Raw genomic sequence first — 144179 nt, 5'->3', positions numbered from 1 at the left:
TGGTGGATTGTACATATCCAACAGCAAGTAGAAGGGGAGCTGTGGAGAGAGAGAAAGGAGAGTTCTCCAGACTCAGGACGTCACCCTCATGTCCCTTGGATACTGTTTATTAAACTAACAAGTGCTCACCCGAAGAGAATAACCCATCCTTCTTGCAGAATGCTCAATTTCTATACCCTCAAACGGAGGATTCTTTAAGCGTAGAGGGGGTTCAAAGTTGTGTGTGTGTGTGTGTGTGTGTGTGTCTGCACGCACAAATTGTAGAAGCAGACATGAGACAGGGAGCAGGTCACATATGCAGATCAAAAGGCCCACAGTTTGGTGCTGGCTCAAGCAAATTGGAGGTAGGAATGCCAACTCTGTTTATATAGGAAATGTGGGCAGAAGAAATGGTTAGAGGCTCAGAAGATTCCTTTCCAACCTATTCCAAACTTAGAGTGATAGGATCAAGTATAGGATCTTACTTCATAAAGCAAGATAGATAAATGTTACACACAGATGCCAGGGGAGCTGGACAAGGCCGCCTGCTTCATGGGGCTCTGCCCTGTGTGAGAAGCAGCTGAAATGTGAGCCTAGGCTGGACACCCAGGCACTGCAGGATGGAAGGCAGCAAGATGGCAAAAGGCCACACTGTGTGCAGGACTGAAGGACCATAAGGAAGAGAGGCCACTGAGAGGGACAGTAAATGATGCTTCTGGTCCCACGCTGCTCCCAGAAACCCCAGGCTGATCTGCAGGCCTGGTGTATCCTACAGGACACACCATCAACCAATGGACCCAGGATCTGGGACAGAGGCTTCCATAACTGAGAATATGATGGCTACAATGACCAAAACATCCTCCACCAACAATGACAACCCCTCTCCAAACCCCCCACACACACCCAGCACAACACCTCATCGTTTCCAGCTTTTTACCATCACACAAACAACAGTTTGCACAATCTTGGGCACACTTGTATTTTCCAGAGATATCCTGACAATTTGGACCATTTTAAAACAACACCTGCACTTGATGGTGACTTCCTAACAATATTGAGGTGATCGTGGCCTCAGCTCCAGGCAGGGAAATAATCAGTTTCAGGGTCCCTGCTACTGCTATATGCTCCCCAGAAGGAGACCTGAACAGAGAGGGAGAAGGCTGCACCTTCCTGTCATCTCTGTCCTGGAGCGGGCGTGTCCACGCTGCAGAACAAGCATATCCCCTCCCTTCTATTCAAGACGACCAAAGGGCTCTTGGGTCTCAGTCAATTCTATCTGGAATTATAAAGGTGGAGAGACCACCTCCTGGCATTCCTGGAAAACCTGCTCAGCCTATCTTCACAACCCCATTCAAACCCACCTGTATCCTGGAAGAGGGGCAGCAAAACCACTCTCCAGGGATTGTGCACCAGAGACGACGGCCCGCTGAGATATGTGTCTGTTGGCTGTTTCTGCCGCTTCAGGTACAGGCTGAACTGGATGGCCTCAAGAGATGCTTTCCTTCCTAGAACACCAGAGAAGCCCGGACTAAAGCATGGCTTGGCTTCTTGGTTAGACATTTGGCCAATTAGTCACTGCCCTGGTGCCTCAGCCCATACTCAAAACCCAACCGCAGCCAGCGTTGACCAAAGAGTGCCCTGGGTCGCCGGGGCAGAAGCAGAAATGTATAGAACAAACCATACAACGAAATCTTACTACTGGGAAAAGTGTGCCCCCCGGAAAGTCACTGGTGAACAGCATTTTGGTAGAATTTGTTTTAGAAAAATCATTCCTTCAAAGGGTTTCTCAGACACTATACTGTGTCCTAGTGATCGAGTGCTGAATTTGACAGATGGTCCCTGTCTTCGTCTAGCTTACTTTTTAAGCACAGGTTTGAAAATCCAAGTGATCTGACAAATCCTGCTGCTTATCTTTGCAGAGCCTCCTCAGGTGTAAAAGGAGGATAGCAAATTTACCTCAAAGGGTCATCGTGGGGGTCAGAGAGAATCACTGTGAAGTATTTGGCCTGCTGCCTTGCTCTGAGAAAATGGTAGCCATCATTAAGCTGATTATTTCATAGAGGCCTAAGCCAGCCAGCCTCCAGATCTTAGGAGGTATGCTAGAAACTGGGCATTGGACACCAGAAGACCCTTATCTATGTACAAAGGGTCTTTAGCAGATAACCAGACCCAGCGTCTCAAAGGACGGCATCCAGGCTCCAGACAGCACAGCTCCAGAGCTCTCACCTGAAGCTCAGCATTCACAATACGGACACAGCCAGGAAGAACCCAGCCACCACCACTGCTGGCACATCATTGCCCCCAGGCAGCAATAAAGGCTCCCAGAGGCCTTTTGTCAACTGCCCTAAACAGAACATAAACATCTCCTCGGCCGCCATCAGTGGACATCCTGTTTATATGGTGAGTGGGGATCTTGGTTGCTTTCCCTCTTCTCTTTTTAAAGACTGTAATTATGTTTACCCGAGTCCTGTGGGAGATGCCAGGAGGGCTGTGCGTTGATTTCCCTGGCTGACACTGCAGACGGCTGGCGGCAGCCCCGCTGACCCCTGCATCCCAGGCAGAGAGCCAGCCCTACACACACCACCACCGCTCTCCCTACAAAGACAGCCTTTCTTGCTGAGCTGTTTTCTTTCCATGCACCCTGGGATCCTCTGGATAATGGTCTAGCAAATGTCAAAATACATTGGCTCTAGGCACTTACCAGATACCTGGATGACGAAGGGAAGGGGACAAAGCTCTGTGGAAGGCCACCTGTGTCCCATGCCGTGTACTGTATGCATTTCACGTATATTGTTCTGGTTAACCCTGTACAATCCAGAGAGTTATGTGTCATTGCTCAGTTCTTACAGATGAGGAAACTGAAGCACAAATTCATTCCTTTGCATGAGAGCACTCTGCTAGTAAGTGGTAGAATGGAATTTAACCACGTCCATCAAGCTCTATAGCTCGTGGTCTTTCTACTCCAGGGAAAAAAATAACAATGAATTTTAGAATCCTTATAGACTTTTATGCAAACTCAAATGAGTTGTTTTGACCCAGTGATTCCTAGGCTCTCTAATCCTTTGCCCTCTCCTGTAACCAGGGTAACATATTTTCAAACATTAATCCAATGCATTTTAAACAATGTAGAGTTCTACTTCCATTGGGCAGCGTCAGCCGCTTATAGAACAACCTTCCCACTGATAACTCCTATGCACTCTGGACAAAACAGAAAAAATAACTGCTGAGGATTTCAGAAAGTAAACAACAACAAATAGGTTGTGGAGGGAGATGGAATTTGAAATTTGGAGAAGCGATCAGCATGGGAATGAGTTTCTTGTTTCTTGTTTAGTTGGTTGGTTGGTTTGGTTTGGCTGATAAAATGGAACCCAGAGGGGATGTGGGGAGAAAGGGAGCAATCTGAGTTGAGGTATGAGTAAATGTGTAACAGTTCGCAGCGCATTTTCTCTTAAGAGCTCCTATGACCCCTGTCAACTCCTGTGCACTCTACTCCCTACTGGAAGATAGCACTTTGTTTCTCCAACTTCCTCGTGGGGTGTTTTAGGCAGCCCCAGGATGTTCCCCAGTGACCCCTGCCTCCTGGTGCCCACTCGTGTAATCTTCTCCTCCTTGAGTGTGAGCTGGATGTAGAGACTCCCTTCTGGGCCTCGAACAGAGAGAAGTGATGGGGTGTCACACCCCAGATTAGGTTATAAAAGATCCTGGCTTCTCTCTTGGCCTCTCTCTCTCTCTGGGGGAAACAAGCTATCATGCTGTGAATAGCCCTTTGGAGCCCCCAGGTCAAGGGACTGATGTCTCCAACCAGTGAGGACCTGAGGCCTGCCAACAGCTGCGTGAGTGAGCTTGAAAGCAGATCCTACCCCAACTGAGCCTTGAGATGACTCCCACCCTGGCCAAGACTTTGACTGTAGCCTTGGGAGAGACAGTAAATCAGAGGCACCCAGCTGAGCCGCACCACGAGAACTCCTAACCCACAGAAGCTAGGAGATAATAAATATTTGTTGTTGTAAGCCGCTGGGTTGGGGGTAATTTGTTAGGGAAAATGGACAAATAATACACAGGGTCAGGACAGGCTCTAAAGGGAGAGAGGGGACGCTGTGGAAGAAGAGCACAGCACAAGGCAGCCTCCTGCCACTGCTGTCCAACCTCTACAGACCTTGGGGAACCGACTGCAACCTCGCGCTACGGCTTTAGAAATATCAAATAAAGGTTAAAAGGCCCAGTCTGCCTCAGAGATATTTGCCAAGGGAGCATTCACAATGTGGTCGCAAACTGTCATAACTCACATGGACCTGGCCTCAGGGAAAGATAGGACTTTATAGAATGACCAATGAGGAGAGAGGTGGATAGAGGCTGGGAGGAATACAAGATTGGGTCTGCTGTGGCCCTAGTCCTCAAGAAGCAGTGACCAACAGTTAATAATACTGTGAGTGTAATGGGACCATGGGCAGGTGGCAAGAGCTTGGGCCAGATAAACCTGGGTGCCCACGTGCAGGTATGTCTCATCCAGTGACTGGAGTGGCCTCTTGGTGACTCTGAGAATCAGTGCACCAAGAGATGCTCTCTGCCCTTCGGCTGACAATGAGAGGACACCATCCAGCCTGCCAGGGTAAGAGGCTGCAAGGTTAGTCCATATGTGGACCTGTGGCCATAAACAGGAAAAGAAACCAAGGAAGAACATGAATTCTAGAGTCTGGGCCAATAGGATGGGTCCTGAAGGAAGCCTGTAGTTTGATGGCCTCTCAGAAGCCCACCCCAGGCATACCAGATGAATGCTTATGGAGCAGGGTGAATTTGAGGCCCCACAGTGCTATGGGACGGAGGTCCAGAATGTGTCCTGGCCACGCTTAGGAACTGTGGTGGGCTGAATAATGGCCCCCAATTATGTCCAGCTTCTAATCTCTGGAACTTGGGGATGCTACCTTCTATAGCAAATGGGACTTTGCAGATGTGACTAAGGATCCTTAGATGGGAGATTAGCCTGGATTATCCAGGCGGGACAGATGTCATCATAAGGGTCCCTGTAAGAGGGAGGCAGGAGAGCTCGGAGTCACAGCAGAGACTGGAGTGACGCACTTTGAGGATGGAGAAGGGGTCACAAGGCAAAGAACACAAGCGGCCGCTAGAAGCCGAAAAAGGCAAGAAAAGCCATTCTCCCCTCAGAGTCCCTAGAAGGAACCGGCCCTGCTGACACCTTCACTTAGCGTAGTGAAACCAACTTCAGAGTTCTGGTCTCCAGAACTGTAACCAAATAAATTTGTGTTTTAAGTCGCTAAATTTGCAATCATTTGTTACAGAGGCCACAGGAAACGAACACAGGAACCATCAGGAACCGGCCAGAGAAGAGCGGAAGTAAAAGAGGGTCAATTCCTGGATCCAAGCAGGAGTGCAGGAAATAACAGTCGCAAACCAACAGAAATCCATGTTCTAGAGCACCCACATTTACATTCTCTCTATTATTGAAGGTGAAGCCCATGAGCTTTCATTGCCTGTCTCCCTATTCGTTATCTTGTCAACATCAAGAGCGTTTTCCCAGAGAGGCTCTTAAATTCACCTTTTATTAAAGGATATGAATGAATGAAGAGAGCGATGAAACATACCAGTGGGAATTTGCACCACACAAACCAATTGCTCCTTAGGACCAATATTTGTTGCAGAAATTTTACTAGGGAAGATTTCAAATCAAGACCAGCCACCTCCTCCTCTGCTGAATGGCTTTTCTGTCATTTATAGATGGAGTGTACACGGTCAAGTATATATGGTACAGAAGTGGGCTTTCCTGAGGTTCCCTTCCTGGCACAGGGAAACTTAGAAAGAGCGCTCAGTTACACATGTGACTACGTAGAAACCCCAGACCTCTGCAGGGCAAAAAATACTCCAAAGTCAAAAGTCAAGCAAAAGATTTAAAACTATGTATTTGCAGCTAATATATCTTACATAACATATATTTGCAGCTAATATATTTGCAACTAATGTATCTTATATAATACAGACAACTCATCCAAATTTTTATGAAAAACAATTAAACCTATAGACAAATATGCAGCCCATGACCAGATAATTCTTTAAAAGTAGAAACTCCAACTGGCAAAAATGGAAAATATGCCATCCTTCTAGAGTTCACAGGAAATGATGAGTTGAAACAGGAAAGTACATTTTTTTTAAGATTTTATTTTACCTTTTTCTCCCCAAAACCCCCCGGTACATAGTTGTGTATTTTTAGTTGTGGGTCCTTCTAGTTGTGGCATGTGGGACGCCACCTCAGCATGGCTTGATGAGTGGTGCCATGTCCATGCCCAGGATCCGAACCAGTGAAACCCTGGGTCACTGAAGCGGAGCGCATGAACTTAACCACTCGGCCACGGGGCCGGCCCGCAGAAAAGTACATTTTTTAAAACCTCATGTACAGAGAAGTGGCCATAGCCTCAGCTGTGGCATACTATCTCATCAGTTTGTGCAAGCCCCATCTCTTATTTATCTTATTTTCTTGATTTTTACCTCTGTATATTCATCGGCCCACACCTCCCCTCACCATAGACACCCATCTAACGTGCAAATAAGTGCTCTTGGATAAGTATCTGTACTAGTTTCCTGTGACTGTTGTAACAAATTATGTCAAACTTGGTAGCTTAAAACAACAGAATCTATTGTCTCACAGCTCTGGAGGTGCAGAAGTCCAGGATCAAGGGCCACACTCCCTGCAGAGGCTCTAGGGGAGATGGCATTCCTCGCCTCTTCCAGCTTCTGGAGGCTCCAGGTGTTCTTGGCTGTGACTGCGTCACTGCAGACTCTGCCTGTCTTCACGTGGCCGTCTTCTCTTCTCTGTGTGTCCCTTACAAGGACACTTGTCATTGGCTTTAGCATCCACCCAGATAACCCAGAATGATCTCATCTTGACATCCTTACTTAATTACATCTGCAAAGACCCTTTTGCCAACAACAACAAAAAAATTCACATCCACAAATTCCAGGATGTGGACACATCTTTTTGGGGGGCCACCATTCAACCCACTACTGTATCTTTAAGAGCTATGTAGAGAATTTTGTGTATATATGTTATTTTTCATAAGTAATCTTTTCCTATACATCTTATTCTATGTCTGACTCTTCACTTGACACTAAGTCTTTGTCTGTCCTCAATGTTCTTATCTTCCCAGTTCATATTCCATAGTACACACCTCCATGTTTCACTTACTCAGTCTCCTAATGATAGACACCTAAGCTGTGAGCCCCGTCCCATCTGCTACCACGCACAACGCAGCAGTGGACAGCATGGCTCATGTCCTCATGGATATGTTGCAAGTGTTTCTCTCGCGTACATTCTCCAGAGAGGGTTGGCTAGATCCAAAGTTTCTCAAAGTATTGCCAGATTGTGGCTGTATCAGTTAGGCCTCATTACATGAGGGTTGCTTTTTTTCTCCAAATTCTTACCAATACTTGGAGTCGTTCAATTTATAGTATTTGCGATTCTGATGTCTATAAATGTTATCTTGCTATTGCTTTAGTTGTATTTTCGCCAATGACTTGTGAGATGGAACATTATCAATTTTTACATTTTCCGGCATCTACGACTTTATCCAGAACAGACAGTTACCTTCATACACTCTTACCTCCCTGCCATATTGGTATTGTTCATTTTTTTTTCCTTCTTCTCCCCAAAGCCCCCCAGTACATAGTTGTATATACCAGCTATAGGTCCTTCTGGCTCTGCTATGTGGGACGCTGCCTCAGCATGGCCTGATGAGCAGTGCCATGTCCACACCCAGGATGGGAACCAGCAAAACCCTGGGCCGCAGAGGTGGAGCGCACCAACTTAACCACTCAGCCACAGGGCTGGCCCTCGTATTTTTCTTTTTGTTCTAGATTATAATGGGTGTGCCTTTTCTTTTTTCTCTCTTGGTTCCCCTTATTTAGACAGGAATGAACTTTTCTGGTTTATTTACACCCCCTTAGTCCCCAGGTGAGATTTTTGTCTTTGGCTCTTGGCCCCACACTCACCATTCTATATTCTTCTCTGGATAAAGGGTGAGCAGGAAGCCTGAAAACTCCCAGACTTCCTTGCAGGTGACATTTTAATTAGGTTCTGCTGGTGGGAGGCTCCTGCACCTGATCAGCAGATGGAAGGAAGGTCGGAGCCATATTTCTGACAGCACCTCGGCTGCAGCAGCATGGCAGCTCCTGCTCAGGTCAGTCCTGTGGTTCCAGCAGCATCGGTGACTGTGGCTCCAGCTCCAGCAGCACGGGCAGTGCAGCTCCAGAACTGGCCACAGCACATGTGGGCTCACAGGCTCCAGCCCAGGAGCCGTAGCAGCTCTCTGAGCTCTGAGTAGAACACCCTTTCCCTTTTTCTCCCCTAGGCCTTCAAACATCTTTGTAACCAACCCCCTGCATTAAATCCCTCTTGGCTTGAATGATGTGAAATGATTTGTCTCCCTGACTGGGCACTGGCCAATACACATTCCTAGCATCCTCCTAGAGTGACTGTTGGCCCTCCAACAGCATTTTGAAGCATGTCTTTGTAAGGTAAGCATTCTCAGACCTTCTATATCTAAAAATATCTTCATTTCGCCCCTTGCATATCAATGATAATGTATCTGGGGATAAAACCCCTGAAGCGACATTCTTGTGCGTTTAGAGTGTTACTCCAGCGCCTTTTCGCTTCCAGTGTTGCTGCTGAGAAGTGTGATGACAGCTTATTCTTGTTCCTTTCGAGGTTATCTGCTGTTTCTCTTGAAAATCTCCTAGAATTTTTTCTTCGTCTTCTAAGTTCTTACATTTCTTTACAATGTGGCTGGTGTTGATTTTTTCTTATCTCCACAGTATGACACTCTGAAAGTCCTTCCAGTCTAAAGCCTTTAATTTGCATTACATATAAAGTGTCATTAATTCTTGAAATATTTCTTCACTATTTTCGCTTTCTCTCTCATTCTGGGATCCTTATGTTATTGGCACTTCTCTTTTTATATTCCATATCTCTTAATTTTTTTTTTTACCCAGACCTTCTCTTTATTATCCCATTCTGATGCCTAAGGTCTTGGTCTTCCAGCTCATTGATTATTTCATCCAAGATGTCCATTCTGCTATTCAACCTCTCTGTTGAGTAATCATGCCACTTCTTGCTGTCTTCTTACCCAATATCTTTAGTTGGCTCTTCTCTAGGACTGCTCATTTCTTTTTTCTATTTCTGATCTTTTTTCCTTTTTTTTCTTTGAGGATCTTTATTATGTTTATCTTACATTCTTGCATTCTCTGATCCATTAATTCTAACTTCCTTTGTTATAAGTTATCTCTCTTTTATAACAGCTGAACTCCTCCAAAATCTCCTTATTTTCCCCCAATGAATTCATCATATCAGCTCTCTTGGCTAGCAATGTGGTACCAGATAAAGGAGCTAGTCAAAGTCATCCAGGTCTTAGATTGAGCCTTTCCCGAGAGTCTAAAAAGGGGTATGGAGGAACGAGACTACTTCTTGGTCATTTCAAGCACCACCACTACCGCACACAACTAAACACATCACAACCAGGTGGCCCTGCCCTCCAATAAACTCCCTCTCCACCCACCTGCAGTACTGCAATACTTGGAGAGCTGTATCCCTCACTTGAAATTACCTAGCCCACCGGGTGGGGACCATGGAAGGAAAGAGGAGGGAAATTCTCAGGAGCCAGACCTCCCACTCACCCTTGGTGTTAGTAGCTTGGCTCTAGCTTTCCCACACCCTCAAACTAAGAAAAAATGATTGTCACCTTTTTCCTGCCCCACAGTATCTTTAGGGCAGTGATCAGCTCCCAATTTATTCTCCTTTCAATTTATCCCAAAATACTACTTTCATTATGTCACTTCCATGCTCACACCTTCAATGGCTCTCCAATATCCATTGGATTAAAAAGAAAAACAGTCCAGCAAACAAGGCCTTCTCTAATCTGCCCTTTTTCCCCAATACTTCCGTCTATTTAGCATACCCAAATTTACATTGCTGTCCTATCATGAATCCTAGATAGCCATCACAGTGTAATTTCTGATTCATAGCAGAAACACCAAAATATACCTCTTAATTGATTGTATTAGCCCATAAGCTAATGGTGGTAAAGAAATGGCAAAATAATTGTTCTTGATTTAGAAAAGAAAAAAGTCTCTCATTATGTGCAAAGAGAGGACACAATCTACCATCACTAAGACATGTGTTAAGCATTTTCACACTGTTGGAGAAAGGTTTGCAGTAGAGTGAGCCAAACTCACTTATTTGATCTCTCTTCTGATTAAGGTTTCATGTTTTCAAGATGTCTTAGTAGCGTGCAGCAATGGAACAGGCTTATGGAAATTGATCTCATGATGCTGATCTCATTAGCAGTATTTTAATAAACAGGAGCTAACCTGTGAGAAAAGCAGAGGCACCAAAAGATGATGTAACCTGTCTTGGTGCTCCGCTCTTATTGCTTAGGTTATTGGCCCCAGGACCAATGCAGCAGTTTGTAATTATGATCCCCTGTGTTCAATCACGAGCATTTGTCAGTTCAGTGGGAAGTAAAATGGTCTTCAAATAAAGACTGCAAGATAAACTCGTGCATCACAAACAAAATACATGCCTGCTTCCAAAAGAAGTAATCAAAAACGTCCAGGCAGTTGGACTACATTTCTTTTGATGTTTCCACCATTTGTTTTTGGAACCCAAGTCATTTCTATGTCAGCCTGCCCAAGTGGCTTGGAGAACATGAGGGCTGCCAACCAGGGCTCTGACTCTAAATGTCTGTTTGGTCTGCATGACTAATAGTGCTTATGTGTACTTAGGAGGAAATACCAAGCTAACAAGGAAGACCACGAATCCACAAAATTTTAATTTCTAGTCTTGGTGGAAGTTAACCTCCACATCCATGTTTTTGTATTATGAATTTTCATGATGACTTTAAAGTTTGCCATGGTTTTTATGGTAATTTCATTACAAACCACATTTTCATCTTTTCATTTCTTGCTTATTCATAGTTATACAATTGTAATTAAAAGGTATCACTACTGCACGCTATCCAAGCTGAAAGCTTGGCCTGCCAGATTTAGAATAGTTAGACATTTCTCTGGCTTGATTTCTTTTCTCCATTTTGGAAGAAGGGTGGGGGAGGGAAGGGAGGCAGTGCAGACTTTGGTCATTCTAACCTCAAATCCTTTCATCAACTTCTCTTTGTTCCTTAAAAAAATTAGGATTTTTCCAAACAGTCCCCTCATCAAATGAAATGTTTTGATGTAATAGTTTCCATTTCGGCTTCTCACCACATCTGAAGTGATGCTCGCTCAGACTCTCTAAGAACATGCAGAGGACTTCAAGGATCATTGAGACTTGGATCGAATTCTGTCTTCCAGTGGCAGTGCCAGCAGCCTCTGTCCCCATTGCTCCGAAGGTCCAGAGGCCGAACACCAGGGCAGAGGTGCCTCTTACTTTTCCCATTCAGCACATAGAAGGTACTTCGATGTAAAGACTTTTCCTGACTCCAATGAGGTGTCACTCACGAATCCAAGAAAATAATCTAGAGGCAAGGAAACTGAGATCTGAGGCTAAGCTTCAGCTGAAAAACAAATGGAGCAGGCTGATAATTAACCACATTCTTAATATCTTCAAAGAAGGTTGACGCTCTGGAGCCAAGCAGAGTTGATGCCCTCAAGGAGTTCACGAACTGGCTGGAAGAAGAATGCACATGTACTGGTTTTTTGCCAGCCTACTATCCATCTTTTCATTAGAGAACTGATGCTCCCCCAGCCCAGGTCACCCTGCTGGGACTGTTAATCACTATATGCCACCTACTTGCAAGCTGAACACATTGAGCCAGGCCAACAGGGTCACTTTGGGGAAAAGAGTCTTGGAGCAATCGGCCACTGTTCTTATCATTCTGCTGCAAAAGTGGCCTCAAATTGGGCCCACATCATCAGACTCCGCTTTCTCTCATGAAAGACTCTTCTTGGGATCCTTTGGGATCCTTTCCTCCTGGTGGACCTGCATTGGGACCAACTCGATCTGCTAGAAGTTTTCTTTTTTTCTCTCTCTCTCTTTTTTTATTTTCTGCTTTATCTCCCCAAACCTCCCCCTGTACACAGTTGTATGTCTTAGTTGCAGGTCCTTCTAGCTGTGGGTTGTTGTGGGATGCCGCCTCAACGTGGCCTGACGAGCGGTGCCATGTCTGCGCCCAGGATCCGAACCCTGGGCCGCCGCAGCGGAGCGCGCGAACTTAACCACTCGGCCATGGAGCCAGCCCCTAGAAGTTTTAATCTCAAAAAAGTAGGGGTCAAAATCTTGATCGCTTTTCTCCTGAAAGGATCCTGGGTCCCTCTCCTCATCCATCCTCTTTGTCAAACCACAAGGAAAGGTCCCCTTCCCTGAAGCACTTCCTCTGGAGCAAGGGGTAACCACCTGCCTTAGATTCAGAGTGATTCCTACAAAAGTAACAAAATCTGCTCGAAAATGACTCACTGTCTGCTCCTCAACCAGTGCTCCACAACCAGGGCTCCATATGGGCATCACTCCAGTTGCTCTTGGAAACTCCTGACACCCAGGCCACACCCACACAGGTTAACTCCAAATTTCTGGGGGTGAGACTCAGGCACAAGGGTTTGTTAAAGCTCTCAACAGGATCCCAATGTGCAGCTACATGGTACACAAAGAGGCTACTGGAAACTTTGAAACAGCCAGATTCTCTCTTTTAATTTTATTTAACTGACATTCCTAAGTATACAATAAGGATATTAACATATCGTCATACTTAATGTATATATTTGTCTCGGTTTGCTGCTTGTCTTTATGACTTTGCCAGATACACACACACACACATACACACACAGGTATCTATGTATGTATACACACACACATACACATATGTGTCTATAATCCATACATGTGTGTATAATGTATGTACGTATATGTACGTGTGTGTGTGCGTCCCATATATACATTTTTTTAATAGTGCCAGGGGGGTGAGCAGAAGTGCAAGGTGACAGGGCTAACAGCGGCAGGTGTACTTACTGACTCAAGGATACTGTAGCTCTTAAATAGAGTGACAGTACATTCATAGCAGTTCTGGTTTATTTAGCGTTAACTTTGTGCCAGACACTGTACCAAGTGCTGAAGACTCAGTAGTTACTAAAAGTACATGCAACCCCTGCACTGACGGAGCCTAAGGGAGGATAGTGGACAGGAATCAGACAATGCCCTGGATGAAGGTTACTGACACGTCAAGGCCCGTGCTCTGCAGGAGAGGACCATGGACTCTAAGAGGATGCAACCAGGCTCCGAACAACCTTGGGGTTGGGCCAGACCTCTCTGAGGACTGTTCCAAGCGTATCCCTTACTCACGTGGGTTCTTTATTAAGAATGTTCACTTCTCCACTCCAAAGCAGTTTAGAGTCCATTATATAAAAAGAGGCTTTTTTTCTGGAGTAACTCTAGGCTCCAACATAGACCTCTGGAATACTATGTTTTTGGCACAGCACTTAACAATGTGTTACTTTAGAACAGCCTAATCACCAGTAAGCCTTAGATGTGCATTCCATGCTGGTCCCCAAGGAACTCATGTGTGGTCTGGTCAGCCACAGAGCCATCCACTTTGTAAATTGCCCACAGAGAGCCATGAGCAGAATCTCCTGATCCTGACAATCTTCTCATTGTTCCCCAGAATTCCAGGAATTCTAAAAATTCCAGGATTAAAAAAAAAAGCTAGCGAGAATCAGTGATGGTTAAAGAAAGCTGTCAAACCTAGGTGCATCCTGAGTCAGATCCTCAGTCAGTTTAACATTAATTGATCACCTACTGTGGACCAAGCCCTGTTCTACGTGCAAAGCACCTTTGTAGATCTAAAGACTTTCAAGATTTGTTTGTTCCTTCCTGTAGCAGAGCACATTTTCACTTTTTAACCCTTACCCTCACCCACTCCTGAAGCCCACACAAGGACTGGTGTCCAGGAGGCATTCAGTAACGCGTGTTGGATAAGTGGGAACCGTTAGGATACCTGAGTTCCCAGACGTCCTCTGATGGGGTTTAGGTCAGGAAGAGGTTGCCATAGGGCCCAGGGCCCAGGGATTCTCTGGCAGTGGTGGTGGTGATGTGTATGTAGACACTCCTTTCCACTCTATAGGAATTTTTAAGTCTCTAAGCAAACAAATTTTTCACCAGGAAACGCTGAAATCTCTTGGTCTAGTCATCGAGTGGGCTTTGGAAAAATTAGGAACAGAACTCAGAGTTCCCAACAATTCTTAGTAATTCTCACTGAGCTCTGACTCCGCCCTCAAAGATTTTCCTTGAGGAGTTATAATTTCATGATCTGACCACCAAATGTTGTAAACAAGATCTTATAAACCTTATAAAGAAATTATAAACGCCTCATATCCAACCAGGAGTGATGAGACCAGGACTATTGGTAAACATGCATGAGATTAACACCCAAATGCTCAGAGAAATCTTGAGGAATTTGTATTCACTCGTGGTGGCAGAAAAGATGCATTTTACACACACACACACACAGGCACGCGCGCACACACACACACATGCACACATTGCCCCAGGGCTGGTTGGCCTCTCAAACCTTGCGGAGACAAGGAAACCAGGCGATACTTGAATTTTAAGGCTTGGGATTCTCGTGCTGCCTCCAGGTGGCCCACACGGACCTGGATCTAAACCAACCTTCAGACTGAAGGGATGTCATCTATTGACTCAGTTCACCCCCAAATTACTCAGGGGTTTTGATTTGTTTTCATAACGACAGTGCTGAATGGACACTGAGAAGACCACTGCACACGTCAGACGATGGTCTCGTGTTGGCAGCCACGCTCTTCCTCACCAGATCGCAGGAACGCCTCAGCTTCCCCATCTGTTTACTGCTTAGCTTCCACTTGTCAGATAGGGATGGTTTCCAGTGCTTACTTCTTTTCTTTCCCTTTTTAAATCCTTTCCTTTCCTAGAATTTGATAAATTTCATTCTCTTTCCCTTTAAAGTTGCTTTGGGGTTCATTTTGGTTGGTGGGTAAGAGGAAGAGAGAGAGAGGACACTAACTCTCTGAGATCACCCGGCCCCATCTCCCGTGGGGCTGAGCAGGTCCCGGGGACTGGCTGAGCTGGTGTGGGGCTCTGGATTGACACCAAGCCCAGGGACCACCTGTGTGAGGCCAGAGGGAGGCACGTCCCCCCAAGGAGACTGCTGTGTCCTGGGGCACAAGAGAAGAGACAGCACAGCCATGGGTTTGCTTTGGGAAGTCCTTTGTGACCTCCATTTATCCTTTAAGAAAACTCCACTAGTGTCACTCAGAAGCTTTTTGCTTAACTTTCTTGAAACTGGAAAACGTCAATGATACTTTTAAAAAAAAATTTTTTCTCCACCGCTGTTCCCATCCACATGCACAAACCTCAAGCAAGAATTAAGGTCTACACAGACACACATCTTAAGAAGATGTCTTGGTAACAAAAGCATTCTGATATGCGGGTTTTATCAGTCATCTTTATACCTCAGCAGCTAATATGATTCAAAGTATATTCAACAGTCCAATAAACACATGTTGAATTAAACTGAAAAACATTCCATGTGTGTAAGATATCAAAAAAGTGACAGAGCAAAAAGAACTTTAAATTTGTTCACTTTTCTTAATAAAAAAAATATTTGACATACTATGATTTTGTGTTTTGCTTCCAAACAACTCTTAAGAATTGAAGCCGTGGTGCAATTTGACAGAACCTCCAATAAATAACCTATGAGCAATTAATAGCCTTCTATACGGACGTCCACGCCTTGGGTATGAAAGTGTACATTTGGAAACGCCATCTCTCCTCTTGTATTCTTAGGGAAATGTGCCATGCTTTTGAGAAATGAACGTATTTACTTTTTATTTACATGTCAATGGTCAAGATTCTCATTTTTCATTCAGTTCTCTTAAAAAGAGAAAAGGTTCCTTACTCTGCTTACTCCAGTTAGTGTAAATATCATGTCTGTATAATTGCTGCCAGGCGGACACAGTGCATGGGCATGGAGCCAGCTTTGTTGCTGTGCTCAAGAAAAGCAGCCTATAGAGATGAGAGACCAGCGCTTAGGCGGCCTGGACTGGACGCCTCTTCTCCCAGCTGCTGCTGATCTGACACTGTGCCACGCAGTGTGCTCAGCTCACCTACACCAGTCCACGCTGAGATGTGTGACCTTGAATCAAGGCCCTGTCAATCATGTTCAAATATTCTTAGTCTCTTCATATGCAATGCAATTGATCAAAGTTCAATTTAATAGTAATCTTTGCCAACTGATTTCTATAGAAGATGGGCTTTTTCTAATATCCCTCATCAAATGCCGCCTGCCTGCCTTACGTGTTCGCCAGCGAATGGGTTCTCTGTCCAATCTGATTATTCTGGATCTTCCTTCTTTGCTCGCTGCTGCGGCCTGGAGGTGGGAGAGAAGAACAGGGGAGCAGGGCATGCAGAAGAGTTGTCCTCTGATTGGAGTCTGAGCTAAAACAGTTCTTCCTCTTGTGCATCTCATGGCCTGTGTCACACCAATGGACATTCTTCCACGTCCAGTAGCTCAAGAATAATCGCCATTGAACCCATCCTCATCTGCCCAATATCAAACAAACAATACAGTGTTGACAATTTCGGGAAAGCATGCCATGTCATCAGCCCACTGATCTTGCAAAAGGTAGAAATAAAATTGCTTTAGTGGTTTCTATTACGGAAACAACTGGAGTGATATTCAGAATATTTAACAACATTCAGAACAGACGCCTGTAGTAATTAACTGGCACATACTGACTGAATGTTGCTTATTGGAAATTGCTCTACTTTGGAAATTTTTTTCATTATTTTCCCAAATGCTTGTGGTACAACTAAAACTTGTCCTTAAAACATTTATGTTGACAAATTAGTGAGATTGAGTTTGCTCTGAGGCGGCAAGCAGTGACCTACAGTGCATGTGACAAAAATAGCATAAGGGCCACCACCTTTTCAGAGTATGTAAGCCTCAAGCCCCCACTACATCCTGACCGCTATTTCTGGATGTCTCCATGGGGAAGTCACCACTGCCCTCAGGAATGCCAGCTAGCAGGAGGGGGAAACTTGCCATGCATCTTTGGACAATTGCCAATCCACAGCCCCAGCCTAAGCCTTTGGTTGCCGCTTTCCCACCCTGACCGTCCGTCCCTGTGGCCTTCCTTGCTCAGAGCAATTTTCTGTTTTGATTTGCTGGAGGTCTTTATGGAAGAAACAAGGGATCATAGAGGAAGTGACTGATTGAAAAAGAAGTTCTCAAACTACCTCTCTAGGGGCACAAGATTCAAGGATGGAAGGATTCAAGGTTATCTTTCCAGAGTGGAGCTGAAATTTTACCTACAGTATCCAAACGGATCCTGTCATGGCAAGGCTCCCTGGTTTGCTTTTCCAAATTATTCTGGTAAATCAAACCATGAGTGCAAATTATCCAGGCAAGCAAAGTTAATAACAACTGCTCATCATTTTCATCAAAGTTTCTAGATCCAAGACTTACAAGAATGTTCAATTGTTCAGGAACCAGCATCAACTGGAGTGTATGAATGATAATGAGGCAAGTCATACTGATGATTTAAGGAGGAAACCCATTAATGATTAAGGCAGGTGAAGCTGTCATTCAATCTGAACCTTTAATACATTTGTTAATTCCACAAGCACTTGCTGAGCTCCTCTATGCACAAGGCAGCATGATGGGATGGATAAGACAGAGTCCTGGCTTAAAGATATACCAGAAATCCTATCCTTTTCACTTACAATCTCAGGATAATTGCTTAATTTTCTCACGCGTTACCTGTGTAGATAGATACACCCTGCGAGTGAGTAATTAGAGAAAGGACCCTAACAATCCTGGCATCTTCCACCCACAGGGAACCATGGGAACCACTATGACAAAGAGGGCATGAGACTAGTGTGGAGGAGGCCTTGGTTCGAACACTCAGCCTGCCACTGGCTAGCGTGGGTTTGTGTGCAAGTTATTTATCCCCACCTGTTAAAGTGGAATTATATCCAATGTTGTATATAATATAAAAACTATGTCACACTGAGCTATTTGCATAGTAAATGTTCAGTAACAGTGAAACCCTCTATAAATATATAAAACCTCTATAAATATATAATATAAACCAGTGGTAATGTGAAATCAGTACAGAAGAAGCGCAGTTCACACTTTGAGGCATAAACCCTCAAACGGACCCTGCATTGGATGAGGATCCCACAAAAGGAGTTAGGGAAGAGGGTCTCGCATCGTTGGAGGGCGTGACTACCACGGACCAGTCGCCTTGTTCACTTTATTTCATTTAAACCTCACAAGAGTCCTGTGAGGTGGATATTGTCACCACTTTGCAAATGAGGAAACTGAGGCTAAGCAAACTGACCTGACCAAGGTCACACAGCAAGGAAGACAGGAGTCCAGCCTTATCTGACTCCAGTGTGAAGGCTTTTTCCTCTGAGCCACAGGCTCTCAAAATCTGGTCTCAGAGCAGCAGCAGCAGCATCCCCTGGGGACTTGTTAGAAGTACACATTGTCAGCCCACCCCTAGACCCACCAAGTCAGAAACTCCAGAAGTGGCAGCCATCTGGGCTCCAGCCTCCAGGTGGCTCTGATGCACGCTCGAGCTGGAGAAACACTGCCTCATGCAAAGCATTCCCTCTTCAATTAGGATCCAACTCCATATTCTGTATTTAACAAAGAGCATGGAAGAAAGCCCTTGGGCTCTGAATTGGAGTTTGCACCTACTCCTCAGCAATAATGAGCCAAGTGATCCTAAACAGGCTACCTCCTGCCTCATTCCAGCCCAAAGTGGACATGAGGGAGAAAAGCGGAAATTAATGAGGAGAGCCATTTTTCATATTCTTAAGCCCCTTGAGCATCTCTCCTTGGAGAACACCAAAGCATTCCATCTTGCTATTGTCTCAACTGGTGGTCTCACTCCCCACCATGCCACTGGTCTTGGACAACATGATATATTTATTAAGCTCCTACTATGTGCCAGACACTGAGAGAATAGTGGAGAACAGAACCAGCAAAGCCACCCCTCAAGGAGCATATGATTTGATTTCTCCCAGCATTGGCTACCTGTTGACCTCTGCTAGAATCCCTGAACTCCCAAGGCAGGTGGACAAGTTATGGGTTCCCTCCTCTTCCATCCACCCACCACCAAGATCCATCTACATTTAGAATGGAATAACTACAACTCCTGAACAAAGATGTTACTAGAAGAAACAAGGCAATTTACTCAGAACCCCCCCTGGACCATATGCAGCCTATCCATCCAAGGGCGTGTAGTTGACCAAATGAGCAAGGATCAGAGAGAAGCCAGTCAAGCTTGGAGAAATAGTTTCCCAAGCAACCGCTGTACCAGTAGCCCAAGACTTTAGAACTGCTCTGGCCATTAGGCTGTGTGACTATGGACCTCCGTGTGGGTGTGAAGAATCAGGTCTGCCAAGCCAGGACCCATGTCTTCCAGTATTTTAGCCCAATGTTTTCTGAGTTCTATGGATGACAGTGTGATGCTGGAGTCATCACACATCATTGGCCACGCTGGATGAATTTGCTCTTTATTGACCATATAAGAACCATATTGCTTCCCACTGAAAATAAGTACGAGCTGAAGAATAAAAGGACCCCTAATGTATATTCCACCTGCTGCTAACCGGGTCTTTGAAAGCCATTGCCTTCGCTGAACGATTCCAGCTGGTGCTCTCCTTTGTGCTGGCTTTTACAGGCTGCAGGGATGCAGACATAAGGCGTAGGTCAGTTTTTTAGGGAATGTAGAAGTCTTGCCCTCTCAACTCAACACATGCTTCTCTTTTCTTCCCCCCCCGCCCCCCGCCCTCCTGGAATTAATGGGGATAGACGTTGCTAAAGCATCTAATTAAATGCTTTTAGACAATTCTGGTCTGTTCACAGATTGACTAGAAAACTGAAATGACTTCATCTGAAAGAGGAAAACCAATATCTGGGAGCAGAAGGAGTAATGCGTTTATAATCTTTCTGTTTTCCTGCCCTTTGTCTAACTCACAGGCAATTTCCAGAATAAAATCCTTACATGTTTTTTCCATCAGTTGGAGAACTTGAACCAATATTATAGGCAAAGTTTTCCCCATTGAAATTTCCCTCCCACCTCACAATGTGCCTGCTACAAGTTTGTGTCATAAATCCCAGCATAAAATTCCCTGTTGCTTAACCTGCCCATAAAAGCGGAGCATGTAGTTATGTTACATGATTCCTGACCTCAACATAAATTTCCTGTGGTCTAGTGGTGCCTTAAGGAGGAGCTAATATGTTCACCTGCTTGTTTTCCAGGCAATAAACCCAGAACAGGTGAAATGAGGAGGAAATTTCAATAAGATCAAAGGGTAGGTTCAAAGAACAGACAGGGCCACCTGCAGTGCCTCCGTGCTTCCAACCTCAAAGACGAGACCTGGCAGAATTTTAAGAGAAATTTCTAGTTTTCCCTTTTTTCCAACCCCAACTTTGAGAGGAAGCTCGTTGTCCCAGAGGTTGGGCCAGACACTGGCAAGTGAAAAAAATACTAACTTCCTCTAAGCCCGTTGTTGGGAACCCCTTTCTCCTCTTCATTCCCCAGCCTCCACTCCTGTTGTTTCAATACGTGCTCAGCTTTCTCTAGCGTTTTCCCTTGCAGAATGAGCTCGAGGAGTTTGGGAGCTATTTGCTGAATCAGGACGGGAGATCTTTACTTCGGATTTCGGATTATACTCTGTAGATGACAACACGCTACTGCCGAAAAGAATTTGCCAAACAAGAAACAATTGTGCCAGCAGGAGGCTAAACTGGTACAGCCTTCATTGCAATTCGGTAATATGCATCAAAATCCTTAAAGTGATGAATACTATTGGACCCACTATTTCCACTTCCAGGAATTCGTCCTAAAGAAATAATTGTACAAAGACAAGAAGATATGTGAACAAAGATGTCCATTGCAGCATAGGAAAAGTTGGAAACAATCTAAATGTCTACCCATGAGATTGATTAAATAAATTTTGATGTACTGATAATTAGGAATATTATGCAGTCATTAAAATAATGGTGGAGATCAAAGGTTTTGACAAGGAAGACTGTCTACTTATATAAAGTTTAAAAAGCAAGTTACAAAACACTGTGTATAATTATTATCCCTCTAAAATTATATATATACGTATATATGATTTATGAAATTTCTCCTGTGCAATTCTTTTCAACAGACCACACATACTGAAGTTCAATAAGTACACATTAAGAAATTGTCATGCTAAAATACCATTATGTTTTCTCCTCCAATTATGGTGAAATAAAATCAACAAGTATTTCCCATGAAGAATTGGGCCTTTAAAGCCTCTTCCACGTTGGGCTCATTATGCTCACGCTATTTTGGGTCAACATGACATACATCCTTCATCTATTTTAAAATGTTTTCCATTCAAAAAAGCAGGTCTTATTTGTGGGAGTTAGAAACCCTGACGTAAGTAAAGACACACACATCGAGAACAGCTATTTCCACATCGTGTCAGAAAATATTGCATTGTAGTGGCTTCTCTTGATTGGAGGCCAAAACCTGAATTAGAATTGAGCAAAAAGAAAAAAAAGGTCTTACAAGTCAGTTTCTCTAAAACAGATTTAGTACGCATTTCTATGAAAGAGCTTTATACACATTTCCATTCTAATTAAAAGCGTAATTGATAACATACGACTTTATGCCGTGAATATTTTGGTAAAGGAAACTCAAAGATTAGAGACATACGTCTCTAAGAAATCTAATTACTCACTTTGAGAGGAGAACAAAAAGTTTAAAACAAACAACAACAAAAGCAATTTACGATATTTTTTGACATCTGATTCTCCAACTTAAGTGACAATATAAATGATGCTATAAGTTGGAAGTTAAAGGGGAGACTCTCACTGTAGCCACTGGTGTAGCGCTCAACCCTGGCTGCCCCACAGAATCACTGCCCACTAGTGATTCTGATTTAATATGTCTGGGTGAGACCTAGGCATCAAGATTTTTTAAAAGCTTCCTTGGGACTCTAATATGTAACCATCATTTAGAAGACCTGAACCTTATAATTGCTATTCCTCATTTAGCACTTATTCTGGAAACTGAAATGAATAAAGTGTTACAGGTTGAAAGGGGCTTAAAATATCATGTAATCCAACCCTTATTTTGCAAAGAGGGACTCTGAGGCCTGGCAGCTTCCTTGTAACAGCTTCATTATTTTCTTATTTTGGTGACAAAGAGAGATGGTGAGACCAGCCTTTCTTCGGGAATTCTATTCATCCCCTCTCACCTTTACTCAGTTCTCAACCGCTTTCTTTCCACATAGACACGAGGTTCTACAGTCACCCTCTTCCTACTCAGAGAGTGGGATTTTCCGTTTTAAATGAGGATGAAGACAAAGGCAAGCATCTGTTGAATGTTTTGCCACACCAGACATTACTTCACACCACCACAACTCTATAACGCAGAGATCACTCTATTCTCATTTTATAGACAAGGAAACTGAGACTCAAGAGGTTGCATAATTTGCCTGAGGTCAGGCAGCTGGAAATGAGGGAGCTGGATGCGAACCTAGAGCTCCTCAAACCGAAATCATCAGAGAAGAGAATAATGAAGAGGAGCTCTACTGTGGATAAACCCACAATCCAGAATCCCGGTTTTATTAAAGTAGAGATGAGATCTCAGAAGAGCCTATTCAAATATCTCTATTTCCCTACGTGCTGCCAAGACAGCAGGAAGGGCACGAATAGCAATTCAATGGGAAAATGAGAAAAATAAAGCTCTTGACGCCAGGGGTAAGGGCTTTGCTGAACAAATGCCACAAGCAAACCACAGGAGCCTTCCCTTGTAGGACAAACGGACAGTCAGGTGCACCCAGCATCCACAGGAAGAGCCCCTGCCACGGTCCCCAGCAGGCCACCCAAGCACCGCTAGGACAGATTTTCTCTGAAACGTGCTTCAGGTCTCACACTGTCCACTTGCACCTGCTCCTCATTCCACTTGGAACTCTCTTCCCCTCCTCCTTCACCTGGCTAACTCCTGCTCATCTTTCAACAACCGTTCATCGTTCAGTCCGCCTGGGCCTCTCTGGCCTTTGAAGACTAAGATTACACAGTCCTCTTTGGTGCATCCACAATATCCGGTGACATCACTATCAAAGCACACTCCCTTGACTTATCTGTTTACTTTTCCGCCTGTCACCAAAATACCAGTTCCTTGAGGTGAGGCCTGTGTATCCTAGTGCTTAGCCATTCCCTAGCACAGGGCAGCCCTTAGCAACTGGGCGTGGAAGGAGCACACAGAATAATGATAAATGTGTACTTCTTCCACAAAGGTACATGGAATAAAGCATACAAACATATTAGGTTGGAGAAAATCGCTTATAATGTTCACAGCTGGCATGAGACTCTATCTTAGAAAGAGAAATATTTTAGTCTGAAAAATAAGTTTAACAAAAACTGGAGTACACAGTGAGATACTCTCCTCTCTCCCCATTTCACCCCTATCCCCTGGTGCAATGGACTGAATGTTTACATACCCCCCAAATTCATGTGGTGAAACCTGTTCCCCCGATGGGATGGTATTTGCAGGTGGGTACTTTGGGAGCTGATTTTGGGTGAAGCCCTCATGACCAGGATTAGTGCCTTTATGAAACAGACCCCAGAGAGCTCCCTCGCTCCTTCCTCCAAGTGAGGAAACAATGAGAAGATAGCCGTCTATGCACCAGGAAGAGGGTTCTCGGCAGACAGTGAATCTCCAGCAGCTTGATCTAGGACTTCCACCCTCCAGAACTGTGAGAAATAAATTTCTGTTGTTTGTTTATAAGCCGCCCAGTCTATGGTATTCTGTTACAGCAGCCCAAAAGCACTGAGACACCTGGTTAGGTGATGTATGTTGGCTAGGACCAAAGTTTTAGAAACGAGAATTAAGTTATTCTGTATCAAAGACAAATGCGGTTTCGAAGTTTCACAAGCAATCCAGGAGGAAGGAGAAGATAAGAGAGAAATAAGTCCATGAGATGATGAAAGTCTACATGTTATACAATTTGGTAATTCCTATTGACACTCTAACATTAAAAAAAAAACAACCGAAACTCATGAATTCTTACCATAAGTGGTTTTAACATTTTGTAGATTTAAAGACAAGGCCAGGTTTCACACTGGAGTTGATCTGGAGTGAGCTGGAGATGGCCCAGCAGAACAAAAGAGCAAAAGATCATGATTTCATCAGCTTCCCATCCCTCCTCTAAAGGTCTTTTCTGAAAGCAATGCTGAATAAACTCCTGACTTGTTACACTGACCACATCAACACTCAGAGGTGACAGCAACAGAGGAGCCTATGAAATGAACCACAGACGAGATGTGGGCCCCCCAGTTAACTGCAGTAGGAAAAATATTAGGTTTATAGTTTATTTTATAGGTCAATACAGTCAAATCTGGCCATTCAGATGCTTCAACATACTATAACGTCCAAGGGGAGCCCAGCACTCAGAACCAGGCCTTCATTTTCTAAGTCACTGTCATCTAAGTCATTAGGAATGGCTTTGGCTGCCACAAGGAACACCACAGTCCAAGTCCTTCTACACTGGTGACCACAAATGCCCCCTCGTTGGGGGCTAGAAAAGGAATGGCAAGGCAGGTACGGCACACCCTACAATGCAGGATGGATTCAGGACTGAGATGGGGTCCCAGACGTACTAAAATGGAATTGACAGACACAGAGCTCAGGAAGGGAGTAGCTGGGAGGTGAACTATGTCAGGAATAGTTGAAGGCACTGGAAATGCTTAGCCAGTGTAGGGGAGGAAGACATTTCCTCTACCCTCTCTGGGTTCTTCTGTCCAGAGAATGAATTAAATTCACATGAGACAGAATAACAGGAGAAAATTAAACAAAGCTTTATAACATGTATACATGGGAGGGGCTCAGGCAACCTGAGCAACTCACCAAAATGGCTGAAACCACCACCTTAAATAGCCTCCTCAGCTAAAGACAAAGGAGGATGTTGGCGGTGGGGGGAGTCCATCATGGGAGATTACCACACAAGTACAGCAAACAAGATGCAGATTAATAAGTCCTTGCCTTTGGCACTGATTAAGAGTTTCTAGAGATAAGGTCATCCCTCCTTCCTGGTACAGAGAGGGAGACACCTTTACAGATGGAGATTTCCTTTACAATGTAAATGTCTCTTAACAAAGGGTAAGTAAATTCTACTTTTTAGAGTTGCTTTCCTGTCTGCAGTTTATTAAAAGTAACCAGCCTAAAATATTCCTCATGCCAAAGAGACATATCTTGGGGTGGCCAATTCCAGTCCCCCCCCCACCAGAAAGACAAGATCTGAGCATGAGAATGCTGTATGGTGTGAAGGGCAAGAGAGATGCTCTTTTCATATTTTTTACAAGTTGTCTCATTAAGGCAAAATTGAAGGTGATCTGTGAGGCACTGGAGAGCAGAGCCAAGACTGATAAGTGAAAAGTTCAAGAAAGTGAGATCGGATTCATCGAAACAGCAGGCTCTAGCTGGTGGCTTGCAACGGTGTCAATCGTGCCCCCATGGAACATTTTGGAAATTCATAGCAGCTTTTTCAACTTCTAATTATAGTCACACCTGAGTGTTTACAGGTTAAAATACACGTCTTTATTATAAATTTCTTTCCTGTTACTTCTCCTATGTATTACAGTTAAGGCAACATATTCAATTTTTTTAAAAATCATGCATGTTAGTTATAGTATCTGTGGATTTCATTTTAGAATAGAAAAGATATGGTGGCCAAAGATATGTTATGAAAATGGGGCATTGAGTTTGCTGCCCACATGAACCACAGCTCCGGCTGAAAGGAGGCTAACTGAAGGCTGGGGCCAAATTGGCCCCACAAGCATTTCTGTGGGTTTCATCAGTATTCTTCAAAATGTTGAATTAATTGATGACATTTAAGCACTGGGGGATAAGTAAACATCAGGCAGCACTGGGTTGCTTGACAAAGACTCACCCTATAGTGGGTAAAATGACCCCCTTCCGAAAGGAGGGCCCCTCCCTGATGACCACCACACCCCTAGTCCCGCTTCATCCATGGATACCACCCACCCAGGTCTTCAGGGGTCTGAGTGTGGCTCACGCTGTGCCTGTCGAGGGCCGGCATTCCTCCCTGGCAGAGACCATGTGTGGGGGACACAGGGAGGGGAGACTGAGTAAGCCATCTGCTTAGGAAAGAGCTCTCAGCTTCCCAGGGCTGTGGCTCTTTGAGGGCATCTCATACAGCCTGCTCACTCTCTCCCGAAAAACACACAGCCACACAAAATGTTGCCTAGAATTTCAGTGGCTACAGGCCCCTGTACCTTATCATTCAACTCAAAATTAAGAGTCTGACTCTAATGATGCCCAGTCCAGCCAGCTAGTCAAACCATGCTCCTCACCCTAATCCCAATTGGGGGATTTTTTCCATGAGTACCCGGGTAATTGTTTGATGACCTCCCCATAAGGGATAATGACATTTGGTGTGCTACACCTGTGGACGATCAGGCAGCTACTGAACTCTGGTTAAATAACCACTTCTTGGAAGACGGTGACTAAGTAACATCTAAAATCTGCTACTCTTGGAAATGGCCTGCTCCCCAGAGGTCTCCAACATGACCACAACCAATAAATAAAGTCAGTAGTAAGACCAGCTGCCCGCCCTCTCCAGTGACTCCTTAGGCCTGTAATTAAACAACAAAGACAGAGATATCAACTCTGTTAGACAGCAGGCTTTAAGAAATAAAATGTGACAGCATTTATATTCCAGAGAACAAAAGCCTTGAAACCAGTGCCTGATCACATTAGCATTTCATTTTTATGTTTCTCTTACAAATGATCCTTCAGCCCTTTTCTACATCACAGCATTCTCAGACTTCTTCAGAAGTCATGCATCAAAAAATATTTTTAAATATACATTCTTATAAAAACCTATTTCTCCTCCCAAGAGGGAAGGGTTAAAAATATCCGGCATCAAAAAAAAAAAAAAATTACCAACAAGCCTTTAATTTGGCACATGTACTTCCTGTGATTTAAATCATCAAACCACAGCCGTCTCTGGATAAATTTAGAATCAGACAAAACAAAAACAAGATATATGGAAGATAACTGGGGACAACCTTCAGGGATGATAAAAAATAATATAACAATAAATGTATACAGAAACTGTGCTTAAAAACCATGCAAGTCTAGATATACCCAGATATGTTAATGCAAATACTGGGAAAAGGTATCACATAAAAGTTGAATACTATTTTCGTAAAACAAGGTAGTGTTTTCACAAAGCTCCTTTCACCAAGCAACCTTACAACTTCAGAGAGCACTGGATCGAGAACGGGAAATAGTCCCCAAATCCAATAAAGCTCATTTGTGCCATTGAAAGTAACTGCCAAGAAATGGGACATTCTGGGACAGCATTTAAGGTCAAACTACTGTGTTATTATATGATCATCTAGAGATGGAAAACTCAGTGATGCGGCGGAATGGCCTGCCTGCTTGTGAGTTACTCAAAGGCTCTGAAAGGACAGATGCATCTTCCCTCTCAGAGCCCCTCTCCCTCGGATGTGGTCTTTCTCTGCTTGGCACTCAGACCCATGTCCTTCAGACGCGAACTGTTCTGTCCAGAAATGCCTGTGTTTTGGCAAGGCGCAGAATTACAGCTTTGTCTTTAAGCTTCGCACCAGAGTGACTTTTGTACAGCGATAAGAATTCCCAGAAATGAGTCTCCAGGAGACTTTGTACTTTTGTTCTTGTTGACTTAAATTACACACGCTTTGTGTTTTCCAAAAGCCAGACCCTCATTCACCTGTAAATACATTAGAAAGTGGGGCGAGGTATGGATGAAATCATGCCGCACGCCCTGGCTGATAATAACCTAGCATACACCCTAAAAGAAGACAATCAAAAGAGACCCTCAGATCTGAACAAATGTAGTGGTCGGGATACAGGGACGCAGGGAAGGATCAAGACCAGCCAGCTCTCTGTCCCCCAAGCAGGTTTTGAAAAGAGCTGATAAAGATAACTTCCACCTCCCTTCTGGAATTAAGGAATTGAAAACTTCTTCCGGTCCTGTAGGTTTCTTTCGAACAGAGTTATGACTTTAACCAAGATCCAGGTCTCATCTGGGTGTACTGCCTCCAGGAGCAAGTTCTCCTGTACTAGGAACCTCATGTAAACGTCTGCGGCAAAACCTCCCAGGCGGGTGGAAATCAGAAGGGAGCCACCACCTGAAGCCTACCCCTGTGTAGGCCTACCCCCTGGGTAGGACCAGTGGGGAGGTGACCCTAGACCGGCCTTAAGGGGTCAGTGGGCCTGAAGCCTGAGGGTACTGTGCCATATCCTCTTTTCTAAATACCATTAACATCCATTTCAAATTTTCAGTCCCAAGTGGGCTTCGAGAAACGCTGACAGAGTGGACACCTCTCAAGCGAGATGATCTAGGGTGGACCGCCCACAGGCGTTCTTACCCCGGGCCCCGACCTTCCTCGCAGGTGGCCCTGCTGTCGTCTACACCCCAGTGGCGGCCCCCTCCAGAGTCCTGGGAAGCCGCAAGGAGGCTGTGGGGGGCCCTGCTGTAGCAGGCGGAATCTTCTCACCTCCAGGAATGAGTCTCATGGATCCTCAAGAGGGAGGAAAAGTCCAGAAAGGCACAGGATATGGGAACACATTTTGTCTTTCACGTGAAGCAGTCTTAATACGTCCTCAGAGACTTTATCTCTGAATGTTTTTCTAAATCTAACGTCAAACAAATTGGTGCCCCAAGCCACCCTTCGGGGTGGTTCCTGCTTGGCTTCATCTTGTTGAGGGAGCCGCCCTGCCCTTCAGAAGAATTCTCTGGGGGAACAATCAGCGAGCAACTGGATGTAAATCCAGGCAGGAGAACGTCGGGGACAGTCTATTCCGTGCCTTCCTCCTCCTCCCTCAGCTCAGGGCTCACTGAAGTTGTGTTTCTACAACTCAGGATACTGTCCTTGATTTTTCTTTTAGAAACCAAGCAAAGTAAAAATTGTGCGAGCCAATGTAACTTCTTGGGAAAGACAAGAGAACCCTGGTGGTGCCGGAAAGGCTCAGGGCACAGAGACCTCCAGGTCAGTACTGCCCAGGAGCCAAAAGAAATCATAACAAGACTTAAGTCTCTTCTCATCTTCAAAGTCCTTCACAAGCTCTAAGTCATTCATCCTCACGCCCTGCTGCGATCACGCGATTTGGCAGAAGCAACAGTCCTTTCATCTCTGGATCTCAAAGCACTCTATAAATGCCAATTAATCCTTAGGACTGCCCTGGGAGGTTATGGGCTATCAGCTAACTGACTCAGTACACAGAGAGGTTAAGTGACTTGGTTCAACTCACACAGCAAATTAGCAGCAGGAGTAAGTTGACAACTTGGTGTAGAGGTTCTATTCCTGGGCTTAGATGTCTGAGGCCAAAAACCAAACCTGTATTTAAACCACTCACATGGTAGCTGGCACGTAGTAGGTGCTTAGTGAATCAGTTCTGAATGAATAAGTTGGAGATCCATATTTCCAACTGCCTGCCAAACATAGCTGAGTTCTGCTAACATTCCCAACTCAGGTTCAAATTTCTTCTCCAAACTGCTTTGACTCTTGGGTTTCCATTCATTCATTCTCCAACCAGAGCACCCACTATAGCAGAGGTCCTCTTTGAAGCCCTGGAGAGAGAGTGCTGAATAAAAGAGACAGCATCCTGGGCCGGCCAGGTTGCCTAGTGATTAAGTCAGCACACTCCACTTCACAGCCTGGGTTTGGTTCCTGGCATGTACCTACACCGCTCCATTAGCAGCCACACTGTGCTGGCAGCCCACATTCTGAAAAACAGAGGAAGACTGGTGCAGATGTTAGCTCAGGGTGAATCTTCCTCAGCAAAAAAAAAAAAAAAAAAAAAGAGGCAGCATCCTTATCTCAAGGAATTTGCATCCAGAGGACAAGTAGCAGTAGATAGTAAGAAAGGTGATGGGACAGTAAATAAAAGTCAGTTGCTGGAGATGGAAGGGTCATCCTGCTGCCACTGCAGGAGCAAGGTGAGATCTAGATGCCAAGGCCCAGGGCACGAAGAATGTGCGATACTCCAGAAGCTTAGAGAAAGACAGTCTCACTTGCTTCTACTCCCCTACGATTGACAGCAAAATATTTAAGAAAAAAAAAAGCCCAATCATTTGCTTTCGGGGACAATGGGAAGAGGCAGGCTGATGGTCTGTGTTGTAAGGAGTCCAGGAATGGAGTGGGTGATGGCAGCTTCTGGGCCTGGGGTAGGGACAAGGCTGGTCCCCAGAGGCAGCCTGCACCTGACTGTCATCCCAGGGCATAACATTAGCAAGACCCAGGTGTCCTAACAAAGACTGCTCACCTCATTCATTCACTATCCATTCATTTCATCCTTACTGAGCATCTATCATGCGTCATGTCCAGGCTCGTCTCTGTCCTTGGTGACCCCAGTGGAAGCCAGGCCAGCAATGACCCATCCCTCTCCACTTTTCTTTTAAACATATAATATTTTATTATTATTATTATTAAATGATTTTTAGCCCAGTAACAATGAAAAAGGGGCAAATACAAATAATCATCTGTATCGGTAGGTTTCAAAGTGAACCACTCACACCAATTGTAGTATTTTCTTTCTCTTTAATTAATAGAATTTTTATTCTTTTTAGGGCAGGTTTAGGTTTATAGAAAAATTGATCAGAAAGTACAAAGAGTTCCCACATACTCGCTCGCCTCCCCATCCCTCTACTCTTGGCCACTCTTGGCAATGTGCCCGCCTGCTTCTGCAGAGGCGCGGGTAAGACCACGGAGTGCGTTAACCTCATGCATTTCCAACCCCTCAAACTGCACGAAAACATTTAAAAGTTGGAAGAACTCTGGTTACAGAAAGTCCAGCTCCTGCTTTTCCGCCTCAGGCTTTAGAGCCAGTTGTGTCCAAATAAAGTTCCATTCATGCTTCCTGGACCTCAGGTGACATTACTTAGAGGAGCACACTTCAATGTCCCTCTGGGAGCTCACGGCTTCATCATAAACCATTCACCCCACCTGAGTTTGACTTCGTGGCATGGAAGAGGAGGAGAGCACTGGCCCCCCGTGCGGGCCCTCCTGGCAACAGTCCCAGCAATACCCAGAGTCTGCAGTGCTGGTGGACTCCACTGAGAAAGTGTTCTCCTTTCTCTCAAGGCACAAGATTGCCTCCAGGCCCTGGAGCCTTGGTTTGGGAAGGCGCTCTGTGAAGGGGAATTCTTCAGACGTGTGTTCTCCATCTTCTTATTGCTTCTCCAGGTCACTGGAGTCCCTGCTCTGAACATACCTAAGTGGGCTTGAATTCCATCACACTCGTCATGAACTGTCACCATAATTTAGCCAAAGGCACAAAGAGTTTCCTCCCCGCTGTACACACGATGTTCGCCTCCTTTATCTCTACTGTATCATGGAAATGCCAACACAGGGGAAGCCCCGAGGGAATCGAACTTTATAAGAATATGGTGGTCGGCTCCAAGACCTTCAAGAAAATCAGAACCCCTCTGGGCACCCCAGTAATGCATTCATAGGTCAAGTGAAAACACTGACAGCTGCATTTCCTTAGATGGCATTTAATCCAGTCTCCCAGGAATTTATCAGTGAAGAAACTGAGGCCCCAAACAGTGAAGAGGCCAGGCCTGCGTCACAGTCAGGATGAGCTAGAACCCGAACTCCAGACTCTTCCCAGGTGACGAGCTCCGTCCCTTATACACAGACATTGGTCTCTACACACATATTCAAAGTCTACCATCCACAGAGTTTAAGTTCCCCTTTATCAGCTCCAGATGAAAATGACAAGGGATCCTTTGGTCAGCCAGATATGTCCATGGCGAAAGCCCAGACCTAAGCTGGAGAGAATTGGCACAGCCAGTCCCAGGACACTGAGTGTGGCCTTTTCTCCCCATCACTTTCATGTCCTGCAAGCAAAATGCTCAGTTGCATACATGTGGCTGATGTAAGAGACAGTTATCTACTTTCTAGAAATCCTCAGGGCAGCCGGTTGAGATAAACAGAACTCCATGGCAAGCAACTGTTTTCTTCTATGCTCTGTGGGCTGAAAGCCGGGCTTCCCCACGCTCTTCTCTCTATGGCCAAATTTAAATTATGACAATAGCTACTCTTTGTTGGGTGCCAGGGCCCGGACTAGGTGATGTTCTTACGTCCTTACAATTATCCTTATTTGTCTGATGAGAAAACTGAGACTCAGCTGGGCTAATCTACTGGGCTCCCTCCAAAACCTGCCACCGCCCTCCTGGCCACATTTTAGTCAACCAGGACTATGTCCGCTTCTGTGTGCTCTAAGAGGGGAGGAGAAGCTGTTGGGACCCTGCAGGACAGCAGGACCAGAAGCTGAGCTGGTGTGTTGTAGGAGGAGTGACTGAGCTCGTGGAATCAAGTCTCACGTTATGGTACACCAGGATGGCCAGTCACGCAAGAGCATCACAACTAGGTCCCCCAAATCTGCAGGTCCCAATGTTAGATATTTTATGCAATTGATGTCACCCCTCCCTGTGCCAGTCTCAGATGTGGCATTGACCTGTCTCCTTCCTTGAAAACCCTCCTCTGCCACTGCCATCCCCAGGTGAGAGGCTGGCCCCTGTAGATTCCGTCTTCATTATACAGAAGTTGTCCTCTTCGCGATCTCTTTCTTTCGTGGTGGCAGAGTGGGGGTGACATCTTCACGGCCATGGCTATGTAACCCGGGGAGCGCTTCTCTGGCCCCATGTAGTGCACTGGCCAGAAGCCTCCCCAGGGGACTGCAAATCCACTCCTTTGGCAGCTACGCGGTGCTATACGACAAAGGGATGTCGGTGTTCGAGATGGGTCCGTGTCTACAGGCGGACAGGACAAGGGATTTCACACAAATGAGTCTCTAATTCTCACATATCTGTGATGGCCTCTAGGTTCCAAGCTCACAGCCAGCTGGCCTTTGAACCCAAATGGGCCTGGCTCACACCTCACGCTTCACTGCTACCTGATGCTGCCTCCTATTTCTAGAACTTTCTCCTTTTTTCAGGTGGTCTTGTGACTGCCCCACACATGCCCTCCCATCGTCGCGCGCCTACCCGCCATGGTGCTCATTATAGCTCAATCTTTCTCAAACTGGAGAAACATACAGAAAAAACAGGGAGGGGGCAGACTCCCGCCACAGTTTAAGAGAACATTTAAAGCTGTCACTTTGTGCGGTGACTAGAGGACCTAGAAGCAAATGTGGGCACTAAGATTAAATGGCGGTGCTTGGTTATAAGGTGATCCTAGATACGATCCAAAATCAGATTAGATTGGGTTCTTTAAAATATTGAAACAATAAATATATTCAATATTAAAGTATTGACATAAAAATTTAAAACTTCCCACTGAAGTCATAGATCTCCTGGGAATTCCTGGGCAGCAGTTTAAGAAATACCTTTAGAGGTAAAGCTCCCTTTCCTTGTCTCACGGAGGGGCCAGGGAGCCCAGGGGACTCTGAGACAGGAGTTGCTGTGTGTGCGCAGGGGGAGGACCTGTGACAGCTAACGTTTGTTGAGTGCTCACTTTGTACAAGGCTGGGTAAGCAGGTTGTGCATTTATTTATTTAACCCTTCCCAACATCCTATCAGCTAGGTACCACTCTTCTCTCTGCTTTCACTGATGGAGCAATCGACACTTAGAGAGGTTAAATCATCTGACCAGGGCCACACAGTCAGGAAGCAGAGGCACCTTGTCTATGCCAGAGGACAAAGACTGGCCCTCTCTCCCATATGCCCCTCATGAGACACGGCAGCACCATCCACCTTCATCCGTCCACTTTCCGTTGCCGACTCTGGTTGCCTTGGCACCGATTCTGGACGTCACACAAAAAACCTGCTCTGGCATTCCTGGAGCGCATCATAACTGCTTAGTAGATATTATCTGCTTTTCATGGACGGGCAACAGGCTTTAAACAATGGGATGTATGTGAGTGTGTGGGTGTGAGATTGTGTGTTTCAATGATCCTCATTGTTCTGTTCCCCACTTTGTGATAACTGAGTACTGACTGGAGCAAATCCAAGCAAATTAACTTTCTCTTATTGACAGCAGAACAAGGAGACCAAAACCAGGGCCGGTGTCCCGCAGATAAGCCCTCACATGCTTTCTCCACCTCCCCTGTCTGTGTGAATTCTTGAAGAGACCAAGCCCCTACGCTTGTGTGAGCGGGGTGAGCTTTGGGACAAAAACAGTGAGGCCACCTGCTGAGAGACATCCTCTCCGGTGTGGGGTGGGTGGGCTCTTTCCCCTCCCACCCTCTGTCACGATTCCAAGCAGGCACTGAAGGGCACCGGGGACATCTCCATTGTCCTCCTGAACAACAGCATCCCACCTCTACCACTAAGACAGCCCGTGGGAGGACTTGATGGGAGAAGCACATGTTCAGACATGCCTAAACCTGCTAACTTAAAGAGGCGTTAAAGGCAGGAAATGAGAGCGAGATGAGCCGTCTTACTTTCCCTTCGGGACCCCAGATAGTATATTTGCACAGTCACCATGAGGTGACGGTGTGGACAGGCTCCAAGGTTTGGTAGGATCTAACCTGAGAGTCTCTTCTCCTGCTTTCCGGTCTAGCATCCTCTCCTGGGGGGCTGAGAGCCGTCTGGTGACGTTTCCCATCAGAGGAAACAGCCTCTGGCCTCCAGCCTCTCCCTAGAGACACCCCGGAATAAACCAGCGAGTCCGCATCTTCTCTTTCATTCCACTCACTGCCTTTGCTTCTGTGTTTGGTACCAGGCTAAACGAGTCCTCGCTGAGGCGGCTTACACCTTTCAAATACCTGCTGCCTGTTATCATGTTCCCTGAAGTCATTTCTGCGGCCCGGCTCTGTGTTTTTGGTTTTTTTAATCTCTCCCCATAAATCAGTGCCTCCGTTTCCTTCATCATTTTTATTGCTTTTCTCTGAACTCTCTCCAATTTGTCGACATATTTCTAGTGCCGGGTGTCTAAATATAATTTGCTGGACTAAAAGCCATATTTGGAGGGACCTCACCAATTAATCTCCTGGCCTGCACGCTTTCAAAGGGTCTTGGGTATAGTTCTAAATATCACTGACCTGTTTATCCCATTAACGCGTGATAAACAGCCCCTAGAACAACATGATAATGTTGTCGTGAGGCTGCATGGCACAGGGCTTTCTTAAAGGAGAAGCTATTTTTCTCCAGGGTCCTTTGGTACACAGCAATTAAGACAACCTGGAGGGACCCACCTCACCCCTTGGTACATTTTCTAATGAATGGCCTTAAAGAAAGCTCCCAGGCTATTGAAATCCCTCGCTTATGGAGGAAGGCTATTTCTATGTTGGCCAATGAGGTCGGACTCATTTCCCTAGAGAAACTGTGCTCTTTGTGGTTAAGGACTCACATCAGCCCACAAAATACACCTAATCAAGTTTTAAAATATTCATAAACCCCAGTGTGGGCAAGAGGGGGTGAAAGGAGAGCCCTCACACACTGCTAACGTTTGTGCAAGTTGGCACAACCTTTCTGCAGGGGAATCTGGCAACATGTATCCAATATCTTTACAAAGTACACGCCCTTTGACCAATGCGTAACCAATGAAGTTACTTTGAGGAAGTTATCCCAAGAGGATAATGGAAAAGGGGACAAAAATGTGTGTACAAGGATGTTTATCCAAGTATTATTTATGGTAGTCGGAAAATATTGAAAATAACCTAAAATTTTTTTTAAAAGCGTGATTGGGTAAATAAAGCTGAAAAGGGCACAGAGATGGATACACATGGATATTTAGCCCAGTGTCATTTACGGCAGTGGGAAAAACTGGAAATAACCTAAAATTCCAACCTAGGGTGATGAGTTAAAGAAGTGATGGTCCAGCTCCATCTTTATTCACACAGAAAGATGCCCAAGGCACAGCGAGTCAAAGAGCATCTCACAAAGAGGAAGTCAGAGATTGATCCCACTTCCATTCAGCAAAAGCTCTACTTCTCCCTTCATATACACGGAGCAAAAGGTCTGGAGAGAAACATCCTCAATCTCCATAGTCGTGGTCTCAGTGCGGGGCTGAGGGGCGCTTTGCGCTTGATTTTACTGTCCGATTCCATCCCAATGAGCCTAGTTACTTATAAAAATCGCAAAAACAATAAAGCTTTTTCTTTTACCTTTTTAAATTTAGATTTTAACCTAATCAGGGTTTACCGAGCTTCTACTGCGTGCTGGGGCGCAAAGACGAATGAGGCTGGCTCTCCCTGCCTCAGGTACATGTGCGGTGCCTGGAGAGCTCCCGAAAGTCTGGCCACGCTGAGGAAGGGACCACGGTGGGCCCAGGAGGACTGGGAGAGGCTTTAGAGAGAGGCTGAAATTTCAATCAGACAAAGGATTCAATCACTAAAGGATGCTCAGACAAAGGAGGGAGGAGAATCCCAAGTCCAAGGAGCAGACTGAGTCAAAGCACCCACAGCACAGACAGGGCAGAAAATGGTCTCATGTGATGGAGTGGCCAATATAGAAAAGAGGTCAGGAAGAAAATAAGACAGGTTGTAAATGTAGGCAGGGCCACATCAGTTGGGCCTTGAATGCCACACTCCGGATTGTTCACTGTGTCCTGTAAGCAGATGGAAGCTGTCGAAAAGTGAACAGATGTGTTTTAGAAAGACAACTCTGGGGCAGAGAGGAGAATAGATCGGAGGAAGGGAAAGGCTGGAAACAAGGCCAGTCTGAAGCTATGACAATAACCTAAACAAGAGCTTTGAATGGAGAGGGGTCCATTGAAATAAAAGACATCTCTGAAGCCAGAATCAAAGGAACTTCGTAGCTGAGCACAGACTTTGAAGGTTGACTGACCAAGGTTCAAATCCTGGTTCGGCCATTTATTGAATGTGGGATCTTGGGCAAGTGACTTAACCTCTCTCTGCTTTAGTTTCTTCATCTGAAAAAAGAGATGTGGGTAATAATAGTTTCCATCTTAAAAGACTGACATGAAAATGAAGTTAGTCGATACAAGCGAAGTGCTTGTAGAAAGGTGCCCGGCACCCGGGAAGAGTTCGTCTGCAGCCATTACGAAGCTTTGGCCCCTATTTGATAACGGCTAACATGGACGGAGGACCTGTTCTGTGGCTGTGCTGAGCTCCGCGCTTTACACTCGTTCTCTCTTCCCTCAAGGGCAAGTGGTTTTGACCCCATTTCCATAACCAATGAGGAAACAGACATGGAGACGAACGTGACAGGACCGAGGCTGCAGAGCTCTCTGTCTCTGCAGGAAGGCGGATCTCCCCAGGCTTCCGGGCTCCAAACCCGGTTCTTTCCTCTACTCCCACTTAGACTCATGGGAGGCGAGGAGGGGACACAACTCAGAGAGGGCTCCACACTTCCTAGCGAGGGACCTAGATGGGTGGTGATGCCACTGACCCAAACAAGAAGAATAACAGAGGCTTTCCAGAATTTTAGAGAAGGAAGGACTCATTTAAGTTATCAATCACATTTATAATTCCAAAATGTCTAAACCTGGGACTTTAGTCCTCTCCTCACAACATATGCCCTCATGAGTATCAAATTTACTTTATAATTAAAAAATATACATACGGGCTGGCCTGGAGGCATAGTGGTTGGGTTCACACGCTCTGCCTTGCTGGCCCCGGGTTTGTGGTTTTGCATCTTGGCTGTGGACCTACACCACTCATCAAGCTACTCTGTGGCGGTGTCCTACATGCCAAATAGAGGAAGATGGGCACAGATGTTAGCTCAGCAACAATCTTCCTCAAGCAAAAAGAGGAAGATTGGCAACAATGTTAGCTCAGGGCCAATCTTCCTCACACACACACACACAAAAAAACTTCCCAAAATTTTGTTGGTCTTGAACTATCTCTTTAGTATAATTATTGTTACGATAATTGATTATCTCTGGAGCACACAAGTATTTGTTTGTGTTTTTATTATCAATGAAGTGGTTAGTCAGTGTACACAAATAGCATTCAGTTGATTTTGTTAACATTCTATTAAAACTAAAAGAATTAGAAAACCAAAACAAATGTTAATTTAAAATCAGGTTCAATCAGAGTGTCAATAAGGAAATATCCAGCTTAGAGTTAAGCAACGAACACATGCCCAGCGCGGAGCTGGGCAGTGAAACAGCCGCCTACAGTTCCCAGCCCCGGCCTCCTCCTCACACCCTCACAGACGTCCAGCCTTCATCATCGGCCCGATTAGGCTGCTGCCTGATAACTAAGTGCCGACAAGTTCTCTTCAGTGCCATCGGGAAAGATTGAATCACGTCTGATGTTCCCACCCACTTTCCAGATTCTTCGCTGTAAGACAGAGAACAGCCCCTTGCATTCCAGATGCCAAGATGCGTGCACATCAAACAGAGGAACGGTTCTCCCTGCGAGACGGTCTCTCTCCCCACAGGCGCCTGGGGAAGCCAGGACAGTCCTGCACTTGGGCGTGCACCCACACCACGTGGGGCTCTGCTTCTTCGCTCAGGCTGCCGAAAGCGCTTTGCATACCATGTCCTTGGTTTACCTGCAGAGCATTTTGCTGACCTGTCTCCAGAATAAAGGTCTTCACCTTTATCAAAGCAAACAGCTAAATTCTGAAGCAGCCCAAGGCGGTAAGAATAGAGAAACCACCAGAACCCATATGCTGCACTCTCCTCCAAATGTAGAGTCAGGGTATGTATGTTGGTTCAAACACACACCCTTACCCACAACAAATGGGACCAAAGAAAGAATCAAGAAGTGCTAGAAGAGAATTCTCTTGAATTAAAGGAGAACCAATGTCTTTAGGTGGAGAGAGCTCAGGAAGTATTAGCAATCTCAAGAAAGGAAATACACTGACTGTCACAGAACTGTACGCTTCGAAGTGGCTCGAGTGGTGAAGTTTATTTTACGTATATTTTACCACAATAAAAAAAAGTACCAGGAAAAATTGAACATAAAGTTGGATCCCAATTATACAGACTAGACAGAGGACATATACAATTCCTCTGCACACGCAGAGAAAATATACTGGGAAAATATTCTACAATACGAATAGGCTTTATCAGCACATGTTGAAATTTATGGCAAACTTTTTCTTTTTTATACTTTCCTATATTTTCCAAATTTTGTATAATGAGTATGTATTTCTTTTACAATCAGAAGAATGCAGTAAAAATATATATAATATTTCTCAAATCTGTCCCTTCTTCACCATAGCCCTTAGCAAGACCCCCTTAATCAGGTTCACATGGACCAGTCCCATAACTCCCTGACTAGTGAGTAAGACCCTGTCCACTGCTCCCCTGCACCACCACCAGACAGAGAAAGAGTTCTTCAGAAGTCTAAGCAGAGGGCATGCCACATGGCACCACTAACATGTGCGTTAGAGGTCCCCACCCCATTCCTGGTCTTTACTCATCCCAAAGCCCCATCCCACTCCTGAGCCTGGCCTTGTCCTTCAGCTCCACCCATCCCTCCTTCTTCCCTCTGGATGAGCCCAAGGATGATGCTGACGGGTAGGTATCAGGGATAAGGACGAGGTGGGGCGGGGCCTGGGATGTCGGGCGGTAACAGCTCCAGAAGTCTCTATAGGAGGGGGTTGAGGTAGGAACCTAGTTGAAATTGGGGAATTTGTGTTACATATTTATTTGGGGTAACCTTGGGTAGGGGTGATGGAGATTAGGGGAGTTGTAATACCTAGTGTTTGCCCACCAAGCACATTGTTTTACTTTGATTGATGTTCATTTGGGAGGTGTGGTTTAGCATTGATGGAAATTGTGCAGAGTTCTATTCCCATCAAGCCGCCCCTGGCTTACACCCCCCTTTAGCTTCCTGCTAACTTCTAGGTCTTTCCTTACTCAGTACAAGCATCACTTTCTCGAGATTCTCCCCTGATACCCTCGTCTCGATCACATGCCCCTCATCTGGACTCCTGTAACAGTTTGGGGCACCTCAATCTAAGCACTTACCACACTCCACGCCGCCACTCTCCTTGCCTACCCTGACACTAGCCTGCAGCTCCTTCAGGACAAGGAACGTCTTTCACTCAGCATCCTGAGCACCAAGCACTGTGTCTGGCAAGTGACAAGTGCTCAATAATTCTTTTTTTAACAAATAATTGCATGAATGATCAGAGAAGAATTAAGGCTCTGGGTAAGTCATCTCAAGAATACGAGAGGTTACAGAGGGGTACGTGGTCTGCTGTTCCACACCTCCGCGCCTCTGATGATTATGCTAGAAGAAACAGGCTTTTTATATAGTAAATTACAGGGAACTAGCATGTGAATCAGTCAACAAATGAGTGAATGAACTAATGAATTCATCTAACACAAGGTTCAGGACAAATTCTGAAACAAAACAAAATGTATGACAATCTGAAGACGGAGAACAGACAGCAACAATATCATAGTCTCAGAATCGAAGAAAGACCAGGCTGGGATTTGCCAGTCCCAGTCAGGCGATAGTTGTTCCAAGAAAAGATTGCAGAAGCGTCTGCTATTCCTCGCATGGACCTCTAAATAGCCCTGTCTTCCTCATGCTCCCCCTGCAGAACAGCAGCTAGGCCACCATGATTTTTAGTCACTTGTCAAATGTAATTCTAATTGACACAGCTTCCTAAAGGATATGAGTCTTAAACAATGAGAGGAGTTGGTCAAGGAAGAAAAGTAGAGAGGGGTTTCAGAGAGACGAACAGCACGAGCACAGGTGTGGGGGTGTGGGACTGCACAGTGCGCATCGAGAGCGGCGGAGGTCATGAAGTCCAGTGCACACTGCGAGGCAGAGAAAAGCAGGACACGAGGCTGGAAAACGTAGGTAGGAACTGGGTCCAGGGTAACACTGTATGCCACACAAGGGAACCTAAATTTTTATCTTGAGTATGATAGGAAGCTGTGTGCAGTTTTCAGACAGGAGAATGATACAGTTGGATTAGCATTTACTCTGCGAGTAGAGAAGGGAGTGGAGGAGTAGGAGCTGGAGTCAGATAAGTGGCTGCTGCAATATTCGAAACATCCATTGCCCTGAAATCTATCTGCTTGCTCAAAGCAACAAAAGTCAGTCTGCCCCTAGATGTTGGAGATAACAGGACTTCTAGTTTGAAGGTACAGAGAAGAATTCATGTAGCCAACTCCAGTCCTTCATTGGAAAGGATAGCACTTAAAGAATAATGTCTTAGAACTCTCTAGTCCAACTTGGCCCAAGCCATCAGGGCTACCTCTGACCCACGAAGCCAACACCCAGAAATAATTGATCCCTAGCCCTTTGCCTCATTCTTGACCTGCGTCCTGAATCATTTCAACCTGGGTCTGTCTGTCCTCAGTTCTGGGGGCCTTGCCTCATTTCCTGGTTGTGGTCTTACAGTCAACACCCAAACACTCATGCCCAATTCTCTGATACCTACCTCTGCTCAGCCACTGCCCATTTCTTGGCTCCCTTTGCAGTAAAATCTCTCCAAAGACTCTTCAGACTAGTTGTCTCCAATACCTTTCCTTCCATTCTGTCTGAAACCCACCCGTCACAGACATTGAAACTACTTTTGTCGAGATCACCAAAGACGCGCATGTTGCTAAACACAGCGATTAATTTTCAGTTCTTATCTCATCTGACTAACAGAAGCTTCTGGCCCACCTCTTTCTTGATAAACTTTCTTCACTTGGCTTCCAGGATCCGCAACATTCGGTTCCATCCTAATTGCCTGAGTGCTGCTTCTCAGGCTCCTTCACTGGTTCCTCCTCCTCTATCTCACCTCTTAATGTTGAGAGGCGTCCCACGCTCAGCCATTGGTCTTCTCTTCTCCATCTGCATCACGGTTTCTCACCTTTGGCACCACTGACATTTGGGGCCAGATAATTCTCTGTTGCAGGGGCTGTCCTGTGCCTTGCAGGATGCATAACAGCATCTCTGGCCTCCACCCACTGGACACCAGTAGCAACGCTTCCCTCAAGTTGTGGCAATCAAAAAAGATGTTTCGAGACATCACCAAATGTCCCCTTGGTGGCGTGGGGAAGCACCTCTGGTTGACAACGACTGCTCTATGTCTAAAGGAAGTTCCCCTTTAAATATTTTAGACTTTAGTGGTCTCTTACAGCCCTTGGGTTTTACATACTGTCTCTATGCTGATTCCCAAATCTAAATATCCAGTCCAGACCTCCCTCTTGAACCCCAGACTTGAATATTCGATTCTGCATTCAAATATTTCACTTCAGTACCTGACAGATATCCCAAACTCAACGTGCAGTCTTCCCCATCTCAGCTGAAGGTAACTCTGTCCTTCCAGTTGCTCAGACTGAAAGTCGTGGTGCCACTCTTGACTTCTCTTTCTTCACATCCTGCATCCTGCCAAGAAGTCCTATTAACTCTACTTTCAAAATACATCCAGAACCACTGGTCGCCATCTCCACTACTGCCCTGATCCAAGACCCCATGATCTCACACCTGGGGAATAGCAACAGCCTCCTTACTGACCCTCCTCGTTACGTCCCTTTGCCCCTACTATCTGTCAGTAGGATGAGCCTGTTAAAATTTGTCTGATCATCTCATCCGTGCTCAAAACCCTCCCATGGCTTCTCATCTTACTCAGAGGAAACTCGCAGTCCCTACGGGTCCTTCCATGGTCTGGCCCCTTGTTACCTCTCTGACCTTATAAACCGCTTCTCAGTTATCATCAGCTGGCATGAGAAAGCTGAGGGGCGCAGGTTTGGAAGGGATGATCAGGAGTTCATGTTTGGGTGTTCTTAGACATCCGGTGGAGATGTGGCGTGGCAGCTGGATCTGTAAGTGTGCAACTTGGAGGGACTTCTGGACTGGAGGTATAAATTTGGGAGGTGTTGGCACACAGATGATATTTAAAGACATGAGCCTGAAACAGGTCACCAAGGGAGTAGATACAGATAAAGAGGACCAGGGCTGAGCCCCAGGGCACCCCAACATTGAATGAGTGAAAGAAAAGGAAGAACCAGCAAAGATCGAAAAGCAGCAATCAGTGAGGCAGGAGGGAAACCGAGAGTGTCGTGTCCCGTAAGCTCAGTAAAAACAATCTATCAATGAACTAAAATCTGTGAGTCAAGGTTTCTCCCCAAACCTAGATTCCTCTGAGGGACTTCTCCAGGAAATGCATAATCCACTTGCGTAACAAAATACAGCACACAATGTAAATATTTTTTTCATCACTGTGCGCAATTGCCCATTAATTTATCACATCCAGTTCTTGTGGTTCAGAGTCTTGTCTCCGTTTAATTTCCATCTGTTTTCCCATTTATGATATATCACAGTTTAATTAAACTGAAAGCTTAGGTGTTATATGAATAGGGCACATGTATGTAGAAATAACAAATACCACTATGACTAACATCTGAAATGTAATAATTGCAACCTTCTCTGATTATTAATTTTATTTACCAAAATGCGTAGGTAAGGACCAAATCTAAAGGGAAAGAGTGGTTCATAGCTCCAAACTCCATCATAACAAAACCCACAAAACACCAAATAGCTAATATTTAATAACCTATATAGTATTTATTCAGACAACGTATTAATTAGTTAATTTCAAGAGTTTAGCTCAACACTTACTGAGTACTTGCAACCACGTAATTTGATCATTTCTTCCAGTGACACAGGGGAGTGTTGATCCGGCCGCTGTGGCGTTCATGGGTCACCACAGCGGGGCACAAACGAAACTAGAATCGGAACTCAGGCCAAGGTCTTTGTAAGCAAAGAGATGGCTGCTGTGTCTCTGCTTCACAGCTGATGGCTTCCTAGATACTTCCCTCCCCATAAACCTGAGGCTGCCTGGTCTTTGCCCCTGGTCACCCTGGAGATCAGAAGCTCACGGTCGTTACACTAAAAAGGGCCTTCAAGGTCCTATTTCCTCCACACGGTAGCAGAGCTCCAGAAACTAAACAGCAGGAGCGCTTCACACGTGTAACACAGCACACGCTGCCAGAGTGTCTATTTCTGATTTTCCTTGTTTACACAATTGTCCTGCAAACTTCTTGAACATAATCTCGTGTCTATAGGTACCAAATTTTACTAGAAATGTGGAGTTAAGTAACTACTTGAAATTTTTTTTAAAGCACCATTTTTACAACCCAGCGATAGCTCCCAAACCCAGGCTAAGTTTCATACACGTTCCTTGCGGAATCAGATTCAGTAAAGATTAGATGCTTCTAAAGTTCCTGAAGAACAAACAGGCACCGGCAGTGGGGTTTTAGCAATCAGGATGAAGTCAGAGTGGCCACACGCTTCATGTCCGGGAAGGACGCAGCCCCGGGGGTCAGTGACACCAAATGAAAGAAAAGGTAGAAAAACTGCCATATCTCCTAGTTAAGTGACACGCAGGACCAAGAGGTGCTCAGTACCCGCTAAGTGCATGAATGGATGAATAAAGATAAGACCTGGGTTTGTAGTGAAAATTTCTGTTTAAAAAGTGCAGGGGATGGAAAAATTGGCTTGACACAGATCCTGAGAAAGAGCCCTGGGAATTGAAATCCAACTCAAGCTCAAATATACAACCAGCATTGTTATAATATATGAAAAGTTAATACAGTGTTATTAGATGGAAGCTTCCAGATCAAGTGCAGTACTTGTCCCTGTACTTGGCATGAGTTAGACCTCACCTGGAACGTTATGCTTCATTCCAGGAAAGACATAGTAAGAAGGACATTGACAACCCCGGTTGTCTCCAGAAGATGTACCAGCTTGCTCAGCACAGGGCCTTGGACCTACAGCCATTCCATAATAAGTCCTGAGTTACCCCGAACTGATCTTGAGGAGTCTGGAAATCATAGAAGAAATGACGAAGGGAAGTTGAAGGGAGGTGGCTTCAGCTTAACACACATGCACCTCCCAACAGAGCTGTCCACAGCGAAAAGGGAGACCCCGCAGAGGAGTCTCAGCACAGAGACAATGCCGGCAGGCGAATGCTCATCTCACAGGCAGGTATCAAAGAATCGCTTGCACGAAGTGGGAGAGTGAAACGGATGCCCTCCAAGAGCTCTTCCAGCCCTGAGGCCCCGGGAACAAGCGTCAGGGCCAACAGAGGGCACCTCCATGGAGAGGCTGGGGTGCAGCTCCCTCCCAGGGTGGCCCCTGCTGTGCATCCTCTTCTCCACAGAGGGATGCTGTTGGCTCCGGGCTGCAAGTCCAGCCTGTGCACAGCCAAGGACAGCCGCTCTGTGGGGCATCTTGTTGTGACAGAGTGACCTGCCCTGGACTCTGGGGAGTGCCTATGCCCTCAGACGTGTGTTCAAAGGAAGCTGTTTTTAGGGGAACTCTCACAGAAGCAGAAGAGCTGCTGCTGAATCTCATTCCTGGAGGGAAGTGCGGACCTGGTAGTTGGGGGAGACTCTTCCTGGCCTACCACCCAACAAAGGGGACACGACGGGATGGTGGCGGCAGGGGGGAGGGGGGGCGGGGATGAGGTGGGGAATGAGGTCCTCCAAACATCTCTCTCCAGGGTTGGGAGAGGACAGACGAAGCCGACTCCCCACAGTGGGGAATTCCTGCCTTGAAATGAGGGGTGATCCCCACTGGCCAATGGGCCTGGTGTTCAAAGCCTGGAGAAATGAAGAAAACAAACGGCTGCAGAGGCCAGCAAGCTGCACGGAGAACAGCCCAGGGAACTCAAGGGAGACCTTCGCTGTTTCCGACTTAGACATTTCTAGAATCAGAGAAACAGGATGTGAACTCGACTTACTGCGGTCATCATTACACAATATATACAAATATCAAATCATTATCTTGAACACCTGAAACTAATACAATGTTATATATGTCCATTTTATCTCAATAAAAATAAATATATAAAATAAGCACTCAGAGAAAAAGAAACAAAAAAAAAAAGGAAGCTATTTTTAAAGTCATCCTTCAAGAAATAATGATCTTTGGCTGGGAACTTTGTACCCAGGTGCTCCTTATCTAAGAGCCAGTTCTACATACTTTAAAAAATTTATAAGATGGGAGTAATGGGGGTGGAGAGGCCACAACGGGAGCCGTCCAGCTGCCTTCCTCACACCAACACCCTGCACCCATCAGGGCGCACCCCAGCCCGGTCCTAGAACCCAGGCGTCTGGGGATGTCTGCATGAAGCAACAGTGGCATCTAGCGGTCACATCAGTTAACCACACGCCCGCTCAGCTCAAGGGAGAAAAACAGATGAAAACCCAACCCCTCTCTCTCCCTTTGTACCTCTTATCCAGCCAGACCTGATGGGAAGTTGGCTGGAAACAGAAAATGCCAGTAAAACAGGGGATCGTTTTAAAATGATGCATACGGAGCTCACTAAACACTTTTATACTAAATATGCATTCATTCCATCACAGCCAGGGTTTCTTTCCCGAATGCAGCCCCACTGAGTCCTTGCTGGTCTCTGTGGCATAAATCAAAGCCTTACACATCATCTACAATGTCCAGTTTCTGTTTATCTAAATGGGTGAGAATCTTAAGGCACCTGTGAAACAAGTTCCCTCCACTGATTTTTATGGTTTGGGGTTTCTTTTCTTTTATAGCTGCTTCTCATGGCTTTTTAATAATCATGGCCCTTCGGCTCCAAGACTAACTCAAAGGGGAGAGACAGCAGTGTGGGTTCCCACTCGAGATCTGGTTGTCCATGTGGCAGCAGCTGTCCCATTCCAACCCTGACTCAGAGACGGGGAGACCCTGTAAGTGTCCGGAGCACATGCCCCCCTCTCCCTGGGCCTCCCAGTCCACCTCTTTCCTCATTTCAAATTTTTCACTGGTGGGAGGGGGCCACACAAGGGCAGGTCGACGCACAGCCTTCTAGGAGCTACTACATGAGCTGCTTTGCGGGGTGAGAGCAGGAGCCACACTCCCTGGGTTCAATTCCACCCTCTGCCACTTTGGAACTCGACGACCTTGAGAAAGTGATTTGCCCTCTTGAAGGCTGGCTTCCTCGTCTGCAACATGAGAAGGAACACCAGCACCTACTCTGAGGGTGGCTGTGAGAATCAAGTGGGGTCGTCCCCGTCAGGCCCTCAGCACAGTGCCTGTGACGCACAGGAAGCGCTCAGTAAACAACTAACGCTCTTCTCTCTGTTTACTTCCTTTCACTGTCCCGCAGGCCTCTAGTTCTCAAACTTTCCGGTCTGAGGATCCCTTTACATATATTCTTAAAAATTATAAGGACTCTAAAAAGCTTAAGGTTATATATATCTTTTGATATTTACTGTTTTATAAGTCAGATCAAAATATTTGAATTTAAAACAATAAATCCATTAACATAAAAACATTTTATGAAAAATAACTACATTTTCCAAAACCAAAATATTTGGTAAGAGGGTGGCCTTGCTTTATACTTCTGAAATCTCTTTCCTGTGTGGTTACTAAGAAGACAGCTGGCTTCTCATTTCTGCTCCTGCATTCGATCTGCACTAAACACCGCACATCACGTCATCTCTGAGAACCCCTCAGATGCCCACAAGGAAACAAGAGTGGAAAAGGCAAATACGCCCTCGTCTTGTTATAAAAACAGTTCTCACCTTGTGGACTCCGTGAAAGGACCTCGGGGACCCCGGGGTCCCCAGACCACACTCGGAGTTTCGCAGCTGTGGCCCAAAGCACCAGTCCAGGTTTCTGGCATCAGCAGCAGCCTGGCAGAATCATAGGCCCCAAGTCAGAAGCTGGAGCAGTTTACAGACTAGGAGGCCAATGGAGCCGGTGCCGCCACGACTCGGCCCTGCGGAAAGGAGGCAGGACATCTTTCCTCCCAGGCCCACCATGCGGCCCCAGGGGCAGACACTCAGCCCTGGGCCCGCAGAAGGCCAGGTCCCCACTCTCTACTGCACGGACGAGCCACGGCTGTGATACATAATACGATTACTGGACTCCATCATTCGTCTGGGTTGAGCTACACAGTTGGTTTTTGTTATTGTTTTTCTTATCTGTTTTAGTTCTTTCATTTATTTTGGAAGGGAGCCAGTTCAAGGAAACTAAATGCAATTTCCTTTCTTACAAATTGTCTTTTTAAAATCCGGAAACCCAATAGTTGTGTGTGACTCAATCATTATTTTTACTTCATTATAGGTTGGATTGTTGTTTTTTGGCAAGCTTTTACACAAATTTTATTGCTGAGTGAGATCCTCTTTATGTTTTATTCTTTACTGACCTGTCAAGCAACTTAAGTGTACCCTACGAGGTGACATCATAGTCACTATGCCCCTCTGTGACACTCAAAACCACAGAAGAGGCAAACTCAAGCCGTGGTTCATTCTCTGGCCCCGGTGGGACGGGTCCTCCCAGAGGGGCTTCCAGGGAGGGTCTCTGAGACAGTTTCCAAGGAGGGCGGCTGAGGGCTCTCGAGCTGTCTGCTCTGGGTGCAGAGCTCGTGTTCTCTTCTCCACGGGCTCTACAACACCCGTACCTCCCCGCCACCCCACTACTTCCAGAAACTTGAGAAGTTACTGTATTGGTCAAAACCCTGAGCTGCTGGCACCAAAACCCAAGCGGAAGCAGCTGTAGTCGAGAGGGCTCTGGGGAGGAAACGCTCGTTTATTGGAAACCCCTTGCAATGATTCCACTCAGTTCAGGACTACCATGAAAATATAAACAATACAACATGTAGATGATGGGCTGTGAAAATGATAACAGAGGAACTTATTTGAATTAATATAAACGGGATGCTCAGTGACAATGTTCCTACTCTCAGGTGAAGCAGATTCTAATCTCTGATCTAGCCCCGCCTCTGTCTCTCTTACCTGTATTGTGCCTACACCCATGTCTCTCTCTATACATGTGTATCCCAGGAACTTGGTACCTGCTGTTCCCTCTGCCTGGAATTTCTTTCCCCCAAACACCTGCGTGAGGACCCGAGACACGGCAGCATCCCTGACACGTGCTCTGCGCTCTCTGACCAGCTTCCTGTGACTCCTTCCTGCATCAGTGGTACACTCCATGCACACGGGGAGGGAAGGGACATGCAGAGTTCTTCCCAGAACATCATTTTATGTCACAATTACTGTGAGCTGCAGTTGTCATCAGTGAAAAAGAGAGAATGGGCCAGGTCAGTGGTTTTCTCTGCTCCCCAGAACCGCCAGGGCTCCACAGAGCAACTTGGGGGTGACCTCAGGCAAGGAGAGGGCAATCGAGTGAGGAGGGCTTCAGCCTCTCCCCCCACCCCCAACCAGGGCAGCTCTGATGTTGCTCAGGAGATGTGGTTTGAGCAGAGGGTTCTGTTGTGCATCTGAAGGTCCAGAAATACACCCTAAAACATACAGGAATTTAGTGTGGGATAAAGGGGACATTTCAGAGCAATAAAGGGAAGATGGATTATTTACTAAATGCCGTTTGGACCACTGGGGAACCATCTGGGAAAAAATGTTAAGATGGAACCTTAGTGCACATCTTACACAAAAATAAATTCCAGATGGATCAAATATTTAAGCATGAAAAATGAAACCCATAAAAATAGAAGGAAAAAAATGAATTTTCAAATAATTACAAAGATGTAGGGAAGGCCTTTCCAAATATCACACAAGACCAGTAGCTATAAAAGAAAAGACTGAGGAATTTGACTAATAAAAATGTTGAATTTGGTTAAAACAAGTCTTTCATGTTTCGCTTACAGTCACTCTGCTCTCCCCAAGACCCAGCTGTGCATGCAGACGGGTCTGGAATGGCAGGCAAAATTGGTGACAAACCATTTCATTCTCATAATCACCTCTCCTTCCGTGATGAGGACATACAAGACCAAAGACGACTCAAGGGCTGGGGAAAGAACCCTCTTCATAAACCTAGAGCCACACTCTCTCATCTGTCACCTCTCTACATTATCTGTTACTACTATGAGGAGGACAAAGCCTAAATAATAGCGCTCGGGAGAGGTCTGAAGCACTGTACAGGAAAAATATTAGCTACTTCTCACTGACGATACATCCACTCTTTTGCCTTTATAATCTGTAATCTTCATAACATCTCTGTTCCAAGTAAACGGTTTTCAACATGAATGACAGAAAACCTGACCAAACTGGCTAATACCAAAAATTGGGATGTTGGCTGATGTAATAAAATGCTGTAGAGAGATGAATTTAGTTTCAGGGATGGCCTGATCCAGGGGTCACATGATATGAAAAGGACCTGGTTTCTTTCTCAGCTCCGCTTGCTCAGTGTTGACTCTCTTCTCCAACACGCTCTCCCCTCATGGTTCTAAGAGGGCTGCCAGCAGCAACTCCTGGGCTTTTTCCCTCCAGCTGCCAATCCAGTGGAAATGAGCAAGCCAGCTGCCCCAAGAATACAAAACAAAAACCTTCTTTTTTTCCTTGCCCCACCATGGCCGGGAGGAGGGAGAATGCTGAGTGCCTTAGCTCGGGTCCTGTGCTCCAGGGACATCAACCGCACCAGACATAGAGGGACAGAGGTGGCAGAAGGATGGCTCCCGAAGCAAAACCAAGATGTTGTTGCCAAAGGAAGATAGTTAATTATAGGCAGCAAAAATAGACGTCCACAACAAATCTTATGAGGTTGAAATTATTCTTCTCATTGTACAGATATGGAAATCAAAGGTCCCAAATGTTAAGTAACTTGCACAAAATCATACAACTGGAAAGTGGCACAGATGGGATTTGACCCCATTAACGTGTGTGATAAGACTAAAAGGATGAGTGGGTGTTGCGCAGGCTGACTGCAGCAAGGAGCGTGCTCTAGGCAGAGGGTTATGAATGCACAGCGGGAGGCGGCTGGGAGAAGAAGCTTTCAGGGAATTGCACGTTGCATGCAAAGTTGTCAGACAGTGTAGCAAAGCAAAGAGCTCAGCTTTGGGGCCAGAGGGATCAGGACTCTGCTAGGTGACCCCGGTCAAGGACACAACCCTCAGCTCACTTTCATCAGCTGTAATACAGGGATAATATGCTTCACTGGGTCCTTGGGAGGAATAAGTGAGATACTGTATATAAAGGAGCTAGTACGGTGCCCAGCCCACAGCAACTCAACAAATGGTTGTTACTGTGCTAACGATGACAGAATGCAGAAAGCAGTGAACGAGAAAGGTGGGGGAAAAACAAGCTCAAAAACTAACCATGGGCCAGATCAGGCTAAGATGAGGACTTCAGATTTTATCCTCCTGCAAATGGGGAATGATGGAGGGTTCTGACGGGAGGGATGGCCTGATCAGCATTTCGTTTTAGAAGGATCACTGGCAGCAACGTGTAGTTAGAGCAGCAGAGAGAGGTGGGGTGAGGCGGGTGGGGGGTGGGAAACTAGTTAACAGATCATGAAAATAGTTAGATTGACCAGTGGTTGCCAAATCTAGTTCAGTGTCAAAATTACTAGGGTAGTGTTTTTGTTTTGTTGCTTTCTCTGTTTTCATACAGATCCCTGGACTCTCCAGAAGTGGGGAGACAGCGGGTTGAGGGGTTGAGGTATCAGCTCGTTCCAGCCAGAGAGCTGTTGGCCCCTCAGGGGAACTGATGTGCTGCCCTCCAAGGACCAGCATTGCCTGAGGAAAAACTAGAATTGCTACAGCAGGAATGTACTGATTAAGAAAGAGTCAACTCTCTGGCTTTTTAACTTCAAAAAAAGACTCTTGAGGCCCCTAGGGCACAGGGTGGAGCAATCAGATGAGTGCTGCCTGTGCTGGAAGGAAGGAAGAAAATGGGACGGAGCAAGACTTTGCAGGTCCATGGGTCTGACCAGAGCTGAGCTCCAGTAAGGAAGCAGACTTTGCTTCAGGAGACAGCCAGCAGGGAGTCCCATGGGAACTGATTCACCCAGCAGGGCACCCATCCCCATTCAGCCCCCATTCAACAGAGCACAGGCTGCCTTAGTGGGAGAGCCACTGCACTGTCTACTCTGAGCCACCGTCCAGGAAGCACCTCCATCCCCAGCTGTATCGCGGTGGCTCAATGACACCAGAGTTTGCCGGCTTTAATCTGAACTGCCTCGTGAATAATCGTTAACTGCCATTTCAATGGCCCAAACACTTACAGGCTGTTACATTTCCATCCTGTGGATGAGCCATAATTCACCCAACCATCCCCCAGTCTCAGATGTTTACCTTGTTTCCAAATTTCCACTGGTAAATCTAATTCTGCCATGAAAATTTGCACATAAAACTTTCCCTGCTATCACTTCCAACTCTAAACCATCTAATGTTCTTGGATGAGACCTGGTAATAGTTATTTTCTCTAGTTCAGGATATCAAGTCTCAAGCACTACTTCCTTCTCAAAGGATGCAATTAGAGATCATTTGATTAAGTTCAAGACTTGATGGTTTTTTTTAAAAAACTCTTAGCAAGCAAAGAATAAAAGGTAACTTCCTTAACCTGACAAAAGATACCTACCAGTAATCTCAGCAAATGTCTTACTTAATGGTTCCCTTAAAAGTCAGGAACAGAGATGAATGCCCATTATCACTGCTTCTATCAACACTGGAGGTCCTGGAAAAAAAGACAAGAAAGAAAGTGCTGCCTCTTCCAGGGGTGCAGAGAAGCAGGCGTTCTCGTGCACTGCTTGTCTGATAAGTTCAACCTTTAAGGATGGCGATTGGCAATACATATGACTTAAAAATGTACATACTCTCTGACCCAGCAAACTCACCTCAGTGAGCATACCCTGAGAAAATACTCATAGCTGTGCACAAAGACATGAGCACGAGGATGCTCTCTTAATTATCACCTACAATCAGAAACCCCTGTCTGACGACAGGGTCCTGGTTACGTGAATTCTGGCATGAACACATGATGGAATATGAGTCACTGAAAGGGATGCTGTGAAAGGGCATTTACTGGAAAGACAGCATAAACTAGTTTGCTCAATTACCTTTTTATAGATAACAATGTGTGTATACACGCATGCAGACGCACCAGAACATTCTGGAAAGATCCATATTGGAATACCGATGATTCCTTCTGTCGTTTTCCAAATTTTCTTAAAACGTGTTACTTTTCTAATTAGGAAAAATAATATATTTTTAATGCGGCCTCAAATGATTGCCTTAGGCAGCAGAGAAAGTACCTCCGAAAGAGCAAAGGGAAACTTTATGAGGGAGCATTCTGATCGCAGCTCCCCAGCCAGCCAGAACCCGTGAGACCAGGAAGCTAACCTGCATTCTCACGGTTCTACTTTGTTAAAACAAAAGAAAATGACAGCTCTAAAGGTTAATTTTATTCACACACCCATTTTTAAGTCAACTCTCTGCCTACTCATATTCGGGATCCCACTATCATGCCAAGTTCTCAGCAGGTCACCGGCTACCTTGCAACCCAGTGATCAGACTGGGGGAGATGGAGCTTACGGGGCTGTTTCCCCGGTGCACGTGACCAAGGTGGGGGGAAGTTGAAAAGAGAAAGGGAAGAGGAATGTCACAGCAGCGTTGTGTGCACGCGCTCAGATAGAAAACAGCACAACAGCTACGACAACGGGAATCTTTATGTGTCTTTGCAATCAGTACAGATCTTCAGAACAAGAAGAGACAAAAAAAGGAATACAATGTTCCAAACAGTTACAGCCCATAGGTTGACATTACGAACTAGGTTTAGATCCTCTGGAGAGTTTTCTAAGAGGACTGAGGTGCAGAGGCATCTGAAGGAGTCTACCCCCAGCTTAACTACTGACAGGGTGCAGACATAGCTAAAAATAAAGAACCTGCGACTTGGTGAGGACTTCTGGTGCCTGCACACATTGTCCCGTAGGCAGAGAAGATCACAAGTCCATACAGGTCCTTGCATGTGCTGTGTGCTGGAAGGTACTGCAGGTCTCTTTATTTCCTAAAGCAGGCAAGGCTCACAAATTGACCCATGCACACTGTGAGTACATAGTACGATGCAAGCATGTTATTGGTACAGAGAGCGCTTTAATTGGAATCTGTCGGTTTTTAACATCCTCACAAGGTCATTTGTACCTCAAAGGACTGTTATCCTTTAAGTTATTCATTCGAGAAATACTTATCCCAAACCATGCGCCATCTCATCCATCGCCTTCTCAGGAAGACCAACGCTGGGAAACGGATACGGCATGTGCTGCTAACACTAAGATAGCTGGTAGACAACAGTGGCGCCATCCTAAGGACTGTAGTGACTGCCCCTTACCCCCATTACCCACCTCCCTGAACCCTGACCTTCCGGGAGCTGGGAGCTGACTCGAGAGAGGAAAGAACAATTCTCTATTCAAGTCAGATATCCTTCAAGGGGAACGTGACTATTCTGACTCATTTGGGACGGGGGAGGAGAAAAGAATATAAAGTAGAATCATTCTTATCTGTAAAGTTTAGCAGATGGAAGAAAATCATGTCATTTGCTTAACTTTGGAAAATGCAGTGGGTCTCGTTCCCAGGGGGGCATGCAAAGCCTCCCCCACTCTCCACCTACTCCCTTCCCAAGACACGGGCTGTGGGCGTGGCAGCTTTGCAAGACTGCATGCTCACTTCAGAGGACAAAGAATTCAAGACCAAAGCTGCAATAACTTATTAGTCATATTTCCCATCTTTAGTTCCTTTGGGGGTAAAAATACCATGAAAGAGATAAGATGGCTTTTCTGACTGTATATGTCATTCTGGTGTTTTCCGTTCAAAAAAGCCCACACAACCACATTCTCTGTTTTATTATAAAAATTAGTACCTCTCATAGTAAAAGCCCTCTCTAAAACTATAGCTTTGGTTTCAGAATTAGCAATTCAATTAGCTCAAATTAATATTGACTGCATCAACAATATGCTGGCAAGCACGGCAAGGTCTTCCAGAGACGAGGGTAAAGAAGCTGTGTCTATTCTTCTAACCACGGTGGGAGAAGGGGACTGAGGAGTGAGCCTTTTGCTCAGCCAAATGACAGCTGCATGAAGCATTTTAAAAATGAACCACCTTTTCAGGGAAGAAGGTCAGAGCTGGTCTTGTGAAATGCCATCACAGGACTCTGTACCATCCGGAGAAAGGTCCTTTGAGTCGGGAGGGAGTATAGCGAATGGCTTTCCAGTCTTGGTTTCTAGAACCTATGGAGCTAATGCATCTGTGTACAAGGAGCGTTAGACCCGGCTATTGTGCTGCAGGAAACGTGGCTAAATCACATGGAGTCCTGGGAGTTTTTACCTTGAGTATCTGAAGTGCTACTTCACCTGGCGTGGCTCAGAGCTCCCATCTGCATAGTGGAGATAACAGCACATCTCTGACCCACTGGGACCGGGAGGAGTGGGTGAGAGAGAGCTAGAAAGCACTAACGCCCTCTCCGGAGAAAGGCAGTGTTCAAGTAACAAAGTACTTAACGAAGTACTCTAATCAAAAAAAGCACAAATTCAAGTAACAAAGTTGCAGGTCTCGCGATCTAGCTTTGAGCAGAGCATCTGCGGTGGGGAGCTGGTAGGTCAATGAGCTGCATGGCGGAGGATGCAGGAAAGCTCCATGTAGAGCCCATTGTGTCATCCCACCACCGAGGACCAAACTCTCCTTATGAGGAGACAATGATCCTTAGGGAAAGCTCAGTGGAATTAGCAAGCTGGTCAGAGCGATCGCTCAATGCATTTCCCATCTGTGGACTCTGCATGAGATCTTCAGGTCAGTGATCAACCTCAATTTCAAGAGATTAACGGTTTTCTTCATTTCACAGGTAGAAATAGAAAGGGAAAGAAAGGCTATCTAGATTTTTCTTCTGCACTTTAGCATAAGACTAAAAAATAATTTTGAGATTGGCTAAAGGAAACTACTCAAGGAAAATTCACACACACAACATTCCCCCCAACAGGGCATCAAGAGGGAGGTTGGAAGTTTCTGCAACTAAGAATCTGACTTTCTTTTTACAAGCTAGTGTGTGCATGCTTGAGTACTAACAACACCCAGAGAACTGGAAGGTTTGGGGGTGTTGTCACAGGGACCCTGAAGGCCCCCCGAACAAGAATAAGGAAAAGGGGTTAACAGTCTAGACACATCCTCTTTTCTAAACAGCTCACAATGAAAACTTGGAAAAACTTCACACTTTAAAACCACAATATTTATTTTGCCACAAGAATCCACTGTATCAGTTATCAGTGGATGGGAAAAGGTCCCTATTCTTGCTCTGGTTATAAAACTTCCAATTCCCGTGTTTATACACAGCTGCTCATCTCTGAACCTGACTACTCATTTTCACTGGACAATGGAAACACTTTTGGAGCCATTCAGCCTCACACCACCATGAAAATGTGAATCTAGACACAGAGTTTCTGGGAGACATCATAGTTTCTGGGCGACATCACCGTTTCTTGGTGCCACTGTTCCCACCGCTGGAGTTGCTGAAGCTCCTGCTCATGTGAGGAAAGTGCACAGTCGGGGTTCTTTCTGTAGGACCATACAATCCCAAGTTCCTGGCGGTGGCTGACTTCCGCAGTGGCTTGACACTGGGAAAGGGGCTGAAGATGGGGGTTTTCGGGTGGCCGCCTTGAGGAGGTTTGCTGGTGGCTTTGTTTTCTGCAGGGGGCTCCGAGGGCTCCGGGCAGGGCCGTGGGCGGGGCGGGTGCACCCTGGGCTCAGTTTCAGCAGCAGCAGCCCCTTGGCCCAGTTCCAAGGCTTCTAACTTCACCTGAACTGCAGACATGTCGGCATCAGCATCCCCAAACACCGGCTCTGGAGAGTGCCCCTCGATTGTCCTCCCCGTGCTGTCCTCGGAGCTGCCGCCTTCTCTCCGGGCTGTCGCTGCACAACCGGAGGGAAACGCCTCTGCTGTCCCCTTGCAGCCCTCCTTCTGCTCTTCTATCAGCCCCACGGTGTCCCCGCAGCCCAGCTGACTCTTGGTCCTCGTCATGTTCTTTTTGTGGACTCGGATATGAGTTCGCCATGGAGAGTTGAGCTTCGTCTTGAGGTCCTCATAGGGGACAGGAGATATTTTGCCTCCCATGTGACCAGGCATATGGATGACAGCATTCTTCGCAGCCCTGTTGGACATTTTCATCTTCTTTCCTAAAAGAAGGTGGTTTATAACCGGAGAGTTGTTTACCTGAGACGGGAGAATGCTGGTCGCTGGCCCTTTGTCTGAAAGAAATGTTGAAAGGTCATGTGAAATGCACCACAGAGGAACACATCCGTCACGGAGCAGGAACCACATAAGGGTTGTCCCCTTAGCCCTGCCCACGTGGTTCCCAGGTACTGGAGGAGTCATGTGACTAAAGGCAGCAGAAACTGAATTCAACCCTAGAGCCTCCTCAAAGACGAGGAGACGAGGGGCCGAGGATGCAGGAAGGAACAGAGACTCTGACCCCTTTGTTACTAATTAGAGCCCAGACTCCCTAATGTTTTTTATGGAGAGCTTTAGTCTCTGAGAAGCAACCTCGGAGGTCTTGTATCTAGAAAATCTTTGAAGATTTTTTAAAACAATAAGTCAAACACTACGATCATGTGGATTATCAGCTCAGCTTCTAAGACGCAGGAAAAGAGCACACGGCACGTTGTGACGTGAGAGACAGCAGAAGCAGAGAAGTGTAAGAAGGTGGTAAAGATGCAGAGAAATCACAGCTATCCAATGGCTGACCCCAGGTATGGAAAACCACTCTCCCATGTGCTCAGTGGACTTTGAAAGCAAATTGAAAACTGGAAGGCACCAAAAGCTTGATTCTCCTGGAGGGCACCGCTGATAGTGCTACTGTCCTCCTCCTGTGGCGACTACTGGCCTCTATTTCTGATGAAGCGTAAACACACAGGGCTCCAGGGAGGACAGCGGCAGGGAGAAGCAGTAGGGAGAAGGTCCTGATATCTTTCTTGAACATCCTTCCTCCCTGACATCCATGTCATCTGGCTGAACTTCCTTCTATGCTTCTCTCTTGCTGCCATCTACATCTGGTCACACTCCAACCTTTATTGAAAATTTTGACGACTATCTCCTCTTCGCCCCATGTCCTACCACCTCCCTTCATTACTTTACTGTCTCTGTGACTGACGCATCCTCATAGTTCCTCCACCTCCCCAGTTCCATCCTAAACCTAACACCTAGATCTACCTTATATGAAAAACACTAAGTTTCACATTCTTCTCTTTGACTCTTCTAGCGCTCGGCTCCCACTCTAACTATAGCTGGTACTGAGCCACAGAGGGATCTTTGATCCTCAGTCTTCTAATAACCACTCGTCTCTCTTTGGCTCACTTACATCCTTAGATGCATGGCTGATCACCTGGACCACTGCCTCACCATTCCAGGCATCCCTATCCCTTTATCGCATATACCTGGAAAACCCCACCCTTGGATCCACAGTCCACATTCTCCTTCCCATAACAGGAGCTGCTAAGGACTGCTAGGGGGAAGAAAAAAACATTACACAGCCATGTGGATTGAGAGCCCTTCAAATTCATAACTTCCTATTTTGTTGGGTCCTCAATGCCGCTGAACAATCTTCTTTTTCCCTCTCCCATTCCTTTCAACCACCCATCCAAATCTTCATTACTTTCTTTAAGCTCCCACCCAACCCCCAACTGAGGCCCAAGCAAACAACCCTTCCTCCAATTTCTCAATGAAAACCAAAGCTATCAGGTCTGAAAGGCCTCAACTTCCTGCCCTCCCTAACTTAGGAAGCTGGTGCCTCAACCACCACCCTTACCACCTTCCTTTACGTCTCAGAAACTGAGGTCCTTTGCCTTAAGCTCTAGTTCGACCTCTCCACTTGTGCTGCTGATTCTGCCCTACACCATCTCCTCAGAAACCTTGCTACTCAAAGGCAACCCCCACCGGGCAGCGCTGGCATCACCTAGGAGCTTGTTGGAAACGCATAATCTCAGCTGCAACCCAAACCTACTGAAACAGATTCTTCATTTGAACAGATCCCCAATGATACATATGCACATGAAAGCTGAGAAGCAATGCTCTAGAACTTTGCCTTTGAGCAACAATCTCTCCCTAAAAAGAACGACATAAACCACGATCTAGAGTAAAGCTCGGCAAACTTCCTGAAGAGGACCAGACAGTAAATATTTCAAGTATTGTAGTACAAAAGCAGTCATAGTAATACATAAACAAATGGGCAGGCCTGGGGTCCAATAAAACTTGTATTTACAAGAACAGGAAATGAGCAGCATTTGGCCTGTAGAACACAGTTTGCTGACCCCTGACCAGAGTGCAAGGCACGGGGCTAACTTAGCACCCAAAGGCAGTTGTTCATCATTCCACTCAAAAGTTTGTACCATGCAGTTGAAAAAGGATGATACAAAGAATCAGAACACAGGAGTTCTAGCCCTGGCCTGACCTCTCACTATAGCTACATGAGCCTTCCTGAATCACCATTTCCTCATCTTTTAAAACGATAAAGGATAGCTGTCCTTGCCTTCCTCAGACATTTGTTTTAAGGACAAAATGAGGACATGCACGTGCCAGTGTTTTGAAAATTAAAACGCTGCAGTTGTTAGTTTCTTTTGTGATTGCTTTCTTAATGAGTTAGAATGAGGTAAGAATCTTCAAGAAGTTGCCTACTCCTCCCAGATGAGTGAAAGGTAAATTCAGTTTTTGGGCAAGATCAGTCACATGCTCACCAGCCTCTTAAAAACATGTCAAATTTATAGTTTGGTTAATCGCGCATAGGCATCGTTTTCATTAGGATTTCATTTAGAACAAGACAAACCAATTCCCAAATCAGCACATATTAAAACAATGAAGGAGATTGTTCACTGGGATTTTGGAAATTAAAAAAAAGAAAGAAAAAAGAAGCTTGACAATCCTTGGAAAAGAGCATTTCCAGTGCCCTACAATTGTGTTCTTCTCGGCAGACTCCCAAGACACTGCCAACCCATTAGGAAGGCAGAGGAATGGCTTTTTCCTTTTCCTCTAATCACAACATCTGCCATGCTTCTACTAAAGGACTGGCAAATAGCTTAATTTACTAGTGCCCAGATGACTAAAATCTATTTTCCAAAGCCTGAAATTGAGGAGGCAACAATTCCAAAATATCTCAAGTCCAAGGACTGCATGCTGTGCAACAGCCTCATCATTCGTCAAGCCCCCTGCATGAGCCCACACAGTAACGATGTCTTGAATACCATCAACTGCCTGGTCCTTGGGACCTAAAAACCCACGCTCTGTCGCTTCTTTAGAGCCTGATGAGATAAAATCAAAAACAAGATGCTAAATAGCTATCATCCCACGCCAGCTGCGTGCGTGCGTGGATGCTGAGCCACGGCGAGTAGAATTCCAAGGCCGTCTAGGAACACTTGTGCTTCCTTCACAAGTTGACAGAGCTGACACCGATTCAAACAAGTCTCACATTACCTGCTCTGATATACACCTGGTGAACCTGCTGCTGCTGCTTCTTTTTAATGCGAGAATACTGCCGCTTGAGGGCGTTGATATCTGTGGTCATGCGCTCCATCATCATACTGTTAAAAGCAGCGTGATATTCACTTCGACAGGAATTGATTGCTCCCGGACTCAGCTCGGCAATGTTATTAGATCTCAGACTCTGCTCTTCATTTGGGTCTGCAGTCCAGAGAAGGGAGAGAAGGAGATGGTGTCCGTGAAGAAGACCAAATGGGGATGGATTCCACTATAACCTGGTGTAGTATCTTAACCTCTAGGAAATTCTAAACCACAAAAAAAATATACACTAGAATTTGTCTGGTGCTTGTTTGGTTTTTTTTTTTTTAAAGATTGGCACCTGAGCTAACATTTGTTGCCAATCTTCTTCTTTTTTTTTTTTTTTGTCGTCTTCTCCTAAAAGCCCCCCAGTACATAGTTGTATATTCTAGTTGAAGGTCCTTCTAGTTCTGCTATGTGGGATGCGCCCCAGCATAGCCTGGTGAGCGATGCCATGTCCACACCCAGGATCTGAAGCTGTGAAACCCTGGGCCACCAAAGTGGAGCGCGTGGACCTAACCACTGGGCCATGGGGCCAGCCCCCTAGTGCCTGTTTTTATTTGGTCCTGAAAATAATTCTGCATTTTCTTATCAGCCTAACTGTAGGTCTAAAACAAGCTGCATGGGTTCATTGTTTGATTTTATTACCACTTTGTTCATTTTATAGACATCAGATCAACTGTTCGCAGATAAAAATCACTGCCATTTTCTAAAATTCCCTTAGAAAAGCGTAACTCCAGATGTCTTGAGTCAGTGTACAGATTTTGTATAACTGCATGAGAATGTATAAGGGACTGAGAGCTCGTGGAGTTTAGTCAGTCATTAAAAGTGAGTTTTTCTTAAGTTAAAAATAGCAACACACTCTATAAAATTATCAAGACTTCAGATCACTGTATCACTAGAAATTAATGTTTTTATTCATTTAACAAACATTTCCTAACTGTTTACCATGTGTGCTATGTCAGACGTGGTTTCTGATCCTGTGACACCTACAGCTAACAGATTTGTCCCTGAAATAAAATTGAGGCGACATCTAGGAAAGAGGCACAAGTACTGTGTGAGAATATGTGCAGAGACTGCACAGGGCAAAGAGGGATGAGACGAGCTCCTCTAGCACAATATGTAAAACTGGCCTGGGGACCAGACAAGAAAATATTGATGGAGGATTTCAACTATCCTAACATCTGCTGAAAGCATTATTCAGATAAAGGCTAAACATCTGGTGAGGTGACGTCAGCATCATGGCGGCGTGAACTTGCCTGGGACTCTCTCCCCTCCAACATACAACAAAAAGGAGCAACCAAATACCAACAGAAAATACCCTAAAAGCACAAAAATCCTCAGAGAGTCACGGCAGCCATACGATGGAGGATGGAGAGGCTGGAGCACCACTTGGAGGAGCTGGACCAGAGTAAGAGAGAACTTTTTGCTCCCTCCCCTAGAGACTGGGATCACTGCTGCGGGAGGCTCCATGAGGGAAGGAGTGAGGGAGGGCTCACATGTCCCCAGGATCATCCACGACTCCCATGGCCAAGCAGCCCAGACAGAAGCCCTCTAATGGGGCGAAAGCTTTCACGCAGGGGTGACCTTATCCAAGCCAAGACCCCAGGAGACCAGATAGCTAGAGCTGATAGGGAAACTTTGGACTGCATGCAGGAGAAAGCGCCTCCCCAGCCCCCACAACCCGCACCCAGCCACCCCATCTGGGCCGAGGGCTCAGAATACGCAGCTCTCGACCCCCATCCAGTGGCGATAGGCTGTAACTGCAACCAAATAATATCAGAATGAGAAAGACCCATCCTTCCAGCATCAGGCAATTCATCAAATCTCCAGACCACACAGAAGATGAGAAGCACCCAGAATTCAGTCCTGAGGACTCAGAAATATGTAAACTAAATGACAATGAATTCAAAATAGCTATCATCGAAACACTCAATGAGGTAAAAGAGAATACAGAGAAACAATTCAATGAGTTCACAAGCTACTTCACAAAAGAGATTGAAACTATAAAGAAGAATCAATCAAATATTAGAGAAGAAAGACACAATGGAAGAGATAAAACAAAATATGGATTCCCTGAATGCTCAAGTGGACATCATAGAGAAGTGAATCAGCATAATCGGAGACAGACATGTTGAAATGCTCCAGACAGAGGAGGAGAGAGAACTAAGACTAAAAAGAAAGAAAGAAAGTCTCCGAGAAATATCCAACTCAATGAGGAAATGCAACATAAGAATTATAGGTATCCACGAGGATGAAGAAAAGGAGAATGGAGCAGAAAGCATGTTCAAAGAAATAATAGCAGAGAATTTCCCAAATCTAGGGAATGAGAGGGAAATATGTGTGGAGGAAGTGTCCAGATCTCCTAGATAAGTCAATGTAAAAAGACCTACTGCAATGCATATAGTAGTAAAACTGGCAAAAATGAATGACAAAGAAAGAATACTCAGGGCAGCAAGGCAGAAGAAAATAACCTACAAAGGAACCCCTATCAGGCTTTCAGCAGACTTCTCTGCAGAAACCTTACAAGCTAGGAGAGAATGGAACGACATATTCAAATCTTTAAAAGATAAAAATCTTCAGCCAAGAATATTCTATCCAACAAAAATATCCTTCAGACATGAGGGAGAAATTAAATCTTTCCCAGACAAACAAAAGCTAAGGGACTTCATAACCATGAGACCCCCCCCCCCCACCACAAGAAATCCTCAAGAAGGCCCTCATACCTGAAAAAAGAAAAAAAGGAGAAAGGGGTGATAAAACAGAGTAAGGAGACAAATAGACAGAATCAGAATAGGATAGCAAATATGCAACTATAGCATTAGGCTAAAGGGAAGGAAAACACCAAAAACAAAGACAATCTTGTCACTTTAACCACAAACTCACAACGCAAGTTGGAATAAGAGATGAGAATAATAACTTAGGAGGGGAGGAGGAAAGGGTCTGAATCAGTTTAGACTAAGGAAATACGAGGCTGTCAGAAAATGGACTATGTTATACACGAGATTCTGAATACAACTTCAACGTAGTCACTAAACGAAAAAGCAGAACAGAGACACAAAAAATAAATAAGGAAAAAAACAAAGAAACACATCATAAAAAACTGCAGAAGTCAATGGGTAGACCAAAACACACAGGACAAGAAACAAAGGAAATGCAGGAAAACCGGAAAATGAGTGATATAATTAATGACAGCATTAAGCCCTCGTACATCAATAATCACCCTAAACATAAATAGATTGAATTATCCAATAAAAAGACAGAGTGGCAAGATGGATTAAAGAAGAAGATCCAACAATTTGTTGCCTCCAGGACACACATCTCAGCTCCAATGACAAATACAGGCTCAGAGTGAAGGGGTGGAAGACAATCCTCCAAGCTAATGGCAAACAAAAGAAAGCAGGTGTCGCAATACTTAGATCAGACAAAGTAGACTTCAAGATAAGGCAGGTAGAGAGAGACAAAGAGGGGCAATATATAATGATCAAAGGGAAACTCCATCAAGAAGAAATAACACTTATAAATATCTATGCACCCAACACAGGAGCACGAAAGTTCATAAAGCAACTATTAACAAACCTGAAAGAAAATATTAAAAATAAACATCTGATGAATTTATGTTTTTTTACTGAAAACATTTCTCTAAGGAGAAGAAAATTAAAAGGGGACCTGCTAGTCTGAACTTCATTAAACCAAAAAGAAAGACTAATGATGAATCTTCAGAGAAAGTGGTCATGTCATCCTGGAAGACATAATGGCACGGAAAGAAAAACAGAAAAATAAATGGAATGCAGACCAAATGCAGATTCAAGAATTTTAGAGTTAAAATACATATTGATTCCATGGCTAGAAACCAAAAGCTGAAATTCAGGCAACAAGAGAGAGAGTAGTGGGCATTATGAGATCAGCAGGACTATTGTTGGGTTCAGATGTTTAAAAGCCATTTAAAAAGATGAGAGGAGAGTACGCACCAAGGACATACACACAAACCATCCGGCAGGTTAAAACTCAAAACAAACTCAGGCTGGGGAACAGACTCAAAACTCCCACTACCAAAAAAGGCAAAACAAGAAGACTTCTAAGCAAGCAGAACGAAAAGGAGAAGACAGCCCCGTGACTTTGAGAAGGTAGCATAAAGTTAGCAGATGGCGACAAGAAGCAGAGGTGCCTGACATTCTGTTTCAGTCCTTTTAGCAAGGAAAATGGTCTTCAAACTAGAAGAGGTACAATAATATCCTAAAGGAAGAACTGTCACTCAAGACGGGAAAGAACACAGCGGGCGAATCATGAACTGCTTCAAAAGAGGCTGTTGTCAATAACCTAGGGCACAGGAAGTCTATTCCGCACAAGAAAAAACAAATACAGCAAATACAGCATGGCATTCAATTCAGAGCACCACATCCTAGGAGGGACAGCACCAAACCGCAGGACATTGAGAGGTGAATTTATAGAATATTAAAAGTTCTGAAAGTCACATCTCACGAGAAATACTTAAAGAAATTCTGAACTTGGATCATGGAGAAAGCTTTGGGGGACATGATGGCCATCCTGAGAGATTCAAAGAGATGTCTGGTGGAAGAGAAGCAGACTTCTTGTGTTTTGTTCCAAAAAGAACTATTAATACAACTGGTAGGCGGAGGCAATCTCTTTGCAACTAGAAACCATGGGCTAAGCAGAGGAATCTAACGGAATGTCTTGTGAGATAATGAGTTCCTTGTCACTCAAATTCAAGTAGAAGCTACCATGTTTTAGATTTAGAGGGTATTTCTGTAGTGGAAGAGAAGCCAGTCTAGAATGAATTCAATTAAACTCAAATAGAATGCAGTAAGAATCTATTATATTCCAGGCTCAGTGCTAAGGAACTGAGCACACAAAGTCGGATCAGATGAGTGAGGAGCAAAAGTCACCCTAAAGGAAAAGAAATATGTACTATGCATACAGCACATAACACAGAGAGACCCTACTAAAGGAAAAAGTAACGGAGAAGATATTTTCAATAAAGACCTTTAAATAGTGGTAACCAGTTGAGGAAACAATAGGCATTTATAGGACATAACAATAACACCCTTGCTATATGGAACCAGCACATTGTGATCATCTCAACAGAGAGCCACCTCTTTACCTTTCACTTGCTTTTGGAACTTCTGCAGTTCAGGTGCAAGGAGCCCACTGAAAGGTCCAAGACATCCCACTGCATTAGCAATAGCATCTTCATCGTCTGGGTCATTCTCTTCATCACTGTCTTTGACCTTACCATGTCGTCTTGGAAAACAGAAGAAAAAGAAATATACAAAGAAAGTAGTGAATATTCAGTAGAAAATAATTTATGTATATATAGAAAGTCTTCCCCCCATCCCTGTCCAACTTCTGTCCAGTTCTTGTCCCACCTAATTCCCACAGGTGACCCTTATTACTAGCATCCTATATATTCTTCAGTTTCTTTATGCACAGATCAGCAAAAATGACTATATAGTCTTATTCTTCTCCTCTTTTTGCATAAATATTAGTATACTGTATACACCCTTCTGTGCCTCACTTTTATTCACCTAGGAATCTCTCCACATTCACACATGGAGTTTCCTCATCCTTTTATAAGGCAGCACTGTGCTGTATGTACAGAGCCCACGTATGTGTACAAATATATTTCGGGGATATTTCATAAAGGTAGAGGTGCTGGGTCAAAGGATATATACATTAGTAATTTGGGCAGATACTGCCAAGTCACCCGCCTCCAATTCTGTAGTGATTAACCTCTCACCAGCAATGGATAAGAGCATCTGTTTCCCTACAGTCTTATCAGCAGACTGAACATCAACCTTTTGGATTTTTGTCAATGTGACAGGTAAAAAAACAGAATCTCAATCTAGTTTTAAGTACTTCTCTTAGTACAAGTGATATTGCCTTTTACATAAACTGCCTATTCCCATCTTTTCATCATTTTTCAATTGGGTGGTCATTTCTTACTAATTTCTAGGAACTTTATATATGAGAGATCTCAGTTATAAATATTTCTCCACAAATATTTTTACATCTGCTTATGAAGATCTTGTTTTGTTCTGTTTTATTCCCAGTCATGCAGAAAATTATTTTTAAAGTAATTAAATTTACTTTTTTCCTTTATTTTTTTTATTTTGAGTCAGTTATTAAGGCCTTTCCAGTTCCAAGGAACTAAAGTCCTCCTTCTACATTTTCTTCTGCTAATTTTATTACTTCATTTTTCCCTTGTAATTCTTTCATCCGTATGAAATTTATTCTGATTTTTGGCGTGAGGTACGACTCTAACTTTCTTTCTTTCCGTATAGGTCTCACCGGCCCAGAACCATTTACTAAATAGGGTATCTTCACCATTGATTTGATATGCCAAGTTTCATATATTAAATTCCTGTATATACATTTGTCAATTTCTGGTCTTTATAGCATTTTAAATGAGCTCATCTGTCTCTTCAGGAACCAGTTGCACATTACTTTAATTATTGAGACTTTCAATATTTGATGTTTTTAAATAAGTAGTGGGGTTGCTAAATACGCCTTCAGTTTATGTTCCAATCTTCTTTGGAAAGCACACTTTTAAAAATCCCTGTCTTGAATTTAAATCAAAACCTTTTGGAAAGAGACATTCAGATTTTAAGTACCAAATTCCTCTGAACATATTTCTAGGGCTTAACAAATAATAAGTTACAATAACAAAGTATTGTTTTCCATTATGAAAACAATAAAAAAAAAAAAAGATCTTACCCAGAAACTGAGGTGGATTTAACTGCGGCTGGGAATGGAGTAATGTTGTAGGTGTATTTTTCCCTCAATTCTGCCAGCTGGGGGAAAGGGAATGGAGCCATAGAATAAACAGTCTGAAAAGCAAGAGCAAAAAGGCCAAGTCTGAAATGGCGGCCTGAACAACTCTGATCAATCCTAGGAAGACAAAGTTATGATTGGAGTGTGAAGAGCAGTATTGACTGCCCCTTCCACAGCAGGTGGAAAGACTCCACTTCAACATTCCCTTTGGAGAAAGACAAAAGGATGCCGGTCAATGCAGTGGGGCGTTCTCCCGCTGTGACTGGGCGTCCCAAGTGGTAAACACGGGTGGGCAGATGGGCATTCTGACTCCCTCCTGCTCGTTCGAGGTTGAGTTAATGCAGAAACCCACAGCTCCCCAGCACTTCTTTACCAACCAACCCAGCAAAGCTCTTCAGAGGGAGCCCTTGTCTTTCAAAGCTTTGTTTGATGATTTTTATCGACATTTAGTGTCAGCCTTCTGGGTAAAATTAGGTCTAGTGAGTGATCTTGTGATCAACTGCAAGCTTTCTCCAAAGATACCACCTTTTCCAATGTCTGTGAATGAGTTCTAGGTGAAAATTGTTAGCTGTTATTTTTAAAGAAATAAAAAATAAACAAGAAAAAAGTGACAGGGTATAAAGCATAGGCTGTTAAAAAAATCTATAAATAAAAATGGGAAAAGCACCTGTGCTTCCCCCAAAATTTGAAAATTATATATCATTCTATCAGCAGGAGAAAAGAAATCTTGTTTGCTCTTAATTTTATTAAAATTGAATTGCTCCCAACATATTTCTTCAGTTCTTCAGATTCGTACTCACCAGAAGACATATATTAATCACACTAACTTTCATTTCTCCCAGGAAGCTGTTCAAACCTCCTGATGACGCTTTTCTAGGAAAATTTTAACGTGGTATTTTTCATTTCAGCGGGACCGTTTTTCTGAAGGCTTAGGAGATATCCAATATTTGCATGGGGAGGAAAACAAGGGCTCAGAAGGCTGCTTACACGTGTGGCTGTTTCACTCTAGCTCTGAGCTCTGAGCCCCCGTGACGCTCCACCGCAGTTGTGAGCCTCAACAGCCTGTACATCTGACTGTCCTCAAACTTCAGTGTCCACTTAATCTCACTGCACCATCCCAAGATTCCAAACAAGCAACTGTTGGCTAAAATTCCTTCCCTTCGATTTCCCCGTCACTTATTATGCAAAGTACACAGTTTATGGGGACCACTAAAGTCATCTCCCAGCTGTCTTATCTCAGACCTACTTGATTCTACCCCAGGGCTGAGAAGCAGGACAAATTTACTAACAGTGAACTGTTCCCCCCTGGAAAGAAGCAGAAGTCGTCTTGGGGTTCCCACCAGTCTGGAGTGTGAAACTAAGCCAGCTCCCAACCTCTCTGGGCCTCCTTTTCCTCATCTGAAAAATGAAGGGCGTGAAACTCCAGACCATGATTACCTCTGAGAGGAGCGGGGTGGTGAAAGAGAGAGAGGTGGACGTGGGTGTTCACCTAGGTTGTTAATGTTTTATTTCTTAAGTTGGGTGGTGGGTATATAAGTTTTGTTATGTTATTTTTCATATATTCTGTCTGCCTGAAATACTTCCCCTAATTTCATTAACAACATGGTCAGAGTGAACTCTCACATTCTTTGATCCCACAAAGGGTGCCAACAGCTCCTCACCCAAGGAGAAGTCTTCCCTCCTCGCTCTTAGGACCTGTCTTAGCTCCAGACACCCTTCGAGGGAAAGAGAGAGATGTGAAATCCTCTCCTCAGCACCCGAACTTGAGGTCAGAGAGCGGCACCTCCACCTGGGCCTCAGCAGAGCGGCATCAGCCTGTCACCATCACACACTAACATGGTCCTGCTGCCGGGCCAAGAGCCAGCCTGCCCCTCACTCACGGGACCTTTTCTCTTTAACAATTTAGAAACTTGGTTCAGACATTTAAGAAACCCATACCATTTGGATTCAAATTTAAAAGATGAACTTATCGATTCTAGGAATTTCAAAATTCCTTACAAATGAAGAGGTCTCATTAAAGACAATTGTGAGGTAAACAGCTGAAGACTCACTTTGGTTTTTTTTGCCAGTTTTATAAAAAGATCAGAAAATTCCCTTGTCCGGCCTCATGCAGGAAGTTTATAAGAAAGGAGTGGGAAGTACGTTCCGTCCCTCCTTCGTCCCGTCCTGCCCCAGAGTGGGTGGCCTGGGCTCCTGTAGTGAGCTCCTTCAAAGGCCACTCAGCTGAAGACATTTGCCCAAAAAGAAAACTTACTCCATTGAGCTTTCATTCTCTATTCCTGGTCTTCCTTTCCCTATCATTGACTTCCAGCTACTCCTTCAAAGAAGAAATCAGTGTTCTTGAAACAAATGTGTTGATAGCACCTCTTTGCAGGTACCTCCCTCCCCAGGAGCTCTCTCTGGCGCATCTCAGACAGATGGTCAGAGGGGTCTTGCTTAAACTCTTCTCGTTATGGCTCACACTATTTTGCAGGGCGGATCGTTTCAACTTTGACAGCACTAATTTGTCAAACATTACCCTTCTATTGGACAAGCATCCACATCCTTGTAATTTCCACCCCATCACTGATGGAAAAAAATGAACAGTCCAAGGGCAGACCCTGCTTCATGGCCCATGAGAGCCCCCAAGGTAACAGTAAATTATTGACAAGCACTTTGGTTAGGTTTTTCCAAGCACCTACAAACGCTTCTAATAATCACATCTAATAACTTTTCTCTCTGTTGCCCTCAAGGAATTCATGAGAGACTTTGAAAAAAGTCCTCCTGAAATCCACATACACTAATTCAATGGCTTTCTCCCAATCTCCTTTTCAAACACCATTTTTTATAATACGCCATTGCTAAAAAAAAAAAAAAAAAAAAAAAAAAGAGTGTGGTGATTTACGAGGGGAAAAACCCAGATTATTTTGTGTATCGCACTGGGATCTGAAACGAATGGGGAAGACCAAACAGGGAGAATCCTTGCATCTCTTCAGCTCAAAAATAAAGATCTTACACGCAGTCCACATTCTTCATCTGGAGGCATTTCAAGTTTGCTGACAGATTTATGGTCCACTGTAACTGGATCACAGCCATTGAATTAATTTTTTAAAAAAGACTGAATACAGAAAAGAGAGTGGCTTGAAATGACATTCACCATTTCTCTCCTTAATCCTCTATGATGCCAAGGAAAACCAAGAAGTCTATTTACTATCCAAACTACTGACACATACTTACATAGACATTTATATTTAGGCACTGCTGAAAAGGAATTAAATTTCTTTTTTCATTATTGACACGCTTTACAAGAAACATGAAAACATAAGTTGTACAAAATTAGGCTCAGTTCATCCTCACCCAGATGTTTTCCTTGGCAAGAGAAATGCTACTAAAATAGTATCTAATCAATCAAGCCACAGCCTACATTTCCCCTCCAGGATTCTCTTAACACAGGATAAAGAGGTAATTCTCTTTTCTCCTGATACCTAAGATTAGAAATTCCTAGAGGAGAAAGTTGGCAAATCTCAACAACGCTCTCATTCCTTCTGGCAACGTTTAAACTTGAGTGAGATAAAATGTTGCTTATTCTTCTAGAGACAATTTCAGCTTTCAGAAAGACAAGTTTTGAAATAGGGTGGAAGCAGTTTGTTGGGTCGAGGGGAAAAGCACGGGGCCAGGAGAGGGGACCTGGGTCTCGGTCCTGGGTCTGCCATCAGATGACCTAAGAAACCGGCAAGATGCTCCCTCTCCAAGCCTTACTTTCCTCTCTCTGAAGTGACAGAATCAGGTGGGTTGATCCTCAAGCTTCTTTTAAGCCAGTGTTCCTCTAAGTGTTGTTTCAAAGCCACCTGCATCAGGACCAAACAGCTGCATCTCCATCCACTCCTGAGACGCTCCTTGGACACAGTCAAGTTTGGAAACCTCTGCCTCAAGTTCTAATGTTCTACGATTCTGTGTATTCGCTGAGCAACCCATGGGCATCCTTAGTGCAACTCTGGGTGCTATGGGGATACAGAGTAGGACAAGGCCCCTACCTATCATTAAGGAACTTGCTGCTTCATTAGAGAAATAAGATGACCATACGTGAAAAAATATCAAACAATATAAAATAACCTAATTAGCATTAAATCAATTGTTGAAAATCTTAAGTACTGAAGGAGCACGGAGGAGGCATCATCCCCAAGGGCTGAGATAACAGGCTGTGTGTGGGGGGAGGTGGAGCAGGCCCCAGGCAGGCAGAGAGGTTTCTCACAGAGAGAGTGTCAGAGGAACCACAAGCCCCGTCACAGGGATGGGCTCAGGCTAAGAGGGCTGGGTGGGGACAGGGCTGTGACCCGTGCAATCGGTCCCAGTTGTGAAGTCACAGGGAACTCCTTCGGATAGGTCAGGAGCACACCTCTAATGCAACCCTCTCCAATCAAACTCATCTTCCTCCGCCATGAACTTACGCTCTTCTTCCTGAGCTAGAAACTTGTAGACTGCGCTTGTCTCCCCCATTTCCTTCTCCCTCGTCCCATATCTATCTTTCATGGCCAAGTCGCATCAACTTCACCTTCTAAGTACTGTCTCTGTTCCATTCATTTGTTGCTTTTTTTTTTTTTTTTTTTTGAGGAAGATTAGCCCTGAGCTAACATCTGCCGCCAATCCTCCTCTTTTTGCTGAGGAAGAATGGTCCTGAGCTAACATCCATGCCCATCTTTCTCTGCTTTATATGTGGGATGCCTACCACAGCATAGTGTGCCAAATGGTGCCATGTCCGCCCCTGGGATCCAAACCAGCAAACCCGGGCCACCGAAGGGGAACTTGCGCACTTAACCGCTGCGCCACCAGGCCGGCCCCAGTTCCATTCTTGTTTCTACCCACCCCTGCCTCCTCCCAGGCCTCCTGCTATCAGACTGGACCCTTCAGAGCCACCCTTCACAGGACTGCCCATGTAGTCAACATCAGACAAAACTCAGCCAATTTCTCTCCTCTCCTCAAAACCTTGAAGGCCACAGTGCTTCTTTTTCCTTTCCCAAGGGCTCCACAGAAGCCCTAGACCTCCAACAAGCACAATTTCACAACCACTGACAGGAAAGATCAAGCCCACACTCCCATGGTTGCGGTCTTCCATAAGCCATCCTGATACCAGACCACTTGTAGTTTCCTTCACACGCCACACAGGTTTTCAGTGCTCTGCCCTTGCTCGTGCTGCCCCGTCAATCACAAACTGCCTGTCTGCTCTGCACCACCACCTCCAACACACTCACACACACACACACACACACACACCGCACCCGTGAATACACGTATACACATATACACACAGAGCCTGAACAACTCCTACTTGTCTTTAAAGGTAAAACCAGACATAAATTCCCTCAAAGAAGGCTTTTGACATACAGAGATGCTCAATAAATATCTGGAGAAGTTAATATAGGGCTTAGAAAACTAGGCTGAAGCATTTTGTTTACTGCAATTAATAACAAGCAAGCAGTGAAGGTTTCATGAAGAACAATGAAATGACCGAAGCAGTAAGTGTGGACAATTGCTCCAGAAGCAAAATGCTGACCGGACGAGAGCAGAGGGGACCTGGAAGGACGGCCGTCATCAGTGACGGATGTCTAATTCAGCAATTACTTATGGAAAGAGAGAAGGCAGAAAACGAATGGCAGACTCTCAATAGATGTTTGCTTAATGAATTAATAAATGTACTGACACCCCCAGAAAAAGGCAAAATGCTGAGTGTTACGAGCAAAAGCACAGTCTCCGTCCTCAAGGAACTTAAACTGTCACCGAGGAAACCAGGTAGTGTCTTAACTCAAGGCAGAACGTGACAAATGCTCACAGGAGAGGCACAAAGACAATGTCGGGGTGACTTAAAGAAATGGGAGATGATTTTGGTTGAGACCATCAGAGAATGTGTCACAAAGGAGATGGCGTCTGAACTGGAACTTTCACAAGGAGGCAGTCCTTAACCACGTGATGGCAGAAGAGGAAGACTGAGCAGAGAGCAGAGGAGGCACCTCACCAGGCATGTCTGGGAGCATGGAGCACAGTTTAACTTGACTAGGATCGGTCAAGGGTACAAAAGGAGGAACAGGAACCATGGCTGAAAAGGTAGCTTAGCGCCAGAGAGTCGAGAGCACTGGCTGATAGGCTGAGAAAGTCATGCCTTGTTTTGGAGGCAGTGGGAGCCACTGAAGTTTCATGAGTGAGGGAGAAGGGACGCTATCTCAGAGTCCTGCTTGGGGCATACGCGTTGGGCAGTTCTGCAGGATGTAAAGGATGTCCTCTGTGTTGAACGCCAAGCACTGACCTGCAGTGATGGTCAATAAAAGACACTTGCCTCCAGGAGAGAATGAGTGAGGGACGAAGCAACGGCACAGGATGTGTGAAAAGGGTTGGAATCAGAGGGTCAGACAGAACACTTCCTCCTCCGAGACAGAAAGGAGGAAGAAAGAAGAGATGAGAATGCAAAGAAAAGCTGAAATAAAAATACGGATGTTCAGGGAGGTTCTATCAGGTGGTCAATATTCTCAATAAATCAGGTAGCTTGTCTGCTAAAGTGAGGGATTCTGAGAAGGAGTGGGGGTGCTGAGAAATGAGCAAAGTTACGGAAGCTCCTCCAGTCCTGGAGCAGGGGCCTGAGGCTTCATTTTCTAATCTGTCAACTGGGCCCCAGAACCCAAAAATGACCTCAGGCATGGAACCTCATATGAAGGGAAATGCTGAAACCAAGAAAAAGGAGGGAGAAATCACAGAGAAAGAAGGAACTGAGGCCCAAGGACAAGCTTGGAATGGCCCACAGTTGGTCAGTGAGCAAGAGAAAGACCCAGGAAGAGAACAAATGGTCAGAAGCATCGGAGGAGAGTGAGGACAAAATTAGGTCACAGAACCTAATGGAAGAGACAATGTGAACAAGTCCACTATCCCTTCTAGACTCCTGTCGATTTCAATGACTCAGCGAACGTGATATTAGACAGAGCAACGTGCCAGCAAACAACAAAACCTTTCCAGTCTTTCATATTGAAATTTATGATTAATATATAATATAACATGAATAGAAAATGTGGGCAAAACAACTAAAATGCTGATTAGAATAATCTCCTTTTTATCCTCAACAATTCCTTCCTCAAAATAATTATTTCACCCCACAAGTCTCCCTTTAATAAGACTAAGAATCAGATTCAGAATAAGCACCTGGTAATTTGGGGGGGGAGGGAGGGTCTGGTTTATTTTTTTTTAAATATATTTTTGTATTGTACCTCATGATTTTTAAGCAACACAGTCTGAATGAAAGCCACAACAAATATCCATTATTCATTATTTTCATTATTCACTCCTTCCTCTTGTGACGTGGTTAGATTCTTATCCCATTATATATAGACTCGTGGTCAGGTGATAAACTAAATCTGCGGGCTGACCAGTACATTTCCCGAGACCCCTGCTCCAGCACTGCTGTTCCCACAGTACCCAGGGTTCCCCGAGGCAACACAGACCGTGCTGCCCACTCACTTGCATGAGTTCATGGCTTTCCAGAAGGTCATTCTCCAGCATCTCCTGGGTGAGGCGCCCCATGGTGCCGTAGAATTCATCCGCTGTTTCACAACATTCTATCTGCCTAGATAAAGAAAGGACAGAGAAAGACTCGTTGAGGACACCCACAGTGTCTATCAGGTGCATGCTACAGGTACAACTGATGTGTCACCTCCCGCTCAAAGCAATCAAGTTAGCAGGCCACAAAAATCAAAATCCCAGAACACGCTCCCAGTGTAGTCTGCTGTATGCAGAGAAAAGACAAAAAAAATACCAAAGGCAGCTCAGAGGACTTATGACAGGATGAGTTTCCATCTTTCCTACCCTGCTCCCCAGCCAGCCTCACAGCCCCACTGTGGCATCTTTACTGCATCCGTGTGACACTTTCTATACATCAGAATACCCACAACTGATCAGAAACCATAACCAGGAAATTGGGTACTGAAGACAATTACCCCCTGGAGGGAATCTGTTGCTGTTAATCTGCAGACTGCAATATCGTTGACAGACTGAACCCAGACCACAGTAGAAGTGAACGAGGGAAAACACAAGAACTTGATCTTATTTCATTCTTGGCCTATTTCATCAGTCCACAGGATGTTTTCACAGGCAGGATTTTTCCAGTTCTTCTCAGGGCCCTGCCGCTGGTTGGAGATGACGCCCTGCTTCTTGTGTTGGGTTCCACATGTAAATAAAGACTCTGCCACCTGGCAACCTATTACTGACCCTGTTTGTATAGTAGGATAATCCTATTTGCCCACCGAGTACAGACATGTAGTCAAGACACACTAATGTTGGGGGATTTCCCGAAGGCCATCCAGAAAATACGATGATGGGGATCTTTAGGCTCTGGAGTGCCGTTCAAATCCCATTGCCACAATCATGTAAATGCGTAAATGAAATAAACTGCTGATGCATTATAACAAAGACACAGAGTAGCATGTGGGCATAAATGAAAAGGTGGTTAAGTTTACCCTGGGGCATGAGGAAGAGAAACAATGCTTGAGATGAGTTTCGAAAAACATTCTCCGAGTTGACAAGGAAGAAAAAGCATTCCAAAGACGTGGATGCAGGAGACAGCAGGCCCTGCTAGAGAACTGCAAGTAGCTACACACGACCAGAGTTGGGGGTGGCTGCACCGCCAGAGGGAGCCGGCGAGAGCTGAAGGTGGAGCTGCAGAGCGCAAATCGCCGGGGCCTCACCCGCCAGCTGAGCCCCTTCAGGGCAGGAGTCACTGAAAGGCTTTTAAGAGGGAGTGTGGGAGCAGAGGTGCCCTTGGCAAGGGGGGCCTGGAGGTGGCATGGCAAGTATGGGGTTCCACGGGAGACCTGGGAGGATTCACCGCAACAGGCCAGGCAGGAGGCAACAAGGGATCGAACCAAAGCAGTAGGGTCAGAGGAGAAAGGACACGGAAAAGGGGTACCAGTATGGTGAGCTGATGGTCCATAACTTAAATACCCCCAAAGCACCGTTGGTATGAGTGAGAGGAAGAAACTCCAAGTTGCAGAAGCAAGGTGAAAGGAGACGTCCCCTGGATAACCATAGTGAAGGCACATACGTTACTCAGGGGTACGCAAACTGGAGGTTACCTACATGCTGTTTAGGGTTTTTCCAATGGAGAGTTTGTGCAGAAGTTCACAGGCACTGGAATCGGAAAGATCCAGGATTAAGTTCCGGGTCTGCTACTCATTAGCTGGGTGACCTTGAACTAGTAATTAACCTTCCCGGAGTAGTTTTCTCACTTGAAAAGACAAGAAGAATCACCCTACCCACTTCACAGGGTCATGGGAGAACGAATGAGATAATGTGTTTAAACTGCCAACATAATGACGCAACTGATGAGGCCTGCTGGTTGATTTCGTTTCGCTTAACAAGCTGCGTGCTCAAAACATGTAGAATTATAACGAGCAAAGACTCTGAAACATTTACAATCCCACCAGTGTGGTTCATATATGGCCTGAACTTCATGAACAGTAGCTATTTATTATCAATGGATTCACATTATTAAAAGCGCAGATTCTAGAGCCAGCATACCTGGGTTCAAAACCGGGCCCTTCCACTTACTAACTGCGTGACTTTGGGCAATTTACTGAACTTCTCTATGCCTCGGTTCCCACATCTGTAAAATGGGGATGATAACAGTACCCACCTCATGGGATGACAGTGAGGACTAAAGGAGTTTATTTTACATCTAGAGTGCTTAGAACAACGCCTGTCCACTGTACACACTCAACGAACACTGGATTTCAAGCACAGTTATTATTTCAACAGTGTGACATCCCTGGGATGACTGTATGAGTAAGTTCTGATCCTACAGATAACAGAGAGATGGGAGTAAAACCAGAATCACCTCTTTTCCCGCTGCCCCATAATTAAGAATTAACACAAGGGTGACCATAGCTGAGCCAGCATACAATAAAGTGCTTACTATTTTAATCCTATAAACTAGTTACTCAGTAACTGGATTATCACGCCTAGAGAAACTATCAAAGCTCAAAGAGCTTCCAAGGTGTAGAGGAGGCTGGAAATATCTGACAGCAGAAAGAGGTAGACATTGGGAGAAAATGAAAAAGATAAGTAAATAGCACCCCAAATCCCCCACAGATGATTTTTTTTTTGCCTAGCTGAAAAGCAACGTACAATAAAATAGTCAAAGCAGTCAGCTATGTGATGTTTACACACACTTACACACAACAATGATTTTTTAAATCCCTGAATTGATAGTTGCTGGATCTTTCTTGCAAAAAGTAAAAAATGCTACAAGTCTCCTAGGAAAAACTTATACATGAAAAGACTAGTTAAAAGACTTTTGAAACAAAACACTGGCAGTGATTTACTAGTTTTCTGATATGTTGTCTCTGGCTATCCAATCAAGTCATCTGTAGCTCTAGGAAACAAATATTAAAAACTTCTCTGCATCTTAAGTTAACTCTAACAATTTCAGCCTAATATTTCTTCCATTATCCAAAAGGCAGAATTTTAACATAATACTCACAATATATTAGAGATGGGTGAAAATACCCTAGTTTTCTCAGCCCTGCCACTAGTAAGGAAGGTAAGTAAAATCTATTTGGTAATATGTTTGGTGGTAATAGACTTCAACATAGAATTAATTCTTGATGAAAGGAAAGAAGTTACATGTGTTCTGCTATTGACTATGTACCAAGTGCCATGCTAGATACTTATACATATAATCACATATAATCTCATTTATCACAGCTCTAAACAGCAGACCAAAATAAGAAAGATTCAAAAACAAGACAAATTGCGATATTGACTGACAAACCCCCCCACCCTTCTCCAGATCTCCCAGTTCCTCTTCCATCTAAGTTCCTCTCCCTCTTCCCAGCTTCCCTCTTCCCAACTAGTGTCAGGAAAGATGCTGAAAAAGAGTAAACCAGCCAGAACACTAGCATGGGAAGGAGGAGGGGAGTCTACAGGCCTGAAAAAGCCTGCCCCCTTCTCTAAAATAGATTCCATCTCTGGGGGCCAGCCCGGTGGTAGCGTGGTTAAGTTCATGCATTCCACTTGGGCAGCCTGGGGTTCGCAAGTTCAGATCCTGGTGCAGACCTATACACTGCTCATCAAACCATGCTGTGGTGGTGTCCCACATATTACAAAATAGAGGAAGATTGGCATGGATGTTAGCTCAGGGCCAATCTTCCTCAAGCAAAATAGAGGAAGATTGGCATGGATGTTAGCTCAAGGCCAATCTTCCTCAAAAATAAATAAGTAAATAAATAAAATAGATCCCACCTGCCACCCAACATTGAAGAACGAGCCAGCTGAGATTTCAGAAGGCAAAGCGATTGCACAATTCATAACTTTCTCTTTTCCTCATACTTAATATCGATGTTTTACACATTAGAGCACAAAAATTGCATAAGCCCCTCCACACCACAGAACAGAACAGAAGGGGGAAATCACTTACTCTCCCAATTTTGCCCAGATCGCCAGTGACACCCTTAGGATGATTTCCGAACCTTCGAAGAAGACTGAATCCCAAATCTTTAAAACTGTGTGGTTAGGGAGGCACGTAGCGAAGAGAGTGAGGAACCACTGCATGGTGAAGACATTCGTCAGCGGGGGCTCATATCCACCTGGAAGAAAACCAGCACTCCACAATTCTTCAGAACTGACGACTGCCGACATATAAAAATACCCTCTTTCAATCTTCCGCGGCCACCCAAATCTGTTACACTGCCTCACTGACTTGTTAATATCTCTAAATTCTGGTTCTTTCCTGTTTTCTTTTTTTTCCTTTTTCTGGAAGAACATAGGTGTTTAATAAAAATTTCAATAATATGAACTTTACAAATTCTTTGCGATATTTCAGAAATCTTAACCTAAAACTTAATTTGGCTCTACCTATTGTGGGGTGCTGAAAACTAAGGAAAATATTTTCCTCACCAAAAACAGGATAGAAAGAAAGGATTTAAGCCTCTCAAAGGCAAAAGCCAATTTTCGAAACCAGGTAAAGCCCACGTGTATTCAAATGCTGCTGATAAAAATAAAATTGTTCATTACATATTACTTGTCTACTTCTTAAATTATACACAGTTCTAATACCACAATGGAATTAAACTAGGAATCAACAACAGAAAGATAGCTGGAAAATCCCAAAATATCTGGAAATTAAACAACATGAAATTTTAAAATACTTTTAACTAAACTGTACACAGTTTTAAAGATCTGGGATCCAGCTCACTTTGAAGTTTCTAAATTAAGTAAAAACACAGAGCTCTCTCCCATTTCCTGTAATGGCATAAGAATGTATTTTAATAAAATACAAAAATTTAGATACGTGGACTAATCCTCCCTCCAAATTACAGTCAGAATGTGCATTTACGCAAATATAAGCAAAAAGAGATGTGTTCTCCCACACTCATTTTCCTTCTTCCTACCTAGGAAGAAAGGGAGACCTTTGTTCAGAGACTAGAGTCTGAGGTCACCCCGCCATGGGCAAGTGCAGGGCACCTGGAGCACAGTTAAGTGTGTCTGACTATGGGGCAGGCAAAGTGGTTCTACATGGAAGCGTTATGAAATCCACATAGGTGCAAAATTATACTGCACAGCCAAATTAAATGAGATTATTCAAATGGCTTTGAAGGAAATGCTTAGACACCACCCAGGGGTCACTAAAATTTCTAGCGTATTTTAATCACAGATTAAGTCCTCAAAATCCTTTAATATTTTCCCAGATTTAAATGCTTAGGTCAGGATCCAGCAACCATTTACAGAAACACAACAAACTTGTGACTACTCTTTCTGGTATCCCGAGCACAGCCACGCAAGTGCAAGCAGGGGTGTAGTTGCAGCTACCAGCTCAGGCACTTTGGAAAGCTGGACGATGCCCACTAGATGACGGCCACTCTCAGACCCGCCTGCAGAGCCATCTCCATCACTGCCCCACTCAACCCAGTGCCCTCACGGGTGAGCTTCTACCCGGAGGTCCAGAAGAGACATCCTCCAGAAACAACTAGCCCGTTCACCTCAGCTAAACCTAAACACCCTTAGCATGAATGAATAAAAGGAGCATTAAACATTTCAATCCAAAGGACTGCTTTTATCTCCTGCCATTTGATGAAAATACACACTCCATTCCCCATAACCTCAACAGTTCAGGCAAAACCACAGTTTGTGCTAAATTCTATCCGTAGCTCAGTTTTAAAGAACTCCTATAGGTTTGCACCAGCTTAGAGCAGTTTAACTAGATGGTAAGACCCAGACACCCTTCTTCATCTGGAGTACAATACATCACTTTAGCTGTTGATCTGATACTGGTGAAGTCTGAGGTTCCTGGCCAACTTCCTAACCATGACCAGTTAGCAATTCAACACGTGGCTCTAGTTTTTTTCAGTTTTGTTTTTATGCTCTAGAAATCAGTTTCATGGCAGCAAACTCTCACCAACAGAAACACCTGAAAACCTGTATTTCCATCAAAGCTTAGGCTCATATGGACAGTGGACGCAGAGAAGTAAAGTCCTTTCAAAGGCATGACAGCACTGGGTCATCACTACCTCCACTTTCCTTGTTGGCAGTTCTCTGAAGAGTGTCCAGGTGCTGAGACAATTCAGGGAGCTTCAGTCTCAGGAGGTCTCTGAAGACGGCCATATCCACAGACAGCGCCTGGAGATTATTGACGAAATAGCTTTCAGGAAGCACCTTATCAATAAGGTAAATCATAATCTGAAGAAAAAGGTAAAGAACAGGACGGCTTCATAAAAACTGGTATCTTAACATGTCCTAAATAGAAAGAACATATTCAAATGGGTAAAATACAGCTAGCCAAAGCACACTATCCTTTAAATGTGTCCATACCAAATGTTCTGGATTTTCTAGGCTCATCTCCACCCTGGGTAAGGAGCGGGCGGCATAATTATCTCAGTAACTCAGACCCAGAATCTGCTTCTGTCTGAAATTTCTAGACAGACCACTAGACCTGAGTTCACCCCATAAGTAGCTGTGTTCAGACAACCCTCAGTCTCGCTCCGAGAAAGTCACAGAGCGCCTCCTTCATCAGCAGCCAACGGGAATCTCAATACTGGCCGTCATAAAACACCCGCCCGAAGCAGGTCTCAAGATTCACTCACCGTTTACCTGAGTTATTAGAACAACCAATATTGGCTTCTTGTCCACTTTCCTCTCCTGGGAGAATGCACCAAGGTTTTGTTTGAACAAATGGTACTCTTAAAATCTGGATTTCTTTCATAAGATCGTCTCACAAGTTCTTCAAATTTACTATTTTTATTCTCACTTTTCCATTTGAGTTACCTTTTCTAAGATGTCAAGAACCACTAGAACGATCCCGCAAACGCACCTGAGTTCTATCCATCAATCTCTGGTCCTCTCCCTGTCAGCTCGCATGCTATTTATGCTCCCCTCCCAAGAAGACCCACTCATTCCCCAGAGCACAGGAAAAACAGCCTTCAGAACAAAATCGTAGCTGGCCCTACCTGTTGGTAGAGAAGCAGCTGTCTCACATTTTTATTTTCAGCATATCACAAAATCCTATTTTCCAAAACAACTATCTCCCAGACCTGACAAGGGCTCCTTTTTCTCTCAACCCTGGCTTGGGATTTCTACTTTGAGGGTCATAGTCTTGACGAAGTCAATAAGGGCTGGGGCATACTCTTGAGAAGGTCCCTCTGAGGCCTTTATTACAGGAGGGGACAGGCCCAGGGAGTCTCCTCAGCCTTCTTATGTTGGGACAGAATTTCCCAGGTAAATGCATCATCATCTTGGAAATAGGAGCTTAGCAATAAAAGGAATATATTCAATCTGAGAGGAGGGAGGAGGTCCTGGACAGACCGGGGCCAGCTGAGGTGAAGAGCAGATCTCCAGCAGAGCAGAGAGCCCTGGCAGGGACCTTGCACTCTATGAGTAAGGAGAAGAGCGATTTATAGGACCAAAAAGCAAAATTTAAAGGTATGTCTGTCTATCATTGCATTTTTCACAAGGATATAAAACTGAGATAGATACTTAAGTTTTTGTGAAGAAATTATGATCCCTCAAAGTTACATGAAACATGAAAAAAAATTCCAATTATCACAGTAATTCTTGTGACACATTGAAATCCTCTGTCTAAAGGCACCTCAAAGTCTGACGTAAGCCGTAAGAGCAGCTATGTCTTATGGCAGGTATGTCACTCCATCCACTACCGTGTTTCAAAGGCCAAACGTTAGATCTTAAAAAACAAAAATTAGGATAAATAACGGCAATAGAGGAAAAATAGTCTTTTCAACCAAGAGTGCTAGAACAATTGGACATCCACATGCAAAAAAAATGAACCTAGACACAAACCTTACACCTTTCACAAAAATTGACTCAAAATAGACCATAGACCTAAATGCAAAATGCAAAACTATGAAACTCCTAGAAGATAACATAGCCTAGATGACTTTGAGTATGGCAATGACCTTCCAGATACAACAGCAAAGGCACGATCCATGAAACAAACAATTGATAAGCTAGACTTCATTAAAACTAAAAACTTCTCCTAAACTAAAAACTAAAAACAACATCCAGAGAATGAGAAGACAAGCCACAGAATGGGAGAAAATATTTGCAAAAGACACATCTGATAAAGGACTGTTCTCCAAAATATACAAAGAACTCTTAAAACTCAACAATAAGGAAACAAATAATCCAATTAAAAATGGACCAAAGACCTTAACGGACACCTCACCAAAGAAGATATTCAGATGGCAAATAAGCATACGAAAAGATGCTCCACATCATATGTCATCAGGGAAGTTCAAATTAAAACAACAATGAGATACCACTACACACCTATTAGAATGGCCAAAATCTGGAATGCTGACACCATCAAATGCTGACAAGGATGTGGAGCAACAGAAAATCTCATACATTGCTGGCAGGAATACAAAATGGTATACAGAAGTACCCCCTTACCTGAGAGGGGATACATTCCAAGACCGCTAGTGGATGCCTGTAACTACAGGTAGGACCAAACCCAATACGCACTATGTTTTTTCCTATACATACACACCTATGATAAGGCACAGTAAGAGATTAACAACAACTTCTCTTTGGCATATCTGAATCGCCAGCATCACAACACTCGCACTTCGGGGCCATTATTAAGTAAAACAAGGATTCCTTGAACAAAAGCACTGCAAGACCCCACAGTCGATCTGATGAAGGAGAGGGCTGCTAGTTGACTAATGGGCAGGTAGCATATATGGCGTGGATCTTCTGGACAAAGGGATGAGTCACTTCCCAGGCAGGATGGAGTGGGATGGCACAAAATTTCATCACACTGCTCAGAACAGTGTGAAATTTTAACTTATGAATTGTCTATTTCTGAAATTTTCCATTTAATATCTTCAGACCAAGGTTGACCACAGGTAACTGAAACCAGAAAAGCGAAACCACAGCTAAGGGGGGACCACTGTAGTCACCATGGAAGACAGTCTGGTGGCTTCTCACAAAACTAAACATACTCTCACCATACGATCCAGAAATCACACTCCTCGGTATTTACCCAAACTTACGTCCACACAAAAACCTGCACAGATGTTTACAGCAGCTTTATCCATAACTGCCAAAACTTGGAAGTAACCAAGCTGTCCTTCAGTAGGTGAATGAGTAAGTAAACTGTGGTGCATCCAGACAGTGGAATGTTATTCGACACTAAAAAGAAATGAGCTAACAAGCCATGAGGAGACACGGAGGAAACTTAAATGCATATTACTAGGTGAAAGAAGTCAATCTGAAAAGGCTCCATATGATTCCAACTGTATGACATTCTGGAAAAAGCAAAACTACGGAAACAGTAAAAAGATCAGTGGTTCTTGGCGTGGGGCGGGGGAGAGGTGAACAGGCAGAGCACAGAGGATTTTTAGGGCAGTGTAAATATTCTGTATGATATTATAATCATGAATTCACGTCATTACACATTTTTCCAAACCCATAGAATATACAACAACAAGAGTGAACCCTAGTGTGAACTATAGACTTTAGGTGATTATGAAGCGTCAAGTAGGTTCATCGACGTTAACAAGTATACCCTCTTGTGAGTGATGTTGATAATGGAGGAGACTGCATGTGAGGAGGAGCGGTGTATGCTAAATCTCTGTACCTTCCTCTCAATTTTGCTGTGAATCTAAAACTACTCTAAAAAAACTAAGTACGTCTAAAAAAATAAATAATAGGAGAGCTCCAAATTTCTAACCAATAGTTTAAAACAGTTACTAAGAAAAAACAGTAAGTGCTGAAGAGCAGAAAAAATAGTATACCCACTTCTAAAAACCATATATTATTTCCCTCATAACTACAACTTGCAGAAGCCAAAACAGCGTCTGGAAAAACACTGACACCGATCTTGTCCTTTGGGTCAGAAGTGTTTCTTCATGAATTCAGCCTTCCTCTCTGCATATTAAACATCTAAACACAAGATTCCTAAATGATGGTGATGTCATTTCATTCCACAGAGTTCATTTTCTTAGAAGCAAAAATGTAAATATTCAGTTTCACAGCTTTATCTAGTCCATCTTTTCACGCGAACTTTTAGATCCTCAAGCATCACTGAGCCCCTTCATGATGTGACCGGCGTGGGTACCCCATTCCCCAGCCTCTCCACCCACCTAACCTGAATGGTTTACTCCTACTTTTCAACAGAACCGTTCTCATTTTATAGTCATACGAATCGCATCTGAAAAAAAATTGACTCAAGCTGACAGATTGAGTAAACAAAATTGCTTCTTAATAAAAACCGTTTTAAACTCGTGTATTTGATTGGTCACTGCCTGCTCCCACCACCCCCACCTATTTGCTAAACAAGTAACTTCAACGCTATTTCCTTAAACACATGAATGGAAAAAGTGAGAGGGCGAATACTGATTTAGATCATGTCAGGCTGGGTTTATAATTAATTCCACCATAATGTGTATAAAACCAGGAGGAACACTGGTTTATTTTTCCATATGACACCAGTCAGCGATTGAGTATCACTGAGATATTCAGCACAATCAAACACAGAGTGGGGCGTGGGGGAGCGGGTTCTCGAATACACTAAGTACCCCTCCCATCCATCACAAAGCATTGCAATCAACAGCAGTTCAAGGGTTCAAATATGAATTAACAACCCGATATTGCCCCAAGTAAATAGTGCAGTGGCCATCCTGCACGTGGGAAATGATTCATTTCTCATAAAGATTATTTCTGGTGACTGACTGACTCACATTCAGACCCATAAGCCTAAATTGCTACTGTCTCATCTCAAAGAATTTCCAGAATTTTTTTCTTTTTTACTAATAAAGGTCTTAGGCATCGAAGATAATAAAAGATAATAAATATAATGCACTTCATAACCTTTCTCCATGCAAACACCTTACATCACAGACATTCACTCTCAGCCTACCTCCTCCACACCTCGCCCCAGATGTGAAAGAGGAAGGCAACTTCATAAGACCCAACCAGAATTAAGCATAACTGATGGAGTAGGCAGTTTCTACTATGACCCCTCCCTGGTGATCCCCCACTCCTGGGAGTCACACCCTCATATAAGCCCATCCCCTTGGGTATGAGCTGGACCTAGTGACTGGCTTCTAATAAACAGAATACAGCAAAAGTGAGGGAACGTCACTGCTAATATGAGGCTACAAATCTGTGAGTTAATCTCTCTTGCCTTGCTCACTCTCTTGCTCACTCTGAGGGATGCCAGCCACCATGTGGTGAGATGGACAGGCCCACATGGCAAGAAACTAAAAAAGGCCTCTGGCCAACAGCCAGCAAGGAATCGAGGCCCTTAGTCCAACAATATGTGAGGAATTAAATCTTGCTGACAATGACATGAGCAAACTTGGCAGTGAATGGTGCCTCCCAGTGAGCCTTCAGATGAGACTGCAGCCCCAGCCAACATCTGAATGTCCCAGTGACGTGACAGAGTCAGCTATGCCACACCCAGATTCCTGAGCAGAAGAAACTGTCAGGTAATACATGTTTGCTGTTCTAATCGGCTATTTTGTTATGCAGCAATGGACAATTAATACAATTAGTATTTAACTTGCTTTAAAAACATGATGTCTTATAAGTGACACTAAAAATATAATCATTCTCGGGGCTGGCCCCGTGGCCGAGTGGTTAAGTTCTCGCGCTCCGCTGCAGGCGGCCCAGTGCTTCGTTAGTTCGAATCCTGGGCGCGGACATGGCACTGCTCATCAGACCACGCTGAGGCAGCATCCCACATGCCACAACTGGAAGAACCCACAACGAAGAATACACAACTGTGTACCGGGGGGCTTTGGGGAGAGAGAGGAAAAAATAAAATCTTTAAAAAAAAAAAAAAAAAAAAAAAAAAAAAAAATATAATCATTCTCCTCCCATTTGGCAGCGACGTGAGTCTGTCACTTGACCTGGCTTGAACCTGGAGGCAGTGGTATCATGGATAATTACAAAGGTGGAGCACACACCTTGGAAGGGCTGGGGCATCAGAGAAGAGAAATGATGGTTCCAATGTTTCCCTCTCAGAAGAACCTCATTGCCTTCTTCAGACCTGATACTCACCTTCAGGGCATCCCCTTCGTTGCCTTCCACCACTTCCAGAATTAGTGCAGCCAGGATGTTAAAGCCTTGGCAGTACCCAACATTCTTGTTCCATCGGGCATAGGCCAACAGAACCCGTTTCAACACAACCCTGTCCCGCTCGGCCTCCTGGCCACAGTAGGAACTGCAGCCTGTGCGGTGAAGATCCTAAAACGCAAGCGAAACAGCATCTTTTAAAGTAATTCCTTACATTCTCTCCAAAAAATATCTTTATTTCTTTGTCTCAGCGTTAAACAGAATCAGACTACCAACATGGATTTTAGTTTTAAAAAAATGAATACGCACCTTACACACATGGGCCAAAACAATTTTTTTTAGTTTCCTTTTTCCTGTTTTCTAACATGCTAAGAGAAATTTTCTTCCCAGTTTTATTGAGATACAGTTGACTAAGAGACATTTTCAAGAGCTATTTCAGTCAGGCACATTTTCTACTTAAAGTGTTTACAGAATTAACACAAAAGTGACTCCGAATTAACAAAAATTACATTATAATTCCATATAAATTGACAGTCTGTTTTAATAATATGTCTCAGATAAAACAATAGTCATTTCAACACATGTATGAAGGATGTTAACATTATTCCTTTCTATAAAAAAATGATATAATATTGAGCTATCAAAACTCTAAATAATACTAAGGAGCAAAACCAAAACGGCAAAAAAATGCAAGCTGTACTATCAAGAGACAGAAAAACCATTCAGCCCAAGACAGAAAAAAATCATTCATCCAAACTGTTTCATAAATTTGAGTGAAAAAGACAGCAACATTTGCTGTGCTTTAATATTTGACGAGGGCAATATCCATAATTTAATAACCAAGCGGAGACTACGATTTTCAATAGCTGAAGTCATTTTAGTGACATAGCATTCACTTCAATGAGAAAAATGAAAGATCCGCTTAATAACATGATTGTTATAAAATGTGCATTGCCCTAATTCACAGTTTAAATAGAAAGAAAATATTTCAAATACAGAATACTTCATCTCTGAGGAACATAGTCTGAAATTCCAAATAAACCGCTCAAAGGTGGATAGCGCAAAGACTTTTCAAGTACACAAAATAGAATTCCAAAATTACATTTAGCGTTTATCTGAAACAGACCAAGTGAGATCTAGAAAGTAGCTCCTTTTAGTTAGTACTTCCTCACGAAAAAAGTATCTTCATAGCTGCCAAAACTCTAGCAATCTTCCGGTGACCAAAATTTAGATGAAACAAATTTCCTTTTAAAATGCCGGCTTAATTACACTGTGATGTACTTATATGAAATCAAAAACCTTTTGCTAGAGGCTTATGTAAGAGAAAGATAGTGCGATCAAATTGCATCAGCAGCCTGGGCTCTGGGCATCGGGCTCTAATCAACCGTAATAATCCCAGAAGGCAGACCACAGCTGCCTCCACAGCTGGCTTGAACCCTTGACCATCTGGTTCAAAGGAGACTCACCAGTCAATCTGTCCCCATAAACTGACAATTAAGAAATAATCAAAGACCTAGTAAGAGCCCAATTACTCTAATAGGAAATAGCCTTAAATTTCTCAGTCAGTGACTTTTATGTAAATATCCAGTTAATAGCACTGACCCGGGCTAAAGAAAAATAAAAAGGGAATTTCAATCTCCTATCATGTGAGCAAGATAAATAAACTGAATATGAATGGAAACATTTTCTCCTTACTGGCAACATACAAATTTACGAAGACAAGGCATAGTCAAAATTCCCCATCAAAAGGTTGTTAACTAATGAAATGAGGAAGCAGAAAATATACAGACATTCAGACCCTAAGGTTTGATCCTCTGTCCAGGAAACATCTGGCTCTTCGAATCTCCCCTCTAAGTTAGGACAACAGGCCAAGCTCGGGAGCATTACCTTGACTATCTGAATTCCCATTGAGTCATCGTCAGGATTACTCCTTTCATTGAAAGTGAAGCGCATGGTTTTGTCCCAATCGATCGCTATACTGTGCAAATAATGATCGGCCAAGGTCAACCAAACCTAGAATATTAATGGATAAAGAAGAATACTAAAGCAAAATACATAATTTCACCTTCCTTTATTAAAAATAGTTATTCCAGGAGTCGGCCCTGTGGCCCAGTGGTTAAGTTCTCAGCAGCCCACGGTTTCACTGGTTCGGATCCTGGGCGCAGACGTGGCACCGTTCATCAAGCCATGCTGAGGCGGCGTCCCACATGCCACAACTAGAAGGACCCACAACTAAAAATATACAACTATGTACTGAGGGGATTTGGGGAGAAAAAGCAAAAAAAAGAAAAAATAGTTATTCCACCCAACAGAAAAATGGGAACTGATCCTAGACCAGATACAGCCCACATGGAGAAATCTACTTTTCACTGAAAGTTTGCTGTACTGAATTATACCAATTAGGGCCTTGCATTTATTCTTTCAATTAATATTTGTCGAGTTCCTACTATGTACCAAGCAATGATCCAGCCACGAAAGATACTGTTAAGAAAACAAAGAGATTTTTCAGATTTTATTTCAATTCACTGGATTGGCTGTATTATCGTATGAGTTTGTTATATTCGCTCTGCATTGCTCTCTCTGCTTGAGCAAGAGTCACCTGGTCATTCGTGGAGAATGGGCCTTTTTTTACCATTGGGTGGCCTTTACCTTTCAATCATCCCTCCCTCATACAGACAAAAAACCTGACAGATGGGCTCCCAGAATGAACATCCTTTTCAAGAGTCACTGGATATTTTTACTCCTTTGATTACCTTGTTCTCAAAAGCTGTTTCTGAAAGACGTATTTCACAATGCCATTTTTAATGTATATTTTGAGGGACACTCAATGTTCAAATTCTAGGAGTATTAAGACTAGGTTTATAAATTAATATACTAAGAAAGCATTTCAAGTCTTGGTATTTGAATATAATTTAGCAGGAAAAACACTGATTAATATCTCCAGCCAGACTTCTCTCCCAAACATCAGAATCCTATGTCTAAACGTCTACTTGACACCTTCAATTTAGATGTCTAATAGGCATCTCAACCATAACAAATCCAAAACCAATCATATCCAAAACCCATCATCTAATCCATCACCCCTCAACTATACATACACACACACACACATCTGCTCCTCCCACCTGAGTAAATAGTAACTCCACTCTTCCAGTAGCTCAGGTCAAAACCTTGAAGTCATCACTGACATCCCTTTGACACCTTATTATCAATCCAATAAAAATTCATGTCAACTCAGCCTTCAAAATATATCTAGAATCCGACCCTTTCTCTCCATCTCCACGGCCACAACCCTGACTGCTCCGTCTCCTGCCTGAATTATTGCTAGTCTTCTACTGGTCTCTCTGCTCCTGCCCTTGTCTCTCATATTCTCAAGTTAGTAGCCAGAGCATTCCATTTAAAATATAGTTGTAATGGGGCCGGTCCCATGGCCAAGTGGTTAAGTTCACGCACTCTGCTTCAGAGGCCCAGGGTTTTACCAGTTCGAATCCTGGGTGCAGACATGGCACCGCTCATCAAGCCATGCTGAGGCGGCATCCCACATGCCATAACTAGAAGGGCCCACAACTAAAAATACACAACTATGTAGTGGGGGGCTTTGGGAGAAAAAGGAAAAATAAAATCTTTTAAAAAGTAAAAATTAAAAATTAATTAATTTAATATAGTTGTATCGTGTTAGTCCCCTGCTCAAAACTTTCCAATGCTTCCCATCTCACACTGGGCAAAAGTCCCACTATGGCCTACAAGGTCGTATCTGCCATTCGTCTGGTCCCATCACATCACCTTTGTGACCCTCTCTCCAATTGCTTTCCCCTTCACTGTGCTTCACCCTGTGGCCTCTCGCTTTCCCTTGCATACTCCCGAGATGCTGCTGCCTGAGGCCTTTCCTCTGCTAGGAGTTCTCTTCCCCCAGGTAGCTGCAAGGGCCAACTGCTCACCTCCTGCGGGGCCCTATTCAAACGTCACCTTGCTATTTAAAATTCCACCTCCTTATCCCCATTCCCTCACACTCTCCTTATTTCTTTCTCTGCTTTATTTTTATCCAAAGTACTTATCACCATCTGGCATACTTTATATTTTATTCAGTGTAAGCTCCATGAGGACAAAAACTTCAGTCTGTTTCTTTTGTTTGTTTGTTTGCTTGTTTTCCACTGCTGTACCCTCAGTACCTAGAACAGTACCTGGCACAGAACAGATAATCAATAAATACTTATTGAACAAATGAATAATGAATAGTGGTTTCAAATTACTAAATCTAGAATATCTTTCTAACATTCTAGACACTGTAAAGGGACAGAGCAATGGTCCTTCTACATGTTAGCCCTACAAATCCTCCTCACCTTTCTCCTCCATTCCTTTGGGATCCCTGTCGACAGTCGGGCAACCGCCTTGAGGGCATCATACCACTACGAACAAAAAAGAAATACTGGCAAAGTGATAATATTGACCTGGATAAGCACTTTTCAACCTTTTTCCCATCTTGACATCCATGGAGTATGATAAAATTTGTACAGCACACTGGGGCAAACAGGCAGAGCTTCTTTCAGCTGGATATGACTGCTCTGAGGACTATGACTGCCCCAAGCCTCCTACCACCTTAGGTTCCCTTAACACAGCTGTGACGAATTTGCAACACACACACAATAGCTGGGAAGCTCTGGTTCAGAAACCAAAACATGCATTATGGATTCAGAATAAAAGACATAAGGTTTTTTACAATTTTTTCACACTTACACCATTAATAGAAAGTACAAAATTCTTCATTGCAAGCATAAACCCAGGCCACTTGTAGCTTCGTAAGTTAATTAGTCTCTAATTTCAAAAACTTGATCATCTTCTTATGCATATCAAAGTATATGCTAATCTTCCCACTTTGAGAATATATCTCAACGTACCCTGTAGATACCCCAAAATAAGCATTTTCAAAACCAACAATAAAGTTACCTGCTGAAAACCATTCTGACCTAAAGATGGCTCAAGAGTGAACTTCAACTTTGTGTCAACTCCTAAAAGAAAAATATATAAATAACTGTTATGTTGGGAGAAAATAACAAGTTATATCAAAAATAAAAGTAAAAATTAACCTGATCCTACTGAATCATCATAAAAATTTTAAAACACTTACTTTTACTAAGTTTAGTCAATTTTGTTAAAAGAAAAAGTAAGAATATTGATTATTAAAATAGAAAAATATACTGTGGCAATAGAATGGAGCTTATCACATAAGCTGGTGGTTTCCACAGCTGTCGGGAGCAGGGCAAAAGAGAAACCAAACAATGACACCACAGGCTCGGAGTCATACTCCACTCCACTCTGGTCCCTGAAGTCAAACCAGTTACATAACTTGCCTCCATCTCCATTCTTTATCTTTAAAATGAGGATAATAATGTCTGCCTCAGTAGACTGTTGTGAAGATTAACCGTAAATCACCCAGCACCATATAGTTAATATTTATAAAACTTAGAAAGAGAATTCTCTACTTACAGAATTTGTTTTCTAGGACATTCGCATGAACTAAGTCTATTAAGGAAACTTCAGTGGAACATTAAAAGTTATAAAAATAATGTCGTTGCCTTCCTACTTATGGAATAATCCATTTTAACAATCCTACTGGGAGATTTTCATATACTTTAAAATTCTGTCATGATATACTTATTGAAGACAAAACAGTTTGTATGTTTAATTATAGACTACAAGCTAAGACTATAACTAAACTTTAATTCCAAGTTATCTACAACTTTAAATAAACTTCTTTGACTCAAATCCCAAATCTATGGAACAGAAGTAAATAAATAGGAAAACATGTAAAGACTAAATGCTTATAATATATAAAGACTATATGCTATATTCATTCATGCTGGATTTTTATTCAGAATTTCATATTAGAAGTATGTGCTGTTGTTACTGAAGTGAAATTACATGACAATTTTTACTCCCACTTAAAGTCTATTAAAAAGTAATATAATAAAATTTGAAAATGCTGTATATTCTCTTTCTACAATTTCAAAATCAATGAAATGATATCTTAAGTCACTTTTTACGAGACATGACTTAAAAATTCAAGGACCAAGATATAAACAACATTATCAATAGCACTCAGTTTTACAACTTAACATTGTCATTTGTGACGATATTTTTGCTTCTAAGATGTGGACTGCAGATTAGGCATACTGAAAACTTCTCCACAACTTCCGCTTAGAGGCTGGTACATGGATAACAACAATTCTTCAGAATTTGCAAAATTATAATAATAAAGTAACTTGTCTCTTTAAAAACATATATATGGAGCCAAGAAGCTGGACAGAGATGTGTCTGATTGGCCCAAGCCCATGACAGTATGCAGATGCCCTTCTTGGAGTCCTGGAAGAGTAGTGTGAATACGTGAGTTGGGTCCTAGATTTCTAAAGTCAAGCTGTGGTAGAGAATTCCAGGCTTCCAACCTATGCCCTGATAGTTCTTTTCAAAGCTTCAGGGCCAAAACCATACTCTGCCTGATCCATAAGATTTTGTTCTCCGAAGGTATATGAAGTCCGCCCACGGATTCTCATCTCTCTGAGATGGCTTAAGCGAAGCCCTGCCTGGTGCATTGCAACCACACAATGGCCCGAAGAGTGTGTGTGAGGTTGCTGTCCAGACGCAGGGTGCTGAACGGAGGAGCGTATAGTCATGACGTTTGCTTTATTTTAACAAAGACCAGGAAATTCCGTCCCGCGCCGAATTATTCTTTCCGACTTAAAAGCCCCCAGATTCCCTGTGTATATGACCGAATAGGCTCCCTTGAGTTTTTCAGAGCACCTGCTGGGCGTCATGCCGATTGCTTGGCTGGGCTAACACCCGGCTGGGGCTAGTTAGTCAAAACCACAACTATTTTCTCACGATCAAAAATGAGTCATAGGATTTAACTGGAATTGATCATTTGCCGCCTGCATGCAAAAGCTGAAATCAGGTCATTTTCACCTCTTCTATTCTAACTGAGTAAGTGAGGGGGAAAGGTTTATGTTTCATCTGATAATCACAGCTGTTCTAGATTCAGAAATACAAAACACTTTTAACGTGGGAAGATTTTTTTTTAAGGGTACAGGAAGACGGTGAATAAATACTACAGTCTCTGCAACTAGACACTTCCTTGGGGAGAAAAACAAAGAAACCACGAGGTTCGGAAAGGCATCGGCGCGTTCCACCCCTTGGGGATCAGTGCCTGGGCAGACTCTCCCTTGCAGCCTCAGGATAGCAGGTCCCCGAAGGCGCTGGGAGGCGAGTGTTGGGGGAGGATGAACCCGCCTGGATCCCAGCTGGTGCCACTCCAGGGACAGAGGAGCGCTGAGCACGGGTGCGAGTACAGCCGGCTCCCTCTGCGGCCACCCCTTGCCAAGAAGCTCTATGCCCGCGCCAGGGCTGGTCTCGACAAACCCAGGGGAGGGCTGCCGGGTGGTGGAGCAGACGCCGAGCTCTGCAGCCTGGAGAAGCAGGGATGTGTCAACACGGGCTGACAGCAGAAAGGGCCTAGCCTAGCACGGCCAGGCGCGCTCCCGGACTTTATCTAGAAGAAAGCATCTCTACTTGCAGGAGTGTTTTCTCCCCGCTCCCCACCTGGCCACGCAAATTAGAGGCTCCAGGCGAGCTGACCCCCGGCACTCGCGCCGCAGGGACCCTCAGGGAAATGCACTCGATTTTCTCTTCAGAACCGCTGCCTTCCCCTCCGACCCCGAGCAGAAACCTGTGCCTTTCCCGGCCTCACACACCTCTCTCAAGGTCTGGCTTCTTGCGAGGCCAGAGCACAAACGGTGGCGCGGCCTCTGATGACCCGGACACCGCCAGCACTTCCCCACCACGCGGAGAAGGCCGAGCGCACAGCTCGCCAGCAACAGCTCCGGCACCAGCAGGGCTGGACCGCGCCAGGCCGCGGGGTGGGGGTCTGCGGGCAGCGGGCGGCAGCGGCCGGTCCTCCACGCCTTGGGAGGCCGCTGCCCCCGCCCAGGCCCGGGTCTGCGCCCTGCCCTCCCGCGCCGACCCAGCCCCGCGTGCGCCAAGCCGCGGTGTCCCGCCCGGGGCGGCCGGCGGGTGCTGCCGGGCCTAGCCCGCGTCCAGCGGAGGCAGAGGCGCGAGCAGCCAGCCCCGGGGGTGGCACGCGACTTCCCAGCGCCCCCCCCCAACCCCCCCCCCCCCCCCCCCCCGCAGCCCAGTCCTCACCCGGCTCCAGGGTGCAGAGCAGCCGGGGCGCGGTGCGCGAAATGCAGCTGCGCTTCTTGAGCACATTGCTCAGGATGGTGCCCACGCCGCCGCCGCCGCCGCCGCCCTGCCGCTTCAGGCATCTCCCGCCGCGCCTCAGGGAGCCGGTCAGCTTGTCCTGCCGCATCCGAGAGCCCCAAGCCCCGGCGCGGCCCCGTCCGCCTGGGTCCCCGCCGCCCGGCGGGCGGAGCAGCTGCGCGCGGGGCTCGGCGAGGCGGCTCGGCCGAGGGTCCCTCCGGAGCAGCGGGAGCGCGGCCGGCGCTCGGGGCTGGAGCGGCTCTGCGGGCACCGCGGGAGCGGCCGGGCGCTCGGCGGCCGGCGGGCATCTGCAGTGCGGAGCCTGCACGGCTGAGGCAGGAGAGGGCTCGGGGCGGGGAGGGAGGCGGGCGCCACCGGGCGGGCGCGCGGGAGACGGAGGCGGCGCTCCCACCCCCAATCCCGGCACCACCGTGCGCAGGCGGGCGGCTCCGGCTCGGGCTCCCGCGCACCCGCCACCTGCGCACGGGAGCAGAAGCAGCGACAGCGACTGCCGACCTTCTCTCAAGATCTGGGAGGGCTGGAGCGGACACCACAGGGAGCAGGTCTCAGGTGCAGAACACCAGCGAGATGCAAGTGCCCGCCTCCTCCTCTGAGCTGCGGCGGAAGGGACGGTCAACCGGCCGCAGGACGAAGCTGGCAGCGCGGCAGAGAAGCACAAGCTTCATCCCGAATTGTGTTAAACTCTTTCCTGGCAGCTTAGAGCGGCATGGCAAGCATGTGAAAAATAACAGTAATAATAGTGGTGGTTTCTCTTGGAAGAATGGGCGTCAAGAAAAAACTACAGTGCTCCCATCTAAAAACAGTTTTTATAAAAAAGTGTTTCCTCATCTCCCCAGCCAGACTTCAGAACTATTAGCTATCACTACTGTATAAAAAAAAAAAAAAAGTCGTTCTTTAATATTCACCAATGGAATATTAATCATAAAAATGAATGAGGAATGAGGAAGGAAAGGATGTGGGGGGAACATGAAGATATTTGTCACTGCTAACATTTAGAAAGGAACACTGGATGGATAAGCCAAAAACTAATTTTAAAAGTATTTATATGGGAGGGAAGAGGACAGAAGAGGCAGAAATGGAAAACAGACTTCTCTGGATGCGCCTTACATGGTTTGGCTCTGGAACAACACGTCATATTAATAATACTAACAAATTAAATAGAAAGAAAGCACCAAAAACTGAAAATGAATGAATATAAATAAACCTAACTGAATATCGCATTGATGGCATGAAAACAAGGAAAACTTAATATGTTGTCGGAATACAATATTGTGACTAGACATCAGTGGTGGCATATATTCCAAGAGCAAATAGAGCTGCAAGGAAATCTTAAATTTCATTCAGTAGCATTACTGTTATTAATAATTGTATTTTTTAATTCTTATGTACACTACAGGATAAAGCAAATAGATAATTATGTTAATGTCAAAAGGAACCAAGACGTTTTTAGTGTAACAGAAAATACAGGTGTACAATCAAAGAAATTGTTTTTTTTTAAATCCTGCAATAGTATATTTAAATTATATACTCATCTTTTTTCTTTTCAAAAATACATATATATCCACTGACTAGGTTTAGAAGTAGGGACAACCCAGCAGCAGTTAACACCCCTAGCACCCAGGTTATGGTCTCTAAAAACCATTCCCCGCTAAAAGGAACCAGGGTTCCTTTAAGGTGACATTGATTCCAGATCTGGGCCAGGAAAAGTACTAGATGAGGGGCCAGCCTGGTAGGGTAGTGATTGGGTTCACACGTTCCAGTTCAGTGGCCCAGGTTCCTCGAGTTGACATATACACTATTCATCAAGCCATGTTGTGGCAGCATCCCACATAGAAGAACTAAAAGAACTTATAACTAGGATATACAACTATGTACTGGGGCTTTGGGGAGAAAAAGAAACAGGAAGATTGGCAACAGATATTAGCCCATGGCCAATCTTCCTCACCACAAAAAAAAAAAAAAAAAAAGGTACAAGATGAGCCTGAAACATCTTGATGAGCTCAGAGAGGAAGGAAGTGCTCCAAGACTAATCTCAAAAGGACAAAGATGGAACAATTTGAGCATCAAAAACACTGGCTGCTATTGATTGAAAAGTATTGAATATTTTTTAAATGCATTCCTAATGATATTCTGAAAGAGCTAAAAAAAAAAAAGAAGTCATTCTTATGACTCTGCACACTTATTTTGTAATCAGTACATTCTGGGCTTTGCAAGATGCTCCCAGAATTTGAGGACAATGTCAGAAATGGTACAGTTCTGAGCATGGAATATACATTTCATATATAAGAATCTGTTAAAATGAGATTAGCCACCTGCGAAAATAAACCAAGCTGATACGGGATATGTCAGCTATTCAGCTACACCTGTCTGACAGAGGTAAAGATGCTTTGAAAAAGGCGTACTCTGCCTCATCACTTTAGAGGATGAAGTCATTGTTTAACCTGGTCATGATTACTGTTTGGCTTAGATTTCCCAGCATTTTACAAGCTCAGGTACAGAAATCCATCCTTCATCAGCCTGAGGCTTTTATAGTTTCGGTACATATTCTTTTTCCTTCAGCTTCCTCTTAATTTCAATAAGTTGTCCATTAACTGTTCCAGCCACCCGGGCTACGCTGAGAACCATCACAGAAGGAGGTCTGATGTTTGCCTTTGGCCTATTTTTTAGAGGGCACAACAGGCCCTTGGGAGTGCAGATGGTGATGAACATCCAGAATCAAAGGGAGAGAAGGGGAAAGAGAGGGAAAATCCAGAACAAGCCGACAACTGCAGGCACAGCCTTGTCGTCCAGAGTCCTCATCTGTTCAAACCTTAGAAGGTTTTGTGTTCTCTTTTGGCTCCGTTGTAGCACTGGGCCAGCAGGAAAGACAGCCTCACCAGCCAAGAGGAGGAGCAAGGGCTCTGCTCCACAGCTCTGTCTCTGGGTGGAGAGGAGGACGCCCAGCTCCAGGACTGCTGACAGAAGCCACTCAGAGCTCTGACTCTGTGCTCACCAAGCAAACTTCTGATCGTCATTTGGCTTCCCGTAGACTCTGCTGCAGAGGAGAGAACCTACTGGCCAGTTAACGGCAGTCAACACTCCTGAGTTTGCTCAACTCCCAGGGAGCTGAAGAAACGAAATTCCTGGGCTGCCAAAGCTGAAGTCTAGACCCGAGACTGCCAACCCACGCAGATGCGTCCCAGCTCGAAGAGGCCTCTCTCTGAAGTTCTTCCTCAGTTACAATACTCTTCTTACTAGCAGTGGTAGGGGCTTGTTCACTTTCAAAATGAAAATTCTATTGCACCTCCCTTAGATTTCTCACAAGGAAACACTGACTCCCTTAAAGACATTTTTTTAAAAAAAAGCTCCCTTGAAAACTTCCCATTCTAAACTACACAGAAGTTGAAACTGGCAAAAAAAAAATTTTAAGAGTTTCTACTATGATAGCAAGAAGTAGTGAGGGAATTAAATAATATTATTTTGTTTACATTGGCGAGGAAAGCCAAGACTGCCAACTTTTGTAGCAAACAGATAATTAAATGAGCGCTAAAATACAATGTTCTAAAAGCAGCCGAGGCACAAGCCTAATATTATGTTTATTGTATGACTCAGAGTTTCTTATTCATGTCTGGAATATTGTTTTCCAAAAGCAAAAGATGTCATCTGAAGTCAGCTTGCAGAGGAAACAATGCCAGTGTGGACGGTGCTGGAGAGTCTCCGCTGGTGTGATTTCCAGCCAAGGCCAACTCACCATCGCTCTTTCCTCATCGAGTAATACCAGTGAATTCAGGTTTGGGCACATTGCACCTTGGCATGGTCCAGAGCAGGGATGAATTAAGCTGAATTTGGGAAAAGGAAGGCTCAGTGCAAACTTCACATTGGATGAGAATCTGTTACTTGGATTGCTAAAGATGGTACGTGCTTTAAGGACACGACCTCTGTGACTTAGAGAGGCCAATGCCCAGGGAACATCCCCAGAGATCAAGCTCCCAGGCTGCACTGTCAAGGCCTACGTGCTGGAAGGGAGGCTTCCTTGAGAGCAAACTATTCCTTTAATGGGAGAAGGAGGAAGAAGTCAGAAGGAAAAAACGGCCCAACATAAGAAATAAAAGCTCTGTCCCACGGGGTTTCCAGAAGGGAATCAAGTCTCTGACTTTCATGATTCCTAATGCTGCTATTTTTAACAGTAACGTCTTAAAATAAAAAGGGCCTACGTGCTTAAGCTCAGAGACGGTACAGAACCAGTGGTGACAGTTACCAAGAGAAAAAGCCCCAGGGGCCTGCTGCGAGGAGGAGAGAAACCACAGGGGACTGCCTGCTCTGGGGAAGGGGCCTGGACCTCATCCTGACAGCGGCAGAGCTCCTGGCAACTATTCACGAGCACACAAGTCTCTGAGCGTCAGAAGAGATCCTGCCACATGTCAGGTCCAGCGCTGTCTCCCACTGGGCAGAGATGGGGACATCTTTGCACTCATGCTAATAAAAAGGGTGGTCGCTGGTGGCATAAAAGCCACTACTCTCCTCCACGCTCTCCCTACAATTTTTGGAAGTCTGTGACCAACCCCTGAATAGTAAAAACAGCATCTCCCGAAGGACAGTAACTGTGGCCAGTACCATAAGAAGTTAACACTCTGACCCACCTAAGAGCAGGGCCTGAGGAAGGACTAGTTCCCTCAACCCATTAGCCAGGACCCAGCCCACATGCTGTGAGCTCATGGTGACGAGCGAGCGTCATAACCATTTTCCCCTCGTGAAATAGGCAGAGAGGCAGGGCAGCAGGAAGAAACTGAGGGGGAGGAAAAAACCTTACAATTATCTGACACATCACATTACATACATGGGACATTGTATTTTCTTTTCGTATGATTTTCTCCCCTTAGTCATAAAAACCTATTTCTCTATTTAAATACAGGCATCCTTGAAGACAATTAGGGTGGCTTTTGTACTTTATTTTGGAGAAAGGATTCTGTCCTGCACGGAACAGAGAAGCTTTGAAATTCCAGCACCAGAGCACACTCAGCAGCACCTTCTCCCTCCAGGGACTCCTGTTTCTGCTTTCTCAGGACCACTTCTACTCATCAGATATCTTCAAGAACAAAACCACTCCTAACACGGTCCCCAAACATGCTCAAATATTTTGGATGAAGTTTTAAGAATAACCGGTTTTATTTACAAGACCAGAAATTTTTAAGTTAAAAACTCGCCTGATATAATAACTGAATTCCCAGCTGGAGTGGAAGTCCCATTTCCAAGTACCGTACTGGAAATGCACTTAAAACTCTGTAGCCGGGTCCCCGTAACCTCGGACGCGTAGCTAACCCAAGATGTTAGAAATCATTATATTCTTCTTCTTGGCCTCTCATTTTCCACAAAGTATTTTCTTGCCTCAAAATGACTGAAATTGATTCAACACCAGCTGAGGTAGGTTGATGTTGACCATATAAAGACATCTTTATATTTCTTTTATCCATTCATTCATTCATGAAATAAACATTTATTCACCTACTGCTGTGGGGAAGGCATTGTGCTATGGCCTGTGGGAAATAAAAGGATAAATGCGGTACATTCTCCACCTTCAAGGAGCTTGCAGTTTACTGAGGGAGAGACGACGGGGTGGGTGGTGACAGGGCAGTGTGAAAGGTTCATGTAAGATACTGTGCAAGTACTCTGAGTGATACTATTCTGTCTGCCTCCTACTGAGTTCTGTATATCCCAGTGTCTTCCCAGAGCTTTATTGCATCCAATGATTAAATTTCACCCAAAAACAGGCCAAGGACAAACCTCGTCTGTGCTCTTCTTATAATTGTGGTCCTCAGCTCTTCACCTCCACATCAGGAGTGGAACTGGAAGGCTTAGAGCCTCACATTAGAAGAGGAAATCATTGCTTAACCTGGCCACAATTAACCACCCAGCTCAGAGTTCCCAACCTTTTACACCAAGTCATTCTAAGATTCTTTTGACCCCGTTGAGGCATATGAAAGGAGAGAGTTTCTCCTACCTACTGATGCAGATTAGTGTGGCTTAGAAATATATGTTCCTAGAGAGGAGAAGGGTGATTCCTTTGAAGAGAATATGCTTAACTCTGACGGTGAGAAGAGACAAGTGTCAGGAAGAGGAGAGAGAGTAGAATCAACATTACTGTTGGCTTGGCTGGCCCGGGCGCCTTAGATGTCTGGGCTGGGTTCGTTCAGAAGAGAAGACGCAGAATGCGTGGCCAGATGAGGGAGGGAGTGAGTAAAAACACAGTCACTGCACCTGGTAAGGCCCTCCAGGAGGCAATGTGGTGTGTCAGAAAAGGGACTACGGACCCAGGCAGACCAAGGGTGGAAGTCAACGCCCATACTTACTAGTTCTACGGCCTTGGGCCAGTTACTTAATTTCTGGGTTTCAGTTTCCTCATCTTTAGAATTAATGATACTTATTTGAGTTATTGTGAGAATTCAATGGCATGATGAAAGCCAAGAGTCTAGCACAGCAGTGGTACAAAGCAGGCAGCCGGCGCATTCACATTTGGGCGCCTTCTTTTCTTAGGGTTTGCTGCTACTGCACAGGATAAAGGTGAAAACGACCCAGTCAGCAGTCACTTAGAAATCTGCCCAGCAGAGGACCAGGGACCTGACCACAGGGAAAGTCAGACTGGCCGGAACACCCCACTGACGTCCCCACCAGCTACTCCCCTTGTGCTTTCACGTGAGAGGAAGACTGAGATTAGCTTCACGTTTACTCCAGAGGCTTACATCAGAACTGTTACACAGGAGTTACAGAGGGGCAGACCTCAGCACAATTTAACAGTGCTCTGACTGTAATGAAACACTCGGCCTCAGGACCTGCAACAGCCTGTCCTCTGGAGCTCTGGAGCTCTCAGGCAAAGTCTGCACGCCCCACAGTCAGGGGTGCGTGAAAGGACATTTACAACGAGGGGAGGTTCAACGATCAATACCAGTAAAACAGCTTCCAACACCGTGACCCTCTGAGATCAATCTAACTGATACCCTGACTCACAACTCTATGAGAACTCCTCCGTCCAGTGTGAACGGGGGCCAAGTGTAAGGCTGGGAGAACACAGTTTGGGGTGTTATATTCTCAGGTAAACTGAGGTTTAAGCAACAAAGATCCTTTTGGCTTCAGTCCTCATTAAGAATATTTTTTAGATTTTTTACCACTCTTTCTTGACTTAAAAAGAGAATTCTGAGCAAATTGAATTTTTCTGTATTTATAAAGAATGTTACATTGTCTTTAGACCATTATCCTCATTGTATAAGAGTCCAGGATGGGTATTAGGAAAGAATTCAAATCGTGTTAAGAACTACATCAAAAGGAAGTGCATATCTCCTGACTGATACGGGTGACAGATCCCAGGGGCAGGAGGAACCTGCCGGTGTGTCAGTCAACACAGGCCTCAGAGTTTTAAAAAGTAGCATATGTGGTAATTTACCTCACTTTTATCCTTACCTTCATAAAGATACAGGAATCCAGCAGTGTATGCTTGGAAATGGTTATATATGTTCTCATCTTTGAAAGTCAACCTAAAGGTTGGTGACAGAGAAAAACTCCTAAGGAAGCAGGCAGCTCTTAATAAATACACTCTCCGTGTTCCTTCTCTTCTAGAAGCAATATAAGTCTGGCCAATTATACTCACATACTTAATACGGCAGCCCTGGCACCTTTAATTACCACTGTCTTTAGTCTCAGCTTACCAGAGTGTCACTTGGCAGTGACAGTCAGTCTGGCCTAACGCCAGCATCAATCAGATATGCCAGCTCCTAGGGAGGGAATAGATTACGTCTAAAAAAAGCTACCTCTGGTTTCTCTCCATTTGAAACCTTCATAATACTTGAAAACTAAGTACCACAGTGTATTTCAGGAAAATTCAAAATAATTTTCTTGCACAGGGCCTGATATACGGTAGGCACCCGGTAAATGATTTTTTTTAATTGCATCTATGACACACAAAGAATATCAGGTTGGGATCCTGCTGACGGGACATTTAAAAATGGTACCTGCCTTAACACCTATATTCCATATGCCACCCTGCTCCCACCCCCACACCTGATTCATTCATGCCCTTGAATTATTTATAGGCAGACCTTTTCCTCTCAATAGATCATAAACACCTTTGAGCACAGAAACTAAGTCTTATTCATCCTTGGATCTCTCCCCACCCCTGCCTGCAGCTAGCATGGGGCTCTGTACACCTTTGACACTCGGTATATGAACATTAAAAATAAATAACACCATACACTCATCATGTCAAGAAGGGAGCCATACCTTCCGACTCAGTAAAAAAGGGCTTTCTATTCAATTACAAGAGAAATAAGCAGATGGGTTTAGGAGCAGTTATTTTGACTGACCTTTGTGCAATGTACAGAAAAATCCACAACCGATATTCTTAGTCTCCTTGACAAGTTTCCAAAATATGTGATGCTCGCACATCACACATTCGCTCTACTCCTCAGGTGAAAGATTCTCTTGGAATTCTAGACACAATGGCAGTCAGCAGAGCACAGTAGCTAAAAAGCACAGACTCTAGAACCAGTTGCCTGGATTTGAGACATGGCTCCACCACTCAGCAGTTAAGAAAACTTGGATAAATTAATAGTCTCAGTCCCTCATCCATAAGTGGGACAATTAAAGTACCCATTTCATAAGGGTTATCCTAAGGACCGAACAATACAGGTAAAGCCCCTTCCATATTGTCTGGCCCATAGTCAGCTCTATGTAAATATTACCTACTATATCATTAATACATAGTGTTAAAGGCACTTAAACTATTTTTTAAAGGAAAGACATTTTAAATTTATACATTAACATGTCGTAGATTACAAACGATGCCACCAGCTCGCTCAAGTGTCTTTGCTCTTTAATTATGTTACTACCCATTTTGTACAGAGGTTTTAGTGCAAAATCAGTCTAGGAAGCCCATAAAAAGGCACATTCATTTAAAGTGACAAATTGCTCACATCTTTCATCATCTTGATTTTTTCAACATGTTACCTGGGGAGAATTCACTTGAATGCAGACAAGATAATCCTTCCCTGCCCTTCATACGTTAAGAAAGCCCCAGCATTAGCTACCCAACAACCACTTGCTTTGCGAGATCACGACAAGCCAGAAGTCAATCTTTCACAGAAGAGTTTAAGTAAGTAATTTTCTTCTCAATCTTTCCATCTCTCCAATATTACAGCTTGTTTAACAATCCATGCAATTTTTTTAAAATTTGGTTCAATCATTTTATTTTAAAGAGTTTCCCAAATGTGACCCCTCATTTACTAGAAAGTTCTGGTCTTTCAATACATTTTCATTATTTGCAATATAAATGTTATGATGTATTATACATTCCTACATGTATTATCACCACTTTCTCAGGTTGGGGGTTGCAAATACACCCTAGAAAGAGAAATAGCTGGTCAAAAAATATCATCTTTATGATTTTGTCAGTTTACCAGAACTCTGCTTTCTAATGGAGATGCACAAAGAAAGAAGCAAGTATAGAGGAGCAAGACACTAAGGGATAACATCCACCACGTGCCAGCTGTCTGCTGTGGGTCAGCCACGGGGCTGGGTGCTTTAATTATCTTATCTCATTTTAACCCAACAGGGAAATATTATTTCCCAAGAAATGGGGGGTAAAAGGGGAGTGTATACATATATTATCAGGATAGTTTTTTAATACGCATGGGGGGAAAATGACTAAAAGAAAAATATAGTCAAACATAAACAGCTAATTCTGGGTGGTGGGAATATATTGTATTTTTCCTTGTACTTTTCTAATTTGTTTTTATTCCTGAAGACAGGAAAGAAAGAAGGAAGAAAAGAAAGAGGAAACAAACCAACCAACCAAGAGGTTAAAGACCTTTCCCGGGGTCATACAACTACCACGCGATGGAGCTGGCATGTGAACCCGGGTCCATCTCACTTGAAAGCCACACTCCGTCCACTAAGCCAATCAAACATAACCAGATATTTTTTATCTGAGCAGGATCAAGAACATTTTGAAGATCCAAAAGGAGACTTATTCACAGCCCCATTTATGTTGCCAGGTGAATGAAACATCTATAATTGCCTCAAACTCCTCTTATATTATTTACCTAATAAAACAAATAAGATACTGGTAAAGATAACAAAGCAGCAGCTTCAACAAGGTCGGCTTAGCACTACCAGTTAACCAAAAAATTCCCCATGATGCCAGAGCAAACTAGCAAATTTCTCAGGTGAGGATTACAGAAGACCAGCTGTATATACATGACACATGTGGGGCATGCAGGAGTTAATTGGGGCCCACAGAGAGATGGGGCTCGGTGGGGACCTCATAGGGCACTCCTTTTTGCATCCACCCACCCTCTAACTCATCCAGGAAAAATCTGGGCCAACTCGAAGTTCCCCCAAGAAACTGCAGATATGATTTGTCTCTAAAAATAATTTGTCAAATGTGAAACAGGAAACAGGAAGCTGGTTAATTAGCTGATAAAGCAACAAACCAAGGACCCTCTCCATAGAGAGAAAATGTTAAATGATGCAGATTTGGGGCATAATCCGTCTTGAATAATTTTTGTGCCATTGTTGTGTTCCCTCTTATGCAGGAAGCAGCTGTCATAATCACTGTATCTCAAAGTTAGGATAACATTTGAGATGATTCAAACCAAATTGCCCAGACTTTTAAAAACGTGTTTGAAAACTCTGGCACAATATCACACAGTGGAGTACCCTCATTAGCCACTTGCTGATGTTGAAGCTTTGACGCAATGAGTCAACGCTTGAGATGCTCCCTTGCTGTATGCCCAACAGTCGCATTACAAACTTTGGTGTATAATTTGATTCAAAATGAACTTTGGTCAAAGAGAATGGCAGAGGCAGCAAATTTATCTATAGTTAACGCTTCCATGAGGGAAAAATTAGGTCAGGCCAGTGATGTGGGTTGACTGTCTAGTTCCCAAGTCTTCTGGCTTCCTAACAGCAAGGACAGTTGAGCCCTAAAATAGATTACTAGTGTCTAAAGGAAAAGACCGTCAGGAAAAAATTCCTGGGGAAAGGAAGCCAAAGAACACTTAAGAACAATATTGTCTGAGACTCAACTCAATAGTCAGCCAGGTCTTGTTTCCTTCCATGTTGTAACACTCCCCCACGTGACCCTGAAACCTTCAGTGAAGTGCGTATATAGCAGCCTCATGCCAGTGGTACTTTGGGGAGTGACAGAGGAGGAACAGGTTTAGAGTAAAGCGAAGGAAGGAGAAGAAAAGACGGTGCTGCCAGAACAGAGAGCACATGACGATGGAGAAATAGGATGGCCCCGATCAGAACAGATGGGCAACAAACTGCTCTCCCCCCAAGGTCCACTAATAAGGGCTGTGGGGACTGGGCTACGTCTTGCTCTCGGTTGTCTCTAGTAGAGAAGGTCACTTTGCTTCTCCAAGGCTTTGCGATCGTGGGAGATGCGAGGAGTGGGTGAAGTAGAGGTGAAGAGGAAGGAAGGGGGACTTCACGCTGAACAGGGCACGGGGGCTGCTGCCAGCAAACCCTCCTTCTCTGATGGGAACAGCTGGAACAGCGGAAGATAAAGGCCTGGTGGGCAAGAGAACGTGAAGGAGGACAAGGAAGGGAAACGCATTCTGTCAAGGGATCCCAAACTCCATGAGGTATGGAAGCAAGGCTTCAGACTAGACCCATGGCCTTAGTGATGCAAAACCACAAACAAGGGGGTGGGCATGAATCAGACACAGACGGAAGCCACCGAAGCAGTTTTAAGTGAGGAAAACAAGGCACAAGATCAACACTGGGGAGACCGGAAGAGGACAGAAAGCAGATGGATGGAGAAAAATCGCTCAGGAAGGAGGCTGTAAAGAATTCAGGGTATAAAAGGTGTGTTTTTTATGTGGCACTGTATGGATAGCAAAAGGACAAGTTTGCCATGTTTAAAAAGTCAGAGCTACTCCATGTTCGAGGCACCATTATTCACCATAGCCAACGGGTGAAAGCAACCCCTGTGGCCATCAACAGATGAATGGATAAACAAAATGCAGTACATACATATGGTGGAATATTATTGAGCCTTAAAAAGGAAGGGAATCCTGACACATGCTACACCATGGATGTACCTTGAGGACATTCTGCTAAATGAAATAAGCCAGACACAAAAGGACAAATACTGAATGGTGGCTGCCAGGGACTGCGCAGAGCAGGGAATAGGGAGCTATCGTTAAATGGATGCAGAGTTTCAGTTTTGCAAGATGAAAAAAGTTCTGGAGATGGATGGTGGTGATGGTTGATAACAATATGAACATACTTAACACCACTGAACTATATACTTAAAAATGGTTAAGGTGGAAACGTTTATGTTATGTCCATTTTGCCACAATAAAAAAAATAAGAGATGCCCTTAAAAAAATAAAAGCCAGAAGGCAGCTGATCAGCAGTCAGTGTTGGACAGCTTTGAGTATGTCTCCCTTATAACAGCATCTTCCAAGATACAGTTCATCTTTTCACAAACATTTTTGAGCACCTACCCCATGCAAGCAACATGCTAGACACTGGGAACTCAAGACCAGTAAGGTGCAGTCCCGTGTGAGATGGAGACCAGGAAACAGGCTGTGACAATTCCATGTGACTAGGGCAACCCTGAAAAGAGTAAGCACCTCATTCAGACTATGAGGTCAAAGTACTTTCCAGAAGAGATAATCCTCAGCTGGATCCTAGAAATAGAAGTTACCATGCAGAGGTAGTGGAGAGAAGAGTGTCAGGCAGAGGAAAGAGCCCACACTGGGAAGGAGTGATTTGAAGAAAAGAGGAAGACGGAGCATGAAACAGCATCCACACATCAACTATGAAAATTATTTTTCAGGACGGTGATGAGCCAGTTGGGGGAAAGATGCTTCAGTTTTTGATTCATGATTAATTTTGTGGACAGAATGCCATGAATGGCAAATTAGGACAAGCACAGAACAGAGAGTTGAGAGGAAATGCAGCACCAACTGTCCGTGTGGCCACAAGCATCTTTCTGTGTGTGGTAAATACACATAGCATAAAATTTACCATCCTCACTATCTTTAAGCACACAGTTCAGCAGTGTTAAGGACTTTCACATCATTGTGCAACCATCACCACCATCCGTCTCCAGAACTCTTCTCATCTTCCCAAACTGAAACGCTATACCCATTAAACGAAAATTCCCTATTCCTCCCGCCCCAGCCCAACAACCACCATTCTACTTTCTGTCTCTATGAATTTGATGACTCTCGGTGCCTCATATAAGTGGAGTCACATAGTATTTGTCTTTTTGTGAACCGGCTTATTTCACTTATTATAATGTCTCCAAGGTTCATCCATGTTGTATCATGTGTCAGAATTTCCTTCCTTTTAAAGGCTGAATAATATTCCACCATATGTATATACTACCTTTTGTTTAGCCATTCATCTATTGAGGGACACCTGGGTTGCTTCCATCCCTTGGCTATTGTGAATAATGTTGCTAAGAACATGCGTGTACAGCTATCTCTTCAAGACTCTGCTTTCAACTCTCTTGGGTATATGCCCAGAAGCAGAATTGCTGGATCACATGGTAATTCTATTTTTAATTTTTTTTTTTTAAAGATTGGCACCTGAGCTAACAACAGCTGCCAATCTTTTTTTTTCTGCTTTATTCTCCTCAAATTCCCCCAGTACATAGTTGTATATTTTAGTTGTGGGTCCTTCTAGCTGTGGCATGTGGGACACTGCCTCAGCATGGCCTGACGAATGGTCCCACATCTGCGCCCAGGATTCGAACTGGCGAAACCCTGGGCCACCGAAGCAGAGCGCATGAACTTAACCACTTGGCCACGGGGTGGGCCCCTATTTTTAATTTTTTAAGGAAGCATCATACCATTTCCACAGCAGCAGCACCATTTTACTTTCCCAACAGTGCACAAGGGTTTCTATTTTTTGAACCTTCTCGCCAACGCTTGTTATTTTCTGTTTTTTTGATAGGAACCATCCTATGGGTGTGAGGTGATTGTAAACATCTTATTTAATCCTTCTGAGCTTCCAATGTCCTCATCTGTAAAATGAGCATGTTGGATTAGATAATCCCCAAGGATCTCAAAGTTCATCATTCTATGAACTGAGAGAAGAATTAGATTGATTTACTGGGAAAACTCCAATCATTTGATTGTTCTGAAGCTCACATTCCCTAACTATATTCACAGCATTGACACACACTCTGGATACGGTTTCACATACAACACAGACTGAAATTCAAGTGCAGGGAGCATTAACTTAATGGGAAAGTTTACGAGAGCCTCGTCCCAGCCACCCATGGTGAGGACATGGATATCACAGGACACCAAAGTTGACCGGTCCACACAGGTGCAGCAAATTTCACATTGCGCCGGTTTTCCCACAGGTGGGGTTGATTATTCGCAATGACTGTAATGGAGACAGCTTCTACTCATTGTTCAACTTTCACTCATACAGAGGGATAAATTGATGGCAACTAAATAAAAATAAATGGTCAGGCTGGGGCGGCAGAGAGAGACGGCCATTTCCCAGGAAATTTGTTCTGTTTTCTGATGTGGGGTGAATCCTCCCTACTCTCAAACACAGCGACTAAAACTCTGACAGAGGAAGAGGACTTTCTCAAGGAGACACCCTGAAGAAGAGTCACCAGTAAGTCCCTGGGAAGAATCCTGTTTTTACAAACACATAATCAAAGGCAGGATAATTTGCAGAAAAACCAGCATCAAAAACTGAACCCAAGGGGGCCAGCCCCATGGCCGAGTGGTTAAGTTTGCGCACTCCACTTTAGTGGCCCAGGGGTTCACTGGTTCGGATCCTAGGTTAGGACATGGCTCCGCTCGTCAAGCCATGCTGAGGCGGCGTCCCACATCGCACATCCAGAGGCACTCACAACTAGAATCTACAACTATATAGCGGGGGGCTTTAGGGAGAAGAAGAAAAGAAAAAAAGATTGGCAAAGGGTGTTAGATCAGGTGCCAATCTAACAAAAACAAATTTAAATTTAAAAAAGAAAAACAGAGGCCGGCCCGGTGGCGCAGCAGTTAAGTGTGCACATTCCACTTTGGCGGCCTGGGGTTCACCGGTTCGGATCCCAGGTGCGGACATGGCACTGCTAGGCAAGCCATGCTGTGCCAGGTGTCCCATATATAAAGTAGAGGAAGATGGGCACAGATATGAGCTCAGGGCCAGTCTTCCTCAGCAAAAAGAGGAGGATTGGCAGCAGATGTTAGCTCAGGGCTAATTTTTCTCAAAAAAAAGAAAAAGAAACTCACAGCCCAATACTCTTGCAAATTTAGCTCCTCCTTATTATCACATCTTTCCAAGAACAACAATAACAAATCTATTACTATGGATGCGTGTAGACTTTAGCTCTTTTTGTGGGAGTGCTGGAGCACTGTGGACCGTGATGTGGGAATGAAACATGAGAAGCCTCTTTAAGGCTCTATTAAGAATCATCATCCAACACCTGAAGACCACGAACCTCCCCACATTACAAGGGTTGAAGGTTGAGTCTCTTATACCTTCTGTGAGTGATCTTGGGAGAATTCAGACAGAAAAAGCTCAGAGAGCGCCACCAACATGGGCTGAAAGAGGTCTGCCCCCAAAAGAGTCAAGACGTATGGAGAAAACAAGGAAATTATTTTTTTGCCCCTTTTCCACTAGTGTTTAACTATAGTACATAACTGCTTCTAGAAACTGTGTGATGTGACAAATCAGAAAACTGCTGGATGTGGGAGACAGACGTGGAGGAAGAAAGGAAGTTCAGGTCCCAGATGAGGGAGAGGAGCAAGCCTGCCCTCTGCTGGCAATCCTGGGTAATGGCAGTAAGATGTGAGGAGGAGACCCTTTCCTATCTCCACCTTGAGCTGGAGGACGTAGACATGCAAAAGCCAAGGCACCCAGCTACAGCAATGTTCACACAGGTCAGAAACCTTACAGGAGAGACCACAGGCTCAACGGCAAACTCTGATGGTGGCTTAGTGACCATGTCCTGGAACATTCCTTTTTGCAAATGGTGTTGAGAAGGCTGAGACCAAAAAAAAGGTCTGTCTGAAAGGCTAGGCATGAGCTATAATGTGCATTCATTAGCAACAATTCTTTTCCAACATAAGATACTAAAATATATTTCTATACAGAGTCCATGATAAACATCTACTTGTTCATGCTCTAGCCAGAAAAAAATGACACTATATGCTTGTTCAATGGCAGACAATCCATCGAAAGTCAAATCATGACAAAATGCCAAGAAGCAGGTAGGAAAACACCTCCTGCAGCTTAGGGAGGGAGGCGGGTCCAATGCACGTCGAGAACCGGGGAGGCAAAATTTCACAGTGCTGTGAAGGAGAGATTCTGAAAAGACAATACAGCTGAATATCTGCCTTTGCTATTCTCCTGCCGCCTGACACATAAATTTTCAAATTGTTTTTCAGGTTTTCTTTCTAACTAGAATGACATAATCTAATTTTCTCCACTCACTTCATCCTCACTGAGAGATAAGATTGTATTAACATTATCAACTAACGAATGTTGACTTGTCAAACAGCTATTGTCAAATAGCCACACTCTCAAACAGCCTCAATCCAGCTAGGAAGGCACTTCACATACACTAGTGTCCTGTGTTCAACAGGCAGTTACACCTGATTGGTGCTGAGGTTCCCTCTAGCTCCAAAATTCTAAGATGTTATAACAAAGTTCCTGCATGTTTACCAACTAAAGTTCCACTCTCAGTGGTCCTGATGCTGCTCCTTCCTGATCAGTCCCTTTCCCATTTCTCAAAGTGATGGTTCCAAACACGTACTGTTGTTCACAAGCCCCAAGCCTACTCTGCCTGACCCTCTTACTTTCATCACCAAGTCACCTGCCTCCCACGCACACACTCATATACACACACACACACATATTAACTTTGATCCAACCTCTTAATTTATCCACCAACCCACCCACCCAGCTATCCATCCATCCAGCAGTCTGTGAGGCCCAGTGTAATGCCAAGCTTTGTAACAGATACTGAGAATAAAAAGGTGAATGATATAGTCCTTCCCCCAGAAGATCCTTGTCCAATGATATAAAGAGACGAACAGCCACAATAAAGAAAGAAACAAGAACAATAAACTATTATTGGTGCTCTAATAGAATTAAGGCTAGGGAATGGTGGGATTCAGAGGAAGGAAAGCTTAATCAATTCTAACCAACGGGGGCGACAAGAGGCAAAAAGGCTCTATATGAGGAAGGCAGAACAAAAAACTCTGGAAGGACATAACACCCTTGCTGTATAAACCGAGTGTAATGTGGCTTCTGTTTCTACCACTCAACTAATACAGAAATTCCTCTCACATCATTTTAAAAAGGCAAAACTCCAACGCCCTTTCCAATCCTTTTCCCATCTGACTTCTCTGTGGTAATTATACGTGCTCTATAATAGTTCTTGAGGCTGTTCTAGAGAAGCTAAAACTGTGTCTCCTTGACACTCGGCCTCCGTCGTCCAGCAGCTTCCTCGACACTGCCCTCCCCTCGGGCTCTCCTGTCTCGCCCTGAGACAGCTGTTCCAGCTTCTTCCCCAGCAGGGCTACCTGGTGCCCCGAGGCATCTCAGCTGTAAGCGCTTACGGAGGCCTCCCCATGCCCCAAACCCTCAGTCCACCCAGCTCCCTGCTCCTGGACCATCTCCACTCCCGCCCCACTTCCTATAGGTCTACTGCCTCAGCCTCCTCCTGACACAGCCCTCGTCCACTCACCCACTCCAGCCTGTCCTCTTGCTGCTGCCAAAATGACCTTTGAAACACGAAAACCCAGTCACGCCACCCTGTGCTCAGCCATGGCGCTACAGGACACAAGGTCAGCTCCCCCTTCAACTTCTGCCACTTGCCTCCAGCCTCCAACTTTATATCCGGTAACACTAGATTACTAAAGCATCCCCAATATGCGATGCTCTGACAGCCTCTTCACCAGCATCCCTGCCTGGAATGACTCCCCACCCCTCCTACCCTTGTCCACGCAGCACACATCTATCCTCCTCCTAACCCCAGTAAATGCTGGTGCAAATGCTGGAGGAAGAGGCAGTCTCCAAACCTCCCACAGCAGGAACAATTATAAGGAATACAGCCAGACACTGTTCTAAGCACTTTATACACTTTACCTCCCTTAATTCTCATGAGGACCCTGTGAAGTGGGTATTATCAGCGTCCCCTTTTCACTGACGAGAAAACGGAAGCACAGGGCTGTTAGGGAACCTGCATGAGACTGCACCTAGAGTTAAGTGGCAGATCCAGGATTCAAGCCCGGACAAGGCACAGAGAGAACATAAATTTAACACGGGTCTCAGGAAGCCTAAAGAGAAGAGCACTCCCCCTGCTGGCTGTAGACGGAGTTTTCCTTTGTCACAGCCAACAGCAAGGGTGCCCTCAGCCAGCCAGCTTCAGCATCGCTCTCAGCTCCCCACGCTCACTGCTCAGCAGCAAGCTTGGCAGTAAACAGACATCAGATTAAGTTCTCTTCTAGCTCTCAGCTATTACGGCTGAGATTCAGAATTTTTTTTCTAAAAACGACTTCTCTTTGTAACAAGGTCACAAGACACATCTGTTGTTTTTTCAAAGCCACAAGAATCTCTCAGAAGCTGGAGGTTCAAAAGTTAGTACTGTACTTTCAAATATTACACAGATTTGCAATACGTATAAGAATAAATAAATTATGACGAAATGGAAAAATAACTCAGCTGCAAGACACTAAAGAGCTTTTACAAAATAAGAGGAAACTGTTGATAAAATATATTGTAAGCAATTATAATCCAGTTTCTTTCATCTAGTCATATTCTTACTAAGCTACTTCAGGGCAGACCAAGTTGCTAATCATATATCAAAAACACACCTAAATATGTAATCAGTATTAACAAATTTGTGCCAAAAGTTACAATGCTGCAACCAAATTCCAAACTTAAGGCAAATCTACCTTAATCTAAATGCTAACTTCTATAAATCTCAATTATATCTCAATAAAACTGAGAAAAAATGCTAACTTCATCTATGAAAACAAACAAACATATGAAAAAGGAATATGCACATTTAGGTTAAGAAGGAAGATTGAAAAAAACTGCATCTAATTCTGGTGCCCACCAAAACCACATGAAAAATACACTAAAGATATTTTTGTTTATCATGACCCACAAGGACCGGGAAGAAAAGAAGACCATAGCAATAGAATCTTGAAGCTGAAAAAGCATACAATCAGAAATTGACTTAGCAGGTCCTAGAAAACCAAATCCCAAATTAGCACGGGAAAGCCGAACTTCAACCTCTATTACACCACATATTCCACAAAAGGCTCAGAGACACGCGGCCAGCTCCGGAGGAGGCGTGCTAAGAACGGGGAGAAGCTGTTGAGAAGCAGCTGGATCCCTAGGTGCTCTCCTCCGCTTCATGGGGCTGGGCAAGTACTCCTCTCCCACCCCTGCGAAGGTCTGAAGGCTTCATTTCTGAAGAGGCTTAAAACAGAGAGTTGCCGGACAACCAGCTGACGGGAAGAACCTCACCTAAAACAGGGATTCAGTGGCCACCTGCACACTGAGTGCAGAGCCCCCAGCTCTTATTCCCGCAGCCCTCGCCGTCCAGGCAGGAGGTCAGAAGACTCCTCCCTGAGGGATCTGACCAGCCCCAGAAGACAGACCTGGAGACCCTGACCTGGGCGGCTCCACAGAACAGGGCTCATCCGGATGACCCTTCAGTGAAGCTCAAAGTCAATGAGCCCTACCCGGGAGCTCAGAGTTCAAGCCATCACTTTAGACATCCACACTCAACTATGAGCAGCCAGCCAAGGATTCCAGATATCTGAGGCACGACTCTAAATATAGTAGCCCTTTTGAAACTTTCTCTGTTCCCTGTATAATCTGTTTGCTCCACACTGTTTTTTTCTGTTTGTCTGTTTTAGTCTATCGTTAACATCCTAGGGCAATAAGAAAATATATTGCATCTATGACACAAGAACAGGACACCATATACATAAAAGAAACATTCAAATAACAACCCAAAAAAGAGGTCTCAATAACAGGATTGGGAAATAAAGTGGAGATAATCTCTGAAAGAGTAAAGCAAAAAAGCAGAGAGATGGAAAACAAGAAAGAGAAGAATATTCCAGAACTAGTCCAGAGATTCTGACAGCCAAACAATAGAATCCCAGAAATTAAAAAAAAAAAAAAAAAAAGAATGAGGGAGGAAAAGCATCAGAGAAATAATTCACATAAATTTTCCAGAACTGAAGGACCTAAGCTGCCAATTGAAAGAGCCTGTCTAGGCCAGGACAACGGATGCAAATAGGCCAGCACCAAGCACCAGAGTCATGAATTTCAAAACACCAAGAACAAAGAGAAGATTCCACAAGCTTTCAAAGAGGAAAAACAAACAGTCCAGTAGAAAGAATGGGAAACCAGAAAGTCTTCAAACTTCTCAAGAGCAAGAATTGAAGCAAAAAGTCAATAGAGCAAGTATAGAACTGTCAATCAAAGTGAGGACAGAATAAAGACATTATAATTCCTGCACAGTTTCCAAAAATATATCTCACAGGTACCCTTTCTCAAGGGGATGTAACAAAATAAAAAGAACAATCCAAGAAAGAAGAAAACATGGAAACAAGAGATCCAACACAGGAGAGGGACAAAGAGAGACCCCATGAGAGTGAAGGGAGATCCCAAGATGACAGCTGTGCACCAGAACCGAAGGACGAGTCCAGATGGGAGCACAATCAGGCCAGAGGGGAGCAGTGTGGCTCAGGTGACAGTTGTGCTGACGGCAGTCAACACAAGATGCTTCTTGCTATTAGACCATCTTTCTAACTTGAGGACAGAATGCCCAGGAGAGCTGTTTGCAGATGACATGATTCTATATATAGAAAATCCTAAAGAATCCACCAGAAAACTATTAGAAATAATCATCAACTACAGCAAAGTTGCAGAGTACAAAATCAACTTACGAGAATCAGTTGCATTTCTATACACTAATAACGAACTAGAAGAGAAATCAAGAATACAATCCTATTTACAATGGCAACAAAAAAAATAAAATATCTGGGAATAAAATTAACCAAGGAGGTGAAAGCCCTATACACTGAAATCTCTAAGACATCACTGAAAGAAATCAATGAAGACATAAAGAAGAGAGATCTCGTCAAGATGGCGCCGTGAGCAGACGTTGAACTCACCTCCTCCCACGAACACAACTAGATTACAACAATTTTGAAAAGAATCACCCTGGATTGAAAACTGAAAACTGGATAAGAAGAACCCCCACGACAAGAGACAGTCCTGACGAAGGCAGAAGAGGTAGTAACTCCGGCTGCAGAGGATAAAAGCTACCTTTGGGAGCAGTGGAGCTTCTCAGCTGGCCAGGCAGGAGCCAACCTAAGGTACGAGCCCTCCCTGGAGGAGTGAGGTCCGGAGCAGGGGCAATACTGCTATAACCATCCTTCAGCCTCAGCCCAACTGAGAGGGGGGTCGTACTGTCTGGCTTTGCTGGCTATTAACTGCAGCGAGGACACCCCCAGAAAAGCTATCAGCCGAAAACTGAAAAGATCTGGGTCTTAAAGGGCCCACGCACAAACTCACTCATTGCAGCAACCTAAAATCACCAGAGAGAAGGCTGACTGTCCTTTGGTGAAACGAGACTCACCTGGTGGGCTCTGGGGGAATCTTGGTGAGAGGAGGGTCCTCTCCGGAGACTGAGACATTGGTGGGGGCCATTGTTCTGAGCTGGTCCAGGCGTGCTGATAGAGACACCGGTGGGGGCCATTGAGGTTCATCCCTTGGCCTGTTAGCCCAGGGGTCTGCCACGCCCACTAGAGCACAGATTTAATCCAGTTCAGCCAGGGCAGGCAACCCGCCCTAGGGACTGGCCCCACCTAACAGCAAGCCCTCAGGCTACTTTTCAGCCTGCATTGACTGAGTGCCTTGATCCTCTACAGGCAGGCAAGGGTGTCTGCCTCTGTGGGGCAGGGCCTGTGTGAGGACCAGGTGAACTGTGGGGGGGCATTGGGGGAGAGGTGGGGGCCTCTGCAGTGTGGCGTTGGGGTACGCTCCAGGGGGTTGAGAAGTGTGCATGGACCAGGACTGTGTTGACAGTGTATGTGGTCTGGTGGGGGGTGAGGCTTATCAGCAGCAGCAGACTTGTGCTTCACAAATAGCCATAAAAAGGATCAGCCTCACCTTCCAAAGCCTGAAGCAACTGAGTGCCTCCATGCCAAGGGCTAGCCCTACTCAGCTGCACTCCTAAGAGAACTGACAACAGCCTTGTTGGCCTCAGGCCTAGCACAACTGTAGCCCCTGAGCCTAGCAACCAGCTAGACTGGGCACCAACCCAATTAAGAGGACAATTGCAATAAGAGTGTGCTGATAGACTTTGTAGCCAACAGTGCTGAGGCCCCCCACCCAGACCGGATTTACAAACAGCTGGCCAGGGAAGGAAAGATCAGACTCCCTGGGTACCTGCAGTGGGAGCAACCCTGCCACAGCAGAGGAACACAAGTAGCCCACAAAGGGGTCACTCCTGGTTCTTATGGACTGGTGATGAGAGGGAAGCACACTGCTGGGCCTCATAAGGCATCTCATACATAAGGCCACTTCTCCAAGGTCAGGAGACGTAGACGACTCACCTAGTACAAAGAAAATAGCACAGAGCAAGAGGTATAATGAGGAGGCAAAGGAATACTTTCCAAGCAAGGGAACAGTACAAAACGCCAGAAAAAGAACTAAGTGAAACAGAAACTAGCGACCTCCTTGACAAAGAATTCAAACAAAATATAATGAGGATGCTCACAGATAAGCGGAGAAGAATGGATGAACACAGTGAGCACATCAGCAAAGAACTGGAAGATATAAAAAAAAAACCAGAAATGAAGAATACAATATTCGAAATGAGAAATTCACTAGAGGGACTCAATAGCAGAGTAGAGGAAGCAGAAGAACGGATCAGCGAGCTAGATGAAAGACTAGAGGAAAACACCCAAGCAGAACAGAAAAGAGAAAAAAGAATTAGACAGAATGAGAACAGTGTAAGGGAACTCTGGGACAATATCAAGAGTGCTAACATTCGGATTATAGGGGTCCCAGAAGGAGAAGAGAGACACAAAGGGGCAGAAAATTTATTAGTCGAAATAATAGAGGAAAATTTTCCTAACCTGAGGAAGGAAACAGACATCCAAGTTCAGGAAGCACAGAGAGCTCCAAACAAGATAAGCCCAAAGAGGCCCACACCAAGACATATTATAATTAAAATGTCTAAAATTAAAGACAAAGAGAGAATCCTAAAAGCAGCAAGAGAAAGGCCACAAGTGACATATAAAGGGAAGCCCATCAGGCTGTCAGCGGACTTCTCAGTCGAGACCCTACAGGCGAGAAGAGAATGGCACGACATATTTAAAGTGCTGAAAGGAAAAAACCTACAACCAAGAATACTCTATCCATCAAGGTTGCCATTCAGAACGGAAGGAGAGATAAAGAGCTTCCCAGACAAGCAAAAATTAAAGGAGTTTATCACCAATAAACCAGTTCTGCAAGAAATGCTGAAGGGACTTATAAGTGGGAAAGCAATGACCACAAATAGAGATTAAAAAAAAAATTATCAAAAAAAAACAAAACAACAACAAAAAACAGGCAATAAAATCACTTGTAAGGTAAAAGTATAGTAAAGGCAACAGATCAACTACCTGGGAAGATAATATGAAGGTTAAAAGACACTAAAATCACCTATTTCAATGATAAGAGGGTAATGGATAGACACACGCTAAACAAAAGACTATATATGATGTGAAAAACATATAATGTGGGAGGAGGGGAGTGATAAAGTAGAGCTTTTAGAAAGAGGTCAAGCTAAAGAGTCTATCTACTCAATATACACTGTTATATGCATAGTATATTAAATAGGATCCTGATGGTAACCACAAACCAGAAACCTATAACAAGCAGGAAAAAAGTAAGACAAAAGAAATCAAACATATTACTAAAGATAGCCATCAAACCACAAGGGAAGAGAGCAAGAGAAAAACAAATGAAGTGAGAAGAACTACTAAAACACCCAAAAAAAAGAAAAAGTGACAAAATGGCAATAAATACATATTTATCAATAGCTACTTTAAATGTCAATGGACTAAATGCTCCAATCAAATGCCATAGGGTGGCCAAATGGATAAAAAAAACAAGACCCATGTATATGCTGCATACAAGAGACACAATTCAGACCTACAGACACTCACAAACTGAAAGTGAAAGGATGGAAAAAGATATTCCACGCAAATGGCAAAGAAAAGAAAGCAGGGGTAGCAATACTTATATCAGACAAAACAGACTTTAAATCAAAAACTGTAACAAGAGACAAAGACGGGCACTACATAATGATAAAGGGAACAATCCAACAAGAAGATATAACACTTGTAAATATCTATGCACCCAACACAGAAGCACCTAAATATATAAAGCAATTATTAACAGACATAAGAGGAGAAATAGACAGTAACACAATAACAGTAGGGGACTTTAACACTCCACTTACAGCAATGGGTAGATCATCCAAACAGAAGACCAGTAAGGAAACACTCGCCTTAAAGGACACATTAGACCAGATGGACTTAGTAAATATATACAGAACATTCCATCCAAAAACCACAGAATACACATTCTTTTCACATGCCCATGGAACATTCTCCAGGATTGATCACATATTAGGCCACAAAACAAGTCTCAATAAATTTAAGAAGATCGAAATAATACCATGCATCTTTTCTGACCACAAAGGTATGAAACTAGAAATCAACTACAGAAAGAAAACCAGAAAAGCGACAAAAATGTAGAGATTGAACAAAATGCTACTGAACAATGATTGGGTCAATGAAGAAATCAAAGCAGAAATCAAAAAATTCCTGGAGACAAAAGAAAATGAAAACACGACATGCCAAAATCTGTGGGATACAGCAAAAGCAGTTCTACGAGGGAAGTTTATAGCAATTCAGGCCTACCTCAACAAAGAAGAAAAATCCCAAATAGACAATCGAAAAGCACACCTAAAGGTACTGGAAAAAGAACAACAAACAAAGCCCAAAATCAGCAGAAGGAAGGAAATAATAAAAATCAGAGCAGAAATAAACAATATAGAGACTAAAAAAACAATAGAAAAAATTAATGAAACCAAGAGCTGGTTCTTTGAAAAGATAAACAAAATTGACAAACACTTAGCTGGACTCACCAAGAAAAAAAGAGAGAAGTCTCAAACAAATAAAATCAGAAATGAAAGAGGAGAGATTACAACGGACACCTCAGAAATACAAAAGATAATAAGAGAATACTATGAAAAGCTATACACCAACAAATTGGATAATCTAGAAGAAATGGATAAATTCTTACAAACGTACAACCTTCAAAAACTGGACCAAGAAGATGTAGAAAATTTGAATAGACTGATCACCAGTAAGGAGATCGAAACAGCAATCAAAAACCTCCCAAAAATAAAAGTCGAGGACCAGATGGCTTCCCTGGTGAATTCTACCAAACATTCAAAGAAGACTTAGTACCTATCCTTCTCAAACTCTTCCAAAAAATTGAAGAGGAGGGGAGGCTTCCTAACTCCTTCTACAAAGCAAACATTATCCTGATACCAAAACCAGACAAGGACAACACAAAAAAATTACAGACCAATAACACTGATGAACATCGATGCAAAAATCTTCAACAAAATACCAGCAAATCGAATACAACAATACATTAAAAAGATCATACAACATGATCAAGTGGGTTTCATTCCGGGGATGCAGGGATGGTTCAACATTTGCAAATCTATCAACGTGATACACCACATTAACAAAATGAACAATAAAAATCACATGATCATCTCAATAGATGCAGAGAAAGCTTTTGACAAGATACAGCATCCATTTATGATAAAAACTCTAAATAAAATGGGTATAGAAGGAAAATACCTCAACATAATAAAGGCCATATATGACAAACCCACAGCAAATATCATTCCCAATGGAGAAAAACTGAAAGCTATCCCTCTAAGAACAGGAACCAGACAAGGATGCCCACTGTCACCACTCTTATTTAACATAGTATTGGAAGTCCTAGCCAGAGCAATCAGGCAAGGAAAAGAAATAAAAGGGATCCACATTGGAAAAGAAGAAGTGAAGCTGTCACTCTTTACAGATGACATGATTTTATATCTAGAAAACCCTAAAAAGTCCACTATAAAAACTTTTAGAAATATTAAAGGAATACAGTCAAGTTGTGGGATACAAAATCAATGTACAAAAATCGGTTGCGTTTCTATACACTAACAATGAAGTAGCAGAAAGAGAAATTAAGAATACAATCCCATTTAAAACTGCAACAAAAGAATAAAATACCTAGGAATAAACTTAATCAAAGAGGTGAAAGATCTGTACACCAAAAACTATAAAATATTGTTGAAAGAAATTGAAGAAGACACAAAGAAAAGGAAAGATATTCCGTGCTCTTGGATTGGAAGAATTAACATCATTAAAATGTCCATACTTCCTAAAGCAATCCATAGATTCAACGCAATCCCTATCAAAGTTCCAACAACATTTTTCACAGAAGTAGAACAAAGAATCCTAAAATTTATATGGAACAACAAAAGACCCCGAATAGCCAAAGGATGCCTGAGAAAAAAGAACAAAGCTGGAGGTATCACACTCCCTGATTTCAAATTACACTACAAAGCTATAGTAACCAAAACAGCATGGTACTGGCACAAAAACAGACACACAGATCAATGGAACAGAATTGAGAGCCCAGAAGTAAACCCACACGTTTATGGACAGCTAATATTCAACAAGGGAGCCAAGAGCATACGATGGAGAAAGGAGAGTCTCTTCAATAAATGGTGTTGGGAAAACTGGACAGCCACATGCAAAAGAATGAAAGTAGACCATTCCCTTACACCATGCACAAAAATCAACTCAAAATGGATTAAAGACTTGAATGTAAGACCTGAAACTATGAGACTTCTGGAACAAAACATAGGCAGTACGCTCTATGACATTGGTCTGAGCAGCATATTTTCAAGTCCCATGTCTGACCGGGCAAGGGAAACAAAAGAAAAAATGAACAAATGGGACTACATCAAACTAAAAAGCTTCTGCACAGCAAAGGAAACCATCAACAAAACGAAAAGACAACCTAACAATTGGGAGAAGATATTTGCAAACCATATATCAGAGAAGGGATTAATATCCAAAATATACAAAGAACTCACACAGCTCAACAAGAAAAAAACCAACAATCCAATTAGAAAATGGGCAAAAGATCTGAACAGAGATTTCTCCAAAGAAGATATACAGATGGCCAACAGGCATATGAAAAGATGCTCAACATCATTAGCTATCAGGGAAATGCAAATCAAAACTACAATGAGGTATCACCTCACTCCGGTCAGAATGGCTATAATTAACAAGACAGGAAATGACAAATGTTGGAGAGGGTGTGGAGAGAAGGGAACCCTTGTTCACTGCTAGTGGCAGTGCAAACTGGTGCAGCCACTATGGAAAGCAGTATGGAGTATCCTCAGAAAATTAAGGATAGATCTACCATATGATCCAGCTATTCCACTGCTGGGTATTTATCCAAAGAACTTGAAAACACAAAGGCATAAAGATACTTGCACCCCTATGTTCATTGCGGCATTATACACAATAGCCAAGACTTGGAAGCAACCTAGGTGCCCATCAAGGGATGAATGGATAAAGAAGATGTGGTATTTATACACGATGGACTACTACTCAGCCATAAGAAATGACGAAATCCAGCCATTTGTGACAACATGGATGGACCTTGAGGGTATTATGCTGAGTGAAATAAGTCAGAGGGAGAAAGTCAAATACCATATGATCTCACTCATAAGTAGAAGATAAAAACGACAAAAAAAAAAAAAACACATAGCATTGGAGATTGGACTGGTCGTTACCATTGGGGAAGGGGGGGGGAGGGCAAAAGGGGTGATTAGGCTCACATGTGAGGGGATGCACTATAGTGTTCAGGTGGTGAACATGATGTAATGTACACAGAATTAGAAATATGATGTACATCTGAAACAAATAAAAATTTTTAAAAAAAGAAATGAAAAGATAGTAAAGTAATCCATAAAACTGACAGTATTCACAGATGATAAAGATTATATACTTAGAAACTATGAAAGAATTTACAGATAGATTATCAGAATCAACAAAAGAAAATGTAAGATTACTGGTTATAAGGTCAATATGCAGAAAACAACATATTTCTGCCTGCTAAAAATAGGAAATAAATTTTTTAAAAGATATCAACTTAAAATAGCATCAATAAACTTCAGCTACCTAAGAATAAATCTAGTAAGAGATATGTAAGACCTTTATATAGAAAACTGTAAAATATTATTCAAATAAACTTTAACATACCATATCTACGGATTGGAAGACCCAATGTTGTAAAGATGTCAATTCTCCCTCAAAGAGCCAATAATAACCAAAAAAATCTTAAAGAAAAACAAGGAGTAAGAACCTATGCTATCAGATACTGAGTTACTAAAAAGTTCAATAATTAAGACAGTGTTGTATTAGCTCAAGGATAGACCAAACAACAAAACAGGAAAGAGCCCCAGAAAAGACCCACACACATACAGACACCTGATTTTATACAAAAATGGTACCACAGAGCAGTAGGAAAAGAATGGTCTCTTCCTAAACAGGGCTGGATGGATTAGACACCTATCTGGACAAACATGAGCTTCGACTCCTATCACACATCACACAAACAAAATGAACCGATTCTAGGTGGATCTGGGTCTAGATATGGAAACAAAATGATAAACCTTCTGGAAAATAATATAGGAGAATATCTTCATGAATTTGGTATATAAAAAAAGATTTCTTAAACAGGCTAGAAAAAGCACCAGCCATAAGGGCACCAGTGGTTACATAATTTGTAGGTCTCCTTGTTCGAAAATTATTAAGAACTTCAAGACCACAACAGCAGAGCATCAAACCTGTGTGTGGCCCTACTGTGCACTACCTACGTCTGTGACTACATACCTCTACCTACTGCCTACCTACCTCTGTGACTCCACAGGTCGCACGCCTGTGAAGCTGCTTATGAAAACGCTGGAAGAGTAATAAACTGGACTGCATCAAAAACTAGCAACTCTCAGTCATGGAGATGTCACGTACAGCACGGCAGCTACAGTTAAGAAAACCGTATTGCATATTTTAAAGTTGCTAAGAGAGTAGATCTTAAAACTTTTCATTACAAGAAAAAATTTCTATAAGCATGTGTGGTGACAGATGTTAACTACACTTATTGTGGTGATCATTTCGCAATATATACAAACATCAAATCATTATGTTGTACACCTGAAACTAATACCTTGTATGTCAATTATACCTCAACTTAAAAAAACAAAGAACTCCTGTTCATGAAAGGACACTCTTAAGAGAGTGAAAATGCAGGCTGACAAAGTAGGAGAAGGTATTTGCAACACCTATATCAGACAAAACGCATATTCAGAATATATAAAGGACTCCTACAAATCTATAAGAGAAAGGAGGCAACCTTTTTCTTAGGAGACAAATAGCCAATAAATATGAAGAGGTGCTGAACCACATTAGTAATCAGCAAAATGAAAACGAAAATCACACAGCCAAAACTCACTAGAATAGTTAAAATTTAAAAGACCAACAACACCATTACCAATTGTTGGCCACTCCAAATCCGCCTTTTCCTGGTTTTTCATTTGTTTGTTTTTCCTATAACACTTATCACTTTCTTACATACAGAAATAAGTATTTATTGATTCTTAGTGAGCATGTGAGCCAACTAGGTCAAGGAAAGTGAATTATGGGACTTTCTCGAGCCGTGGAAAAGATCTGTGTTGTCAGGTAAGGTTGCTGAATTGCAGCTGTTGCTGGCCGCATTGGAGGTGTCCAGTGCAGAAGACAAGCACAGCTAAGAGATGAATCACATTTGTAAAGATACTACTTAAGCATCTGTATCTGACTTAGCTAGACCTTCAGGCACATCCCGGGACTTTTAATTATGTCAGCCAATCAATTTCCTCCTTTGCTTAAATCAATTGGAGTTGTATTTCTCTATTCATGACTGAAAGAAGATTCTTCACTATTGTAATGTAACAAAACAAAATGATAAACCAGAAAACAGTGCATTAATCATTCAAAATTCTGTTTATGAATAATCTATGCCAATGGCACCAGCTTATGATGGGTTATGTCAAAAAGGCAGGATGCAGAATTGTCATACGGTACATTGACTTTGGAAAAACTCCATACAAAAACCACTTGAATAAATTTGCAAAAATATGAAGAGATTGTCTTTTTTTTTTTTTTTTTTGGAGGAAGATTAGCCCTGTGCTAACATCTGCCGCCAATCCTCCTCTTTTTACTGAGGAAGACTGGCCCTGAGCTAACATCCGTGCCCAACTTCCTCTACTTTATATGTGGGGCACCTGCCACAGCAGGGCTTGCCAAGAAGTGCCATGTCCGTACCTGGGATCCGAACCAGTGAACCCCAGGCCGATGAAGCAGAACGTGCGAATCTAACCACCTCGCCACGGGGCCAGCCCAAGAGATTGTCTTTAGAAAATGATTTTTTGTCTTCTTTTTACATTTCTGTGTTTCCCCAAGTTTCCCTAATGAGTACATTACAGTAACACATTTTATTGAGATATAACTCACATGCCATAAAATTATTTTAAACCATACAATTTAGTGATTTTTAGTATATTCACAAAGTTATGCAGCCATTCCCACTACCTAATTGCAGAACATTTTCATCATCCTAATAAGAAACCCATACCATTAGCAGCCAATCTCCATTCTCCCCACCCCCAGCGCCTGGCAACCACTGATCTACTTTCTATTTCTAATGATTTGCCTATTCTAGATCTTTCACATAGAATCTTACAATATGTGGACTTTTGTGTCTTGCATCCTCCACTTAGCATGTTTTCAAGGGTCAATCATGTTGTAACATGAATCAGTACTTCACTCCTGTTTACGGCTGAATAATATTCCATATACCATATTTGTTTATCTGCTCATCTATGGGTAGACATTTGGGTTGTTTTCACGTTTTGGCTACCATAAAAGATGCTGCTATGAACATTCATGTACCAGAGTTTATAGGGACATACTCTTCAATTCTCTTGGGCAAATACCCAGGAGTGGAATGGCTGGTTGAGTGTATTACTTTTATAATTTTTTTAAAAACACACACAATTGTTTCTTAGTGGAAAATGTTGAATGTCAGTGCCACCAAACTCAAGGTCACACAAATTCCTCCTCCTGCCACAGAGGACAAGGTACTATTTTTTTTCATGGCACTTCCTTTATTGTCCCCCAACCCTGTCCATCTCAAGTTCCCATAACATTTCAAAACTACCCACATCCCACGGCCCACCACCAAGGTGGTAGGCTTCAGAGCAGCAACAACACTGGACCTTTTTTTTGTCTTGTAGGAAAGGCAGTCATAGAAAAACAACAAAGACCACTCACCATTTGACAGAGTATCTGTCTCTGCCAGGCATTGATGATAGACGGCAAGACTTAATCACATTATCAGGATGCTGGGGGGACGCATAATAAATTGAGGATCTAAGCAGCCTAAAATTCCTGTACTTATTGACGAGGTTAAAATAAAGACAATACTTCCATGTATATTCACTTTTTTTCACGCTTTTCTCTTATCACAGTTTTCCAGTGACAGCTAGATTTTATCACTTAATTTATAAAGCCATTTCACAAACTCAATCAGCATAACTTAAACACTTACTACACCAATGCAGAAAATTGTCAAACTAGGCAATGATGATAATTAAGATGGCCTTCCTCTGCTTTCAGGAAAAATAGTTAAACCACAAGATAAGCAAACCACTTAAAAATCTTAACATCAGGGGCCAGCCCCGTGGCCGAGTGGTTAAGTTCGTGCACTCCACTTCCGCGGTCCAGGGTTTCACTGGTTTGGATCCTGGGCACAGACAAGGCACCGCTCATCAGGCCAAGCTGAGGCGGTGTCCCACATGCCACAACTAGAAGGACCCACAACTACAATATACAACTATGTACTGGGGGGATCTGGAGAGAAAAAGCAGGAAAAAAAAAAAAACCTTAACATTAGAATCAAACTCCTAGCCAAATATTCATCTTATTCTTCCCATTGTCTTGAAACCTTTAGGCGGATTTTCCTGCCCACCACACTACATTTGTTCAATAATCCATCTGGCCAATAAAAGTACTTATTTCATATGCAAACTACGCTGAAGCAGCATATTCTAATAAGCCTGAAACTCTGTACTTTGTCCTCTGCATGTTACAAATTTCTTATTGCTCCACCCATATTCCAATAATATTACAGAAGTATCAATCTAAATGCTAAGAAAAAGCAGAATCCTCTTTGTTATAGTTTATGGAGCAAAGAGTGGACTTTTGAGACACCTATCTTCAAATTCTATCTCAACCACTTATCAGCTATGTGACTTCAGGCAAATTACTTAAACTTTCTGAATCTCAGTTTCTTAATAAAATGTGCCCAAAGATACACCTCCTTTCGGAATTGCTAGGAGAGATAAAACCAACAGTTTGTCAGAAAGCATGTACTTAATGAATGGAAACAGCTGCTGCCATTCCTATTATCATTAATTTTATTATTGATATTAAATTGGTCATACCATGGTTATCCTCAGATGAATGAACAATATAGGGGGAAAATCTGCTCTTCTGTGAGGCGTATATTAATCCTACTCTTCGTATTCCCACCACAGTTTTAAAATAAAGGGATTCTACCATAAGACTTGGTGTAGGAAACCATAAAGTCTAATCAGTTATATTGCCTGTGTTAGAAATAAAAAGGATCCAGTCACTTTGGTTCATAATCCACACTTACCTACGGTTCTTATTTCAAAATTATTATATCCCTTTTGTGTATCAACAGGAAATAACCCATTTTAATAAAAGATTAAAATAGTTTTTACTCTATAGCCCGTTATGGAAGGGAAAGTCACTTATGGGAAGAATCTTAAGGACCGAATCCACAGGGAGCGGAAAATAGGGGTTACCTGGACTGCTGCATATTGAATACAAACACGTCAATACGTGTGCCGCATTTGAGCGCATCACCTCCAGTCACGGCTAAACTGAAAGCTGTTATTCAGTGGGACAGTGAGACCCAGATTCTTTAGAACTCTAACTAAACGTATTTGCTAGTTGACTTTGAGGAAAGAGGCAAAATGTGCAACTACTGGAATCAGGCAGTTAGTCACAAAACGTCTAACCTCTAGAGATCTAAAAGGGATAAATATTACCCAGGGGAGGGCTGAACTCCCAAGGAAAAGAGTCAGTAACTCTTTTTGTCTGAAACGCAAAACCCCAGCTGGAATTAAAGAGACAATCTCTAAAATACATGGGAAGGGTGCATTCACCAATTCACCAATTAAATTGGGTACTTGTGGACACATTTTTCTAAAAAGACATAAATGTTAGTCCTTTCATCAGTCAAGTAAATTCAAATTCTAAATGATTATCAGTCCCTGGTAATTATCAACCTGAGACCCTGCACTAGCCTGCCCTTCCTCTCTGCCCCCTGACACAGGCCCCATCCCCGCATACTTTCCCACACCCAAACTCCTTGCATTTACCACTTCCGGGTTTTAACTTCTGGTATGAACAACAATGATGGGTAGGTGGAAACACAGTTGAAAAGAGAAAAATCAATATACATATATCTATACAAAATACATACATCTCCATATGTGTATCTATATCTATACCCTCCTTCTCCAGCTATTTCAGACAAGTGCCTGGTCCGGAAAAAAACTTATTTAAAACCAGTTTGCTCAGTTACACTCCTGCTTCCTGTTTGCACCATTATATCATTATGATAATTCAAGCAGCATTCTGTTCCGTACACATTAGTTAAAACCTTCTTTAGTAAACAGCAAGAATAATAATTTGGGGATAATAAACAACGATATAATAAAAGAGGAGATAGAAAACATGGTGTTTTCTTTTAATAATAAACATAAGAATAGAATGTAAGCCACTAATTTCATTATTCAAAACTAATCAAGCCCTGAAAATTGTTTTATGAAAACAAACACATCTTAATTTGGAATTTAAAAAAACCCTAGGAGATGTCACTTTACATACAAAATGTGGCAGGGTAAAGGAACAAGAGAAAGCAACTTTCACATGCACCTAAAAAGCTGCCACAGGCCTTTTATCAAAATACATCATTGGTGCCTCTATTTACCATACCTGAACATACTGTTCTGCCGTGCTGCATGTTAATAAAGAATACAAAACAAAAACAGGGAAATGTTAGCAAAATAAAACATCAAACTATTGCATGGAGAATTAAAAAATTAATTCACAAGCTTCCATGTCTAGTATTTAACACGGAGTAGCAATTTAACAATTTATTTTTAACTCAATTAGCAAACTACCCATCTCTTAGTTACAAACGGATTACCCAGAAGATAGGTTTAATTTGTTAAAATATTTGTCCTTTTCAAATCTAATGGCTAGTTGTAAGATCCTGTTACAAGAGTCTCCTTCTTTTAAGCCGATTTTTAATTCACTTATTAGAGCAACACAGAGAATAAGAGAGTAAAGATATGCGTTTGGTGTCTATTTGATGCTGTTCTAAAAATAAAGATTTCAGCCATTATTTAGCATCAGGTAAAAATAACCATCGTCAAAGTAAAGTACTACCACAAATCTAGAATAAAAAGGTAAATCTGTAACATCACACATGTAATATACATTTTAACTGAAAAAATAGGAAGCTGTCTGAGTTGTTCACAGCTCTTAGTTCTGAGGGTATAAGCTTCCATTTAAAACTTTCAACATATTCAAAAACACAATGACTATTGACTCAGCTTCACTAACATTCCACATGCAAAAGGGTTAACTCCAGGACAGCACTTACTTCTCTTCTGCGACACAGCCTGCAGGCATGCAGTCACAATATCGCAGTTCTTCTGTACTTTATGCAGAAGCCTATCCTTCTGCTTCAGCTGCCGCAGTAACTTCGCCGACTGAACGCCAATTCTGTACTTCAGCTCTCGAAGAATCGTCTTCAGTTCATTAGTATCTATCAGTAAAGAAAAATAAAAATGGAACCATAAATACTCTAAAAGTAATACAAATGCCAATGTAATACTAACTGTAGGATAAATATCTCAAACACCCATTTAAAGCAAGTAAGTCTGGGTTCTCACCCAGGGTTACAGGTCCGCATTCAACTAAGATATTCTGATCAAATAAATCATTTATCTGTTTCCACCCTGTCCATGAGACAAATACCGTAAGATAAATTTTATCCTTGAGATGCCCTCTATCACCACTCTTATTTAACATAGTACTGGAGGTCCTGGCCAGAGCAATCAGGCAAGAAAAAGGAATAAAAGGAATCCAAATAGGGAGGGAAGAAGTGAAACTCTCGCTGTTTGCAGACAACATGATCTTATATATAGAAAACCCCAAAGAATCCATTGGAAAACTGTTAGAAGTAATCAACAACTACAGCAAAGTTGCAAGGTATAAAATCAATTTGCATAAATCAGTAGCATTTCTATACTCCAGTAATGAACCAACAGAAAAAGAACTCAAGAATACAATACCATTCACAATCGCAACAAAAAGAATAAAATACCTTGGGGTAAATTTAACTAAGGAAGTGAAGGACCTATATAATGAAAATTACAAGGCCTTTCTGAGAGAAGTGGATGACGACATAAGGAGATGGAAAGACATTCCATGTACATGGACTGGAAGAATAAACATAGTTAAAATGTCCATTCTACCTAAAGCAATCTACAGATTCAATGCCATCCCAATCAGAATCCCAATGACATTCTTTACAGAATTAGAACAAAGAATCCTAAAATTCATATGGGGTAACAAAAGACCCCGAATTGCTAAAGCAATCCTGAGAAAAAAGAACAAAACGGGAGGCATCACAATCCCTGACTTCAAAACATACTACAAAGCTACAGTAATCAAAACAGCAGGGTACTGGTACAAAAACAGGTGCACAGATCAATGGAACAAAATTGAAAGCCCAGAAATAAAACCACACATCTATGGACAGCTTATCTTTGACAAAGGAGCTGAGGGCATACAATGGAGAAAAGAAAGTCTTTTCAACAAATGGTGCTGGGAAAACTGGAAAGCCACATGTAAAAGAATGAAAATTGACCATTCTTTTTCACCATTCACCAAAATAAACTCAAAATGGATTAAAGACCTAAAGGTGAGACCTGAAACCATAAGGCTTCTGGAAGAAAACGTAGGCAGTACACTCTTTGACATCAGTATTAAAAGGATCTTTTCGGACACCATGCCTTCTCAGAGAAGGGAAACAATAGAAAGAATAAACAAATGGGACTTCATCAGATTAAAGAGCTTTTTCAAGGCAAATGAAAACAGGATTGAAACAAAAAAACAACCCACTAACTGGGAAAAAATATTTGCAAGTCATGTATCTGACAAAGGCTTAATATCCTTAATATATAAAGAACTCTTGCAACTCAATCACAAAACATCAAACAACCCAATCAAAAAATGGGCTGGAGACATGAACAGACATTTCTCCAAAGAAGATATACTGATGGCCAATAGGCACATGAAAAGATGCTCATCATCGCTGATCATCAGGGAAATGCAAATCAAAACTACACTAAGATATCACCTTACACCCGTTAGAATGACAAAAATATCTAAAACTAATAGCAACAAATGTTGGAGAGGTTGCGGAGAAAAAGGAACCCTCATACACCGCTGATGGGAATGCAAACTGGTGCAGCCACTATGGAAAACAGTATGGAGATTCCTCAAAAAACTAAAAATAGAACTACCATACGATCCAGCCATCCCACTACTGGGTATTTATCCAAAGAGCCTGAAGTCAGCAATCCCAAAAGTCCTGTGCACCCCAATGTTTATTGCAGCACTGTTTACAATAGCCAAGACGTGGAAGCAACCTAAGTGCCCATCAACAGACGAATGGATAAAGAAGATGTGGTACATATATACAATGGAATACTACTCAGCTGCAAAACAGAACAAAATCATTCCATTTGCAATAACATGGATGGACCTTGAGAGAATTATGTTAAGTGAAATAAGCCAGCAAGAGAAAGATAATCTGTGTATGACTCCACTCATATGAGGAATTTAAAACTATGGACCAAGAACAGTTTAGTGGATACCAGGGGAAAGGTGGGGTGGGGGGTGGGCACAAAGGGTGAAGTGGTGCACCTACAACATGACTGACAAACATTAATGTACAATTGAAATTTCACAAGATTGTAACCTATCAATAACTCAATAAAAAAAAAAAAATTTTATCCTTGAGGCTACCTGTAACACGTAAGCAAAGACTCTTACTTTGACCATATCTAGCTCTGGTTGCAAATTTACCTTTCATCGCCTGAAAATTGGCATGTATATTTTCTATCATTAAATTGCTCAGACAGTAAGCTTGCAAGAAAAGAGTATTTTTGAGTCTGTTACATCAATGATAAACCTAATAGCTAATAACAAATGTCTTTAAAAACACTCACTTTTACTTGTAAATGATCAGTTAAAAGTAAACAATGTTGGGCCGCCCCAGTGGCGCAGTGGTTAAGTTTGCACGTTCTGCTCCTCAACCACCTGGGGTTTGCCAGTTCGGATCCCGGGTGCGGACGTGGCACCGCTTGGCATGTCATGCTGTGGTAGGCGTCCCACATAGAAAGTAGAGGAAGATGGGCACGGATGTTAGCTCAGGGCCAGGCTTCCTCAGCAAAAAAGAGGAGGATTGGCAGCAGATGTTAGCTCAGGACTAACCTTCCTCAAAAAAAAAAAAAAGTAAATAATATTACCTCGTTTTCTAATGCAGAGGAATGTGGCAATACTGGTTTGTTTTAAACATATGTCTTCCCATAGTTTGACTATCAAATACAATATTCCATCTTAGCCACTCAGTAATTTTTCAGATATGGTAGAAAATATATTTCCTTTAAACAGATAAGTGAAGGATAATTCTATATTCACAAAACTAAAATTCTCAACAATTTTCTACAAGTGAAAAAAAGACCTGGGAACCAGAAGCGACAACAATCTTTATATGAATAATCATTACAATTTAGAAGTTTTGTTTATCACGCAATATTATCATTACTCGCTGCCAGGCAGGCGAAGCATTCCACTCAATTTGGCATTAGCTGGGCCCTCAGTAGAGGGCCTATGTGGAGTTTGGATCTACTCATTTTTAAAGGGATTTGGAGAAACTGGAGAGGATCAGAAGAGAACAAAAGAAATGTTAAAAGCAAGAAAAATGCTCCAAAGGTCAAAGGAAGTGAACTCTGGGGTCAGTATAAGAGAAGTGAAGGGCGTGCTTTAACAGCTGTCATACCTGACCATGTGACGGAACATGCATTTGACCGCAAGTTAAAAAGAACTGCCTCTGGGTCAACCAACTACCTGTGTGATCTTAAGCAAGGTAGTGTCACAAGTCTCAAGTCACGCTTAGCATACTTGATTATTCTGAGAAACAAATGTCAACAGTCTTTATACGCATGAATAGCACTAACATGAGAATAAAGGATTACTATGAAGAGGAGAATGAAAGCCAGTTATTTCTCTCCCATTGAGTCTGAACACGGTGGGATATAATGGGAAGTGAGAGCACACGGGTTAAATGGAAGTATTCGGGTTGTAAGGAAGATTAAACATGGGAACAAGCTGCAGGACCAAACCAGAGGCTCTTGATTCCTAGATTCCTTCAGATACAGCAAATAGCCTTGTTTTGAATGTTGAAAAATTTTCCTTCTAGAAACAAAAGGGGTAAGAATATCATCATCACCTTGCATTTAAAGTATATTTTTCTTCTACAAACAGTCATTTTCAGTGACTCTTACAGTACCTACAGTTCTCTGATTCTCTGAATTATACGCATGGGAAAAATCTTCAGAAGAGTTTGGAAAAGCCTTCTACAGCAATATCTGCTAGTAGATAAGCATCCTGAGGACAGGAATAAGGTCTCCTTTACCTTTGTATGATCAGTCACAGCTCCTAACACAGTGCTAAATAAATGAGGGACAATGAGGAGATCATCAGCTGACAAACAGCAGACTATCTCTTCTCTAAGGAATTCCAGCATATATGATAATGAAAATAATACCTACCATCTACTGAGGACTTCACACACGTTAACTTGTATCATTCTCACTACAGCCCTCTGAGGTACGTAGTATTATTATCCCTATGTATAGGGGAGGCAAATGAGGCACAGACGTTAAAGAGCTCGTCCACGGTCACACAGCTAGTAAGAACCGCAGCAGGATATCAACTCAAGCATTCTGACTCCAAAGTTCACCCCCTTAATGAAACCACTGCGAGGAGAGCCTGGATTCCTGAGAAACCATTTTGGGGGCTCACATAAATCCCCACACATGCTAAGTATCTAAACAGGTGCTACCTCGAGACTGCAGCAACATCCCTCACAGAGAGGGGAGAGAACGATCCGCACTCTAGGAGACTCTTACGAAGTATTATGTTAGCAGGGATATTTTCTGACCCTGAAAAAAATCAAGTAACCTTCTAAGCCGCAAAATTTTTGAAGCAGACATCTGTTCCCATCACCTGATTCTTTTTTTACCACAGTAAGTCTGGTTAGCAGCAGTCACCATACATAATTGCAAAATTTTGTGCGATGAGAACTTTTAAGACTTATTCTCTTAGCAACGTTCAAATATGCAATCCACTATTATTAATTACAGTCATCAAGCTATGACTTTAGATCACCATGCCAATTCTTTATTCTTAGTACTGTAATGACGTTTACCCATGAAGGGGGGTGCGTATAGGACTGTTATAACATAGCACCTCGTTCCTCCTAAGAGGGTCGACCACAAGGAAAAAAAAGATTAACAGGCAACTAACCATAAGACTCGGGCAAATATACTCTTACAGGTCTTACAAATGACTAGTAGAGCGGTCGCTCGCTGAAATCCACTCGCAAAGCTGTACTGATAACGTCTTCTTTAAAATTTAGCTTGCCAAATTTCCCCTTCCTAAAGGAAATTACTAGTCCCCCACATTCGCTCAGCGATGAAAAGTGAACAGCCTTGTAAAACAGAAACCAAAATCATAATTCTTCAAAATTGATTTTGTTGGATTCTGAAAGAACTGTTGCCCGACAGAATTCTTGCCATAAACAGACACTCTGGGAAGAGCCAAATAATTATATAAAATGAAATGGCACCACTCCAGCTAAAGTCCCAGGCAGGGGGAGGAAGGTGGAAGCCATTTGTAACAATAAGCTGGGGAAAAAAATCTTCACTGGGAAGCCAAAAGAGGAAGCTGAAGCTGTTTACACAGATTTGAGAAAGCAGACAGATTTATTCTTTTTCTGGTTGTTTATTTTTCCCCTGGCACCAGCTAGTCTGATTTTACAATTAGGAGACTGGAGAACATTCTATAGTATTCTCTCTTTCCTTCCTCCCCTGGTAATTTAGCATAAGGACATTAAGAAATGTTATGGTGTCTCAGCATTCGTTTTCCACACCTCACTTCATTTTGTAAACTAAGTCTTGATACACTTATAAAAAAAGACAAGTGTAGTAACTGTATTAGTGCCTGAAAGGCAAGCTATTATGAACAGTTGAGAGGAAAAAAAAAATCTCAATTAGGCCACAAGCATCAAAGTCTGACAACAAAAGAAACACCAAATTAGCCTCTCCGCCTGACAGCCAAGGCCATTTTCGGGTCGACCTCTCCAACGGAAGGTACCAGCAGTCACATTCTGTGATAACGCCAAGGCCCTAAGGCCCTGCACTAACCTCCTGCCGTGGAGAAGGAAAAAAACCCACCTATCGAGCTTCTTGAAACCACACATTCTGGCAGAAGCGCATTTACACGCTCTGCTTGGAAACTGCATTATCGAATTATTCTGCCTCACTAGTTAAACACCATCCAAGTGGCGTGGCCGCGGAAGGCGGATTTAAAAAAAAAAAAAAAGGGGGGACGCCTCTGTCCTCCCGGCGCCTCTGGGCAACTTCAGATAGACCCTTCAGAACGCCACACGTGTCCCAGCAGCTGCTCCGGTGCACCTGGACCCAGGACGGCCTCCCCGGGGCCTCCACTAACGCTCTGCGGGGGACCCCACGCTGCCTCTCCGACGCGGACGCTCCACGCGACCCCCGAGCGGGGCTGGGGGCGACCGCGAGCACGCAGGTCAGCCCGGGCTCAGGGACGCAGCGGGCGCGGGCTCGAGGGGCGCCGGCCGGCAGGTGCGCGCATGGGTCGCCGAGCCCTACCTTTCTGCCGCAGGTACTGCCTCTGGCGCCGCGGGCTCGGCCGCCCCTGCAGCTCCTGCAGCTCCTGCAGCAGCCGGGAGTCGCCGGCGCCGCCGCGGCCGCCCAGGAACGCGTCGGAGCCCGAGGCCTCGGTGGAGCTGTCGGGGCTGTCGCGGCGCCCCCCGGGCCCGCGGCCCCCGCCGGCCGCCGCCTCGTCGTCGGCGCAGCTGTAGAGCTCGGTGAGCAGCCCGCTCACCAGGGACGCCGTGCGGCTCTCCCGGCCGCCCCGCCGCCCCGGCCCCGGCTCTGGCTCCTCCTCGCCCGTCGGGGCCCCGGCCGCGGGAAGGGGCTCCATGCCCCGGCGCCGCCGCTCCGCCCGCCGCGCCGCGCCGGCCAGTTCCGGGAGGAGGCGCGGCCTCCCCGCGCGCGGGCTGCCCTGGGCCCCGCCGGAGCAGAGGGGCGGCCGCGCGCCGGGCCCGCCCGGGACGCACACCTGCGGCAGGTGAGCCGCCGGGGCCGCGAGCGCCGCGGGAGGGGCGGGACGTGGGCAGAAGCGGATCCGGACGGAGCGTCGGCCCCGCGGGGGAAGGGCGCCGCGGCCCTGCCACCTCCACGTCTCTGCACGTGATGTAACTCAGAAGAGGGCACCTCTTGCATCCTCTTCTGCCACCAGCCTGGAACGATGCCCGGGAGAGCTCCAAAGGCCGGGCACCAGGCCGAGGCCAGCAGCTCCTTCGTCGCCTCTCGGGGCACGATGCCCAGCCCTCCTCACCTTCCACCGGATCTGGGCGCCTCCCAAGGCGTTCTCGGTTTAGTTTCGGACAGTCTTTTTGAAGACCGGGCATATGCTTGAGATTTAATAACGCTGTGAACTCCAGTGAAAAACAAAGTACTGGATTCAGAGCAACTAATTCCCTGGCACAAGATCCGACTGAGAATGAGGGTCCGATCAGTGTCCGTGAGAGGACAGAACCAATAAACTGAAGTAGCTGGTTCTGATAATAAAATCAAAACTTTGCAGGATATCATGAGAGATGTATATCTTTTTGTTGTTGTTGTTGAGGAAGATAAGCCCTGAGTTAACATCTGCTGCCAATCCTCCTCTTTTTGCTGAGGAAGACTGGCCCTGAGCTAACATCCGTGCCCATCTTCCTCTGCTTTATATGTGGGACGCCTACCACAGCATGGCTTGCCAAGCAGTGCCATGTCTGCACCCAGGATCCGAACTGGGAACTCCGTGCCACCAAAGCAGAACGTGTGCACTTAACCACCAGGCCACCCTGAGATGTATCTTTACACTAGACCTCTGGGAAGAACTCTGAGATGCCCCTTCACTGTAGATATTTTCATGAATTTAATAGTAATTGTAAACATTTTTTAGCGCTTTTGTATGCCAGGCATTGATTTTAGTTTTGTTTAAGACTGACACCTGAGCTAACATCTGTTGCCAATCTTTTTTTTATGCTTCTCCCCAAAGCCCCCAGTACATAGTTTATATTCTAATTGTACGTCCTTCTGGCTCTGCTATGTGGGATGCCGCCTCAGCATGGCCTGATGAGCGGTACTAGGTCTGCATCCAGGATCCCAACCAGCGAAACCCTGGGCCACCTAAGCGGAGCTCGAACTCAACCACTGGGCCACCAGCCGGCCCCTGATCTTGGTTCTTTGCTTGAATTATCCCATTTAATTCTGACTTTAACGATATAAAGCAGTCGAGTACTATTTTATCCTCGCTTTTCAGATGAGGGAACTGAAGCAGAGAGGCTAAATAATGGCTTATTCACGGAGAATGAAGTGAACTTTGCTTAAAGTGCCTGGTTTTCGTCCTGGGTGGATACTATGTAGTTATGGATGAATACAACCTTGTCTATCTCCCAACGCCGTTAAACACTTGCCACGCGTCTAAAAGGAATGGAGACGCAGCTGGTGAGGATGGTGGTGCTGTGTGCTCAGCACACTCTACTTTTTAAGGCACCTTTCTAATACAGCCCGACGCTACAGGTCAAAACCTCTCCCTTGACACTAGCACCCAACACATGCAAAAACAGAGTGAGAGCAATAGGATGCTTTTTGAAATTCCAGTTAATATAAGGAAAGCAGAAGTTTTATAACTTTTCCTTTATCCAGAATTTAAAATTATACTAGAAATATTATTTTATGATTTTATAACTGTATTAACTACTACTGTATCCGTTTAATTTTAAATGCATGAAATGGAAGGAATGGAATTATTTATAATTTTGGGTTTTGAGGTGGGTTTTTTTTCCTCATCTCAACTATTGAAGAGAGTCCTGAGAATTTTCCTTCACACGCAAACTTCACCACAAGCAGGACTTTCATAAAGGAAAACACTGAAAGGGGATCTCTTTTCCTGGTTGACTTCCCAGCCCTTCCTCCTTACCTCCACCCAGCAGGGGATGAGACAACTACTAGTCTTCGGCACTCGTCTCATCCAGTGTATCTCTGTGAGGACCTAGGGATAAAGAAACTCGGGATGAACTGAAGGGCATGGTGAAGGAGGCCAGGAAAGGCGATTGGTCATTGACAGTCAACACTTCCAATTTAATCAGAATTTCAAAGTTACTTGCGGGGCCGGCTCCGTGGCCGAGTGGTTCAGTTCGCGCGCGCCGCTGCGGCGGCCCAGGGTTCGGATCCTGCACGCGGACATGGCACCGCTCGTCAGGCCACGCTGAGGCGGCGTCCCACATCCCACAACTAGAAGGACCTGCAACTAAGATATACAACTATGTACAGCGCGGGGGTTGGGGAGATAACGCAGAAAAAAAAAAAGATTGGCAACAGTTGTTAGCCCAGGTGCCAATCTTTAAAAAAAAAAAGAAATTATTTGCTATTGCCCATCATTACCAAATTACCTGAGGGGAGGAAACTGGCAAAATAAAAACTCACAAGGAAAGCAGGCTTGAAGTCCTTGCACTTGCTGGAATCATCTTCCCCCAGATATCCACAAAACTCTTCTCTCACCAGGGTCAGGTCTCTAGAGGCCTAAATGTCCTCTTCTCAGGGGTCCTTCCTAACTGCCCTACTTGAAGTTGCGGCTCCCCACCCCGCTACCCCCAGTCTTCCCTTATGCTCCCTCCTGGTCTCTTTTTTTCCATCATACCACCTTCCAATATACTAGATCATTTACTGATTTATTTTATTATCCTTCTTCTGCCAGCAAAATGTAAGCTCCCCAAGGCAGGAATTTTTGTCTATTTTGTTCACCGAGGTATGCCCACCACCCAGAACAGTCCCTAGCACAGTTTAGGGACTCAAATAAATATTTATCAAATTAATTAACTGAATTAATGAAATGGAAACAAGAGAAAAGACCAACTAATTACCTACTTTCCAAAGAAAAGTGAGTTCCATTAAATAGGATCATAGAAGTGGTCCTGGCAAAGAGAAGCCCATTTCTGTACCTAGTTACAGCTCCTGGGGACTGGGAGGCCCCCGGGGGTCCCCTGAAGCTCTGAAACCTACTATGTGGGTATAAGAGAGAACCATTGGTCTAACAGAATATGATTTCAAACCGATCATGACTAAAGATGATAGCAAAAATTAAATTTACTATGGCTAATTATGCTACTGATAATAATCAGTATTTTAATTTGTTTGGAACTGTAGTTTTAATATTTAAATAATTATACTAATTATTTTATATCAGATATAAGGTTCAATACACATTATATTTGCAAGGAGCTAAGAAGCAGCTATGTCTAGGCCAAGTACAATTTAGTTGATAGGATGAAATTTATGTGAACCTAGTGTACAAGCTACAGACTATGGACATTGAAATTCTTTCCAAACTTGTATCAGAGTCTTGCCAATAACCTTCCAACACCCATCATTTAAAACTACCTGAACAAGACTCTCGACATTTTTGATAATTTGATAATTTTTTTTAGCTCGTGCAGACACACATATAAAGACCGAATTGCTATGATGACAACTTTGATTATTCTTGGAATGGCTGATTTCTAAAATCTAGCAGCTAACCTTATACGCTAATCCTTCAGGGATTATTCATTCCCGAGTCACAAGAGAAATGCAAAAGGTCGGGGCAGGGTTTCAGCTTCTCCTCATGGAAGCTCACTTTTGCTCTTTAATTTTGCCGATTACAATTTATTTATATGATTGAAATACAATCTCTATTTTACATTTCATAACTATATATGAAGAAGACTCTGACGTTTTTCAATCCAAAAAGTTAGGACGAGAGGTAAAAAAGTACTTTTAAAAGCCATCGAGCCTTAGACAGACCTCAGGAAATGCATAGTCATACATAGTAGACAGTAAATAAGGACTATTAATGCTGAGACAGTTAAGTCATAAAATTTGAGTGCTTAGAGGAACTTTGGAAATCTTCTAATCTGACTACTGCTTAATTAATTAATAATTATTAAACTGGGACCGGCCCTGTGGCCGAGTGGTTAAGTTTGTGCACTCCTCTTTGGCGGCCCAGGGTTTCGATGGTTCGGATCCTGGGCACAGACACGGCACCGCTCGTCAGGCCATGCTGAGGTGGCATCCCACATACCCCAACCAGATACACTCACAACTAGAATCTACAACTATGTACTGGGGGGCTTTGGGGAGAAGAATGAAAAAAAAAAGATTGGCAACAGTTGTTAGCTCAGGTGCCAATCTTTAAAAAAAATAATAAAAATAAATTTTAAAAAATTATTACATTAGATTTCAAAGTGACAGAATATAATCTTTCCTTTGCAACAGTAAAAGAGTTGTGACTGCTCAATGCACATGAGCTGGGAACCAATCTTCCGCTCTCTCACCTGTACTCAAGGGACATCACGAGTAAGTGAGGTGCCTATGGTGCCAGCACTTAGGTAGCCAGGGACAAAGCTGGCTGACGTCAACTGACTATTTTGTCTAATTTGTGGCTTAGTGCCTCCTCCATGGGGAATGCTTTCTGGTGGACATAGTCCTGTCACACAAAGATCTTCACATTTTGTGCCTAGTGATGAATAAATAAAAAGCAATGATATATCGTAATATATGAGGAAGAAGCCATTTCCTCATATATTCCTCATAATATATGAGGAAACTAATTCGGCCTGACCTTGTTTTTCCAGAAAGGCCTGACATGGCCTGTTGAGCCTGCCTTGTACATCTGCTTTAACTATTTACAATGTCTCAAAGAATGATGCCCTTAAAGACAGGGATGTGGCTTCCCCCCATATCAGCATCTCCTTAAGGATAAGCATCTCTTCCAAGAACCTAAGGATTAATTACCGACCTGCTGGGCTCCCTTGGTGACCACAGCCCTGCTGACCACCGGCTTGCTGTGCTCAGCTCGTGACCATTGATCTGCTGACCACTGACTTGTGCTCACCTTGTGACCACTGACCAGTTGTGCTAGCCAAGCATTTCGTGATCGTAAAAGAGATATTCCTGTCATGTGTGATGTAAGCTCTCTGTTCCAAGACGGTATATAACCACTCTGTACACACCACTTCTTTGGTGTGTTCCTTCCTTGGGGAAGGAGGCTCTTGTGCTCGTCCTCAGACCTGACTCATATAATAAACTCACTCCAATTTCGATTTATAGACTGATTATGGATTATTTGTGTCAACTCTACTCCTATATGTCCACATGTCATATATATTTTCAGAAAAATTTTCACAAGAATCATCAGCTCTACATGTGCTAAAATTTCTGTTTTGAAATAATCTGTGAAAAATTTACCCCATTGTTATACAGCCCATAAAATATTCTTACAGCTCCAGTAACAGTTGCACCGGAAGAAACCTCCTCCTCAAAATTGAAAATTATCAAAAGTTATTTGCAATCATGCACTTGCCAACACAACTGACATTGCTTTTAATCGTATCAATTGAAAATTAAGTTGTTAAAAGTATACATTTTGATGGCCTAAGAAATGAATTTGCAGAAATGCAAGGCAGAAAAATCATATAATCAATCAATATACCACATGAATAAAGTATCATTATTTATTGTATTATATAAATTGCAGAGGCTGGCCCCATGGCCAATTGGTTAAAGTTCCATGCGCTCTGCTTCAGCAGCCCAACTTTGTGGGTTCAGATCCCAGATGCGGACCTGTTCCACTCATCAGCCATGCTGTGGCAGCATCCCACATGCGAAATAGATGGAGACTGGCACAGATGTTAACTCAGGGCTAATCTTCCTCAAGCAAAAAAAAAAAAAAAAGAGGAAGATTGGCAACAGATGTTAGCGTAGGGCAAATCTTCCTCACCAAATAAATAAACAAATTATAACACCTGGGGCCAGCCCCATGGCCGAGTGGTTAAGTTCTCGAGTTCGGCTTCAGCGGCCCAGGGTTTGGATCCTGGGCGCGGACATGGCACTGCTCAGTAGGCCACGTTGAGGTGGCATCCCACATGCCACAACTAGAAGGACCCACAACTAAAATGCACAACTATGTACTGGGGGGATTTGGGGAGAAAAAAGCAGAAAAAAAAAAAAAGAAGATTGGCAACAGTTGTTAGCTCAGGGGCCAATCTTTAGGAAAAAAAGAAATTATAACACCAAAAATATTTTTTGTAGTTTGTAAAATTATCATGTTACTTATGTATCAATATAACTCCTAATGCATTTTGTAAGTAATACAATATTTTTTAAAGAAAAAGCTTTATATTTTAGTACCTTTAGTGGCACCTTTTTCCTCCTTTTTTAACAAAGGGCCCATGTTTTTATTTCACACTGGACCTCACAGATTATGTAGCCCACCCTGTCCGATACAGAGCTCTTTTCTGCTCCGGGCCCCACTCAAAGCTGCTGGCCTTTCGTGTCACTCAGTATATGGGCTGGGGCAGTGTTCCTAGGGTTGCATCGGGAACACAAAAAGGTCTACCAAGCACTACGCTTCCTTCTTTGAATTAAGAAATGCAAGATGTACCAGTTTGTTTTTTCTTCAGAGGCAATGTCGTGGCACATCCCTGGACCCCTAAAGTCCTTTACTGAAGTTCCAAGTCCCCGAATTTTCATAGGGTCCATCTCCCACCCTCCGGAGCACGTGTCATATCAAAGATTCCAGCATTAGCTGCCTCTTGCTCATCCTGCGTGATCAGCATGAATCATCAATGTAATGGATGGATGCGATGTTCGGCACAATGCCAAGCCTAGATCTGTTTAGACTGTATGATGACATACTCTAGTTGCAATAGGTGTTTTAACACCTTGACCTGTTAATTCCTTCATTTCTGTCATTTACTACCTGTTTCTATTGACTGATTTTTCTGCTGGTTATGGGTCACATTTTCCTGTTGGGGGCCTGTGTAGTAAGTTTTTATTGGATGCAGGACTGTGAATTTCATATTGTTAAGTATCGAGATTTTGTAGTTTTAGTTTTCTTTTAAAGAGTGTGGGTTTTCGTTCTGGCGGGCAAGTTAAGGTTCTTGCAGATCAGCTTGATATTTTGAGACTTGTATTGAAACTTTATTATTGTGGGTCTACAGCGCTTTTCACTCATGAGAGTTTAGTCCCACTACTAAGGTATGGCCTTTCTGGGTTCTCTACTGACCGCCCCTGGTGATCAAGGAACACTTTCTCTTCCGGCTGGGTGGATCTCAAACATCTCTAACTCCTCTGAGAACTGCTACCTCTCCTTGGGCATTCATTGACTTACCCTGTGGTGCCTTCACCCTATGCATGCACATCTTAGTGTTCAGCAAAGTCTCAGAGGATATCTATGCAGATTTATGGAGCTTTCCATCCGCATAGCTTCCTCCTCTTTGGAACTTTGTCCCACAACTTCCGGCTATCTCAGCCTCCCCCAACCTTAATCTCTGTCCCCTCAACACATCTTTGTTCTGCACGGGATCCATTTCTGGCTCCTTGGTTCAGAATGTGCCTCCAGGCTGAAAACTAGGACAATTGTTTCCATTCACACATGGATCGTAGTCCTGCACTGACTGTTGTCCATTGTGTGAAAATATATATTTTGTTCCATTTTCTAGTTGTTTCTAAGAGGGTTAGTTTGGCCCTGTTACTCCATCATAGTCAGAGGTGGAGGTCTTGAAGTTATTAAATGTTTAAGTGAAAGATATTAATGCTTCAGAGGTCATGCTGAAAAGTCGTGTTGTACCTATGACGGAAATTTCATGGGAATTTTTCAACTAATAGCT

The 144179-nt window shown here is 43.8% G+C and overlaps 1 protein-coding gene across 5 annotated transcripts; it reads right to left on the bottom strand.

Annotated features, from left to right (window-relative positions):
* Positions 1-53289: 53289 nt before the first annotated feature.
* Positions 53290-138518, bottom strand: TBC1D30 (TBC1 domain family member 30). Of its 5 annotated transcripts, none has more exons than XM_070621961.1 (13): positions 138452-138518; positions 129696-129860; positions 91446-91507; positions 90842-90907; positions 88389-88514; positions 86487-86672; positions 80477-80645; positions 78388-78556; positions 74436-74541; positions 66903-67015; positions 65290-65429; positions 60084-60290; positions 53290-56869 (listed from the first exon to the last, which is right to left on the bottom strand). In XM_070621961.1, exons 5-13 carry the CDS (start codon positions 88452-88454, stop codon positions 56094-56096), a joined length of 1932 nt encoding a protein of 643 aa, XP_070478062.1. In that variant the 5' UTR covers positions 88455-88514; positions 90842-90907; positions 91446-91507; positions 129696-129860; positions 138452-138518; the 3' UTR covers positions 53290-56093. The 5 variants fall into 5 exon arrangements, with proteins under 5 accessions (XP_070478062.1, XP_070478059.1, XP_070478058.1 ...); XM_070621958.1 differs by lacking the exon at positions 138452-138518 and adding an exon at positions 136072-136671; XM_070621957.1 differs by lacking the exon at positions 138452-138518 and adding an exon at positions 136072-136516 and having other exon boundaries at positions 80477-80585.
* Between the last annotated feature and the right edge of the window lie 5661 nt (positions 138519-144179).

The sequence above is a fragment of the Equus przewalskii genome, chromosome 5, assembly GCF_037783145.1.
Source record: "Equus przewalskii isolate Varuska chromosome 5, EquPr2, whole genome shotgun sequence".
NCBI classification, from domain to species: domain Eukaryota; kingdom Metazoa; phylum Chordata; class Mammalia; order Perissodactyla; family Equidae; genus Equus; species Equus przewalskii.
Note: the sequence above shows the minus strand (reverse complement) of the source record. Positions and strands in the feature narration are given on the sequence as shown.

Excerpts from the sequence above, each read along its gene's own strand:
- TBC1D30 (XM_070621958.1), bottom strand. The coding sequence starts at position 136,405 with ATGGAGCCCCTTCCCGCGGCCGGGGCCCCGACGGGCGAGGAGGAGCCA. Across the intron at positions 129,861-136,071 it reads GCAGTACCTGCGGCAGAAAG|ATACTAATGAACTGAAGACG; the intron begins GTAGGGCTCGGC and ends CTTTACTGATAG. Across the intron at positions 56,870-60,083 it reads CCAGGTGTATATCAGAGCAG|ACAAAGGGCCAGCGACCAGC; the intron begins GTAATGTGAGAC and ends CATTTCTTTCAG.